The sequence below is a fragment of the Ranitomeya variabilis genome, chromosome 3 (assembly GCF_051348905.1).
Source record: "Ranitomeya variabilis isolate aRanVar5 chromosome 3, aRanVar5.hap1, whole genome shotgun sequence".
NCBI classification, from domain to species: Eukaryota; Metazoa; Chordata; class Amphibia; order Anura; family Dendrobatidae; genus Ranitomeya; species Ranitomeya variabilis.
The window spans coordinates 97,614,351-97,758,529 of record NC_135234.1 but is presented as its reverse complement, the minus strand read 5'-3'; the positions used below and the strand labels follow the sequence as shown (position 1 = coordinate 97,758,529).

At 42.4% G+C, this 144,179-nt stretch overlaps 1 protein-coding gene across 1 annotated transcript; it reads right to left on the bottom strand.

The window, feature by feature from the left end:
• Positions 1 to 25,415: 25,415 nt before the first annotated feature.
• Positions 25,416 to 127,040, bottom strand: CCDC92B (coiled-coil domain containing 92B). The gene is made up of 4 exons (XM_077294404.1): positions 126,691 to 127,040; positions 114,504 to 114,648; positions 67,413 to 67,460; positions 25,416 to 26,973 (listed from the first exon to the last, which is right to left on the bottom strand). Exons 2-4 carry the CDS (start codon positions 114,631 to 114,633, stop codon positions 26,231 to 26,233), a joined length of 921 nt encoding a protein of 306 aa, XP_077150519.1. The 5' UTR covers positions 114,634 to 114,648; positions 126,691 to 127,040; the 3' UTR covers positions 25,416 to 26,230.
• Positions 127,041 to 144,179: the final 17,139 nt, after the last annotated feature.

The following is a 144,179-nucleotide window of genomic DNA, read 5'->3' as shown; positions in this document are numbered from 1 at the left end:
TCTTCTACAACAGGTTCATTGACAACTTGTTTTTCATATTGAGTTTTTTGGACTTGATCATCTCAAAGGGACAACAGGGTAAGATCACCACTAGTGCACATTTTAAAAATGTGGATGTTAACAGTTATTTAGGGTTTTCAAGTGAACATCATCAAAAATTAATCCACAATGTCCCCTTTGGACAGTACAGATGAATAAGAAAAAATTGCACGTGTGATATTAATTTATAAAAATAAGCTAAAGTTTTACAGAAAAGATTCAAAGAGAAAAAATACCCTAAACAGACGTTGAAGGATGCATATAAACGCACGAAAAAGCGTACCCAAACTAATTGTTTCTGTGGAGTAAGTAATAGCAATGGGAATAAAAAAAATTGAACGTAAGGATATTGAATTGAACAGGAAAATCAAATACAGTTTCATAACCACCTTTAATGAATCCTACAAAAACATCAGGGCTAGTCTAACAAGACATTGGCTGAAAAAGCTATTGGTCTTGGATTTAATAACATTTTTTATGAGTTTATTAAAATTCTAAAAAGAACTTTATCAAAATGAATCAGTCTCAGCGGGCTGGGTTTCATGATGACAGATTTTTTTCCCTTGTTATAATATAGGGGACCTGGCCTTAGAAGAGTTTTTGTATTCTGAATAAGACCTCACTTCTTATCTTTCTGGTTAAACTGGATGAACAAGTGCCTTTGCTCACCAAACTGTGCTGTTCTTCATGATGTGCTAATTATTTGTTGTACATATGTCACTTTTTTAGAAGGCTGAAACAATAGCATTTTAAACTGTCTACAGTAAGTAAATACGGTACAACCAATAGCTATAGGGAGACATCCAAGAGTTATTCAGGCACATTACCAGTCCTACACACTCAGCATCGTAAAATCCTCATCAAAATGTTGCAGCTTTTATCTAATATATAAAGCTGAATGTGTGTGTGTGTATGTGTGTGTGTATGTCCGGGATTGGCATCTGAACCGTCGCAGTTACAGCCACAAAATTTTGCACAGTCACACGTCTGGACCCCGAGAGCGTCAAAGCTATGTTGTGAGGTGAAATTTTAACCCCGCGCTTTCCAATTCACCAAACAATTTTGCCCCTATCTACATAATGGGGAAAAAATGAAAGGAAAAGTGTTGGAGGCAAATTAACAGCTGCCAGATGTGAACAAGGGGGACTTAAAGAATGAGAGCGATGGCGCCAAAGAGTATATACTGTACAGTTGCTAAGGTGGGGCCCCGACATGGGATAATCACCACACCACCACGGGGATATGAACACACACACAAAATGCGCCACACACTACCACGTGCTCGAACACATATACCACCCTCAGCGCACATTTCACCACACATACACCAACCTCGCCACATAAAAGTCGAAACACAAAAGTCGCCGCTCAAAACTCGCCACGCGCAAAACTCGCCACACGCAAAACTCGCCACACGTGCAAAACTCACCTCATGGAAAACTCGCCACACGCAAAACTTGCACACGCGGAAAAATTGCCACATGCACAAAAGTTGCAACACATGCAAAAGTTGCCTCACACAAAACTTGCACATACTCAAAAGGCACCACACATAAAACTCGCCACGCACAAAACTCGCCATGCGCAAAACTTGCTGCACACAACTTGCTACACTAACTCCCTGATGAAGGTGTGATCGCCGAAACGCGCGTTGGGGTGGAAGCGCGCCTCCAGTACTACAGTCCTCCGTGCGGTGGGTACCCTGCTCTAATAGTATTTATTATGTCTGTTTGATAGGCCATGGGACTATAATTAGGATAGCAATACAGCGGCCCTTGTATTTACCTATCTCATATGCTGTGAACGGTTGCTATTTGCTCGGTATTCCTGCCTGCAGTAGGATCCAGTTATTATTATTTTGTGGTTTATTCAGTTTTTTACTATTTGGTTTTCCTACTTTTGCTTATTTTTTCTACTCTGATAATATATAAGCCTGGAGGACTGTTATTTCTGGTGGCGCCCTTCCTGTTAACTCTTTAACAGTGGTTTCTGTGCTGCTACTACCTTCCCTCCTTTCACCTGTTCTTAATGTTGTTATATATTACCAATAAAGTTTATAGTATCTCCATGTATTGTGTGTGACCATTTGTCATCGCTTTTTTTCTTTTTAAGTTTAATCCTTATCGTGATGATAGGTCTTGTTGGTCCTTGTTCACATATGGTACAGATTTCTGTTATATTATGAGTTACCATGGTGATGAGTCATATAAGTTGTTATTCACTAACCTGTCACATGCAACTCGACACACAAAAAGTTGCTACACGCATGTCGCCACACAAAACTCATCTCACAAAAGTCGCTACATGCATGTCGCCACACGCAACTCAACACACACAACGTGACACACGAAACTCACCCTAAAACACACACAAGTCTGGTATTATCCTTCAAAAATAAAAATCTGATTAATAAGCAGACAAACTACAAGAGCAACAAATGTACCATATAGGAATCCGGCAGCTGTCAGTCACATGACCAGTCTATTATGTGTATGTGTGAGCTAATATATACTGCCAGGGGGTGGGCTTACTGTTGGCTGGGGATTTATCAGGCTGCCATTTTAGCTTACAAATACTGAGGTAAAAATACTGACCAAATAACGTGTGAACGAGGTCTAATACAGGAGGAGATGACATACAGCTATATACTATATACAGGAGATGACACACAGGTATATACTATTTACAGGGGAGATGACACACAGGTATATACTATATACAGGAGGAGATGACACACAGATATACTATATACAGGAGAGATGACACACAGGTATATACTATATAGAGGAGGAGATGACATACAGGTACATACTACATACAGGAGGAGATGACATACAAGTATATACTATATACAGGAGGAGATGACACACAGGTATATACTATATACAGGAGCAGATTACCTACAGGTATATAGTATATACAGGAGGAGATGACATACAGGTATATGCTATGTATAGGAGGAGATGACATACAGGTATATGCTATATACAGGAGGAGATGACACACAGATATATACTATATATAGGTGAAATGACACACAGGTATATACTATATACAGGAGGAGATTACATACAGGTATATACTATATATAGGAGGAGATGACATACAGGTATATACTATATACAGGGGAGATGACACACAGCAGGTATATACTATATGCAGGGGAGATGACATACAGATATATACTATATACAGGAGATGACATACAGGTGTATACTATATATAAGGGAGATGATAAACATGTATATACTGAGGTGAAAATGAGAGGTGTGAGGTGAAAATGAAAAGGTGTGAGTGCAAAATGAGAGGAGTGAGGGAAAATAGTGGAGTGATCGTAAAATGACAGATGTGAGGTCGAAATGACAAGTGTTAGGGGGGAATGAGAGGAGTGAGGGGGAAAATGAGAGGTGTGAGGGAGAAAATGAGAGATGTGAGGGGGAAAATGAAAGATGTGATGGGGAAAATGAGAGGCGTGATGGGAAAATAAGAGAAGTGAAGTGCTATAACTAACCACAGATATTTACTATGCCCAGGCAACGCCGGGCTCTTCAGCTAGTTTATTAATATACTAGAGCGGCCATTAAGCAGGAAATATTGCCAAGATGTTCAATATAACTGAGAAGAAGAGAAGAGCTGAGAAGAAGAGAAGATATGATGATGCTAAATAGGGTTTTGGCAGAAATCACAGAAGAATTTTGAAATTATTTCTTATGGATCCATTTATATTTCACGATCCACACTGTAAGTTGTAGGTGACCATGCACTATTTTCAATAATTAAGGCCCCATACACATTAGGGTGAAACCAGTCCAAACTTCCAAATTTTAGTGGAACTGGTCAACCTTCTGATGTATCTGATGTCATCAGTGTTCCCATATTGTTCTGTATTGTATAAATACTTCATGAAGGTCTACATAAAGTACTGGATATGGATACACTGTAGATCTATAATGTACAGTGAGTACGGAGAGTATTTAGAACCCTTTACATTTTTCACTATTTAATTGTCATTTGGTAAAATCCAAAAAAGTTCATTTTTTTCTCAATGCACACTCTGCACCCCATCTTGACTGAAAAAAACAGAAATGTAGTAATTTTTGCAAATTTATTAAAAAAGAAAAACTGAAATATCACATGGTCATAAGTATTCAGACCCTTTGCTCAGTATTGAGTAGAAGCATCCTTTGAGCTAGTACAGCCATGAGTCTTCTTGGGAATGATACAACAAGTTTTTCACACCTGGATTTGGGGATCCTTTGCCATTTTTCCTTGCAGATCCTCTCCAGTTCCGTCAGGTTGGATGGTGAATGTTGGTGGACAGCCATTTTCGGGTCTCTCCAGAGATGCTCAATAGGGTTTAGGTAAGGGTTCTGGCTGGGCCAGTCAAGAATGGTCACAGAGTTTTTCTGAAGCCACTCCTTTGTTATTTTAGCTGTGTGCTTAGGGTCATTGTCTTGTTGGAAGGTGAACCTTCGGACAAGTCTGAGGTCCAGAGCACTCTGGAAGAGGTTTTCATCAAGGATATCTCTGTACTTGGCCGCATTCATGTTTCCCTCAATGACAACCAGTCTTCCTGTCCCTACAGCTGAAAAACATGATGCTACCACCACCATGTTTCACTGTTGGGGTTGTATTGGGCAGGTGATGAGCAGTGCCTGGTTTTCTCCACACATACTGCTTAGAATTGTCACTAAAAAATGGTCTTTCTTCGTCTCATCAGACCAGAGAATCTTATTTCTCATAGTCTGGGAGTCCTTCATGTGTTTGTTAGCAAACTCTATGTGGGCTTTCATATGTCTTGCACTGAGGAGAGACTTCCGTAAGGCCACTCTGCCCGACTGTTGAAGGGCTGCAGTGATAGTTGACTTTGTGGAACTTTCTCCCATCTCCCTACTGCATCTCTGGAGCTCAGCCACAGTGATCTCGAGGTTCTTCTTTACCTCTCTTACCAAGGCTCTTCTCCCACGATTGCTCAGTTTGGCTGGACAGCCAGGTTTAGGAAGACTTCTGGTGATCCCAAGCTTCTTCAATTTAAAGATTATGGAGGCCGCTGTGCTGTTAGGAACCTTGAGTACTGCAGAAATTCTGTTGTAACCTTGGCCAGATCTATGCCTTGCCACAATTCTGTCTCTGAGCTCCTTGGCCAGTTCCTTTTGACCTCATGTTTCTCATTTGGTCTGACATGCACTATGAGCTGTGAGGTCTTATATAGACAGATGTGTGCCTTTCCAAATCAAGTCGTATCAGTTTAATTAAACACAGCTGGACTCCAATGAAGGAGTAGAACCATCTCAAGGATGATCACAAGGAAATGGACAGCATGTGACTTAAAGGGAACCTGTCACCTGAATTTGACGGGACCTGTTTTGGGTCATATGGGCGGGGTTTTCGGGTGTTTGATTCACCCTTTCCTTACCCGCTGGCTGCATGCTGGCCGCAATATTGGATTGAAGTTCATTCTCTGTCCTCCGGAGTACACGCCAGCGCAAGGCAATATTGACAGGTGACAGGTGACAGGTTCCCTTTAAATATGAGTGTCTGAGCAAAGAGTCTGAATACTAATGACCATGTGATAATTTCAGTTTTTATTTTTTAATAAATTTGCAAAAATTCCTACATTTCTTTTTTTTTCAGTCAAGATGAGGTGCAGAGTGTACATTAATGTAAAAAATGAACTTTTTTGAATTTACCAAATGGCTGCAATGAAACAAAGAGTGAAAAATTTAAACGGGTCTGAATATTTTCCGTACCCACTGTACACAGCATTATAGAATGCTGTCACATGGGGCTGAAAGGTGGTGACTGTAGGTTATATGGGAAAAATCTGGTGACAGGTTCCCTTTAGGGTATGTGCACACGTTGCGGATTCTCTGCGGATCCGCAGCGTTTTTTGAGGTGCAGAAACGCTGCAGATCCGCAATTGATTTACAGTACAATGTAAATCAATGAGAAAAAAAAAATGCTGTGCACACTTTGCGGAAAATCCGCTGCGGAAACGCTGCGGTTTAAAAGAAGTAGCATGTCTCTTCTTTTTTGTGAATCTGCAGCGTTTTTGTACCCATTCCATTATAGAAAACCGCAGGGGTAAAAACTGCAGCAAATCCGCAAGAAAACCGCAGCAAAAACGCACAAAAAAACGCTGCCGAACCGCACTCCCAGGAGAGACAGAATCCGCACCAGAAATTCCTAAGCCTAATCCACAACGTGTGCACATAGCCTCAATGGAGAGAGTCACAGCTTCTCTTCTCCGGAGTAGTGATTGGGGGAGAAGAGCACCCACATTCTCTAGATATGTGGTTGTCCTATTAGTGGAACCTACACTTTTAAGACATTTATTGCAACTAATTTTGATATTCCATAAACTTCTCAAACGGTAATACCACTGTAAATTTTGTTGCGATCCTTGGAAGTGGTTGAATATGACAATGTGGCCCTCATACCAGGAAAGGTTGTGCATCCCTGCTCTAGAGATCAAAATCCCCTACAAATCCTGCTCATAGACCTCCGTTAAGGTAAGATTCTACTCATCTTTGCTTTCCACTCCTTGTTTTTGCTTCAAAAACTATGTAAGAAAAAAACTGCATCAAAATGTGTGAAACCATCCCCAGAAATGGTGTAAAAATACTAATGCGCCCAACATGAGGTGTACACACTACAAATTAGGATGAAGCTTTATGCGTGAAATGAAAGCTGCGAAGTGGCGGATGCCCGGATATTTTAGTTTTTGCTAATTTACTGTTGCTGTCTGATTTTTTTTTTTTTGTTGTGATGAGGTTTTACAGCTTAGCAGTTCCTACAACACTGACGTCTTTGTGATCAGTCATTATTATTATTTGCTAGCATTGGTCAGGAGCATTTTTATTTTGATATCTGTATTACTTTATTGTTTTTTCTCTTGTTCTGTGAATATTTTCCCATTTTTATAGTGCACATATTTTACTACATACTGTGATCCTTCTTATATAATTCAGTTATATTTTTTATCACATTTCATTTCCTCATATAGTTGTTTCTAGAGAAGGCTGATGCATCTAATATGAAGTAGCTTTCATTAGTAGCAATTATTCTTCTCAGTGATGAGATTGGTCATTATTCAGTGTGACATTTGTAGCGCTAACTTCACATTTCCCAGAACTGACTTTCACCTGGTTGAAATTGCAGATGTAATCGTCCATATAGATTGTATTCAGGTTGTCACCTGTCATGTGCTGAAGTCCTCAGACAGTTCTGCCGCAGGGGGTAATCTGGTGTGTTAATGGGCTGCAGACAAATATGAAAGTGTCAGCTGTATACATTCTGCAGACACATTCAATTGTTTATCTAGAAGATGCACAGAAATATGTTTTAAATTATTAGTTTATACATGGTTGCAGATATTAATGAACCTAAATGCCAAAATCAGATGTAAAATCTCCCTTGTACTTTATTTAAGAAAGTGACATACAGATATACAAAATGGTGTGATGGTCACCTCGTCATCTCTTTTTGATCCCAAAGAACATGCATTTTCATATTGTTCCATTAAATAATGGTAAGAGGGGGAACACAAGGTGCAATTAATACTAAAATCCTTTTGAATTTTTTTATGTATGTATATGTTTTTACTCCTGGTTGAAGACATCAGAAAATAATGGCTGAGCTCCTTAATCTTGTTACAAGTGGCCCATCATTTATTGTGTATGGGCAGCTATCCTGTCCCTGATGTCTGGCCCATCATTTATTATGTATGGGGCAGCTATCCTGTTCCTGATGTCTGGCCCATCATTTATTGTGTATGGGGCAGCTATCCTGTCCCTGATGTCTGGCCAATCATTTATTGTGTATGGGGCAGCTAACCTGTCCCTGATGTCTGGCCCATCATTTATTGTGTATGGGGCAGCTATCCTGTCCCTGATGTCTAGCAGCTCATTTATTGTGTATGGGGCAGCTATCCTGTCCTTGATGTCTGGCCGATCATTTATTGTGTATGGGCCAGCTATCATGTGCCTGATGTCTGGCCGATTATTATTGTGTATGGGGCAGCTATCCTGTCCCTGATGTCTAGCAGCTCATTTATTGTGTATGGGGCAGCTATCCTGTCCTTGATGTCTGGCCGATCATTTATTGTGTATGGGCCAGCTATCATGTGCCTGATGTCTGGCCGATCATTTATTGTGTATGGGGCAGCTATCCTGTCCCTGATGTCTGGCCGATTATTATTGTGTATGGGGCAGCTATCCTGTTCCTGATGTCTGGCCGATTATTATTGTGTATGGGGCAGCTATCCTGTCCCTGATGTCTGGCCGATTATTATTGTGTATAGGGCAGCTATCCTGTTCCTGATGTCTGGCCGATTATTATTGTGTATGGGGCAGCTATCCTGTCCCTGATGTCTGCCCGATTATTATTGTGTATGGGGCAGCTATCCTGTTCCTGATGTCTGGCCGATTATTATTGTGTATGGGGCAGCTATCCTGTTCCTGATGTCTAGCCGCTCATTTATTGTGTATGGGGCAGCTATCCTGTCCCTGATGTCTGGCTGCTCATTTATTGTGTATGGGGCAGCTATCCGGTCCCTGATGTCTAGCCGCTCATTTATTGTGCTTGGGGCAGCTATCCTGTCCCTGATGTCTTGCTGATCATTTATTGTGTATTCATTTACCAGCACCCAAGTAAAGGAATGAGTCAGAGACAAAGGTTAAAGGACCCCTAAAGTATCCTCCCTTTTTCACCAAAAAATACCAGCAAAAATATAAAAGGTGATGTACTTTAAGGGTGAGTCTCAACAGAGAGTGCGTTTTCAAAGTTAGATATGGAATCAGTTATTGTTTGTGGACCATTTACACAATACAAGAGATAAATAGTGATATTCCTCCCTGACGTCTTATATTTTAAATGTCAGACTCAGGGACCGTCATGGAAACTAATATGACTTTACTATAATGGGGGCTGTTTGGTTTCCAGCATTTGGCAAGTGTCCAGCATTTGGCAGACGCCCTAATGGAAACTAAATAGACCCGTTTATAGATAAAGGGATTGTTTTTAAAGAAGCACTTCCAATAAAACTTTTATCCTCTTAAGGCCATGTTCACACGTTCAGTATTTTACACCAATATTTTGGGTCGGTCTTAGGAATGGGCCAGTGTTTATCCAAGATGTGACGGACATTATCCCATTGACAGTTAATGGTCGAGATGAAGCGAGTCTTCTCATCATTTTTATTGTCATTATTATTTTGGTTGGATATTAGAAGTTTGTCACAAGGTGTCTTCCTTGCTTTTTGGTATGCCTGCTTGATATTTTTGTGGCTACATCTACTGGCTTCAAATCTAGTTTTCAAATCAGATGCCTGGTGTTCAAATCTACCATGGGGGAAGCAAATCTGCTTCATTCTATAGAATTGACCTGTTGGAATGGCCTGTATAGTGGATGGAGTGGGAACAGAACTGGAATGTAGAAGTGCATTGACTGCCGTACCTTTTTATAAAGACGTCTGTCTCAATAAGGCCATCAGCAATTATGATCTTGATGTCCAGAAATTCAATTTTTTTGTCTATCAAATTTATATGTCAGTTTGATATTGGATGGATTGTTGTTCAAATTGCTCAAAAATTCAATCAGATCCTTTTTGTGGCCCTGCCAAATGATAAGTAAATCGTCAATGTAACATAGCCAGGAGTGCACATGGTCAGTGGTACATCTACCTTCAACCTGAAAGATGGTTCTTTCCCAAAAACCTAAAAAATAAATTTGCATCCATACACATTATGAATACCACTTCTCTTTAATGCTGATGTCATTTATCAGATCTCCTTGCCATTCATTAAAATTGTTTCATCTCAGTGATCACATATTCTCCTTACCTCTTCCTTTCACCTTCTCAGGACATCAGAAAAATTTCAGCCTTTGTGCGCATGTGCACTTTGCCCCATCTTCTCACTCCTCCAATGGCCCATCCTGCATCTGTGCCTGTGACGTCACGGGGAATACCTTCGCTGGGCGCAGAGTCGGGACAGGAGTGCCGGAGGTGACTTATACACAGGGGGATGTGGAAATAAGGACTTTCTCCGCATTTTTAGCACACACCCCTCGTAAAAGCAATGGCGAAATGCGCATGGCGGCAGATGGCAGATGAGCACTTCTTTTTTATTTCTATGGGTAAGCAGTAATTATCTTCTTCCTTCACATACTGTTTACCCAATGTTAGGGGTCGAGTTCCCGCCTCTGCACAGGGGGAATCTCAGGCCATCTCCGCTGTGGCCTCCCATTCTTCTCCTGCCGCAGTGGAGCCTGCTCAGCAGAGACGTCAGTCCCAGCGTCTGGCTCAGTCTGACTCTGTACAAAGGGTTACTGCTACTTTTCCAGCTTCTGCCATTGAAGCCAGTGCTGGGCAGCGGCGAGCAGACGCTTCTGGGACTAAGTCCTGCTTTTCTCGTTCTGAGCATGCCCAGAGTAAGATCTCTCAGTGGAGATCGAGGGTCACATGTTCAGATACTGCAGATAAATCCATTGGTCCTCCAGGATGGTCCTGAAGGTGCTCAGGCTCTGTAGCAGCCTCTCATTGGTCCTTCTAGGAAGGTCCTGTACTTGCTGCAGCTATTTAAGGCTCTCATGACCGCACGGCCATGCGCTAGTATTGATTCAGTTATGTGCATGTGCCAGTGTGGTCACATTTATGTGTGTTCAGGGACTCGGCTGAAATAAGCCCCTAGAATGCCAGCACCTCCGGCGAGGAGATTGTGTGCGTGGATTTAGGGCCCCGGCTGAAATAAGCCCCTAGAATACCAGCTCCTCCGGTGAGGAGATTGTATGTTTGTGTTGCCACACACTGCCATCAGCTCGGCAGTTGCTGGATACTCCTGTGAAGTCAACAGGGTTCCATGTTTTTTAGTTGCCAAGGGCTCAGCTGCTGACTCGGGGCGTCCTCAGGCGCGGGCTCAAAAGCCACCGAGGGTCAGAGTGAGATCTGGCACAGCGTCTCTGTGAAGTAACAGAGTTCGCTTCTACCGCCATAAAGGGCCGCCATTTGCCAGCAGCAGGTCCTCTCCTGCACGGTGGACCCCGGGCTGTGAACGCACCAAATAATATCTCTAAATTAACTCGGTGCGTTCCGCCAGCTCGAACACCCAATTACACTAATGGCCTTACATCCTATTTAGTTAATTTTTCTATCCTGTCCGTGATGTCTGGCCAATCATTTATTGTTTATGGGGCAGCTATCCTATCTGTTATTTTACTTTTGCTCCTGAATTCAGATGTAAGTCCATCTTATCATATATATTTGTTTGGGGGGGCTGAAGGCGTAGCTTTCAACAGTTCTCTTATAGATATGATCAAGTTACAGTGAAGGAAATAATTATTTAATCCCTTGCTGATTTTTTTTAAGTTTGGCCACCAACAAAGACATGAACAGTCTATAATTTTAAGGGTAGGTTAGTTTTAACATTGAGAGATAGATTATCAAAAATAAAATCCAGAAAATCACATTGTGTTAATTATTTAAATATATTTGCATTTTGCAGTGAGAAGAAAGTATTTGATCCCTCTGGCAAACAAGACTTAATACTTGGTGGCAAAACCCTTGTTGGCAAGCACAGCAGTCAGATTTTTTTGTAGTTGATGATGAGGTTTGCGCACATGTGAGGAGGAATTTTGGTCCACTCCTCTTTGCAGATCATCTCTCATTGAGGCTGTCGTTTGGCAACTCGGAACTTCAACTCCCTCCATAAGTTTTCTATGGGATTAAGGTCTGGAGTGGCTAGGCCACTCCATGACCTTAATGTGCGTCTTTTTGAGCCACTCCTTTGCTGCCTTTGTCTTGCTTGAAGACCCAGCCACAACCCACTTTTAATGTCCTGGCGGAGGGAAGGTGGTTGTTTCTCAGGATTTTACTCTACATGGCTCCATCCATTCTCCCATTGACGCAGTGAAGTAGTTCAGTGCCCTTAGCAGAGAAACACCCCAAAAACATAATGTTTCCACCTCCATACTTGACAGTGGGGACGGTGTTTTTTAGGTAATAGGCAGCATTTCTCTTTCTCCAAACACGGCGGGTTGAGTTTATGCCAAATAGCTCAATTTTTGTCTCATCTGACCACAACACCTACTCCCAATCACTCACAGAATCATCCAGGTGTTCATTAGCAAACTTCAGACTGCCCTGCACATGTGCCTTCTTGAGCAGGGGGACCTTGCGGACACTGCAGGATTTTAAACCTTTTTGGCGTAATTTGTTACCAATGATTTTCTTAGTGGCAGTGGTCCCAGCTGCCTTGAGATCATTAACAAGCTCCCCCCGTGTAGTTTTAGGCTGATCTCTCACCTTCCTCATGATCAAGGATACTCCCCGAGGTGAGATTTTGCATGGTGCCCCAGATCGATGTTTGACAATCATTTTGTATTTCTTCCATTTTCTTACTATTGCCCCAACAGTTGTCTCCTTCTCACCCAGCATCATACTTATAGTTTTGTAGCCCATTGCTGCTTTGTGCAGGTCTATGATCTTGTTCCTGATATCCTTATAAAGCTCTTTGGTCTTGCCCAGGTTGTAGAGGTTATAGTCTAACTGATTAATTGAGTTTGTGGATAGGAGTCTTTTCGAAAGGTGACTATGTAAGACAGCTCTCTTTAATGCAGTTAACGAGTTGATTAGGAGCGTCAATCTGGTCTGTAGGAGCCAGAACTCTTAATGGTTGGTAGGGGATCAAATACTTATTTCTCACTTCAAAATGCAAATAAATTTATATAATTTATACAATGTGATTTTCTGGATTTTATTTTTGATATCTATCTCTCTGTGTTAAAATTAACCTACTTTTAAAGTTATTAGTAATTCACCTAACACAGCAAGACACAGAGGAAAAACAGTCATTTAATAATGTCAAGGCGGATGTTTATTTAGCTGAAAAATAGCAAAAGGCGCAAAGCACATCTTCTAAAAAAGTCCATCTACTAACAATATATATTTACTGAAATGTACATATCCATATACAATAATGAGTAGATCTTCTTTATAACAGTTCTGGATAGGTGAGACAGTGAGAATCCTCTGGATTACATATAGTGTGTGTGAGCAGCAGGTAGACATCACCGGTTGTTGGTTTCTATGCAGGTTTGCTAGCTTTGTACAGCACTGGCACTTCCAACAAGCACTAAGGCACTCAAGACATCTTCAATACAGCAATAATGTAGCAGTGAGAACATTCAGGAGCATATTTACCAGTTTGCTCCTTGTTATTTTAATAAGAAAAAAAAAAAACTTTTTTAGCATTACTATGACTTTAATGGCAACAGAAATCTTGGTAAACCTAACTCTGCCTATGTTATAATATAAAAAGTGTAAAGAGCAAATCTATTCACTGTTGTTGCCAAGATACATTAAACCAGTTAGAAGGTTATTCTCAGTAACGATGTTAAAGCGTACCTTGCACTTCACAAGAATATTTTTACATTGCAGGACTCTGCAGTATAATCATTTTTCTGAATCACTCCATTAGTGATACTCGCTGAAAACCTACATTACGCACCACTCGAAGTCTGTACTGTGGGCTACACTAAACTAAGCAGCGTCCTTATCCTGCTGCGAGTTATCAGCAAAAATGAAAAATATTTAGAATTGAGAGTCCTCAGTGGTTGATTGTTGTGAATTCCGTTCTGGAGCTCCCTCCTGTGGTTGCTAATGGTATTTTTGTGAGTTCTGCCCTTGGGCTCCCTCTGGTGGTTTCGAGTGGAACTGCTGCTCCTTTAGGTGGCTGTAGCAGCTGCATTCACTGATCGACTTGCCTGGGTTTGTTATTTAAACCTGCTCTGGGCTTTAGTTCATGCCTGCTGTCAATGTCTTAGGTTGGATTTGGTTCTCTCCTTGGAATTCTCCTATGACCTGTCCTTGTCAGCAAAAGATAAGTTTCTGCTAGTTCTTGTTTGTCCATTTGCTTTGGACTCTATTGCTTTGCAAATATGTCTCTTTTTGTCCAGCTTGTCACTATGTCATATTCAGGCTAGCTGGAAGCTCTGGGGTAGCAGATTTGCCCCTCCACCCCGTGAGTCGGTGTGGAGTTCATTTTTGTAAACTTGCGTGGATTTTTGTAGTTTTGAATACTGACCGCACAGTATCCTTTTCTCTCTGTCTATCAAGTTTAGTATTGGCCTCCTTTGCTGAAAACTGATTTCATTTCTGTGTATGTCATTTCCCTCTCCACTCACAGTCAATATTTGTGGGGGGCTATCTTTCCTTTTGGGGTTTTCTCTGAGGCAAGATAGCTTTCTATTTCCTTCTTTAGGGGTAGTTAATTCTTAGGCTGTGAAGAGGTGTCTAGGGAGAGTCAGAAACATCCCACGGCTATTACTAGTGTTGTTGTTAGGATTAGGGACTGCGGTCAGTAGAGATACCACCTCCTCAGAGCTCGTCCCATGTTGCGTTTTAGCCACCAGGTCATATCGGTGTGGCCTCTTAACCACCAGGTCATAACAGTTGATACCTTTTAATGGCTAACTGAAAAGATGGTAACAAATTGCAAGCTTTCGAGACTACTCAGGCCTCTTCATCAGGCATAGACTAATAGAAATTCTGAAGAATCACATATTTATGCACAACAGCTGCAGGAACCTTTCCTTGCAACCAGAAAAAAATTAAATCCTGTCCATTTATAATGACCAAGGACAAGATAAAGATCCCCAATTCACATCAGGACTGCAAGATACCAGGTAATTTCAGCTGCATCACTTCTAATGTGGTGTACTTAATTATTTGTACTAAATGTCCAACTGGGGTTTGTATGTAGGGGAGACAGGGCAGAAACTGAGATCAAGGATGAACTCTCATCGCCATACAATAAGAGAAAAAAGAATGGATATACCCGTGGCAATACATTTTTGTCTCCCTGATCATAGCATTATGGACATGAAATTACTTGTATTAAAAGGTAACTTCAAATCTCAGAGAGACAGAAGAGTCTGGGAATATAAGCTGATGATGACCTTTGACACTCTCACTGCAGGAATAAATGTGTTGCATGGATTTATGTCTTTTTACATCAACTAAGGAATCTGCTCCTCAGACAGTGTGGGGTCATCATAACATAGAACCAGACCCCAATCAGAGGACAATAAAACATTCACACTCCTTATCTATGAACTGTTCCAATATTTATGGACATAACTGTTTATCACTCACATAATGGTAATTCTGCTTCACGTCACCTGTCTTATCTATGGTATTTTTCAGTTAGCCATTAAAAGGTATCAACCACTGAGGACTCTCAATTCTAAATATTTTTCTATCCACTGGCTAACACAGTACCAAGATATATATTTTTCCTGCAGCAAAAATTACTAATACATAGTGATGAGTGAAGGTGCTAGGATATGGTGATATCTGAGCATTCTTGGGTGCTAACCGAGTGTCTTTAGTGTGCTCGAAAAACATGTTCAAGTCCACACGGTTGTTCGACAGCCACAACACATGCAGGGATTCCTTGTTCGTTAGGCAATCCATGCATGAGTTGCAGCTGTCGAACAGCCGTGAGACATGCAGCCGTGGGGGACTCGAAGCACGCCGAAGACACTGGGTTCGCACCCCGAACATGCTCTGATAACACCTTATCTGAGCACGTTCGCTGATCGCTAGTAATAGAGTGATTTAAGAAAATGATGAATAATTTTTTTGTGAAAGTAGAGGTATGCTTTAATGACACATTGCTAGGGCACATGACAAATGAGTAGGGATTGATGACGGTGACCTCCGATGATCCCTAGAGGATAGTAGAATTAGTACAATAAAAGTGTTACATTAATTTATCACCTTTTCCTGGAGGCTAAATGTTTGGCCATCGGATCCCTCCCATCGGAATTTGGTGGTGTATCCATGATATTTGTCATTTACATTTAGTTAAAAATGGTAAAATATGTACAAAAAAACTATTTTCTTGCCTTACAATGGACTGCATGTTTTTATTTTTTTTAAACCCTGGGAGGCACTATCACCTGTGCTGTATGCCACCCCCTTTGGGTAAAGCTTTACCAGTATGCTGGGAAGTAACGCTGCTCTGAGCATACTTATTGTGGGTCATCAAGTAGGAATGTGGACCCCCCCAAAAAAACATAGTTAATTTCCTTTTTTAACAGTTGCTCTTTGGTCAAAATAACTACTTAAAAAAATCCAACTTTTGACATAAACATAATAAACTCCTAAAAAACAAACACAAGAATCACTTTTACAACCCAAATATTCTGATATTTGTGAGGTGGACATGAATAAGCTTTAATCACATTTATCTGTATTTTGGCGACAACTTCATTTTATGATGATGTACAGCGAAAAAAATCCTGCTGGTTCAAGTTATCTATTGCAATAAACTCTTAGATACAATTTACTGATATGCCATATTTCAGTTTTTGCACTAGCAGCACATTGACTTAAATAGATATAATGGAATATCAATGTACCATAAATAAAATATAGAAATTACACTCAGATCAATGAACGGCACATCCTTTTATTGCTATCCATCCAGGACATCGAAAACGATTGACGATAACAAGAAAAGAACGTTGGATATATGTCTCATTAGTAAAAAGATGGGGATGTGCATTGTATCAGTGAAAATAGTTAAGGTCCAAGGTCAAGTCATATTGATACCGGTGGATACATAGAAGAGGTGGGCCATATGATGAAACTGTGCCCTTTCTCGAGCTTTGTCGTCGAGCACATTTCCTTGTTTCAGAATTTGAGTAACAGATGTTGTTCAACCATTATATGTTGGTGAGAATAATGGAAGAATGGCAGATCCAAAAGTACGAAGAGAGCTGAATGCTCAGTGAGGTGCCCCTGAGTACTGGGCAATACTAAGACAAGAGCAGATTACTGCCTTTAATAATGCACCAAAAATCAGTATATATTATATGCAGCGATATCTGCCTAAATGAATTTGCTTTCTTTGTAAAGCAAAGAAATTAGAGCATTGTGCTAATTTTCTTCTAAAGGGGATTATTTTCAACTAATCTGGAATACCTGTACCCCGGCAGGGAGCCCAGACCGATTGATATGTCATTATATCAGCCGAAATGTTGAACAAGAAAATGTCACAGCCAGAATGTCTTAAAAGACCTTAAAAATATCTGACAATCATATTGTTTGGTATCCGATCAACTAGAACAGAGAGCCCCAATCTTTCTAACCTTGAGAACCACATTCAGCTATGAAAGAAGGTCGCGAGCCACATCCAGCTCCTGCCCAACCCACAGTAGTAACATCCAGAGCCCCCTATTACCGGTATAATGACAGCGAAAGCTTTTCCACTGAAATCACACCATGGCAGTATGCCAAGCTCCAAAATTTCCTATCTTACCTCTATTCAGATCTGCTTTTCTGTGCAGGGCAACACACAAAAGTCACCATCTAGGGATCTACTCCTAATAGCTGTTTGCTACATCTGGTGCTAATGCACCAAGCTGGCAGATAGCCGTGAACCACACATTACGGGCCCGCAAACCACATGTGGCTCTCGAGCTAGAGGTTGGAGACCCCTGAACTAGAATGACAATTACTGAGTTGCCACAGATTGCATAAAAAATCTTTTAACTATCAGACAGAAACCCTACAATGACTATACTCTATATAGACATTATGGAAAGTTAGAAAATACAAGATTTATCATTATGCCTAACAGGTTAGGAAAAAGATTTGCTTTCTTGGGCAGATGTTCAAAAAAGCTTAATAATTTTCATCATTGACTATTTCATATTCGCTGGTAAATAAGATGTACAGTATTTGCAGATCCAGTTAAATTTGGTAAGTTGTGCAGAGAATCCGAAGTATGTAGTGATCCTACACATGTGATTAACAGCAAATGCTCTCAAAATAGGTTGGATCAACCGATGAGCTGGACGTAAATTGTGAGTGGCTACTGACAAGGAAATTTTTGTATGGTTGAATTGGTAAGATTGATTCATCTAGACCCGGTGGCCTTTCTCTAAAGCCAGGTTTCCATCTAGAATTCACACTCAACCTTACATTTTCATGAAATGGAAAGATTACAATGAGGGCTACAAATTTCTAATGACAACATCATGAAGATGATTGATTGGAGTTCCCAGCTTAGACTCCTACTCCTTTATCCAATGTTGACAACTGCTATCAAAGAGGACATATTTCACTCCAAGAAATCTGACCATGTTTTTCATGGTCCACCATACATCTGAAAAGCAGGCATTTCACACTACTATAAGCTGTTCTACAATCTCTTGGCAATCAGATGATTGGTGGGCCAGCTTCAATGGAAAAAAGATCTATCTTAATGAAACAAACTCTTTACACATACGTACCTCCAAGAAGCTATGCAACCCGAAGCATTACTAGAATGATTTATGAAAGTAAAATAATTATTGTTGTAATTATCATTTATAAAATATAATGGCTTTTCCATTTCTAACATGGCTTTACCCCATTTATTGCTTGTATATTTATAACAATGCTTTGCGTTTCTTTCTCTGCCCCTAAAGTGAACATAAGAAGATCAAAATATTCTACTCCCACCAGTCAATCTTCACCAGTCCTTGTAGAAGTCCTGAGATTCATCATTTTTTAGGAAGCAGCTATTGAGAAAAGAACTGTGTGATCTTTTTGAATTCCAAAATCATGAAAATGTCTACTTATTATATTCTTTGTCATCTCATATTTATATTGTATCAATGCATAACTATTTTACATAAATTTTACAAAATAAGTGTGTCGTAAAACATTTTTGCGCATTTTGGAATTTCTATTTTCTTTCTCATACCATCTGTGTTTTTTTATTTCACCCTTCAATTGTGCTTTTTACTTTAATGGCCCTCATTTTTTTTCTATAATTGTTAACAAAATTTGGGATATCACTTTTTTCTCTAAACCGAATATTTTTCATTTTTTCACACAAAATATGACATACATCACTAAGGCATATAAGTGGAATGCTTCCCATAACTAATAGCATAGGACATTTCCACTAATGCAACACCCCTCAGGGAAATATAAACTTTGTTACTGTCCTGTTGGATAGTTGACAGATATAAGAAATGATTGCTGAAATTTTATTGGTTTCAATGATCATTAGATAAATTTCTCGTGATAGTGTAATATCATACACTTTGTTAAACATTACATGAAACCACTCACAGCACCATCTTAAAGGGAACCGGTCATAAAAACAAACCCCTATCAACCTGCAGATATGGGGTCAATCTACATGTTAATAGCTTTCTGAAGCTTCCTGGTGCCCGCACTCAAAACCTTGGCTGCTTGGAGGAAATTAATTTTATTCCTCCCATCAGCCACAGGCTTTCAGTCATAAGGGTGGGTTAGTGTGGCTTCAGTTACAGCTCATTCGATAGTGAGCGGTGGCTGAAAACATACCCCGACACTGACTGACAACAGACTCCGCATTAGAGCCGGCTGTCAGTCAGTGTCGGGGGCGAAATTACAGCTGCCACTCACTATGCACTGAGAGGCGACTGAAGCTGACCCAACCCTATGAATGAAAGCCTGAGGCTGCTGGGAGGAATAAGGTTCATTTCTTCCTGGCAGCGCAGCTCTCAGTGCGGGCACCGGGCAGCACAGATTGACCCCATATCCGCAGGTTAATAACGTTCTTTTACATGACCGGTTCTCTTTAATGAACCAACTATGCTGTTTTTCTGACTCCTTATTTAAACAGCAAATTTCAGCTACATTTGCCCCAAGTATAAAAAAAACGTACCGTATTTGAAGTTTCCATAGTTGCAATGTGTATGACAGATCTAGATGCAAATGTTTTACCTGCCTGTTAAAAGCTTAATTTTTTTAATTTTCCATTTTGCATACCCCCATAAAAATATAAATGATTTCTTGCTTTACCTTTTTAAAGTGTAACTAAACTTTTTTAAAAAAATGTTATTATTGATCAGTCTTTCAAAAGTTCTGAGTCTTTGTAATATACTCTTTTACGTTATTTTGCTTTATTTTCTCCCAAATTCCATGAATTCCATGCTGAAAAGGCTGTTTTAACTGCCTTGTTCATACACTTAGAGCAGCTGATTTGAACTATAGGTGTAGCAAATATCTGTGTTGCTGTGTGAGTCTCTCTGCTCCCCTCCCCGATACACTTACAAACACTCTCTGCATTTACGAAAATTTTCTGCATTCGGAGAACCAGAGAGGAGAAGCTCACAATGGAGTAAAGATGTTTGCTAGGCCAGTAGTTTGAATGAGATACTCTAATTGCAAGGCAGTTAAAACAGCACTTTCTAAATGGAATTTGGGAGAACAAAAAGCAAAATAAGATAATAGAGAATATTCTAAAGACTATTAGATAATTAAAAAGAAAGTTCAGTTTCTCTTTAAAAGGAAACTGTCACATTTGACCTATCTAAACTATCAATATGGCATACAGGTTAAAGAATGCTGAAAACAGTCCTACTTGTGTGTCTCATATCAGATGCCTTGTTGCTGAGAAATCATCTTTTATCACTTTATATAAATGACCTCTTCCAGGCTCTGGAGAGGACGCTGCCTGGAAGATAACTCTGCCTCCAGAGATTATTCTACATGTAGGAGGGGAGTTACCAGTGTGAGACAAGTAACTAACACAGAACAGGAGAAATTAAATTAATTTTCTTGCAAACACATTTTTTGCTCAGCTTCAGGAGGCTTCATGTAAAATAATCTCTGGAGGCAGAGTTATCTTCCAGGCAGCGTCCTCCCCAGAGCTTGGAAGAGGTCATTTATATAAAGTGATAAAAGGTGATTATTCAGCAACGGCACATCTGATATGAGACACACAGGGAGGACTGTTTTCAGCATTCTATAGTCTGTATTCCAATATTAATAGTTTTGATAGGTTAAAGGGAACCTGTCACCCCAAAAATCGAAGATGAGCTGCGGCCACCAGTATCAGGGGCTTATCTACAGCATTCTGTAATGCTGTAGATAAGCCCCCGATGTATCCTGAAAGATGAGAAAAAGAGGTTAGATTATACTCACCTAGGGGCGGTCCCGCTGCGGTCCAGGTCCGATGGGCGTCGTGGTCCGGTCCAGGGGCTCCTATCCTCTTACGATGACGTCCTCTTCTTGTCTTCACGCTGCGGCTCTGGCACAGGCGTACTTTGTCTGCCCTGTTGAGGGCAGAGCAAAGTACTGCAGTACGCAGGTGCCGGAAAAGGTCAGAGAGGCCCAGCGCCTGTGCACGGCAGTACTTTGCTCTGCCCTCAACAGGGCAGACAAAATACGCCGTAGCCAGAGCCGCAGCATGAAGACAAGAAGAAGACGTCATTGTATGAATATAGGAGGCCCCGGACCGGACCGCGACGCCCATCGGACTCGGACCACAGCGGGACCGCCCCTGAGTGAGTATTATATTACCTCTTTTTCTCATCTTTCAGGATACATCGGGGGCTTATCTACAGCATTACAGAATGCTGTAGATAAGCCCCTGGTGCCAGTGGCAGCAGCTCATCTTTGATTTTTGGGGTGACAGGCTCCCTTTAAATGTGGTGACAGATGTAGCTTATGTGCATTTATTTGGGCATACACAATAAAGTACTTTCTAGTTTAATTTACTAGCTAGTTAAAGAATACAATTTATACATATAATATATATATATATATATATATATATATATATATATATATATATATATATATATATATATATATATAATGTAGCAACCTACAGCAGACTTCTAGTTTTAGAAAAAGAAAGTTGACAATGAATGGCTTTTTTTACTTTTATACTACACTTGCCATGTTTCAAAAAAGTTAGAGTATCTTAGAGAAGGGGCATGGCCTATCACTGTCTGACAATTTTATTTTAAGTTATGGCTGAAATCGGCGTACAGGTTGCACAGATTTACAAATGCCGGTAGCTGACATAAACACAGATAGGCAAGAGGCAAGGATACAACAAATGTATTAAGATGCCTATGTCTCTTAATACATTTGATGCATGTTATTCCAATGATTTGTAGACACACTAGTCTTAATCTAATGCCCCCATTGATGTTGGCTTGCTTGAGTACTAAATTTATTGCAACATCTCAAACATCCAAGATTGGATAATCATTATGGAGAAATACAGGTTTTCATGCTTATAAATAATATAGATATAGTTTATAACACAGCTCTTTGAGGATTATTTTTTAATTATACACCTACAATAAGAGATAAGGATTCCTGCGAACATACGAGGATGGCTAAAATAACAGAGGAATAGACAACCTCGATAAGTCGGTGAGGTCCAACATTCTGTGCTACTTCATTTTTAATATATCTTTATGACAGTTGGCCTCAGTTTTTATGATACACGGCTCATAATTTCCTGCGTAGACATAAGGTTAAATAACAAAGTTCAGACTGCCTGTAGCGACCAGTAGGGGGAGCTTGGAAGCTTTCTGAATACAGTTTATACATTCATTGGAATAGTGAAACGCTATACAGGAAGCCCTTCTGCTACCCCATGCGTAGCTTCAAGCAAACAGAAATCAAAGGGGTCGTCCATTAAAAAATAGCTAGAAATGTGTTTAAATAGCAAAATATCTAAGTTATTATATGCGTCAATGAACAACTGTGTCCTAATCTTCAAATATCAGTATCAGTCCAGGTCCCAGAAACTTCACTTATAGCTTGTGCTGAACCTAGCACAGCGTTTCCTGTGCCACCGGAGCTGCGCACAATGAGGTTGACCTACTAGCTCGTTTCAAATCCTAGGTTAGCCCCGTTTTTTGTCTCAGCATCAACAGTCACAGATAGTAGAGCTGACTAAGCTATTTAAATGAGCCAGCCCCTTTGACTACAATGACACAATGGTCCTTGTCGTTTCAACAAGCTTAGCACCCGCCAATTGTACAAGAGAATACAAAAAACGTTGCGCCATACCTTATCAGAGAAATATGCTTCTCCACTTATGAGCCACTTCATCCCCTTCTGGACTCCTCATTCACTCTAAAAATACAGCTTAAATCTGTCTGAGTCAAATTATGATGGTCTACCAGCACAGTGAGGTGTCAGCTAACTCCATCTACAATCCATGGAGGTGGAGAGGAGAAGGGAGGAGTAGTGAGAAACGGTGTGAGAAAACAAGCCCATATAGCAGACAAAACAGGCAGATCATGCTACAGTTATTGAGTGATTTAGTTTATCCCATAGCTGGATTCACAGTTACACCACTCAGTGATGTGGTATGATGTCCTCTATACATCTACTAATTCTCAACATGACATAAACAGAGAAAGAAGAGCAAGATTCAATGATGTCTCTGTGTACTGCGTATGGGAGATATCACAGCAGCTAGATCCCACCCACAAGCTCAGAGACAACTGAAAACAAAAGATATAGCTTGCATAGGGGAAATCTGGTAGAAAATACAGGACACAAGTCATATAATGGCCAGAAATAATGCTATTCTCCATGTACACATATTAATTATAAAAAAAAAGTTTCCTGAAAGGATAGATACGCTTTAAAGCCTATGTGTAAGTTGTATGTCTTGCTATTTTATACACAAATGTGCTATAGCTATGCAGTGGATTTGGAGCTTTGTTAGAGTAATAACTGAAATACTCATATTATAAGATTAAAATAAATGTTATAAAGTCTCTGTAACAATGTACATGAAACTAAACATGTATAATATACAGTATATATATAAATTATGAAATAATACGATTATCTAATAGGGGTGTAACTATAGCGTGTGCAGGGGTTGCAGTTGCAACTGGGTGCTGGAATTTATAGGGGCCAAAAAGGTCCTTTTGACATATATGACAAGAAAAATACTATGAAGGCCCCGTGATTGTTGGGGGCCCTGTTGGAGATTTTGCACTGGTGCCCATGAGCTTCAAGTTAAGCCATTACTATATTAGGTACTGTACATTGTATCATTAACATACAATATAAAATATGAAAGCTCATGTGACTGTACAAAGACAAACGCATCATAGATCTCATAGAGCAGAACTATATTGTGAAATGTTAAAAGGTTAATCCAAAACTTAAAAAAAATAAAAACAGGCAGATAGTTGCTATCTATCTGCCTGTTGTGCCCGATGCAGATCTCTGCCAGCACAGAGAAGTCCCAGGCTTCTCCTTGCGGGCATTTAGTTTTCCGCTGATGTCACGTCGACAGAGCAGCAACTTCTCTTCCGCACTGCTCTGTTGATGGGGCGTGACTGCTGATGTCATGCTGATTGACAGCCAGCTCCCTGTTGCCTAACTGCTGCCCTGTCTACAGAACAGCCCGGAAGAGGAAGAAATGCTCTGTTGTAATTGAGATGTTGAATTGGCAGCAGGAGCGGTCAATGACCACTCTGTGTCGGTGCTTGGTAGAACTGGCACGCAGTTAGCAACTACTTGCCTGTTAATTTTTAGGCCCATAGTAAAAAAAATTGTCCTTGATAATCCCTTTAAGTGTATTCTTGTAAGCATCTACCACACAAGGTTACAGATTTATGGCAGAACACAGTGCAATGTCTATAGTGGTTATATATGAAGGACAATGATGTGGGCTTAGTGGTATTCACCCCGACAGCCATATATAATGTATAGCCCACCTGTTATTGTACTAAACTAATCCCTATGTGTGAGTGATATCTCAAAATAAGATTGTTGGCTCAATCCCCGCTGACAGTCCCTCTTTTCTCCTGCCGTTCCTTTCCACTGTCCAATACCCGATGATGAGTTTTCAGTGTTGACTTGTAAAGAGCAGGAACCAACAGTGAGGAGCATGGTCATGCCTATCACAAGAGGAGGTTACCTTTTGAAATGAAAATATGTACTCTGGGGACAGGTACATTTTAGTTGTCCTTAACAGGTAAACAATGATTTCTGCACCTGATTATACAATTTTGAGGAAAGGGACGTTCTACCAATTCTTTGTTAAAAACTTGTCAAAAGGAATAAACAGAAGAAAATCCAAAGTGTCAAGTATTTCAAATGCACAGCCCGTCTTTGATTTATATATATATGCAAATTGCAGAGCTCTAAAAGAAAATCACATATTCCCAAAGCAGTTCTAAATCTAATCACTTAATGCTTCCACATTGCCTGAGGATAAATCAATGAATGAGAAAATCACTTTCAGAAAAAAAAAACTAGTTAAAGAAAGGCCTTGTCTTATCGTGTGCATGTTGGGCATTTCCTCTAAAAATTTTCATGAGTAAGGTAAAAAAGCAAGCACTGCGCGAAAATTTTATCAAGACTGAAATGCAAGGATGGAACCAGCAAAGTAACTATTTCATAAAGATTAGATGATGAATAATTAAAGTGTCTTCTTGTCTAGCCATCAATGACATCATCACGTAATTCTAAGCCTAATAATACTGTCTACATGGCGATCAGCTCTATAGGAAATACTTCTTCACCTAGTCGTGATGTAATTAATTATTACTTTGGTATCAACTAGAAAAATTTAATTGATTCAAATCAGATATTGAGAAACCAGCTCATTCATGTTCAGTTGTGCAAACTGGAGGGTTAATATACAGTTTCGGACAATGTAAAAATAAATAGAGCATCTTTCTCCTTGTAGAAAAATCATATTGTAGTCCATTCACCTGATTCCTGAATTCCTTGAGCGTGTAATATGATTTTGCATTGACGTCCGTTCTAATAAAAATTTGGAAATTTAAACTTCCTTAGATTGAAAAAACAAACAAACAAAACATATTTCGATTATCCTGTACCAGGGGTGAATAAAACAGTTGGTTCCTATGGTAGATAGAGAGGCCAAGCAGCAAAGAGACCTACTGTATGGGAGGCCTAGGAATAAGCAAATACTGTATTGGGAAAAACAACATCATCCTCCAGGAGTAGTGCATAGTCTTTCTTTTGCTTATATGAGATTAGAAATTTGTAGGATATATAAATTATGGTTATTGTTGCTTAGGTTATAATTAATGAATCCCTTCAGAACTGAGATGAATGATATAAAAATAGAATTATAACAAAAATAAGGTCACAAGACTTGTTAAAAGAAGGGCATTGGAGAAAATGTGCTGTCCAGTGTACACGGGGAATACTCTGTCATTAGGCATTGGGAGAGGACTGCAGCCAAACACAGGAAGACAATAACAAAAGAGACCGTTCCTTTAAGTCCAAAATGTTTGTGGACATGTATGTTAGTGAAGTACCCGCATTTCCTCTTCGTCAGCCATTTTATGGCCTATTAGGCTCGGCTACATATCCTTCAAATAAAATCTATCTACTGCTTTATTCTGAATCTTGTGAGCGTTGTCGGGCCAATGCCCTCCTCTTTCCTCTCTCACTTTTTGTAAGTTTTGTTTTGACAACAGGAATAGGAGGTGGCGTATCCTCGTTATCTGACGACAGTCTCTCCGACCATTGAGCGCCCGCTGCCAGACTGCTACCAGCAGGGCCTGAAGCACTTTTATCACAGTGGGGTTTTGTGTCTGATCTCTGTCGATGAGGCGGCTGCATATACCTCTTGGGGTATAAAAATAGAGCTGGATCTGGCATGGCTTCCAAATCATCATAGTTGGTCATTTGATCTCTCTGAAAACAGTCTCTTGACTTATCTACACCCAAGGAACAGTCAGGTCTCCAGACACTGTGGTTTTTATGAACTCTCCGTCTGGCTCTTCCTTCATGGTATGGTTGCTTGACTCCTACGATGTCCAGCGGCCGTGAGGTCATCTGACAGCTGTTTTGTGAGCTTTGCGGCTTTTGCTTAGAGGCATGCAATTGGAAGGACAAATAAGCTGCAGCTTCAGTTTGTTTATGCAGTTCTGTATTTAATATGGTCACTCTGTGACTTCTTTTCTTCAGCTCCTCCAGGAAACGTCTTTCTTTCTCCCTTAGTTTAGATCTCAATGCTGCAACTCGATTCTCTCGGAGATAGAGATCCTTCTTTAACTGGAGGTTCAGGTGTTCTTTTTCTATGTACCTGGCTTCCAGAATTCTGCATTTTTCCTCCATTTCAAATTCAAGTTGATCTGAAAAAGTATAAAGATGCGTTAGCAGTGCCTAATAATGCTTTGGAGTAATTATGACATTTTCTAAAAAGATACGGCGTTGTTTCTGTCTAGTACTACATGCTTACGTATGCTACAACTTTACTTGCTTTTGTGGCACCATTAATTTCCACAGCACTTTACAAACATCATCATCACTGTCCTTCTTGGGGCTGACAATCTAAATTTCCTATTTGTATGTTTTTGGAGTGTTGGTGGAATCTCATACAAACATGTAGAGAAGACAAATCCTTGCAGATGTTGTCTTTGGCGTGATTTGAATCCTTGGACTCTGGTGCTACAAAGTTGGATCCCAACTTTGCAGTCTTCTCACAAGTATGTAGGCATCTCTTTCTAGAACTGATTCCCCCTTAAATAAGACAGGGTATTATCTGAACTAAAGCATAAATGATAACCAAACTTTTATAGAATTTTATCCCTTTTTTAGTGCTGGTTAGGAACTGGACCCACGATAACCTAAATCACCAATAGCTTATGCTCGAGCGCAAGAAAATTGGTGCATCAGCCTATAGACTTTCTGTTGAACCTGTCCAGATACTTTTGGTTTGAGCCAATGATGAGGTTTTCAGGACCCAGAACCCCCACTGATTAACAGTACTGAATAACATAACACATATTTACAAATTAGTGACCATTTAAATCCAGTTTTCTGTATATATCATGTAGGTAAATGTTACCTTTACATGTATATATCATGGTATGTAATGGTTATGAAATTATTGAAATCAAGCCATATAACTTGTCATATATACACCATGATAATGTGGAGAAGCTTCGCCAGCCCATCAGATATCTCCACCCAACACAACACACATTAATATTCTCTTTCATTTGAGTCACAGCTGCAAAATTTACATTTTAAAAGCAGACACATTTTAGAAGCCGGCTAAAACAAGTCTTGATTAGCACTGCTTCTAATAATTATATTATAGCCAAAAGTCTGGCTGGGGGTGCTGAATACAACACTGAGCCTGTAGGAAGCTTCTGTTCTCATGCCATGAGGTGTTCCATGTCTGTGTCTGGGAAAGGAGGAGGAAAATTAGGAGGTAATGGATAAAATGTCTCAGAACCTGTAATTACAAAAGCTGTTGATTCCCATTTCTTGCATATTTCAGTAGCAGAAAGCAGGTTAATGCTGAACAGTATGAGTATAAAAGCTAACTTCTATATGTGTCGGGCACATGATATCATCTGTGTTTTTACCCCCAAACTGCCATCAGCACCATAATGTTCTGCTTTAGTAATTTCTAAAACTGTGATTGATTAAAAAAAAGGTTGAAGAGAATGTATCCTCAGAAAATTACATATTGTTTCAATCAAGGATTGGGCTAAATATATATATACAGTGGGGCAAAAAAGTATTTAGTCAGTCAGCAATAGTGCAAGTTCCACCACTTAAAAAGATGAGAGGCGTCTGTAATTTACATCATAGGTAGACCTCAACTATGGGAGACAAACTGAGAAAAAAAATCCAGAAAATCACATTGTCTGTTTTTTTTATCATTTTATTTGCATATTATGGTGGAAAATAAGTATTTGGTCAGAAACAAACAATCAAGATTTCTGGCTCTCACAGACCTGTAACTTCTTCTTTAAGAGTCTCCTCTTTCCTCCACTCATTACCTGTAGTAATGGCACCTGTTTAAACTTGTTATCAGTATAAAAAGACACCTGTGCACACCCTCAAACAGTCTGACTCCAAACTCCACTATGGTGAAGACCAAAGAGCTGTCAAAGGACACCAGAAACAAAATTGTAGCCCTGCACCAGGCTGGGAAGACTGAATCTGCAATAGCCAACCAGCTTGGAGTGAAGAAATCAACAGTGGGAGCAATAATTAGAAAATGGAAGACATTCAAGACCACTGATAATCTCCCTCGATCTGGGGCTCCACGCAAAATCCCACCCCGTGGGGTCAGAATGATCACAAGAACGGTGAGCAAAAATCCCAGAACCACGCGGGGGGACCTAGTGAATGAACTGCAGAGAGCTGGGACCAATGTAACAAGGCCTACCATAAGTAACACACTACGCCACCATGGACTTAAATCCTGCAGTGCCAGACGTGTCCCACTGCTTAAGCCAGTACATGTCCGGGCCCGTCTGAAGTTTGCTAGAGAGCATTTGGATGATCCAGAGGAGTTTTGGGAGAATGTCCTATGGTCTGATGAAACCAAACTGGAACTGTTTGGAAGAAACACCACTTGTCGTGTTTGGAGGAAAATGAATACTGAGTTGCATCCATCAAACACCATACCTACTGTAAAGCATGGTGGTGGAAACATCATGCTTTGGGGCTGTTTCTCTGCAAAGGGGCCAGGACGATTGATCCGGGTACATGAAAGAATGAATGGGGCCATGTATCGTGAGATTTTGAGTGCAAACCTCCTTCCATCAGCAAGAGCATTGAAGATGAAACGTGGCTGGGTCTTTCAACATGACAATGATCCAAAGCACACCGCCAGGGCAACGAAGGAGTGGCTTCGTAAGAAGCATTTCAAGGTCCTGGAGTGGCCTAGCCAGTCTCCAGATCTCAACCCTATAGAAAACCTTTGGAGGGAGTTGAAAGTCCGTGTTGCCAAGCAAAAAGCCAAAAACATCACTGCTCTAGAGGAGATCTGCATGGAGGAATGGGCCAACATACCAACAACAGTGTGTGGCAACCTTGTGAAGACTTACAGAAAACGTTTGACCTCTGTCATTGCCAACAAAGGATATATTACAAAGTATTGAGATGAAATTTTGTTTCTGACCAAATACTTATTTTCCACCATAATATGCAAATAAAATGATAAAAAAACAGACAATGTGATTTTCTGGATTTTTTTTTCTCAGTTTGTCTCCCATAGTTGAGGTCTACCTATGATGTAAATTACAGACGCCTCTCATCTTTTTAAGTGGTGGAACTTGCACTATTGCTGACTGACTAAATACTTTTTTGCCCCACTGTATATATATATATATATATATATATATATATATATATATATATATATATATATATATATATACTGTATTTAAAATAAAATTGTAGGCAATTTTTATTCATATCACAATCTGTATTAAAAAGAAAAGAAAAGCAGAAGTCTTGCAATTTTCATACTGATCACTGGGTCTATTTCAGGCTCATACTTTCTGTCCTTCAAGGAACTGTTTTCAGCAGACTCATTATTAACACAGGCAGCATCACAATGTCTGGTAACACCTCTATACACAGCTGAAACACAGGATCCACCATTCCCATTAGGTGATGTCACAACTCCCCCTATTCATCTTCCCTTCACAAGGACCTTGGCACAGGCTTGTTAGTGGGTCTTAATCAATATATTGCTGCTTATGTGAATGTGGATTTCTTGAAACAACAGGAAGTAGGAGTCTAAAATAGCCTTAATGGCCAGAGGGAAAAAAATCCCAAAGCAATAGGTCATATTCTGATGACACACACTTTTTAAAGACCACTGATGATGACATATAAAACAAGCGTTTTTGCAGTAAAATTAAGTTAGGTGGGATTAATTATGATTTGACTCCAGCTCCTTGACGGTCGATTCTAGGAGACATAAAATTTGGCATCTGCTTTAGAAAATAAAGGAGCAGAAGAGCATGGTAGTGGTGCCAGTGTGACGCCCCAGGGTCCTGGTTGTCACAGTGACATTGCTTTCCTCACGGGGAGAGTGATGTTACGTTTGGAAGCGATGAAGGAGATCTTTTATCAGGTAACGACAATGCATCCAACATGTTCACACTCCGGGCCAGAAGGGGGAGCTCTTAACCTGTTTAAGGTGGACTCCCCTATAACTACATCCTGATCTGGAGGAAAAGTGTGCAGAAAGTGAGAGACACAGAAGAGAGCAGACCGACATAGAGTGCCAGAAGGTCTGAAGGGGTTGTGTAGTCTGAAGCACTACAGCTCCTGGAAAGAGACATATAGAAAGCCGAACATTCAGTAAGTGTGCAGGAGAGCAAAGCACAGGAGAGTGACATTAGGGGAGATCAGCTGCAAATGAACTATCTCCTTCTGAAGTGCAGATAACCGGTAGCCGGAACACCAAGGACTGTAGAGAGAACATCTGTGAGGACCTTATCTGAAGCCATAGGCAGTAAGGGACTACAACACCACCGAGCTAGAGGAAGGCTTTTAACTCCACCTGGTAAAGGGGACTCTGGATTTGCTTCCAAACTGGCCGGACCCTGCCTGCCGTGTGATCTGGTGCTCTGGACTGTGGCTGCTGAAGTCTTCAGTAAACAAGGTAAAGAGACTGCAAACCTGTGTCCTCGTTCTTTACTGTGCCATTCACCATCTTCCATCTACACACCGGGAGCCCTGGGGAAATACTTCACCCGTGGGAAGGTATACCATCTAGCTGCCATAACATCACCCCAGAGGACCCCTTAAAGCAGCGTCGGTCCCCACTGACCGAATACCACAGGTGGCGTCACGAACATAAACTTTATTCCCTTTAAAGACCTTCCCCTTTTACATGGGCGCCCAGGGCAACGGACCGGGTCGCAGCCACCATGACATCCCATTGTGAACGCAGGACCTGGTACTGAGTACCCCACGGCCCTGGCGGGCTACTCACCAGTTTAGATGGGTAGAGTTAAAAAAAAATACCAGAACTGTTCTTTCAAATGTTAATATTTTTAGAAAAAGAAATACACAATTACTTTGTTTTAATAATATGGATTACTGTACCCCTGAGTATTATGATATGGAGTTCAACCACCATAGCAGTCATTACAACTCCCTATGGGCTGAAAAATGCAAACTAAGAGGGCATCACTATCAAGGATATCAACCTAACATATACCATTTAAGAAAAAAAAAAGAAAAAGTAGTAAGCAAGTACAAAAGGGATCTCCATAAGTACAAAAAATTGATTATACAACTGTACAAAAAGGACAAGGAAAAACTTCAACACACAATAGGTAGCAATAACTACAATGAACCCTCAATATAGTAATAACCTACCCCTTTTTGCCAAAAAATGTATCATTTAACAAAGTACCATTTAAAATGCAATAGAATATTGACCCAAAGGACCAGTAAGTGCCAGTTCCAAACAATGTCAAGCAATAAACAAGAATCTGGTCCTATAGAAACACCTCAAAATAGCAAATAATATACTCGGGATGATAAATAGAATATTGGAGATAACAACAAGTCGTTGTAATAATAAACCCTCTAATGGGGAAATATGCACAAAAGATCTATAGTTAAAAAACCCATAGTAAACCATGAGATAATGGGTATAGGAGGGATCTGTAAGTTGAGGCAGATGAGGAAGAAATCTGAAAGTGTATCACCACTAGTCTTGTGGCTTCATCAGGTGTGTAGTGAAGGCAAGTAAAAAAGTCCTTTATATATGCAGCAGATGAGTGATCATCAATTAATTATTTATTTATTTATTATACTCATTTATATAGCACCATTAATTCCACAGCGCTTTATATACCGTACATTATTGGCACTGTCCCCGATGGGGCTCACAATCTAAATAGTTATCATATACAGGTCCTTCTCAAAAAATTAGCATATAGTGTTAAATTTCATTATTTACCATAATGTAATGATTACAATTAAACTTTCATATATTATAGATTCATTATCCACCAACTGAAATTTGTCAGGTCTTTTATTGTTTTAATACTGATGATTTTGGCATACAACTCCTGATAACCCCAAAAACCTGTCTCAATAAATTAGCATATCAAGAAAAGGTTCTCTAAACGACCTATTACCCTAATCTTCTGAATCAACTAATTAACTCTAAACACATGCAAAAGATACCTGAGGCTTTTAAAAACTCCCTGCCTGGTTCATTACTCAAAACCCCCATCATGGGTAAGACTAGCGACCTGACAGATGTCAAGAAGGCCATCATTGACACTCTCAAGCAAGAGGGTAAGACCCAGAAAGAAATTTCTCAACAAATAGGCTGTTCCCAGAGTGCTGTATCAAGGCACCTCAATGGTAAGTCTGTTGGAAGGAAACAATGTGGCAGAAAACGCTGTACAACGAGAAGATGTGACCGGACCCTGAGGAAGCAGTGGACTGAGTCTGGTGTGGAAACATCCAGAGCCACCGTGCACAGGCGTGTGCAGGAAATGGGCTACAGGTGCCGCATTCCCCAGGTAAAGCCACTTTTGAACCATAAACAGCGGCAGAAGCGCCTGACCTGGGCTACAGAGAAGCAGCACTGGACTGTTGCTAAGTGGTCCCAAGTACTTTTTTCTGATGAAAGCAAATTTTGCATGTCATTCGGAAATCAAGGTGCCAGAGTCTGGAGGAAGACTGGGGAGAAGGAAATGCCAAAATGCCTGAAGTCCAGTGTCAAGTACCCACAGTCAGTGATGGTGTGGGGTGCCATGTCAGCTGCTGGTGTTGGTCCACTGTGTTTCATCAAGGGCAGGGTCAATGCAGCTAGCTATCAGGAGATTTTGGAGCACTTCATGCTTCCATCGGCTGAAATGCTTTATGGAGATGAAGATTTCATTTTTCAGCACGACCTGGCACCTGCTCACAGTGCCAAAACCACTGGTAAATGGTTTACTGACCATGGTATTACTGTGCTCAATTGGCCTGCCAACTCTCCTGACCTGAACCCCATAGAGAATCTGTGGGATATTGTGAAGAGAAAGTTGAGAGACGCAAGACCCAACACTCTGGATGAGCTTAAGGCCGCTATTGAAGCATCCTGGGCCTCCATAACATCTCAGCAGTGTCACAGGCTGATTGCCTCCATGCCACGCCGCATTGAAGCAGTCATTTCTGCCAAAGGATTCCCGACCAAGTATTGAGTGCATAACTGAACATTATTATTTGATGGTTTTTTTGTTTGTTATTAAAAAACACTTTTATTTGATTGGACGGGTGAAATATGCTAATTTATTGAGACAGGTTTTTTGGGTTATCAGGAGTTGTATGCCAAAATCATCAGTATTAAAACAATAAAAGACCTGACAAATTTCAGTTGGTGGATAATGAATCTATAATATATGAAAGTTTAATTGTAATCATTACATTATGGTAAATAATGAAATTTAACACTATATGCTAATTTTTTGAGAAGGACCTGTATAGCGTCCAGCTGTCTATGAGATGCATAAAGCAGCATGGTGTCATGGTCATAGCGTTTCTGCAATCAATGTAGGCATAAGGTCTGAGCGAGTTGACTATAAAGTTGTGTGAAAATAGACAGACATAAAGTTTGCTGAAAATGTGCAACACATACATAATGTGATACATTTTTGGCAGAAGGGGGTAGGTTGCTACCTTATTGAGGGTACAATGCTGCATATTGGCTTTTTAAGAGTTTTTTTATTTTTTTAAATTATTTCTACTTATGGAGATCCCTTTTGCGTTTGCATATTTCTTTTTCTTTTGTCTTAAATAACTCCTTCTGGGTTGTTACGTGTTCAGCAGCCAGTGTTAAGTTGTGATGTGATAAGATAGCACGTCTTCTCACTCCCGCTTCCCCATCTCGCCATCCAGTAATCCAGATGCTCCAGCAGAGCTCCTTGTTTTTACATTAATGTGACAAGCATATGACTGCAATAGCCACATGAATATAGTATTCTGTGATATCTACTGTTTTTTTAAATGTTTCCAAGCCTGGATAACCCTTTTAAGACTTTTAGCACGAGCATCCTGGAGTTAGTTTGTTAACATGCATCTTCTTCTCATCTTTCGATCTGACCCAACACTAAGTGGCAGCAAAGTACAATACATTAAAGGACTTCCTAGTCTGCAGACCTAGAAACCTGTGTCCATGGGAAAACGCAGCACAACTCAGGCAATCACAGATCCTACACTATGTATACTGGGTATTAAAAGGTACACCAATATTTCAAGTACATTAGATAAAATATTAGGCACTATATTATCAGGATTTCTCTTATACATTATAGTGTTGGTAAGGGAGTTGACTCATGAAGACAACCACAGTCCAATGCTTATCTAGGTCATATCAAATCATGGAAGATGGCCTTCTTATCAGGAACCCCAACCTCCCCCACACATTTGGCAAAAATTTTTGAAAATCTCAGTAATACATTGGTGGCAATTCATCTAATATTATATATTACATTATTTTTCCTGTGACGCTTCCACTCCCATCACTCCCCCTCTGCCTCAGCGTGTGCCAGGAGTGGAGCTGACTAGATGCTGAGATGCTCTGCAGAAGCCAGAGCAGCGGGGGAACGAGGAGGAGAGGTAAGTATTGCGTGTATGTGTGTATCTGCTGCATGATACTGTGTGTGGGGGACTGCACTATACTGTGTTATGTTTGTGCCTGCTGCACGATACTGTGTGTGGGGGACTGCACTATACTGTGTTATGTGTGTGTCTCCTGCACTATACTGTGTGTGTGGGGGGCTGCACTATACTGTGTTTTGTGTGTGTCTGCTGCACTATACTGTGTGTACAGGGACTGCACTACACTGTGTGTGTGGGCTGCACTATACTGTGTGTGGGGGGCTGCACTATACTGTGTGTGTCTGCTGCATGATACTGTATGTGGTGGGACTGTACTATACTATGTTATGTGTGTGTCTGCTGCACTATACTGTGTGTTGGGGCTGCACTATACTGTGTGTGTGGGGCTGCACTAAATTCTGGGGGACTGCACTATACTGTGTGTGTGGGGGCTGCATTATACTGTTTGTGGGGGTCTGCATTATACTGTGTGTGGGGGCTGCACTATACTGTGTGTGTGTTTGTGGAGGGCTGAATTATACTGTGTATGTGGGAGGGCTGCTTTATACTATGTGTGGGGCTGCGTTATACTCTGAGGGGGGATGCTTTATATTCTGGGGAGCTGCATTATACTCTGAGGGGGCAGCTTTATACTCTGAGGGGCTGCATTATACTGAGTGTGTGTGGCTGCACTATACTCTTAGAGAGCTGCATTATACTCTTAGGGGGCTGCATTATACTGTGTGGGTGGCTGCATTATACTGTATGTGTGAGGGGGCTGCACTATACTGTGTGTGTGTTTGTGGGAGGGCTGAATTATACTGTGTGGGGGCTGCATTATACAGTTGTGGCCAAAAGTATTGACACCCCTGCAATTCTGTCAGATAATACTCAGTTTCTTCCTGAAAGTGATTGCAAACACAAATTCTTTGGTATTATTATCTTCATTTAATTTGTCTTAAATGAAAAAAACACAAAAAATTGTCTGAAAGCCAAATTTGATATTCCACACCAAACATAAAAAGGGGTGGACAAAAGTATTGGCACTGTTCGAAAAATCATGTGATGCTTCTCTAATTTGTGTAATTAACAGCTCCTGTAACTTACCTGTGGCACCTAACAGGTGTTGGCAATAACTAAATCACACTTGCAGCCAGTTGACATGGATTAAAGTTGGCTCATCCTCTGTCCTGTGTCCTTGTGTGTACCACATTGAGCATGGAGAAAAGAAAGAAGACCAAAGAACTGTCTGAGGACTTGAGAAACCAAATTGTGAGGAAGCATGAGCAATCTCAAGGCTACAAGTCCATCTCCAAAGACCTGAATGTTCCTGTGTCTACCGTGCGCAGTGTCATCAAGAAGTTTAAAGCCCATGACACTGTGGCTAACCTCCCTAGATGTGGACGGAAAAGAAAAATTGACAAGAGATTTCAACGCAAGATTGTGCGGGATGTTGGATAAAGAACCTCGACTAACATCCAAACAAGTTCAAGCTGCCCTGCAGTCCGAGGGTACAACAGTGTCAACCCTTACTATCCGTCGGCGTCTGAATGAAAAGGGACTGTATGGTAGGAGACCCAGGAAGACCCCACTTCTTACCCCAAGACATAAAAAAGCCAGGTTGGAGTTTGCCAAAACTTACCTGAAAAAGCCTAAAACGTTTTGGAAGAATGTTCTCTGGTCAGATGAGACAAAAATAGAGCTTTTTGGGCAAAGGCATCAACATAGAGTTTACAGGAGAAAAAATGAGGCATTCAAAGAAAAGAACACGGTCCCTACATTCAAACATGGTGGAGGTTCCCTGATGTTTTGGGGTTGCTTTGCTGCCTCTGGCACTGGACTGCTTGACCGTGTGCATGGCATTATGAAGTCTGAAGACTACCAACAAATTTTGCAGCATAATGTAGGGCCCAGTGTGAGAAAGCTGGGTCTCCCTCAGAGGTCATGGGTCTTCCAGCAGGACAATGACCCAAAACACACTTCAAAAAGCACTAGAAAATTGTTTGAGAGAAAGCACTGGAGACTTCTAAGGTGGCCAGCAATGAGTCCAGACCTGAATCCCATAGAACACCTGTGGAGAGATCTAAAAATGGCAGTTTGGAGAAGGCACCCTTCAAATATCAGGGACCTGGTGCAGTTTGCCAAAGAAGAATGGTCTAAAATTCCAGCAGAGCATTGTAAGAAACTCATTGATGGTTACCGGAAGCGGTTGGTCGCAGTTATTTTGGCTAAAGGTTGTGCAACCAAGTATTAGGCTGAGGGTGCCAATACTTTTGTCTGGACCATTTTTGGAGTTTTGTGTGAAATGATCAATGTTTTGCTTTTTGCTTCATTCTCTTTTGTGTTTTTTCATTTAAGACAAATTAAATGAAGATAATACCAAAGAATTTGTGTTTGCAATCATTTTCAGGAAGAAACTGCGTATTATCGGACAGAATTGCAGGGGTGTCAATACTTTTGGCCACAACTGTACCTTGTGTGGAAGCTGCATTATACTTTTTAGGGGCTGCATTATACCCTGAGAGGGCTGCATTATAGTTTGATGGGGGCTGGATTATGCTCTATGAGGGGACTACATTACAGTATACTCTGAGAGGGGCTGCATTATACTCTATGAGGGGGGCTGCAATATACTCTATGAGTGGGATGCATTATACTATCTGAGGGGGCTGCAGTATACTCTGAAGGGGGCTGCATTATACTCTATCAGGGACCACGGGGAGTGCATTTTACTATATGTACTATATAGGACATGCATTATACTGTATCAAGGACTATCTGTACCAATCATTCTTCCTCATCCGGAGTTAGGGTAGTAGCACACGGTCAGTAAACGATGCAGGTTGGACGCTGCGAACTTGTGCAATGTTCAGATGTTACAGCAAACTGGATGAGATTTCAAGAAATCCCACTATTCGTTCACAGACGACTGCAGCTCATCCACGGAGACAGACATGTGGCACATCTTTCCAAACTGCAGCATTTCTATTTATCTTGCGGAGACGCAAGCCTCTGCAAGATAAATTTCACCCATTCAATGTATTGGGTGCAGTGATTCCGCATGGTTCAGTGAACACATGCAGATTCACCTGCGTTCAATAGCCGGCAATGCTTTTGACACATTGGACATGTGCTGCATACAAAGCACTGCCAATTACTGAATGTGTACACTTACCCTAAAGCGTCCGGGAAACAAGTGTCGAATAACATCAATATTGTTATTGTTGCTCGTGCTACTGTGAACAGCCTGTGTGTCCAAATGTGATACCATGGTCTGAAGAATTTCTGGACTTGTCTCACATCGAGCACATCTGGGACGTCATTGGTTGGTGATTGCAAAGGTAGCTGCCTGCAGCAGATGTTGATGATTTATGTGCTCAAGTGCATTCAGCATGGCTGAACATTCCTCAGGCAACCATTAATAACCTAACTGATACTGAAAAAATTGAGATGTTTTGAAAATTTTGTTTCCATTTTTTCATCATTTGCATATCACTAACATGTCTATCCCTTGATTTATATAATGCCATGACTTTTCGTTTTCGGTGAGGAGTGTAGAATAGCCATAACATCAAGTCACAGAGATGGATTTGGTCATGTAACTTATCAGAGAAATGTCTCACAACCCGGTTTCTCCTTGTAGCCCCAATCTCAGACTAGGGCTCCATGGTGACCTTTGGGTGTGCAACAGTCGCATCAACATCACATATTAATGAGACTGTTTTAGAATATCGATGTTTCCTCATGGTACAACATTGACATCTATCAATGGTTGCTGCAATCTGCGAGTTTACCACTACAAAAATTTGTCATGGCGACCTAGCTCTAGTTCTAACTTTTCAGATTGCAGAGCCAAGAGAGAATGCTACTTCATAATTATTATACAATTATAGTCTGGTTTTATTGCCGACGTAATAACTATGTACAAGGATGATTTTGTGAGCTGGCAGGGAACTGGTGAACACATGACTGGTATACCTGAACAATGCATAGTGCTAGGGTGCGGAGATGGGAAAGGGGGGAACTGGAAAATTTTCATTGTTTTATTGAGGGGTTCCATGAGGAAACCAGTTGCAAATATTTCAACGGGAAGAATTCTCTTTATGAAATGCTGCATTCTCAGGACTGATCTCTAACCGCACGCTCTTCGCCTCTTTGTCGACGTATCCAGCTACAATAATAATGAGTGGCTGGCACACTGACTTCTGTATAATAACATCACAAAAATGAAAGATAGAAAAACATTATTCATCATCACATATTTTTCCTACGTTTTGTTTCTACATGTAGGGTATTGTTGAACATAAAAATAGGTCACCATACCAAAGTCTAACATTAATAGTATATTTGCCTGTAAAAAGTATAGGAAGATTTAAACAGACACAAACTAAAAAAAAATGGTAAAAAACAAATACAATCTGGAGAAAGAATTTTTCATCCATTTTTCTCTTATGTGATCTACAGTATGTTTATCATGGATAGCTCATTATAGTCTGTGGGGATGTTAACATTTTCGTGTTTTTTGCAGATCAAATGTGTTCCTCCCCCCAAAAAAACAAAAAAAGAGATGAATGTCACTTATTGATTCAAGTCTTTGCTGGAAAAACTTCCCCATTTAAATCAATGGGTCGGTGAAAAAAAAAAAGAAACAGCAACACTAATACCATCCATGTGTTCATGTGTCATGGGATTCAAGCGCTTTGCTTTTTTATGATAATGAGTAAGGGAAGCTAGAAAAATATGAATGTCTTACTGACTGTGAAAATCGACACATGCATCAAAAATGGCTCAACATTAGATCTAGCACACTGATGAAATACAGTCATTTTGAGAGAAAAATGGAAAACTGAACGAGATCTTAGTGTCCTTTTAACCCCTTCATGACCGTGGGATTTTTCGTTTTTCCGTGTTTGTTTTTCACTCCCCTCCTTCCCAAAGCCATAACTTTTTTATTTTTCCGTCAATTTGGCCATATGAGAGCTTATTTTTTGCGGGACAAGTTGTACTTTTGAATGACATCATTGGTTTTACCATGTCGTGTACTAGAAAACAGGAAAAAAAATTCCAAGTGCGGTGAAATTGCAAAAAAAGTGCAATCCCATACTTGTTTTTTGCTTGGCTTTTTTGCTAGGTTCACTAAATGCTAAAACTGACCTGCCATTATGATTCTCCAGGTCATTACGAGTTCATAGACACCTAACATGACTAGGTTATTTTTTTACCTAAGTGGTGAAAAAAAATTCCAAACTTTGCTAAAAATAAAAAATAAAAATTGCGCCATTTTCCGATACTCGTAGCGTCTCCATTTTTCATGATCTGGGGTCGGTTGAGGGCTTATTTTTTGTGTGCTGAGCTGGCGTTTTTAATGATTCCAATTCGGTGCAGATACCTTCTTTTGATCGCCCGTTATTGCATTTTAATGCAATGTCGCAGCGACCAAAAAAACGTAATTCTGGCATTTCGATTTTTTTTCTCGTTACGCCGTTTAGCGATCAGGTTAATGCTTTTTTTTTATTGATAGATCGGGCGATTCTGAACGTGGCGATACCAAATATGTGTAGATTTGATTTTTTTTTTATTGATTTATTTTGATTGGGGTGAAAGGGGGGTGATTTAAACTTTTATATATTTTTTTTTCACATTTTTTTTTACTTTTTTTTAAACTTTTGTCATGCTTCAACAGCCTCCATCGGAGGCTAGAAGCAGGCACAGCAGGACCGTCTCTGCTACATAGCAGCGATCTGCTGTTCGCTGCTATGTAGTAGAATTGCAGGTGTGCTGTGAGCGCCGACCACAGGGGGGCGCTCACAGCTGCCGGAGATCAGTAACCATAGAGGTCTCAAGGACCTCTATGGTTACTGTCCTGACACATCGCCGACCCCCGATCATGTGACGAGGGTCGGCGATGACGTCATTTCCGGCCACCATGCGTTTGACAGCGGCATTTAACTAGTTAATAGCGGTGGGTGAATCGCGATTTCACCCGCCGCTATTGCAGGCACATGTCAGCTGTTCAAAACAGCTGACATGTCCCGGCTTTGATGCGGACTCACTGCGGAGCCCTGCATCAAAGCAGGGGAGCTGACATCGGACGTACTATCCCGTCCGAGGTCAGAAAGGGGTTAAAGTTGTCATCTTACAGGTATTGAAATAAAAAACATTGTAAGGAAAGGATTTGCCCTCTGGAACCCCAGCGTTGGCCATGCTTTCTAGAATGGGACCGTCACACACAATGAGCAGCGGTCACATTTATCTCTTCTCTAAGCTTCCATTTACACTTGTCAGATTTACTAAAACTATCCAATTTTTAGACAGTGTAACCTTATACTAGACAGTCTTAAAATGAATCAAATTTATGACTATGATTCAGCCAGTTTGATAAATTACGCACATCTTTGGATTACAGTGCTATTGTTATAACACCTATACAGTGGCTTGTGAAAGTATTCACCCCCTTGGCTTTTTACTTATTTTGTTACATTACAACCTGTGTTTAAATAGTTTTGTACTCTGAGTTGTGTGTGATGCATCAGCACTAGATAGTCTAAGGTGGTGAAGTGAAGTGAGAAAAATATAAACATTAAATTAAATTTATGGGATCAAATAACTAAACTTTGGCATGTGCATATGTATTCTCCCCTTTTGCTTTGAAGCCCTTAAAAATTTCTGGTGCTAGCAATTCCCTTCATTAGTCACGTGCTTAGTTACCGGAAGTCCACCTGTGTGCAATCTAAGCGTCACAGGATATGTCAGTATGTACCTCACTGATGTCACCGCGAGCGTGAGAAAGTTCTCAAGGTCACGGTGCCGTCAGAAAGGTCATTGGAGTTCAGCACCAATGAATTCTTTCACCTCAATGACATCAACGTGAGCATCATGAGAACTTTCCCACGGCGCTCGCACTGACATCATTGAGGTGAACTGAGTTAATTGAATAGGAACTTTTCTCATCTTTTTACCGTCACCACGAGGCACTGAGCTGCGCAAAGCACACACAGCTCATTGTCACTGCCGTCTGGCATGCTGAACGCTCATATCATGCCAGTGTTCAGCATGCCAAGTAGATGTAGCAGTGCTAGAGTCATTAGTAGATTATCTTCTCGTCTGAGAGGTGAGAAATTTGGTGAGCATAAGTTTTTTTTATATTTTTACATTTAATTCAATAAAGGAGTCTGTGTCATTACTTCAAGTAAGGACTTCATTTTTATTTTTTTAACAATATGACTTTAGAGTTAGTAATGGGTGTGTCTTATAGACACCTCTCCATTAGTAACACTTGGGCTTGCTGTCACCTGACAATACAAAGGTAACATCAACCACAACCCTATCACCCCACTTGCCATCGTCACAGGGCAAGTGGGAAGAGCGCGGCTAAGCGCCAGACTTGGCGCATCTTATGGATGTGACATTTCTGGGGCGACTGAGAACTGATGTTTTTAGTCGGGGGACAGGCAATATCCATGGCCCCTTCATAGCCTATTAATATCAGCCTACAGCAGTCTGCCTAGCCTTTGCTGGCTATTAATTGTAGGGGGGACCCCATGTCATTTTTTTTTGGGTTTCCCTCATTTTAATAACCAGTAAAGGCTAAGTATACAGCTGTGAGCTGAAATAATAGCTTGGGAAGCTACATGGGTATTACCCACTTCCCAGACTATAAACATTAGCCCCCAGCTGTCTGCTTTCCTTCTGCTGGTTGATAAAATATCGGGGGCGTCCCACGCTATTTCATTCTGAAAATGATTCATTCATTAATTAAAAACGTACAGTAAGCTGCACATGCACTGCAATAATTATATATGTCACTGACATCTTTATTAGAGTTGAGCGAATATGTTCGGGTTCCCTCTTATTCGGCAAGCTACAGCGCTTGCCGAATAAGCTGCAGAGGGAACCCGGCTTCCTGGATCGCGCCGGCCAATCAGCTGATCGGCGCCGCAACTGCATGTGTCGCAGCTTTGTCACTGTCACAGCACATGCATGGAGAGCCTGTTTGTTGGATCAGTCCTAGTATTCTACGCGTTTCGAAGTTACAAGTACTTCTTCATATCTGTAAGCGCCGTTCATACCAGAACAGGACACAGTGTTCGTACAGGCTTCGTAACTTGTAAACATACCCTAAAGGACAGGTTCCTGACCTGAAAAGATATTAGGTGCTCAAAATCTGCACTGTGGATGACAGCGGCCACATATAATGGAACGAAAAGACAGAATTTTCTGTTTCTGTTTGCACACAGATACGCTGCTGTGTTTATTCTTACGGAATAGTTTGCAGTGCGAACAAATATAGGCACATTAATATTTCACTGAATTTCAGCTGGTTACATAATACCATTTCTAAATGGTCTCATGAATATACTAGCAAGAATAAAACAATGAACTATTAATCACTTTATCTTCAAGTAGCAGAAATACAGCAGCAATCACTGGTCAGTAAAATATTGCTTCCTTACTATGCGTGTTTAAAAACAACTTGAAAAATATAATTTAACATCTGTCATGTGGGTAACTGTCGTTTCGCACCAGCAGGCGCTTCTTCATGGTCCACTGAATATTGCCTCCAAAACGCTCACTTCTTATCTGATTGGAGCTCCCCTTCTCCAGCAGTGACTCGCTATTCCCTAGCACATGGTTTACATTCTTTTCATCCTTGTCTAAAAGCAATCCATGCATCTGATAAAGTTCAGGGATCTGATCGAAACGTTATGCATTAAACTATGGATTGCAAGTGTAAATAAAACACAATAATTTGCACCTTTCGTCGAGTGCCAAGTACAATGCTATTATTTTATCTTAGACAGAAGATGCTTACTACTGATTTCACAGCTACCTTCATACTGAATGTTAGCATCTTATCTATATTACATTTAATATCAGAAGCTCCTTAGTGGCTGCTACATGTAGAAAAAATCAGCTGCTAAATTACTGTCTGCCCACCACATGTCTATTTGAAAAATGTTTGGAATACTATTAAAGTTTTATATTTAAATAGTTAATATTTAAATAGTTATTAGAGATATTCAAATCTGTGGAAATTATCCTTAAAAGTTTATTTCATTAAGCCAAATCATAAGATGACGTAATCTTCAGTGTATAAGGCTGTATTACAACATTTCAACCTCCCTTGTCTTATACACTGGAAAATGGTCCAGTCATAGGAAAATCATATACAGGTCCTTCTCAAAAAATTAGCATATAGTGTTAAATTTCATTATTTACCATAATGTAATGATTACAATTAAACTTTCATATATTATAGATTCATTATCCACCAACTGAAATTTGTCAGGTCTTTTATTGTTTTAATACTGATGATTTTGGCATACAACTCCTGATAACCCAAAAAACCTGTCTCAATAAATTAGCATATTTCACCAATCAAATAAAAGTGTTTTTTAATACCAAACAAAAAAACCATCAAATAATAATGTTCAGTTATGCACTCAATACTTGGTCGGGAATCCTTTGGCAGAAATGACTGCTTCAATGCGGCGTGGCATGGAGGCAATCAGCCTGTGACACTGCTGAGATGTTATGGAGGCCCAGGATGCTTCAATAGCGGCCTTAAGCTCATCCAGAGTGTTGGGTCTTGCGTCTCTCAACTTTCTCTTCACAATATCCCACAGATTCTCTATGGGGTTCAGGTCAGGAGAGTTGGCAGGCCAATTGAGCACAGTAATACCATGGTCAGTAAACCATTTACCAGTGGTTTTGGCACTGTGAGCAGGTGCCAGGTCGTGCTGAAAAATGAAATCTTCATCTCCATAAAGCATTTCAGCCGATGGAAGCATGAAGTGCTCCAAAATCTCCTGATAGCTAGCTGCATTGACCCTGCCCTTGATGAAACACAGTGGACCAACACCAGCAGCTGACATGGCACCCCACACCATCACTGACTGTGGGTACTTGACACTGGACTTCAGGCATTTTGGCATTTCCTTCTCCCCAGTCTTCCTCCAGACTCTGGCACCTTGATTTCCGAATGACATGCAAAATTTGCTTTCATCAGAAAAAAGTACTTGGGACCACTTAGCAACAGTCCAGTGCTGCTTCTCTGTAGCCCAGGTCAGGCGCTTCTGCCGCTGTTTATGGTTCAAAAGTGGCTTTACCTGGGGAATGCGGCACCTGTAGCCCATTTCCTGCACGCCAGACTCAGTCCACTGCTTCCTCAGGTTCCCCAAGGTCTGGAATCGGTCCTTCTCCACAATCTTCCTCAGGGTCCGGTCACCTCTTCTCATTGTACAGCGTTTTCTGCCACATTGTTTCCTTCCAACAGACTTACCATTGAGGTGCCTTGATACAGCACTCTGGGAACAGCCTATTTGTTGAGAAATTTCTTTCTGGGTCTTACCCTCTTGCTTGAGGGTGTCAATGATGGCCTTCTTGACATCTGTCAGGTCGCTAGTCTTACCCATGATGGGGGTTTTGAGTAATGAACCAGGCAGGGAGTTTTTAAAAGCCTCAGGTATCTTTTGCATGTGTTTAGAGTTAATTAGTTGATTCAGAAGATTAGGGTAATAGGTCATTTAGAGAACCTTTTCTTGATATGCTAATTTATTGAGACAGGTTTTTTGGGTTATCAGGAGTTGTATGCCAAAATCATCAGTATTAAAACAATAAAAGACCTGACAAATTTCAGTTGGTGGATAATGAATCTATAATATATGAAAGTTTAATTGTAATCATTACATTATGGTAAATAATGAAATTTAACACTATATGCTAATTTTTTGAGAAGGACCTGTATATACAGTATATATTCTACTAAAAAGAAAAATAAATCATACTAAAAAAAACTTCTCGATTTCTTTCCCCATGCTAAATGTTGAATTGTCCCACAGAATAGAAAATATCTTTCAATTTCCATCCTACCATAAAGGAAATCAGTCACCAGGTTTATGTTTTTGAATCTCAATGCAAAATAAAATACGTACAGAGACGTAAAGTCCAGCTTTGTGTCACTGGGCTTCTTGCTGTAGTTTTGATAATATTACCTTTTTATATGCTGCTCTTCTCAATGATGATGTATAACCCTGCCTCCACCATTGATTGAAATCTTCCTGCTTGCACTGTGCATAGGAAGAAAGCCAGGTAAAAGTAGGGCATGTTTCGCTATAGAAACTGGACTCCTTGTCACATCTCTGCAAAAGACCGAGTCATGGGTTTACCGGTATGTTTTACCAACGTAGGACATCCTAGTATTGCTCTTCTAAATCGCACATGCTCCTTTATCCTCTTACAAAGGATGGATTTGATTGTCTTGTCTATGTAGTAATGTCCAAAGAGACAGAAAACCATGTAAACAACAAGATCCATTTTATATGTTATAAAGTCATGAACCTGATGACATATCAAGGAGACGTGATAATATAATTTGCAGGAGCTGTCGTCATCACCAGCTCCCGCAAATCTCGCGCAAGCGCGCCACACATTTCGTGAGCATCACTACACCTCTTCAGCTGTGTGTACACTTCACGCCTTAAGAGGCGCAGTGCGCAGTGACGCCTCCAAAATGTGTGGCGCGCTTGCGCGAGATTTGCGGGAGCTGGTGATGACGACAGCTCCTGCAAATTATGTTATCAAGTCCACAGGGGCATGATAACATGGAAAGAGGGCTGACTAGTCTGAGACAACTAATGCCCCATCGACTAGTCAAAGCCCTAATTAGCATAGGAAGCGGGGAGAATATAAATGCTTTTATAAACCTCATTTTTACAGAAAAATGTTATACAGGGATGGTTATGCAGGGAATTTACTCATAAATAAGCGAATGCTGCTGAGTTGGAGGGCATGGGGGACCTGACAGGTTCCCTTTACAGTAATTATATTAAATGTTTTATTTAATTGTGCTCTCCATTTACTACTGGGATTCCCACAGCTGCGCACCTTCTAATCTCACCTCTTGTCTGCATTGTCGGAATTATTTTTATATTACTGCTTTTCATATATGTATTTAATAGCGTATACTCTTATGGTAATTTTCATTATTACATTTTGACCTGGCACAATTTTCTGCCTTCGTTGTACTCTTAGAAGTTGCAGCAATTTTTCCGGGTAAAGTGAGTGCATCAGAGCGTAGTTCTATTATAGAATCATCTGTACCCCTTGCCCTTACAGGATTCAAACGTGGAGACTTTCTACAAATATTCTGGTTAAGTCATAACCTTTCTATTATTTGAAGGACTCAATCATTAGAAAAAAATCATTAGCGCCTATAAGATACAAAGGAACACCTGCCAATTGTGGTGTCAGGAACCAATCTGGGCTCTGAAACCGAATTGAACCCCAAGAATCCCTGTCGATACTTCTATTAATTAATAGAAAGGTAGCACTGGTTAAAAGATTCCTGGATTGAACTGATAAGGATGATCAATGTAAGATTTTCTATGTGATGACCTTAGGTTCATTCTCACCCATAATGGGCTTCAATTTAATCAACAAAGATTTCAGCAGCTGTCAGGGACAGCGATGGGGACACTGGTCACTCCGATGATTTCCATCCCGTTCCTGGCAGCTTTTAAGGAGGATTGTATATATATTGCGAACAATCTTTGAAAAAGAATCCATACTGAAACTTTTCTACAGATACATTGGCTATCTAATGAACAGTGATTCTTTCTCATGTGCAAAATAGGTCAAATCCACAATTGATCATAAAACTGAGTTTCTCCATTTTATGGTAGAAGAAAGAAAAAGGATTGATAAGCAACGTCTTTAGGGAGTCTATATTGGGAAATGCATTGCTTCATTATGGTAGCTACCAATACATACATATAAAAAGAGCTTCGCCCTATAGTCAGTTTTTGAGTCTGTGCAGGATAAGTATTTCAGATAAGATAATTGTAATCCAAGCTGCAGAATTAAAGATTAGGCTAAGTGAAAAGGGGTATCCTGCAAAATTAATTGAGCTAATGTATTATGCTTGGTCAAGCTAAGAAAAGAAAATAGGAAGAGAACAATGATAGGAGATTTGTATTGTACTTTCAGTATAGATCTGCGGAAGAAGGAAGAGGTCACAGATAAGAATTGGTGCATGATTGAAGCTGATACCCTTTTAGTGAAAGCCCAATATATATTTTAGGAGAAACAAGAAGGTCATGGTTGGAGAACACTGTGCCAGTGGGTAACCATAACTGCGTTAGTTGCTTCTGTATTTCATGAATGAAAAGGCAAAAAATACTGGATAAGCGCTTAGTAGGTCCTCAGGTTCATGATTTTATAACATGTTAAATGGATCATATTCATGTGGTTTTCTGCCCTTTTGGACATAAGCAAGATGACCTGTCCTTTGTGTAAAAGGATAAAGGAACATGTGTGACCTTTAGGGCTCATACTCACTTGCTGGAAAAAAAACGGTCCATAATCTGGACCGAAAAAATAGGATGCAAACTATGCGATTGTCATGCGAGTTCAATGCGATTTTTAATCGCACCATCCGTTTTACATCCGTATGACATCCGTATACAATCCGTTTTTTTCTCTGCAATTATTTTTGTACAATCATTTACAGGACCATTTACAGTGTTCTGTGCCACAGAATAGTAAGGTATCTGTAAAAAACGGATGGAAAACGGATGGTCCGTATTCCGTGCGTTTTTTTTTTTATACCCCTCCTCACTTGTAAAGCGCCATGGAATAAATGGCGCTATAACAATAAATAATAATAATAATAATTATTGCACCCATTGACTTGCATTGGCGAGACTTGCAGCAAATCGCAGCATGCTGCGATTTTTTTTTTCTCAGTCCGATTTCGGCTGAGAAAAAAAATCGCAAATGAGATGTCACCTATTGAATAACATTGGTCCGAGTGCAATCTGATTTTTTATCGGATTGCACTCGTCCGTTTTGCTCGCAAGTGAGTATGAGCCCTTAGGAAGAGGATGCCCTACATTGGTAAAATATTCCCAGGAACACATGTGAGTAACCCTTTGTCTCATGCAGGGATTGCGTGCTCGCTCACACTGCCATATATTCTCTCATGCAAGAAAATTACGCTGATTATGGTAATGGCCGAGTGTCAGTTTACTATGATCCAATTCTCTTGCATGAGAGAACGCAGCACAGGTGTGGAGAAGAAGGAGAACTTAATTTCTCCATCTTCTCTATTGTCTCTGTCCTCCGAAGTCAGACTGCACTCGGATAACATCCGAGTGCAGTCCGATGTTTCACTTTCACCCATAGACTTGCATTTGTGGCCCACTCACAGCACGCTGCAATTGTTTTCTCATGCTGAATTGGAATGAGAAAAGAATCACAGACCTATACTGCCCCATAGTATAACATTGGGCCGAGTGCTATCCAATAAAACATCAGTTAGCACTCGGCTCTATTATACGCTAGTGTGAGCGTACCCTGAAGGAGTGACGAGGCGTATAGTCTCTATATATATAAACATAACCTCCTATTACACAGAGAAGCGCATTGGACTATTTATAAGGATGCATTTGGCCAATGAGGAATGAATGAGCAAGTTTTTGTAATTGGATATGAGCATTGTGGAATGTCGTTGTGTTTTTTTTTATTGCTTCTATATCTGATATACTTATTGCCTGTTTTTAATTATGTAATGAAGGTGTGTGCATAATCCTCCAATTACATAAAAAACTACTGTCTTGGGGGACGGTTCAAAGGAAGCAGGAAGAAGCGCCTGCTAGTGCGAAACATCAGTTGTCCACATATCAGCTGTGTATTAACTCTTTTTTTTTAGCTGTTTTTAATAACATGTATACTAAAGAAAGAATGTTATAGTGATTTAGGGTTGTTGCCATAATTCAGCTACTCACAGATAACTTATTGAACTAAGACTGTATGGTTTTTTTTGTTGCTGAGCACCACTGAATGTCTGGAGTCTAATAATGATGCACTGGTAATTACCAGGAAAACGCTCAATGAAAATGTATTGGGCAAAGTAATCATCAACATGTTATATATGTATGGTTAATCATTAAAGAAAATCTGTTGCCAGGCTATTCTGCCTTGTCTGAAAGCAGCACAATGTAGGGTAAGAGCCCCTGATGTGTCATATACTGGGTTTGTTGCTGTAGTTTAGATACAACACTGTTTTATCTGCTGTAAGTGCTCTGACTGGTAATCTCTGCTATGTAGTCCTCAATATTTAGGAGTTCTGGCTATCCAGACCCCTCCCCCCCCCCACACACACACTGATTGACAGCTTTCTTCCTATGCACAGTGTAGGTAGACTGTGGGTTTATATATCATTATTGAGAAAAGTCAGCATATAAAACTGTGACATTATCCAAACTACAGCAAGCAGCCCAATAAGTGACCAAAATCTGTAATTAGGATAGCTGTCCCTATTTTATAATGCCCTGAGATTAAGAAGAGTAAATTTGGTGACCAATTCCCTAAGGTAGTAAAGAAATAAAAATATTTTTCTGTTCTGAGTGATAATTCAACTTTTAGAATCATAAAAAAAATCACGATTTTTTCAGATAATTTATTTTGCTCTCTAGTAGAACAACTACTAGAAATGAGACAATACACCAAATCCAAAACATCAGGAGCGAGGACTGCCCAGGTAAGTACACCGGGGGGGTTTACAGGTATTAAATCTCTCCGCACATGTTCTTTCAGAGGATCAGGTGGATGTTCTTGGTAGGGGCCTGACTTTCTCTCCCACTAATTCCTTTGATTACTTTGCAGCACTAAAGGATCTCCATTTATTTTCCCGCAAATTAATTCATAAGAAGCTCCACACCAGCAGAGATAACGCCGAAGAGATGAGCGATATTGAAAGGGAGACACTCCGTGACTTGGAGGACTTGCTTGAGGAACAACATACATCTGACTTAAGTAAGTTCCCCCCTTCCACACCTCCCAGGTCTACCAGGTTCCCCCCCTTGTCCCTGTCCCCGGCAATAGAGATCTTTACCAAATTGGTGGGTGAAGATTTCAAAAAACTATCTTCTCGGCGGACATATGATAATTTGACATCTAGGCATCGCCAAGCTATTAAGCAACTGCAATCCTTGAAAGACGTTGTAATCAAACCGGCGGACAAGGGTGGGAACGTGGTGGTCTGGCCGTGTGTGAAATATGAGCGGGAAGTTTTCCATCAGCTTAAGGATTCCAACACATACCTCAGGCTGTCCTCCAATCCTATGGTCCCTTTTTTGCGGGAATTACAAAATATTCTGGTTGGGGCCTTTGAGGGAAATATCATCACCAAACAGGTATTTGACGGATTGATGGTCAAGTCACCCAGGGTCCCAACATTCTACTTTCTACCTAAGGTCCACAAGGATGCCCTCGACCCCCCGGGATGTCCTATTGTGTCTGGGATCGGAGGGATCTGTGATCCCGTTTGTCACTTTATTGACTATTATCTCAAACCATTGGTTGAGACTTTACCATCTTATGTGAAAGACACTACGGACGTCCTGTCAAGGGTCAACGGCATCCTTGTGGACCATGATACCATTCTTGTCATAGCCGACGTCGAGAGTCTATATACATGCATTGATCACTCCCACAGGTTGGATGCTGTTTGCCGTTTTCTGGGGACCTCCGACCTGGACGGCCCCCTGTGTGAGCTAATCCTCGAGTTGGTGGAGTACATCCTCACCCACAATTATTTTGTCTTTAAGGACAATTTTTATTTACAGAAGCGCGGTACAGCCATGGGTGCGGCGTGTGCACCCTCGTATGCCAACCTCTTCCTTGGCGCCTGGGAGAGGGACATTTTTGGCGATGAGGGCCCACCGTCTGCTGCCCATGTGCTGTGCTGGTATCGCTATATCGATGACATTCTGTTCTTGTGGGGGGGATCTGTCCACCAGCCCGAGGATTTTATGAGGACTCTCAATAATAATATGCACAATATACGGCTCACATACATCTGTAGTGAGGCACGGTTGACTTCCTAGATGTCCGTCTGGAGGTCGATGCTGACCGGCGCATCCAGACGGATGTATTCAGGAAGCCAACCGCTGTTAAGTCTTTACTGCATGCTACCTCCGCTCACTATCCAGCCACTGTTAGGGCCGTCCCGGTCGGACAGTTTCTCAGGATGCGGCGAATCTGCTCCTCCGAGGCCAAATTTGAGTCACAGGCAGGTGACCTGAAACAGAGATTCATGGCTCGCGGCTACAGCCGCAGATCCATCAAAGCTGGCTATGACCGCGCCTGGAAAACCCCACGGAGTGAACTACTGCATTCTACCACTCGACGCCGTGTTTTGGGTGGTGATGGACGGATCAGATTCATCTCCACTTATAATCACAAGTGGGAGAACATGCGCTCTATTCTTAAAAAGCATTGGCCTGTCCTCCGAACTGAACCTTCCCTGTGTGCTACTCTGGGCAGTTTCCCTCTCATGACTCCGAAAAGGGGTATGAATCTCAGTGACATGCTGGTCAGGAGCCATTGTATTCCTGCTCCAACCAGCATTTTTGGTATTTGTGGCCCCCGCCCGGGGTGCATCCCATGTGGGCACTGTCTTGCCTGCGCCAATGTCCTGCGCTGCTCTAACTTCACTTCTAGTGATAGCTCTAGTGTTTCAAATCAGACAACGTATAACCTGTGGCACCACTAATGTGATATACTATGCGACTTGTCCATGCCCGAGGATATACGTTGGTCTCACTACTCGTGAATAGTGTTGAGCATTCCGATACTGCAAGTATCGGGTATCTCGGCCGATACTTGCTGTATCGGAATTCCGATACCGAGATCCGATATTTTTGTGATATCGGGTATCGGTATCGAAACAACATTAATGTAAAAATGTGTAAAAGAGAGAATTAAAATAAAAAATATTGCTATACTCACCTCTCCGACGCAGCCTGCACCTTACCGAGGGAAGCGGCAGCGTTCTTTGTTTAAAATTCGCGCTTTTCTTTCCTTTACGTGAGTCCCGGCTTGTGATTGGTTGCGTGCCGCCCATGTGACCGGGACGCAACCAATCACAGCAAGCCGTGACGTAATTTCAGGTCCTTCAGGATTTTAAAATTACGTTCCGGCGTTGTGATTGGTTGCGTCGCAGTCACATGGGCGACGCAACCAATCACAGCAAGCCGTGACGTAATTTCAGGTCCTTAAGGATTTTAAAATTACGTCCCGGCTTTGTGATTGGTTGCGTTGCAGTCACATGGGAGACGCAACCAATCACAAGCCGTGACGTCACGGGAGGCTGGACACGCGCGCATTTTAAAATGGGCGCGTGTCCAGCCTCCCGTGACGTCCCGGCTTGTGATTGGTTGCGCCGCGATCAACCAATCACAAGCCGGGAGGCTGGACACGCGCGCATTTTAAAATTTTAAAATGCGCGCGTGTCCAGCCTCCCGGCTTGTGATTGGTTGACCGCGGCGCAACCAATCACAAGCCGGGACGTCACGGGAGGCTGGACACGCGCCCATTTTAAAATTTTAAAATGCGCGCGTGTCCAGCCTCCCGGCTTGTGATTGGTTGACCGCGGCGCACAAAATGAGTGAGGATGAACTAAACCAAACAAGGGGAAACTGCCAATGTTGTCAAAACATCAATTGTTGCATAATAAGTTTGGTCGAATTTGCAGGATGTGTCTCACATTCCCATGTATCACCTCTCAGCTGATGTATTATACAAGCCTCCCGGCTTGTGATTGGTTGACCGCGGCGCAACCAATCACAAGCCGGGACGTCACGGGAGGCTGGACACGCGCCCATTTTAAAAAGCGCGCGTGTCCAGCCTCCCGTGACGTCACGGCTTGTGATTGGTTAATGGCGGCCATGTTGCCGGGACGCGGACCAATCACAGCAAGCCGTGACGTAATTTCGTCACGGCTTGCTGTGATTGGTCCGCGTCCCGGCAACATGGCCGCCCTGACCAATCACAAGCCGGGACTTCACGTAACCAAGTAAAAGCGCGAATTTTAAACAAACAACGCTGCCGGTTCCCTCGCTGAGGTCCAGGCTGCGTCGGAGAGGTGAGTATAGCGATATTTTTTATTTTAATTCTTTCTTTTACACATTTATATGGATCCCAGGGCCTGAAGGAGAGTTTCCTCTCCTTCAGACCCTGGGAACCATCAGGAATACCGTCCGATACTTGAGTCCCATTGACTTGTATTGGTATCGGGTATCGGTATCGGATTGGATCCGATACTTTGCCGGTATCGGCCAATACTTTCCGATACCGATACTTTCAAGTATCGGACGGTATCGCTCAACACTACTCGTGAACTCAGAGTCCGTGTACGGGAGCATGTGCTGGACATTGGCGCGGCCAAGACAGTGTCCACAGTGACTGATTTAAAAACTATCCCCCGCCATTTTAGGTTACATCATAATTGTAATGAGAAATTGCTCTCAGTTAGGGGGATTGATGCACTTCACCTAGTTATTAGAGGTGGTGATAACAAAAAACGTTTGGCACAGATCGAAACAAAATGGATTGTTTTGCTTGACAGCTTGACCCCGAGAGGTCTTAATGAATCTCTGAGTTTTGCTCCTTATCTTTAGCTTGTTCTCTTTAACCTTCTGGTTTATCAATGTGGTGTCTCATCATTGCTTTTCCGGATTTTCTTTTGTTTTTATTCTTGTTTTTAACGCTTTTTCTTCTTTTTTTTTTATCAGTAACACTTTTCATCCATTGGTCCTTCTTTGATTTCTCCCCCTGCTCTGCATGGAATTTATCATCATCCCTGCTATCTGTAAAGATGGATACCCTCTTTTGGACTAGAGCCTGTTGCCTTTACCTGCATGATGTATATGGATTATACCCATTTGAAGCATTGGACCTTTATGTACTGTTACGCAGGACTAGATTACCTTTGCACCGCTTTTATTATGTCTGATATTGTGTGCAATATAATTGGCAGCGCGTTACCATGTTGTGGGCAGCTGTTACTACCATTATTATTTTGTATCTTTGTAGCACTTTATCTTCTGTGCCCGTGCACTGTGTGTGCGCTTTTGAAAATATGGACATCTTACACAAATTTGAACTTGTTGGTTCTGGTCCGTACAATGTTTATGGACCTTTAAATACAGAATTACTGTCTAATCATATTACTTTTACACAGCCCTTATTATGTATGGTGTCCTCTAATATGCACATGATAGCGCGCTGCCACTTTATTTGTTGCCTTGCGGTTGGTACTGCTTTTCCAGCATGCTCTCCCCTGTGGCCGTGCGCATCGCACTGTGTACGAGCGGCTCCGACTTGTGGGCGGGCGTCTTCACGCCTTGTGCGCTGTCTCCGGGACATTTTCCCGGTGCATGCGCACTTGGTTTGACGCCCGGACCTCATGCAGGACCTGCTCGTCGCAGTGCGCATGCGCCGCGTGTGCCACCCTGATAGGCTGGGACTATACATGTGACTGGGGTCAGGGGGGGTTATTAGTAGGTCCTGGACCGTTGTATTCCTTATCCCCTTGAGAAAGCGGCGTGGCAGTGCCGCGAAACGCGCGTCGGGGTTGTTCCATCCAGCGGGGCTCCCCTCCTCTGCTCCCCCTCTTATTGGTAAGCCTCTCCTTTACATTTATTGTGGTAATATAGACCACTTACTATCTTTGACTCCAGTCCAGCGTACATTACTGGACTGTGTTATACATGTTTTGGCTTGCCTACTTTACCTTGCACATGGGGTTCACTCCCTTTCCAGTGCGGTTATCTACTAATATAGGGGGGGTATAGGGGTGGTGTTTCCCCCTTTGTATTTGATTTGGAATGCTCATATTTTGATGTATTACTGATTTCTGTTTTTAAAGTTTATACCAATAAAGACCATGTTTATATATATATCAGTATCATATGCTACTTGTTCTCCTGTTTTCATAGAAATGTTCCCATTAGCGAGCCATTTCCTGCTGTATAAGATAAGGGAGGTTGAAATGTTGTAATACAGCATTATACATTGCAGATCATGTTGTTTTATGGAGGAAATTTGCTTTAATGAAAGATAATTTTAAGGAGAAACTTCACATATCTCTAATAATAACTATTGCATAAAAACATTTAATAGTATTCCCAACATTTTTCCTGTGGACGTATGTGCAGCGCCCCAGAGTCCTGGTCGTTGCAGTACTGTGGCTCCGCCACTATGGGGAGCCATGGTGCGTTCGATGGCACTGAAGGAGTTCATCTGATCAGGTATCACAGACACCAATACATTTCACCGCAGGGCCTCCGGGGGGAGCTAAGGGTGCTATTCATTAGGCCACTCCCCACCATAGTGGGTAAACCGGGGGTCAGGCAGGAAGTTAGATCAGAAAGCTGACTGGATTGAACGAAGCAACACTCAGTGGCAGAGGGTGTTGTGGAGGAAGAGACAGTAGGGTCTCTGCCAGGGGTGGGATCCTGGCAGAGGCTTGGCATTGGAAAGAACGTAACGGGACCGTGCCTGCTCAGAATAGCGGCGGTGCCCTAAGAAAGGACTAGAAGCGAGATAGATTGTGCTGAGTGAGAAACGAGATCAAGCAATAGGAGAATTCCAGTAGGGGTCGTGCTGTAAGACCGAAGCAACACCCTACTGAGGCGCACTACCGGTGGCCGGAACGCCGAGGGAGTAGAATAACATTCAGCTTCAAGCAATACTCCAAACAGCGGCAGGACAGTCAGTTTAAGGCGGGCTGTCTAACACATATCACCTATGAAGTCTTGGGAGGCAATTGCGGGAGAGGGGCGTCTCTAGGGTCCCGGAAGAACTCCAGGCCTACCCGACAAACGGGTGCCGTTCTAACCATAACATCAGGGAGGGACGGACGATTAGAAGAACGTCATTTAATCGAGTTGTGAGAGAACTTAAGAAACAGACACAACAGTTGTGGGGTACTTTCCGTAAGCACAGCAGGGGAGGACTACAACACATAGCGCTAAGAAGGAAGGCACCGATTTCCACCTGTGAAGAGAACTCTGGAAGTGCCATTGGACCGGCCGGACTTGCGCAGCCTGGTGAACCGTATTCTGGACTGAGGACTCAGAGATCTCCAGTAAAGAGGTAAAGAGACTGCAACCTGGTGTCCTCGTTATTTACCGCGACCTGCACCCCACAACTGCACCGTTACAACACCACTTATTGCACCGGACGTCCCCCACTGACAGACAGGGCCACGGACCGGGTCTAGCCACCGTGACAACCCCAGGACTGAGACCTAGAGGCCCGGCTCCGGGTACCCCTCGGCCCTGCGGCGGTGTGGGGGCGCTCCAAACTTGGCGTCACGAACAGGATCTACTTAAGCCTGAAGAATCAGGTCATGTGTGCCTAGAGACTGTGATTTGTTGTGCTTGGACTGTACTTTATTGAGAGGACTGTGTGTTGTGCCATTTGCCGCCAAACTCCGCCACCATTGTAGCGCTGAGGAGAGCGCAGGAAGAGAAGAGGGGCGTGAAGGGGGCGTAGGCAAGCTGGAGAGCGCGAACAGCAATGGCCGCCCAGTCTAAGTATTTCTGTGTCCTGAGGATGTGCCCGTCAACAGCCGAGGTCCGCCTCCTGATCCTGGTCGGAGGGTGGAGACCATGGGGACGGGGCCGCCCACGAAAGAGACCGCGGGAAGAAGACACCGCAGAAGGAGCAAAGATGGCGACACCAAGAATCCCGCGGGGGACTGATCCGATTCAGCCTGAGGCTGCACCGTCTGACACAGCCTCAGATGCACCAGCGTTGTGGGGACTGACCCTCACGGAGCTACCAATGGGCCGACCCCCCTTGCCACCATCGGAGGAGTGTGTAGCCGCAGCCGAGGCCCGCCAGATAGCGCGCCGCATGGAGGTCGATGCCCGCGTGCTTGCTCGGCTGGGTCGGCCCACGGAAGTCCACCTATCTCCGGTGTCCCCTGCTCTTTCCCACCCGGCCGCGGCTGAAGGTACGCTGCAGGCACCGGGCATGAAGATCCTGCCAGAGGCTGAGCACCTGCGGCGCTTGATGGCTGCATGGCGGAACCGACCACAACCGGCAGCCCAGATCGATTTAACCGCCGTTGCGGAGCCCCCCTTGTCTCATTGGGGTGTGGTGGTCTCTTTCAACCCTCAACATGGACGCGGGGTCATCCAGGAGATTGGGGAGCCGCTGCAAATCCACGTGGAACGGGAAGAAGTGGAGCCCTGCAGCGGAAGATTTCCCCGCGACCTGGAGCCAGGTGATGCGGTGACGTACACCCGATGGAGGAGGGCTACGGGAGAAGCTGGCTGGGTGGCGCGAGGTGTTCAGCGGTGCATCGCCCTTCAGGCTGCTGCTGAAGCACCGGAAGAAGGTGATCCCAAGGGAAAAGCAGCGGAGCCCGGCCCCGCGGAACCACAAGAAACCCGACCCCGCCGTGCCCCGGAGGAACGTGTGCGCCTGCCAGTAAGAAGGGCCTCCCGGCGAGGGATTTTATCACTGCTGGGACCGGAACGGCGTCCTGGCTCACCAGTGCGATCTGTTGGCCTGGTGAGGCCGGATAGGAGACCACCTTCCGCTTCACCACAGTAAGGTTTTACTGTTTCTTTTGAAAATGTAAATAGTTACTGTTCCTGATTGTTGCTGCTAAACCCGTCCAGGGTTAACTTTTTATGGATCCCTTAGTTGACCCGGGATCCTTATTGTTTGTTTTTCTACAAGTTTTACAAACTGAGAAATCATGAACAGTGCATGATCCAAACTTTCTTGTAAATAGTTTGCACCTTATTAAAGGCGCTTCCTACTGGTTTTATTTAAAGACTCTTTGCGAAGATACCGTTCTGGAACCTTTGCTGAACAAAGACTGGTAGGCTGAGAAGACGAGCTACCTCAGAAAGACTTGATCCTCTTTTAAAGGGGATGTCCAACAGCGGACTTACGAGAGATACTGTTTTAAGAACAGTAATGCCATGGTAATGTTGGAATGAGAAAAGTTGTATGTGTTTTAACTAGTTAAATGTGAAGAAATGCTGATGATGATGCTCTGGAAGAAATGTAACTGCTTTGCATATAGGAAAGTTATGTGTGTTCAATTTGTTTAAGATGTGAAACCTAGATAATGTTCTTTAAAAGGAAAGATGCAGAAAGCCCGTAGGGGTAGATTTAGAGTTCTGCTTAAAGTGAAAGTAAGAAAGTAATAATGAAGGTGAGGATAGAAGGTAAACCCTGAGTCCCCATAGAAAGTTAGAAATGTGTTACTAAGGACAGAAAGTGGACCCGTAGGGGTTAGTGAGTGAGTCCTAATAGGAGCCAAGTAGAGCCGGCTCCATGTTCTCTAATTGAAAGGAATGTTATGTCTATACCATGTATAGTAGAGAAAGGCAGTAGGCCCTGGCTGAACGGGGCGGTCCTGTAAAAGAAAGGAGAGGCAGTAGGTCTGGTGCCATAGGGACAGGCGGTCCTGCAGATTCAAAGTAGGAGAATGTAAAAGTTAAAATACCTTATAATGTGATTATAGGAAGGTCTTTAGCGGATTAAGAGTGTATATCCTTAAAGGCAAAGTTAAATTATTGGTCAATAATGTTTGCACTTAGTAGAATACCCGGTTGGGTAAGAAAAGCTAATTATAGCATGTTGCTATGATATTTAATTATGTTTGTAACGTTAAAGTGTCCTCACCTCCCATAAAGGGAAGCCTGTTCAAGTATACTTATTGTTTTGCACTCAACAAAATTGTATGTCTTTTTGCTAACTTGTATTGTTGTTTTCTTCCCAGTCCCGGAGTACTGTGTTTAACCAGGGGGGAGTGCAGCGCCCCAGAGTCCTGGTCGTTGCAGTACTGTGGCTCCGCCACTATGGGGAGCCATGTGTCATGTTCTCCATGGCCAGAGAACTAGCATAAGCCTCAATAGGAACAAGCTCTTGGAAGATGTAACTATACTGACCATGAACTAAACCTACCGCATCATCTAGAAGTAGCCAGGTAGCATGTCCTACTTTTTATCCCTATATGCCCAGCGCCGGCCGGAGAACTAAATAATGCTAGCAGAGGGAAATATAAGACCTGACTCACCTCTAGAGAAATGCCCAAATAGGAGACAGAGGCCCCCCACATATATTGGCGGTGATATGAGATGAAACAACAAACGCAGCAGGAAAATAGTTTTAGCAAATTTGAGGTCCGCTTTCTAGATAGCAGAAGACAGAAAGCATACTTTCATGGTCAGTAGAAAACCCTAACAAAACACATCCAGAAATTACTTTAGGACTCTGGCATTAACTCATAATACCAGAGTGGCAATTCCTGATCAACAAGAGCTTTCCAGACACAGTAACGAAACTGCAGCTGTGAACTGGAACCAAAATACAAAAACAAAACATGGACGAATGTCCAACTTATCTAGTAGATGTCTGGGAGCAGGAACAAGCACAGAGAGGCTTCTGATAACATTGTTGACCGGCAAGCATCTAACAGAGAAGCCAGGTTATATAGCGACACCCAGATCTAATCAGAACAGGTGAACAGGGAAGATGATGTCACAAGTTCAATTCCACCAGTAGCCACCGGGGGAGCCCAGAATCCAAATTCACAACAGTACCCCCCCCTCAAGGAGGGGGCACCGAACCCTCACCAGAACCACCAGGGCGATCAGGATGGGCCCTATGAAAGGCACGAACCAGATCAGAGGCATGAACATCAGATGCAGTGACCCAAGAATTGTCCTCCTGGCCGTATCCCTTCCACTTGACCAGATACTGGAGTCTCCGTCTGGAAACACGGGAGTCTAGGATTTTTTCCACAACGTACTCCAACTCACCCTCAACCAACACCGGAGCAGGAGGCTCAACGGAAGGCACAACCGGTGCCTCATACCTGCGCAATAACGACCGATGAAAAACGTTATGAATAGAAAAGGATGCAGGGAGGTCCAAACGGAAGGAAACAGGGTTAAGAATCTCCAATATTTTATACGGACCGATGAACCGAGGCTTAAACTTAGGAGATGAGACCCTCATAGGGACAAAACGAGAAGACAACCACACCAAATCTCCAACACAAAGCCGAGGACCAACACGACGGTGACGGTTGGCAAAAAGCTGAGTCTTCTCCTGGGACAACTTTAAATTGTCCATCACCTGCCCCCAGATATGATGCAATCTCTCCACCACCGCATCCACTCCAGGACAATCCGAGGATTCCATCTGACCGGAGGAAAATCGAGGGTGGAACCCCGAATTACAGAAAAACGGGGACACCAAAGTGGCAGAGCTGGCCCGATTATTGAGGGCGAACTCCGCCAATGGCAAAAAAGCAACCCAATCATCCTGGTCAGCAGACACAAAACACCTCAGATATGTCTCCAGGGTCTGATTAGTCCGCTCGGTCTGGCCATTAGTCTGAAGGTGAAAAGCAGACGAAAAAGACAAATCTATGCCCATCCTAGCACAGAATGCCCGCCAAAATCTAGACACAAATTGGGTTCCTCTGTCAGAAACGATATTCTCAGGAATACCATGCAAACGAACAACATTTTGAAAAAACAGGGGCACCAACTCGGAAGAAGAAGGCAATTTGGGCAGGGGAACCAAATGGACCATCTTAGAAAAACGGTCACACACCACCCAGATGACAGACATCTTCTGAGAAAAAGGCAGATCTGAAATAAAATCCATCGAGATGTGTGTCCAAGGCCTCTTAGGAATAGGCAAGGGCAACAATAATCCACTAGCCCGAGAACAACAAGGCTTGGCCCGAGCACAAACGTCACAAGACTGCACAAAGCCTCGCACATCTCGTGACAGGGAAGGCCACCAGAAGGATCTTGCCACCAAATCCCTGGTACCAAAAATTCCAGGATGACCTGCCAATGCAGAAGAATGTACCTCAGAGATGACTCTACTGGTCCAATCATCAGGAACAAACAACCTATCAGGCGGACAACGATCCGGTCTATCCGCCTGAAACTCCTGCAAGGCCCGCCGCAGGTCTGGAGAAACGGCTGACAAGATAACTCCCTCCTTAAGAATACCTGTGGGGTCAGAGTTGCCGGGTGAATCAGGCTCAAAACTCCTAGAAAGGGCATCCGCCTTAACATTCTTAGAACCCGGTAGGTACGATACCACAAAATTAAACCGAGAGAAAAATAATGACCAGCGCGCCTGTCTAGGATTCAGGCGCCTGGCGGTCTCAAGATAGATCAAATTTTTGTGGTCAGTCAATACCACCACCTGATGTCTGGCCCCCTCGAGCCAATGGCGCCACTCCTCAAACGCCCACTTCATGGCCAAAAGCTCCCGATTCCCAACATCATAATTCCGCTCAGCGGGCGAAAATTTACGGGAAAAGAAGGCACAAGGCCTCATCACGGCGCAGTCAGAACTTTTCTGCGACAACACTGCCCCAGCCCCGATCTCAGAAGCGTCGACCTCAACCTGAAAAGGAAGAGTCACATCAGGCTGACGCAACACAGGGGCAGAAGAAAAACGGCGCTTAAGCTCCTGAAAGGCCTCCACAGCATCAGGGGACCAATTAGCAACATCAGCACCCTGTCTAGTCAAATCGGTCAATGGCTTAACGACATCCGAAAAACCAGAAATAAATCGACGATAAAAGTTGGCAAAGCCCAAAAATTTCTGAAGACTTTTAAGAGAAGAGGGCTGCGTCCAATCACAAATAGCTTGAACCTTGACAGGATCCATCTCAATGGAAGAGGGAGAAAAAATATATCCCAAAAAGGAAATTCTCTGAACCCCAAAAACGCACTTAGAACCCTTGACACACAGAGAATTAGACCGCAAAACCTGAAAAACCCTCTTAACTTGCCGGACATGAGAGTCCCAATCATCCGAAAAAATCAGAATATCATCCAGATACACTATCATAAATTTATCCAAAAAATCGCGGAAAATATCATGCATAAAGGACTGGAAGACTGAAGGGGCATTAGAAAGACCAAAAGGCATCACCAAATACTCAAAGTGGCCCTCGGGCGTATTAAATGCGGTTTTCCACTCATCCCCCTGCCTGATCCGCACCAAATTATACGCCCCACGGAGATCAATCTTAGAGAACCACTTGGCCCCCTTTATGCGAGCAAACAAATCAGTAAGCAACGGCAATGGGTATTGATATTTAACCGTGATTTTATTCAAAAGCCGATAATCAATACATGGTCTCAAAGAGCCGTCTTTTTTTGACACAAAGAAAAAACCGGCTCCTAAGGGAGATGACGATGGACGAATATGTCCCTTTTCCAAGGACTCCTTTACATATTCTCGCATAGCAGTATGTTCAGGCACAGACAGATTAAATAAACGACCCTTTGGGTATTTACTACCCGGAATTAAATCTATAGCACAATCGCACTCACGGTGCGGAGGTAGTGAACCCAGCTTGGGTTCTTCAAAGACGTCACGATAATCAGACAGGAACTCAGGGATTTCAGAGGGAATAGATGATGAAATGGACACCAAAGGTACGTCCCCATGAGTCCCCTTACATCCCCAGCTCAACACAGACATAGCTCTCCAGTCAAGGACTGGGTTGTGAGACTGCAGCCATGGCAATCCCAGCACCAAATCATCATGTAGATTATACAGCACCAGAAAACGAATAGTCTCCTGGTGATCCGGATTAATACACATAGTCACTTGTGTCCAGTATTGTGGTTTATTATTAGCCAATGGGGTGGAGTCAATCCCCTTCAGAGGAATAAGAGTCTCCAAAGGCTCTAAATCATACCCACAACGATTGGCAAAGGACCAATCCATAAGACTCAAAGCGGCGCCAGAGTCGATATAGGCGTCCGTAGTAATAGATGACAAAGAGCAAATCAGGGTCACAGACAAAATAAATTTAGACTGTAAAGTGCCAATGGGAACGGATTTATCAAGCTTTTTAGTACGCTTAAAGCATGCTGATATAACATGAGTAGAATCCCCACAATAGAAACACAACCCATTTTTCCGTCTAAAATTCTGCCGCTCGCTTCTGGACAGAATTCTATCACACTGCATGTTTTCTGGCGTCTTCTCAGTGGACACCGCCAGATGGTGCACAGGTTTGCGCTCCCGCAGACGCCTATCGATCTGAATGGCCATTGTCATGGACTCATTCAGACTTGCAGGCACAGGGAACCCCACCATAACATCCTTAATGGCATCAGAAAGACCCTCTCTGAAAGTAGCCGCCAAGGCACACTCATTCCACTGAGTAAGCACAGACCATTTACGGAATTTTTGGCAGTAAATTTCAGCTTCATCTTGCCCCTGCGATAGGGACATCAAAGTTTTTTCTGCCTGAAGTTCCAAATGAGGTTCCTCATACAGCAAGCCCAAGGCCAGAAAAAACGCATCCACATTGCGCAACGCAGGATCCCCTGGTGCCAATGCAAAAGCCCAATCTTGAGGGTCGCCGCGGAGCAAGGAAATCACAATCCCAACCTGCTGTGCAGGGTCTCCAGCAGAACGAGATTTCAGGGACAAAAATAACTTACAATTATTTCTAAAATTCTGAAAGCTAGATCTATTCCCTGAGAAGAATTCCGGCAAAGGAATTCTCGGCTCTGATACCGGAGCATGAACAACAAAATCTTGCAAACTTTGTACTTTCGTGGCGAGATTATTCAAACCTGCAGTTACACTCTGTAGATCCATTATAGACAGGTGAACATAGAGCCATTCAAAGATTAGAAGGAGAGAGAAAAAAAAGAAAGACTGCAGCATAGACAGACTGGCAAGTGATCCAATTAAGAGCACACTAACTACTAGAGAAAAAAAAAAAAAAAAACAATTTTCAGCAGACTTCTTATTTCTCTCCTTTCTCAGCCAAGGATTTTAACCCTTTAGTGGGCCGGTCAAACTGTCATGTTCTCCATGGCCAGAGAACTAGCATAAGCCTCAATAGGAACAAGCTCTTGGAAGATGTAACTATACTGACCATGAACTAAACCTACCGCATCATCTAGAAGTAGCCAGGTAGCATGTCCTACTTTTTATCCCTATATGCCCAGCGCCGGCCGGAGAACTAAATAATGCTAGCAGAGGGAAATATAAGACCTGACTCACCTCTAGAGAAATGCCCAAATAGGAGACAGAGGCCCCCCACATATATTGGCGGTGATATGAGATGAAACAACAAACGCAGCAGGAAAATAGTTTTAGCAAATTTGAGGTCCGCTTTCTAGATAGCAGAAGACAGAAAGCATACTTTCATGGTCAGTAGAAAACCCTAACAAAACACATCCAGAAATTACTTTAGGACTCTGGCATTAACTCATAATACCAGAGTGGCAATTCCTGATCAACAAGAGCTTTCCAGACACAGTAACGAAACTGCAGCTGTGAACTGGAACCAAAATACAAAAACAAAACATGGACGAATGTCCAACTTATCTAGTAGATGTCTGGGAGCAGGAACAAGCACAGAGAGGCTTCTGATAACATTGTTGACCGGCAAGCATCTAACAGAGAAGCCAGGTTATATAGCGACACCCAGATCTAATCAGAACAGGTGAACAGGGAAGATGATGTCACAAGTTCAATTCCACCAGTAGCCACCGGGGGAGCCCAGAATCCAAATTCACAACAGCCATGGTGCGTTCGATGGCACTGAAGGAGTTCATCTGATCAGGTATCACAGACACCAATACATTTCACCGCAGGGCCTCCGGGGGGAGCTAAGGGTGCTATTCATTAGGCCACTCCCCACCATAGTGGGTAAACCGGGGGTCAGGCAGGAAGTTAGATCAGAAAGCTGACTGGATTGAACGAAGCAACACTCAGTGGCAGAGGGTGTTGTGGAGGAAGAGACAGTAGGGTCTTTGCCAGGGGTGGGATCCTGGCAGAGGCTTGGCATTGGAAAGAACGTAACGGGACCGTGCCTGCTCAGAATAGCGGCGGTGCCCTAAGAAAGGACTAGAAGCGAGATAGATTGTGCTGAGTGAGAAACGAGATCAAGCAATAGGAGAATTCCAGTAGGGGTCGTGCTGTAAGACCGAAGCAACACCCTACTGAGGCGCACTACCGGTGGCCGGAACGCCGAGGGAGTAGAATAACATTCAGCTTCAAGCAATACTCCAAACAGCGGCAGGACAGTCAGTTTAAGGCGGGCTGTCTAACACATATCACCTATGAAGTCTTGGGAGGCAATTGCGGGAGAGGGGCGTCTCTAGGGTCCCGGAAGAACTCCAGGCCTACCCGACAAACGGGTGCCGTTCTAACCGTAACATCAGGGAAGGATGGACGATTAGAAGAACATCATTTAATCGAGTTGTGAGGGAACTTAAGAAACAGACACAACAGTTGTGGGGTACTTTCCGTAAGCACAGCAGGGGAGGACTACAACACATAGCGCTAAGAAGGAAGGCACCGATTTCCACCTGTGAAGAGAACTCTGGAAGTGCCATTGGACCGGCCGGAATTGCGCAGCATGGTGAACCGTATTCTGGACTGAGGACTCAGAGATCTCCAGTAAAGAGGTAAAGAGACTGCAACCTGGTGTCCTTGTTATTTACCGCGACCTGCACCCCACAACTGCACCGTTACAACACCACTTATTGCACCGGACGTCCCCCACTGACAGACAGGGCCACGGACCGGGTCTAGCCACCGTGACAACCCCAGGACTGAGACCTAGAGGCCCGGCTCCGGGTACCCCTCGGCCCTGCGGTGGTGTGGGGGCGCTCCATATGTGGTGGGCAGACGGAATTTTTGCAGATGTTGGTTTTTACCTTGTGACTTCTAATATAAGATATAGCTTGTACAGACTGTGTAATATCTGAATGCAGTGAGCACCTCCAGTCTAATGTGAGATAATAGGTACACTTTATTCTTTTACTGCCCTACACCATCACACACTGTCACATTAACGCTCCTCTCATACCACCAGAATAAATATCTCTCTTGTGGAGAGTGACATTCCGTCTCTGGCATGCCAAGGTAAGGAGGCTTATTCGCCGTGCAAAGCTCCTCTGGGAAATTTAATATGTAAATTGCCTCTTCAGAAAGAAAGAGGAGTTGAACTCTATAGCGCCACCCGTTGGAAGCCACGATCCTAAAAGTCACAATGAACCCTTTAACGAGTCTTGCAATATGACAGGATAAAAGCCAAATCAGAATCTCAATTTGCAGACATGGTGTTTCGGGCTGTTGGCCCTCGTCAGTGCGAAGCATGAGAACTGATTTGGCTAGGTGAGAGGCTCTGGACTGGGGTCTCTCACCTAGCCAAATCAGATCTCATACTTTGCACTGATGAGTGATATGGTACGTGTATGATACTGACAAAGCGAGTATGATGGAGGCAGCATTTCCATCTTTTCTTTATGATACAGTGAGAGGGGCAGGAGAGAATGAGAGACAGACTTATAGAAAAAGTGTTACAAACCTTGCTGAAAGTTTTCCACTTCTTTTGTTTCAAGGTCCTGAGTTAATTCTAAAAAAAAAAAAACATACAAAAATTACTAAAGATAGCAAATCCATAAAAACTACATTTAGTAACCCCACAATTCTTTAAAGGGAACCTGTCATATGTTCATGTTGCCCAAACCATGCGGCAACATGAATTAGAGCCTTGCTGCATGATTGCGATTAGGTACGTTCCTCTCTGAGACGCCAGAAAGTTTCAGAGAAGGCTTAGTTTGGTCCTCAATCGGGTTCTAGAGCTTCAGAGAAAAACCTACTTAGGCCCCTTTCACACTAGCGTCGTGCACTGCACGTCGCTATGCGTCATTTTGTAGAAAAAACGCATCCTGCAAAAGTGCTTGCGGGATGCGTTTTTCTCCATTGACTTGCATTAGCGACGCAGTGCGACGCATTGCCACATGTCGCAACCGTCGTGCGACGGTTGCGTCGTGTTGCGTTGGACCGTCGCTACCAAAAAACATTGCATGTAACGTTTTTTGGTGCGCTGTGTCCAGCATTTCCGACCGCGCATGCGCGGCCAGAACTCCGCCCCCTCCTCCCCGCACCTCACAATGGGGCAGCGGATGCGTTGAAAAACAGCATCCGCTGCCCCCGTTGTGCGGCGCTTCCACAGTATGCGTCGGTGCGCCTGCACGTCGCATTGCGACGTGCAGTGCACGACGCTAATGTGAAAGTAGCCTTGGTTGCAGTCATGGAGCCAGGCTCTGAATTGTGCTGCCCGTAGTTTGGGTAGAATGAATCAAATGACAGGTTCCCTTTAAAAAGGACACTAAAAATTTAGTTCACTTTTGGGACATAATATTGTATACTTTCATTTGACTCGTACACTAGGTTCTCATTTAGCCCTTTCTGATGTGTACATTGTGGACATCATCACTTATGTTTTTATGTGTAATTATTAGTGATGAGAAAACGTGTTCTCTGAGCATGGACGGGTGTTATCCGAGTATCTCGGGCGTGCTTGAATAATATGTACGGGTCTCTGCGGCTGCATTATTCGCGGCTGTTAGACAGCACAACACATGCAGGGATTGCCTAACAAATTGCCAATCCCCGCATGTGTTGTGGCTGTCTAAGGCTACTTTCACACTAGCGTTAACTGCAATCCGTCACAATGCGTCATTTTGCAGAAAAAACGCATCCTGCAAAAGTGCTTGCAGGATGCGTTTTTTCTCCATTGATTAACATTAGCGACGCATTGCGACGGATTGCCACACGTCGCAACCGTCGTGAGACGGTTGCGCCGTGTTGTGGCGGTCCGCCGGGAGCAAAAAACGTTACATGTAACGTTTTTTGCTCCCGACGGTCCGCTTTTTCCGACCGCGCATGCGCGGCCGGAACTCCGCCCCCACCTCCCCGCACCTCACAATGGGGCAGCGGATGCGCTTGAAAAATGCATCCGCTGCCTCCGTTGTGCGGCGGAGACAACGCTAGCGTCGGTGACCTCGGCCCGACGCACTGCGACGGGCCGAGCCCGACGCTAGTGTGAAAGTAGCCTAACTGCTGTGAATCATGCAGCCGCAGGGACTTGGACATGTTACTTGAGCACGCTGAAGACACTCGGATAACACCCGAGCATGGCCTGATAACATGATATCCTAGCACACTCGCTCATCACTATTAATTATCATATTCATATTTATTTAGACTTGTATGAAAGAGAACCTGACAGCTGATACTTTCTTAACGTGGGCAGCATATTCCAAGCCATGTACGACTAGTCTACATTGTGGTGTCAGCGGCATTTAAAGTATGTTTTTCTTTGAAACGTTGCAGCATTTGAGAGTCAAACTTAGGCCTCTTTCACACTAGCGTTGTATGACGCACGTCGCAATGCGTCGTTTTGGAGAAAAAACGCATCCTGCAAAATTGCTTGCAGGATGCGTTTTTTCTCCATAGACTAACATTAGCGACGCATTGCGACGCATTGCCACACGTCGCAACCATCGTGCGACGGTTGCGTCGTGTTGCGTCGGACCGTCGGCACAAAAAAAGTTGCATATAACGTTTTTTGGTGCGTCGTGTCCAGCATTTCCGACCGTGCATGTGAGGCCGGAACTCCGCCTTCTCCTCCCCAGAGCTCACAATGGGGCAGCGGATGCGTTGAAAAACTGCATGCGCTGCCCCCGTTGTGCAGCACTTTCACAGTATGCGTCGGTACGTCGCCACGTCGCATTGCGATGTGCGTCGTACGACGCTAGTGTGAAAGTAGCCATACCTGGCTGAGTACATACAGCCTTTGCCTGTTTTATGTGTAGGGGACGGGGACCTAGTAAGCCGTACAGACGGGCGGAACCCTTGTTGCTGGGAGTCGGGGTTCCGGGGGACGGAATTGAAGGGTGTACGGGAAGCCAGGTGAATGTGACAGGAGACGGAGTGACGCAGAAAAAGGGGAGGATAAAAAGAAAAGCGCGCGAGAGCAGGGGCAGAGAAGCGCGGGAAAACTCTGAGGAGAGGGAACTGCAGCGCTGTTGTTGTGTATGTGCAGGCCGCAGAGAGACTTGCTGGAAGCAGGGGGAGAACGTGCAGCAGACGCTGCGGGCAATTACCAGAGCCCCCAGAAAGCGGCGCATCCGTCGTCAGCGACCCCCAAAGCAGAGGGGTAGCGCTGATCGTCTCAGGGACAGTATTACCGCGCTCCCCGGGAGTATCTCGCCAGAGAGTGCTCCGGTCCCTCCTGGGTTTGTCTCAGCGGTCACTGATACGGATTACTCCGCTAATTCTCCCCGTAAAGACTCCTCTGTGGACTTGGAAACTGTTATCCCGGATCAACGTCCGCCTGCAGGAGGTGACGCAGCACCGCAACAGACATTCTGGTCTCGAATTTACACCTGGGCCCGTCGACGGAGGACACCTCCTCCCCCCGCCATCAGGACTACGTCGCTGACGGAGCCTCACCATCAGGACTGCATCGCCGAAACAGTGCTGATAAGTGAACTTTGTTGACTTTTTCTTGTTAGGGGGTCACTAGTGAGGCGCTGTCGTGTTCCGCGGGTATAAGTCAGGGCGCCTATATAATAGATAGGATTTACTGTGAAATTGTGATCTTGTACTTAAGTTCCCTGCGTGGAAAACTGTTGTTATCTTTGTTGGGTTGGAAGTTAAAAGGAAAGTTAAAAACGTTATTTGCTTTCTGGCTCCTTTTTGTCCCTGCATCCTTCTTTACCTGCGGTCTCTTCATATGCTGCCCACATATTGGACAATATGTACCGTATCAGGTGTCAGGTTCTCTTTAATAATAAGAGCATGAAGAGGTATAATGCTTGTATATAAGTTTTATGTTGATTTGACTAATTACTTATTGTATTAAGCAAGTACAGGTGCTTCTCTCAAAATTAGAATATCAAAAAGTTAATTTACTTCAGTTCTTCAATACAAAAAGTGAAACTCATATATTATATAGTCATTACAAACAGAGTGATCTATTTCAAGTGTTTATTACAGCCAATGAAAACCCAAAAGACATTATCTCAGTAAATTAGAACAATTACGGTAATTAAAAAACACCTGCAAAGGCTTCCTAAGCATTTAAAAAGGTCCCTTAGTCTGTTTCAGTAGCTCCACAATCATGGAGAAGACTGCTGACTTGATAGATGTCCAGAAGGCAGTCACTGACACACTCCACAAGGAGGGTAAACCACAAAAGGTCATTGCTAAAGAATCTGGCTGTTCACAGAGTGCTGTAGCCAAGCATATTAATGGAAAGGTGAGTGGAAGGTAAAAGTGTGGTAGAAAAAGGTGCACAAGCAACCGGGATAACCGCAGTCTTAAAAGGATTGCTAAAAAGAGCCCATTCAAAAATTTGTGGGAGATTCACAAGGAGTGGACTGCTGCTGGAGTCATTGATTCAAGAGCCACAACACACAGACGTATCCAGGACATGGGCTACAAGTGTCGCATTCCTTGTGTCAAGTCACTGATGACCAATAGACAACGCCAGAAGTGTCTTATCTGTGCCAAGGAGGAAAGGAACTGAACTGTTGCTCAGTGATCCAAGGTGTTGTTTTCAGGTGAAAGTAAATGTTGCATTTCATTTGGAAATCAAGGTCCCAGAGTCTGGAGGAAGAGTGGAGAGGCCACAATCCAAGCTGCTTGAGGTCTAGTGTGAAGTTTCCACAATCAGTGATGGTTTGGGGAGCCATGTCATCTGCTGGCGTAGGTCCACTGGGTTTTATCAAGACCAAAGTCAGCGCAGCCAGGAAATTTTAGAGCACTTCATGCTTCCCTCTGCCAACAAGATTTTTGGAGATGGAAGTTTCATTCTCCAGCAGGACTTGGCACCTGTCCACACTGCCAAAAGTACCAATACCTGGTTTAAAAACAACAGTATCACTGTGCTTGATTGGCCAGCAAACTTGCCTGACCTTAACCCCATGGTATTGTCAAGAGGAAGACGAGAGACACCAGACGCAACAATGCAGACGAGCTGAAGGCTTCTATCAAAGCAACCTGGGCTTCCATAACACCTCAGCAGTGCCACAGGCTGATCGCCTCCATGCCACGCTGCACTGATGCAGTAATTGATGCAAAAGGAGCCCCGACCAAGTATTGAGTGCATTTACTGAACATACATTTAATTAGGCCAATATTTCGGATTTGAAAATAATTTTTCAAGCTGATGTTATAAAGTATTCTAATTTAATGAGATAATGACTTTTGGGTATTCATTGGCTGTAAGCCATAATCATCAACATTGACAGAAATAAACACTTGAAATAGATCACTCTATACTGAAAAATCTAAAGAAAAAATAAATGACATGTAACAAAAGGCTATAAAAACATTTTTCAATTCATGGTATTTTTTAAAAAGTGGAAAGGGAAACTTTTAGAAATTGGTGTAATGTATGTAAGATCTTACATGCAAATGAACTGAAGGTGGAAGACACTAATAAATATGGGGCAATCAATACGAGATTGTAACAGCCATTTTCCTCCTCTATCCGGCTTCCCGCTGAGAAAAACATTTCAAGGAACACAGATTTCATCTTGACGACATTCCCCCAGTTCAGCAGAATGCTGGCAATTTAACATATTGCGCGACTATGACATTAGTCACGTCCGGCTGGAATGGGAAGAGGATTTCATTTGGGTAGTTCAGCAATTGGTTTCATGATAAAGACTTGAGCCTGAAATCCATGATGACTGAGCCCGAGCTGAAGGCATGAACATATCATAATGTGATTAACTGTTAATCATATGCTTTGCTTCCTAATTCCTAGTGAAAAACTGTGAAAGCTTCTGACAGTTAAAGTGACAGCAGGGGATCTGCACAGAACTCCTCATGTAGCGTCTGACGATAAGATCTGGTGACCTCGTTCTCTGAGAACTGAAGACTATTCAAAATGGGAAATCAAAATGCAAAATCCCACTGAGTTTTAGAGCTGTCTGCTGGTGTAGGAGAATTGATTGTTCTCTTCCAGTATTATGCCCAAAGCCTGTGATATCCTGAGTTGCAAAACAGAATATTAAGCACATATATAAATTACATTTACAGCTGCATTGCCAAAGAATATTCAGTGGGTGAAACCAGAGCTTAAAGGGGTTGTTCAAGCATGGGGCAGAAGTTTGTAGTCACTCTATGTGACTGCAGACTTGTGAATCCTCACAGTGCGCATTGTGTGTGCTGTCATGATCCTCTGGTGCCAGGAGTGGCTAAGGTACATGACTGCAAGTATGTGATTTATTAACGTACAGACTAGACGTGCATGACTTTACTCAACACAAGTGAATTGAGCGAGGCAGGACATGTCTAGTCAGAATGTGACCAGAAGTATACAAATCACATACTTAAAGACACGTGACTGCCCACTCCCGACACCAGAGAATCCTGACAGAGCACACCGTCAGGATTCACAAGTATGAAGTCACATACAGTGACTGCAAACATGTGCCCCAAACCGAGACAATCCCTTTAAAGGTTAGCATCAAATGTTAACGTTATTATTAGTGATGAGCGAGCGTGCTCAGATAAGGTGTTATCAGGACATTCTCGGCTGCTAACCAAGTGCTCGAATAAATATGTTTGAGTCCCCACGGCTGCATGTCTCGCAGCTGTTTGACAGCCACAACACTTGCAGGGATTGCCTAACAAACAGGCAATGTTCCTTTTTGTCGGGGTCTCAGTCCCCTCAGAGTTTCGATGCTAGCCCATTCACGTATATTGCGCTGTGATAAAGCAGTGACACATATGAAACTTCGGTCACGCTACAAGTGTTGCAGCCAAAGTTGCCATGTAGCCCTAGCCTATATTGCACTAACAGGCAGGATTTTAGGGTGTTGTCAATCAGGGCAAATATACACTCACCGGCCACTTTATTAGGTACACCATGCTAGTAACGGGTTGGACCCCCTTTTGCCTTCAGAACTGCCTCAATTCTTCGTGGCATAGATTCAACAAGGTGCTGGAAGCATTCCTCAGAGATTTTGGTCCATATTGACATGATGGCATCACACAGTTGCCGCAGATTTGTCGGCTGCACATCCCAAAGATGCTCCATACAAGGCAGGATGGATCCATGCTTTCATGTTGTTTACGCCAAATTCTGACCCTACCATCCGAATATCGCAGCAGAAATCGAGACTCATCAGACCAAGCAACGTTTTTCCAATCTTCTACTGTCCAATTTCGATGAGCTTGTACAAATTGTAGCCTCAGTTTCCTGTTCTTAGCTGAAAGGAGTGGTACCCGGTGTGGTCTTCTGCTGCTGTAGCCCATCTGCCTCAAAGTTCAACGCACTGTGCGTTCAGAGATGCTCTTAGGCCTACCTTGGTTGTAACGGGTGGCGATTTGAGTCACTGTTGCCTTTCTATCAGCTCGAACCAGTCTGCCCATTCTCCTCTGACCTCTGGCATCAACAAGGCATTTCTGCCCACAGAACTGCCGCTCACTGGATTTTTTTTCTTTTTCGGACCATTCTCTGTAAACCCTAGAGATGGTTGTGCGTGAAAATCCCAGTAGATCGGCAGTTTCTGAAATACTCAGACCAGCCCTTCTGGCACCAACAACCATGCCACGTTCAAAGGCACTCAAATCACCTTTCTTCCCCATACTGATGCTCGGTTTGAACTGCAGGAGATTGTCTTGACCATGTCTACATGCCTAAATGCACTGAGTTGCCGCCATGTGATTGGCTGATTAGAAATTAAGTGTTAACAAGAAGTTGGACAGGTGTACCTAATAAAGTGGCCGGTGAGTGTATAATCCGTAGAGTTTAAAAATGGTGTTTTTATTACTAGAAAAATGCAAAAACTTGTACCGGTATGAATCTAGGTATCAATATTACAAAACTGACCTGAAGATATGTGGCAAAAACGATCTTGCTCCACTTTGAAAATAACATTTATTTCTATAAAGTTCTTGAATTCAATAGTAGTAGGTGGTGATCACTAGTTCATATTACATGTCCAGGAGCGTTCCATCCAGATGTGTCTGGATCCCAGAATTCCAAGCGGCAGAAGTTCACCGACCTCCATATTGGGACACCCAAGTGATGGGTGTCTCAATATGGAAACTGCTGGTGGTACCAGCCTCTTGCGCGGTACCACCAGCGGAACACCGTCGCACCACTCACACGCGCACACATACACACTGTATATGCCATACGCACCACACACACACACACACACACACACACACACACACACACACACACACACACAGACATGCTGTATATGCCGTACGCACCACACACACACAGTATACGCTGTACGCACCACACACAAACACACACTGTATATGCCGTACGCACCACACACACACACACACTGCATATGCCGTATGCACCACACACACACACACACACACACATACACTGTATATGCAATACGCAGCGTCTTGCGTGGTACCACCAGCGGAACATTGTCGAGAACACGCCGCCGCTGGGATCAGCGGAATGATTCACTGACCGCCGCCATCTTTGTACAAGAGGAGGGCATGCGCAGTTTTAATGTGACCACCGCTATCTGTCTGCACAAAGATGGCTGCGGTCTGATTTACTGCGCCTGTGCAAATTCCGCGCAGGCGCAGTGAATCAATCGGCTGATCCCGGCATCAGATGCATGACGTGTCTACAGGCAGAGGAAGCCAGTCACATTAAAGGGGTTTTCCCAAGAACGAAAGTTAATTTTAAAAATTGACTGTGTCTGACCGTGTAAGGAGCATACCACATCTCCTGGGCAGGGGAGGAAGCAAAAGACAATACTGACATTACAGCAGGGGATCACAGAGGAATTCTTTTGTCAGGTAAAATATTTCACTGACTGTTTTTAAACAATATTTTACCTCACAAAATGTATCCTCTGTGATCTCCTGCTGTAATGTCAGTATTGTCTTTTGCTTCCTCCCCTGCCGAGGAGCTGTGGTATGTTCTGTAGATGGGGGAAGAAGAAGACCGCACAGTGGTGGAGAGAGAGAGCAAACAAGGGGGAGAGCACATGGGGTACACAGGTCAAAGAATAGATGACATGAGAGGAGAAGACAGCAGATGGGGAGAGAGAAAGCACACGGGTGAGAGAAACAGAGCACAGGGGGAGACAGCTCAAACGGGACAGCACATGAGGGGAGAACACAGCACAGGAATGAGAGAGACAGCAGACAAGAGGGATAGCACATGTGGCAGACAGATCAAAGAAGAGAGCACAGACGGGAGAAGTTAGCACATGGGGAAAGAGAGAATGGTGGGTGAGCACATGGGGGGAGAGATTCTCAACGATGCAAAGCCTGCCCCCATCGTGACATTACCACCCTCCCAATGCGATAGCATCGAGCCTCCATCTAGTGTTCATATATTGGCCAATCTATGCGCTAAGTACCTTCCTTTTTACTGTAAGCTTTCATAGCAATATTGCAGTTTCATTTTTCCAATATTCCATACGTACATTGTGGAGAAACGGGGTCAGTGGGTTCTCTCGTCCGCTGGCCCGGCTGTCTTTAGCAAGACTGCATGGACCACGGCTCATACCACTGAACGCCCGCTCTATCTCCCCGTGGGCAATACACTACACAGACAACACAGGGTTAAGGTAAAACAGTGTAGCAATACTTTATTGAACCACAACACACAATAGCAAACATAACAATCCCACCATGACTGGAATTGTTTGGTTACATGGGCGCATATAAAATATCACTGCGTCTCCACGAATTTCCAGTATGACATGATGTCAGAGCTCCCAGGGTCACATGGGCGCATATAAAATATCACTGCATCTCCATGTATTTCCAGTATGACATGATGTCAGAGCTCCCAGGGTCAGTACTCCATCTGTGGATGAACGCACAGAGAAGGGGTAACGACAAGCATAGGGAGATGACCAACAACTGTCCATAGAGTCCATACAAGGTCCAAAGTCAGTTGACATGATGTCAGAGCTCCCAGGGTCGCTACTCCATCTGTGGATGAACGCACAGAGAAGGGGTAATGACAAGCATAGGGAGAAGACCAAGAACTGTCCATAGAGCCCATACAATTTCCAAAGTCAGTTGACATGATGTCAGAGCTCCCAGAGTCGCTACTCCATCTGTGGATGAACGCACAGAGAAGGGGTAATGACAAGCATAGGGAGATGACCAAGAACTGTCCATAGAGTCCATACAAGGTCCAAAGCCAGTTGACACGAGAGTCACCACCTGGCTTATCTGACCATCTCCATGGAAACAGGCGACCAGCGGGTCCCATCCCTGGCTTTCTCCAAACATATCCATGGTTCAGAGATGGTCACTGGATCAGATCTGTGTCCTTCCAACCAGAGCCGAAAACCCCTAGGTTGTATCCTATAGAATCCTAGATCAGTGTCCCTCGTGATGGTGCCATGATGAATTGGCTGCAGTCCTTTCTCTTGTCTGTTGGGTGGTTTTCAGAATGTCTGGCTGGTAGCTCTGTATTACTTCAGACTCTCAGGATGTGATCTCTGAGTCTCTTTATACCCAAGGCATGTAAGCTATTTTTAGAATTACCCAGGGTCTTTCAGTCCAACATCAAGATAAGGTAAACAATGTTGATGGGATTAACCCCTTCATGACATGCGCCGTACTAGTACTGCGCTGCGGGCACTGCATTTGTGCCAGCCGCAGTACTAGTACGGCGCACCGATCACCGCGGTCTCGCGCTGAGCGCCGCGGTGATCGGGTGCGGGTGTCAGCTGTATATGACAGCTGACACCCCGCAGCAATGCCCACGATCGGCGCTAGCGCTGATCGCGGGCATTTAACCCCTCTGATGCCGCTGTCAGTAGTGACAGCGGCATAGAGGGGGATCGCGCAGGGATGGGGGCTCCCTGCACTCTCCCAACGGAGCAACACGATGCGATCGCGTTGCTCCGGTGATCCGGAAGGAGTCCCCGGATCCAAGATGGCCACGGGACTCCTTCCGGGTCATGAAGTGACGTGGCTAGCCGGCGCCTGAGAGCAGGTGCCGGAAAGCCTCCTGCACTGCGTGTCAGATCACTGATCTGACACAGTGCTATGCACAGTGCCAGATCAGCGATCTGATCTAATATAGTGATGTCCCACCAATGGTAGAAAGTAAAAAAAAAAAAATTGTATATATAAAAAAAAAATAAAAAATCCCCAAATAAAGGAAAATATTTTTTTTACCAATAAATCCATTTATTTATGTAAATTAAAAAAAACAATAAAAGTACACATATTTGGTATTGCCGCGTCCGTAACGACCCGCTCTATAAAACTATCCAACTAGTTAACCCCTTCAGTGAACACCGCAAAAAATAAAAATAAAAAACAAGGCAAAAAACAACGCTTAATTATCATACAGGCGAACAAAAAGTGTAATAACACGCGATCAAAAAGACGGATATAAATAAACATGGTACCGCTGAAAACATCATCTTGTCCCGCAAAAAAAAAGCCGCAATATAGTGTCATCAGCAGGAAAATAAAAAAGTTATAGCTCTCAGAATAAAGCGATGCAAAAACAATTATTTTTTTTATATAAAATAGTTTTTATTGTGTAAAAGCGCCAAAACATAAAAAAATTATATAAATGAGGTATCGCTGTAATCGTACTGACCTGAAGAATAAAGCTGCTTTATCAATTTTACCACACGTGAAACGGTATAAACGCCCCCCCTAAAAGAATTTCAGGAATTGCTGGTTTATGTTCATTCCGCCTCCCAAAAATCGAAATAAAAACCGATTAAAAAACGTCATGTGCCCGAAAATGGTACCAATAAAAACATCAACTCGTCCCGCAAAAAACAAGATCTAATATGACTCTGTTGGCCAAAATATGGATAAATTATAGCTCTCAAAATGTGGTGATGCAAAAACTATTTTTTGCAATAAAAAGCGTCTTTTAGTGTGTGACGGCTGCCAATCATAAAAATCTGCCAAAAAACGCCATAAAAGTAAATCAAACCCCCCTTCATGACCCCCTTTGTTAAGGAAAAATAATAAAATTTTAAAAAATGTATTTATTTCCATTTTCCCATTAGGGTTAGGGTTAGGCCTAGGGTTAAGGCTAGGGTTAGGGCTAGGGTTAGGGCTAGGGCTAGGGCTAGGGTTAGGGCTGGGGTTAGGGTTGGGGTTAGGGTTTCAGTTAGAATTGGGGGGTTTCCACTGTTTAGGCACATCAGGGGCTCTCCAAACGCGACATGGCGTCCGATCTCAATTCCAGCCAATTCTGCGTTGTAAAACTAAAACAGTGCTCCTTCCCTTCCGAGTTCTCCCGTGCGCCCAAACAGTGGTTCCCCCCATATATGGGGTATTAGCGTACTCAGGACAAATTGGACAACAACTTTTGTGGTCCAATTTCTTCTGTTACTCTTGGGAAAAAAAATTGCGGGCTAAAACATCATTTTGTGGAAAGAAAAAATGATTTTTTAATTTTCACGGCGCTACATTATAAACTTTAGTGAAACAATTTGGGGTTAAAAGTGCTCACCACACATCTAGATAAGTTCCTTAGGGGGTATTCTTTCCAAAATGGGGTCACTTGTCGGGGGTTTCCACTGTTTAGGCACGTCAGGGGCTCTCCAAACGCGACATGGGTTCCGATCTCAATTCCAGCCAATTTTGCATTGAAATGTCAAACGGCGCTCCTTCCCTTCCGAGCTCTGCCATGCGCTCAAACAGTGGTTTATACTCATATATGAAGTATCAGCGTACTCAGGACAAATTGCACAACAACTTTTGGGGTCCAATTTATCCTGTTACCCTTGGAAAAATTAAAAATTGGGGCGAAAAAATCATTTTTGTGAAAAAAATATGATTTTTTTTTTTTACGGCTCTACATTATAAACTTCTGTGAAGCACTTGGAGGTTCAAAGTGCTCACCACACATCTAGATTAGTTCCTTAGAGGGTCTACTTTGCAAAATGGTGTCACTTGTGGGGAGTTTCCACTGTTTAGGCACATCAGGGGCTCTCCAAACGCAACATGGTGTCCAATCTCAATTCCAGCAAATTTTGCATTGAAAAGTCAAATGGCACTCCTTCCCTTCCGAGCTCTGCCATGTGCCCAAACAATGGTTTACCCCAACATATGGGGTATCGGCATACTCAGGACAAATTGTACAGCGACTTTTGTGGTCCAATTTCTCCTGTTACCCTTGGTAAAATAAAACAAATTGGATCTGAAGTAAAAATTTTGTGAAAAAAAAGTTAAAAGTTCAATTCTTTTTAAACATTCCAAAAATTCCTGTGAAGCACCTGAAGGGTTAATAAACTTTTTGAATGTGGTTTTGAGTACCTTGAGGGGTGCAGTTTTTAGAATAGTGTCACTTTTGGGCATTTTCTGTCCTGTCATATAGACCCCTCAAAGTCACTTCAAGTGTGAGGTGGTCCCTAAAAAAATGGTTTTGCAAATTTTGTTGCAAAAATGAGAATTCGCTGGTCAACTTTTAACCCTTAGAACTCCCTAACAAAAAAAATTATGTTTCCAAAATTGTGCTGATGTAAAGCAGACATGTGGGAAATGTTGTTTATTAACTATATTATGTGATATAACTCTCTAATTTAAGGGCATACAAACTAAAAGTTTGAAAATTGCTAAATTTTCACAATTTTCATCAAGTTTTCGTTTTTTTCACAAATAAATGCAAGTCATATCGAAGAAGTTTTACCACTATTATAAAGTACAATATGTCACGAGAAAACAGTCTCAGAATCACCAGGATCCGTTGAAGCGTTTCAGAGTTATGACCTTATAAAGTGACAGTGGTCAGAATTGTAAAAATTGGCCCTGTCACTTAGGTGAAAACCGGCTTCGGGGTGAAGGGGTTAAATAGCACTATTAGCATATAAGCACACATCAATAAACAAAGCTTAACCCACTCAATGTACAGTCACTATTACAGACTTACACAGTATATTAGATAGTATATCAGTGGGCAAGTCTGTCTTCTTGACCCACCAGACATAAACACTTAAATTCACAAGCCAATATACAGATAAAAAGCCAGTTCTTTTGTTTATGCAAAACATGGTTGTCTGGGAAATTAAGATACAATCTGGTTTCTTCACATACATCATGTAGCGTTTCCCTATTTTCTATGGCAGTAATGCAGTTCCAATATTCTAAATATATTCTTTTCTTAGGCCGGGGTCACACTTGTGAGTGTGATGCGAGAAAATCGTACGAGTCTCTCGCATCAATATCCGGCACTGCCGCCGGCACTCGGACCGGAGCGTTCAGCTGCATAGATATACATGTGTGACACCCGAGGTTCCTGGTTGTCACAGTGGCATTGCTTTCCTCATGTGGAGAGTGATGTCACGCTTGGAAGGATCTCTCTTATCAGGTGACCACAAAGATGCAACATGTTCACACTCCAGGCCAGAAGGGGGAGCACTGATCCAGCTTGTGGGTGGCTCCTTTATATATATATTCTGGTCTGGAGGGAAAGTGAGGTCAGTCAGTCAGTGGGAGTAGAGGGGCCATGCAGCCAGGAGGGTGCTGCAGCTCCTGGAAGGAAGGAAGATAGATATGCTGAACAAAGCTGTAGAGAGTGTGGAGGGGAAGAGAAGCGCAGGAGAGTGAAGAACTGGTGTCCTACCAATTTGGAGGACAGAGAGCACACGTGATGACCTTGTGAGAGGCTTAAGGCAGCAAGAGACTACACCACAGCGCTAGAAGGAAGGATTCTAACCCCCACTTGGTAAGGGGGACTACCAACTCGCTTCCAAGCCGGCCGGACCCTACCGGTACCTGTAATCCAGGACCCTGGACTGTGGCTGCCTGAATCCTTCAGTAAACCAGGTAAAGAGACTGCAAACCTGTGTCCTATGTTTCTTGGTACATCATTCATCATCTTCACCTATACACCGGGAGCCCTGGGGACCTAGCTTCACCTGTGGGAAGCCATACCATCTTAGCTGCCATAATATCACCCCAGTGGACCCCATAAGCAGCGTCGGTCACCTCTGACCGAGAACCACAGGTGGCGTCACGAAAACAAACTTTATTCATAACTCCTTTAAAGACTTTTTTCTTAATATGGGCACCCAGGGCCACGGACCGGGTCGCCGCCGTGACACATCACTTTAAGTACCGGACCCGGTACTGAGTATGCCACTGCCCTGGCCGGCGACTCACATGCAGCCGCACACTCCAATTCCGAGTGCCGGCGACAGTGCTGGATATTGATGCGAGTGACTCGTGTGAGTTTCTCGCATCACACTCGCAAGTGTGACCACGGCCTTATAGTTATATTTTTTCATTGGCACCTGTTCACTCTAGTTTGGATGTGTTGGTCATTTTTTTTTTCTTTCAGTAGCAAACTTTTTTGACATGTGCTCCTCCTCCCATCATCCTCAGATGGTTTTAAGTAGCTAGCTGTTTCCTTCCTGCCCCATAAATTGTAGGCTTCTTGTCCAGGATAGGTGTCTTATCAGGACCAGGATCCAGAAATGAAGGGCACCTTGATGTTGGCTGTTGGGTTCACATATATTGGCCAATCTATGCGCTAAGTACTTTCCTTTTCACTGTAATTTTTCATAGCAATATTGCAGTTTCATTTTTCCAAAATTCGATATGTACATAATGTAGTGTTTTTCTATTTTCTGTGGCAGTAATACAGTTCCAATATTCTAAAATTATCATTCTTAGCAATTCTGGGTGAAAATGTATCTTTTCTTATAGTTATATTTTTTAAGTTAGCACCTGTACACACTAGTTTGGATGTGCTGGTCATTTTTTTCTATCAGCTTTAGGCATCTACTCATAAGAGCGGTAGCGGTGCTCTGCTCTGTGACAGGCTGTGCACCGTCGTCACATATCAGTGACGGTAAACGGCCGCTGGCCTATCAGAGGTCACATCATGACGCCTCCAGCCTTTGATAGGCCGGTGGTCTTTCAATGTTACTGCTATATGACGTCAGGGCATGGCCTGTCACAGAGCACAGCGCCCTGTCACGGATGTAGTCGGCGTCCATTTTAACGACCATGTCAAATATGAAGTCGCAAGAGGACGCACGGGAGCCCAGGAAGGTGAGGACAATCTCCCCCCACCTCTATAATTGAGCAGGGTAGTGGACATAGAGGCTGACATAGGGGCTCAGGATGGGGACATTATTAAAGTGAACATAGGGGCCTAGGATGGGGGAAACATAGGGGCCCAGGACAGGGTGACATATGGGCCTAGCATGGGGGCATTATTAAATAAAGGGGCCCAGGATGGGAACCTTATTACTGAAAGGGGCCCAGGATAGAGACATTATTACTGGAAGGGGCCCAGGATGGGGATATTATTACTGGAAGGGGCCCAGGATAGAGACATTATTGCTGGAAGGAGCCCAGGATGGAAACATTATTACTGGAAGAGGCCCCAGGATGGGGACACTATTAAATAAAGGGGCCCAGGATGGTTACATTATTACTGGAAGGGGCCCAGGATGGGGACACTATTAACCCCTTATGCCCCGAGGGTGGTTTGCACGTTAATGACCGGGCCAATTTTTACAATTCTGACCACTGTACCTTTATGAGGTTATAACTCTGGAACGCTTCAACGGATCCCAGTGATTCTGACATTGTTTTCTCGAGACATTTTGTACTTCATGATAGTGGTAACATTTCTTTGATACTACCTGCGTTTATTTGTGAAAAAAATGGAAATTTGGCAAAAATTTTGAAAATTTTGCAATTTTCCAACTTTGAATTTTTATGCCCTTAAATCACAGAGATATGTCACACAAAATGCTTAATACAGTTAGGTCCATATATATTTGGACAGAGACAACCTTTTTCTAATTTTGGTTATAGACATTACCACAATGAATTTTAAACATAACAATTCAGATACAGTTGAAGTTCAGACTTTCAGCTTTCATTTGAGGGTATCCACATTAAAATTGGATGAAGGGTTTAGGAGCTTCCGCTCCTTAACATGTGCCACCCTGTTTTTAAAGGGACCAAAAGTAATTGGACAATTGACTCCAAGGCTATTTCATGGACAGGTGTGGGCAGTCCCTTCATTATGTCATTCTGAATTAAGCAGATAAAAGGCCTGGAGTTGATTTGAGGTGTGGTGCTTGCATTTGGAAGGTTTTGCTTTGAAGTAAACATGCGGTCAAAGGAGCTCTCCATGCAGGTGAAACAAGCCATCCTTAAGCTGCGAAAACAGAAAAAAACCCATCTGAAAAATTGCTACAATATTAGGAGTGGCAAAATCTACAGTTTGGTACATCCTGAGAAAGAAAGAAAGCACTGGTGAACTCATCAATGCAAAAAGACCTGGGCGCCCACGGAAGACAACAGCGGTGGATGATCGCAGAATAATCTCCATGGTGAAGAGAAACCCCTTCACAACAGCCAACCAAGTGACCAACACTCTCCAGGAGGTCAGCATATCAATATCCAAATCTACCATAAAGAGAAGACTGCATGAAAGTAAATACAGAGGGTTCACTGCACGGTGCAGCCACTCATAAGCATCAAGAATAAAAAGGCTAGACTGGACTTTGCTAAAAAACATCTAAAAAAGCCAGCACAGTTCTGGAAGAACATTCTTTGGACAGATGAAACCAAGATCAACCTCTACCAGAATGATGGAAAGAGAAAAGTATGGCGAAGGCGGGGTACAGCTCATGATCCTAAGCATACCACATCATCTGTAAAACACGGCGGAGGCAGTGTGATGGCTTGGGCATGCATGGCTGCCAGTGGCACTGGGTCACTAGTGTTTATTGATGATGTGACACAGGACAGAAGCAGCCGAATGAATTCTGAGGTATTCAGAGCCATACTGTGTGCTCAGATCCAGCCAAATGCAGCCAAACTGATTGGTCGTCGTTTCATACTACAGATGGACAATGACCCAAAACATAAAGCCAAAGCAACCCAGGAGTTTATTAAAGCAAAGAAGTGGAATATTCTTGAATGGCCAAGTCAGTCACCTGATCTGAACCCAATTGAGCATGCATTTCACTTGTTATAGACTAAACTTCAGACAGAAAGGCCCATAAACAAACAGCAACTGAAAACCACTGCAGTGAAGGCCTGGCAGAGCATCAAAAAGGAGGAAACACAGCGTCTGGTGATGTCCATGAGTTCAAGACTTCAGGCAGTCATTGCCAACAAAGGATTTTCAACCAAGTACTAGAAATGAACATTTTATTTACAATTATTTAATCTGTCCAATTACTTTTGGTCCCTTTAAAAACAGGGTGGCACATATTAAGGAGCTGAAACTCCTAAACCCTTCATCCAATTTTAATGTGGATACCCTCAAATGAAAGCTGAAAGTCTGAACTTCAACTGCATCTGAATTGTTTTGTTTAAAATTTATTGTGGTAATGTCTAGAACCAAAATTAGAATAATGTTGTCTCTGTCCAAATATATATGGACCTAACTGTAAGTAACATTTCCCACATGTCTAATTTACATCAGCAAAATTTTGGAAACAAACTTTATTTTTGTTAGGGAGTTATAAGGGTTAAAGTTTGACCAGCAATTTCTCATTTTTACAACACCATTTTTTTTTTGGGACTACATCACATTTGAAGTCATTTTGAGGGGTCTATATGATAGAAAATAACCAAGTGTGACACCATTCTAAAAACTGCACCCCTCAAGGTGCTCAAAACCACATTCAAGAAGTTTATTAACCCTTCTGGTGCTTCTCAAGAAATTTTGGAATGTTTAAAAAAAAAAAAAATTTTCACAACAAATTTACCTTAGCTCCAATTTGTTTTATATTACAAAGGCTAACAAGAGAAAATTAACCCCAAAAGTTGTTGTACAATTTGTCCTGAGTACCCCAATACCCCATATGTGGGGGTAAAACACTGTTTGGGCGCACGGCAGAGCTCGGAAGGGAAGAAGCGCCATTTGACTTTTCAATGCAAAATTGGCTGGAATTGAGATGGGACGCCATGTTGCTTTTGGAGAGCCACTAATGTGCCTAAACATTGAAACCCCCTTCAAGTGACACCATTTTGGAAAGTAGACCCCCTAAGGAACTTATCTAGATGTATGGTGAGCACTTTGACCCACCAAGTTCTTCGCAGAAGTTTATAATGTAGAGCCATAAAAATAAAAAATATTTTTTCACAAAAATGAACTTTTCGTCCCAATTTTGTATTTTCTCAAGGTTACCAGAAGAAATTGTACCCCAAACGTTGTTGTGCAATTTGTCCTGAGTACGCTGATACCCCATATGTGGGGGTAAACCACTGTTTGGGTGCATGGCAGAGCTCGGAAGGGAAGGAGCGCCGTTTGACTTTTCAATGCAAAATTGGCTGGAATTGAGATGGGACGCCATTTTGCGTTGGGGAGCCCCTGATGTGCCTAAACAGTGAAACCCCCCACAAGTGACACCATTTTGGAAAGTAGACCACCCTAAGGATCTTATCTAGATGTGTTGCGAGAGCTTTAAACCCCCAAGTGTTTCACTACAGTTTATGACGAAGAGCGGTGAAAATAAAATTTCTTATTTTCCACAAAAATTATATTTTAGCCCCCAGTTTTGTATTTTCCCAAGGGTAACAGGAGAAATTGGACCCCAAACGTTGTTGTGCAATTTGTCCTGAGTACGCTGATACCCCTTATGTGGGGGGTAACCACCGTTTGGGCGCATGGCAGAGCTTGGAAGGGAAGGAGCGCCATTTGGAATTCAGACTTAGATGGAATGGTCTGCAGGCGCCACATTGCGTTTGCAGAGCCCCTAAAGTACCTAAACAGTAGAAATCCCCACAAGTGACCCCATATTGGAAACTAGAACCCCCAAGGAACTTATCTAGATGTGTTGTGAGAACTTTGAACCCCCAAATGTTTCACTACAGTTAATAACGCAGAGCTGTGAAAATAAAAAATATTTTTTTTTTCACCAAAATTATTTTTAACACCCAGTTTTGTATTTTCCCAAAGGTAACAGGAGAGTTTGGTCCCCAAAAGTTGTTGTCCAATTTGTCCTGAGTACGCTGATACCCAATATGTGGGGGGAACCACCGTTTGGGCGCATGGCAGAGCTCGGAAGGGAAGTAGCGCCATTTGGAATGCAGACTTAGATGGATTGGTCTGCAGGTGTCACGTTGCATTTGCAGAGCCCCTGATGTACCTAAACAGTAGAAACCCCCCACAAGTGACCCCATATTGGAACCTAGACCCCCCAAGGAACTTATCTACATGTGTTGTGAGAACTTTGAACTCCCAAGTATTTCACTACAGTTTATAACGCAGAGCCGTGAAAATAAAAAATAATTTTTGTCCCACAAAAATGTTTTTTTAGCCCCCCAAATTTTTATTTTGCCAAGGGTAACAAGAGGAATTGGGCCCCAGAAGTTGTTGTCCAATTTGTCCCGAGTACGCTGATACCCCATATGTTGGGGTAAACCCCTGTTTGGGTGCACGGGAGAGCTCGGAAGGGAAGGAGCACTGATTTACTTTTTCAAAGCAGAATTGGCTGGAATAGAGATCGGACGCCATGTTGCATTTGGAGAGCCCCTGATGTGCCTAAACAATGGAAACCCCCAATTCTAACTGAAACCCTAACCCAAACACACCCCTAATCCCAACCACACCCCTAACCCCAACCCTAACCACACCCCTAACTCCAACACACCCCTAACCCTAATCCCAACCATAACCCTAACCACACCCCTAACCCTGACACACCCCTAACCCTAATCCCAACCGTAAATGTAATCCAAACCCTAACCGTAGCCCCAACCCTAACCCTAACCCTAACCCTAGCCTTAACCCTAACCCTAGCCCTAACCCTAACCCTAATGGGAAAATGGAAATACATTTTTTCAATTTTCCCTAACTAAGGGGGTGATGAAGGGGGTTTGATTTACTTTTATAGTTGGTTTTTTATCGGATTTTTATGATTGGCAGCTGTCACACACTAAAAGACGCTTTTTATTGCAAAAAATATTTTTTTGCGTTACCACATTTTGAGAGCTATAATTTTTCCATATTTTGGTCCACAGAGTCATGTGAGGTCTTGTTTTTTGCGGGACGAGTTGACATTTTTATTGGTAACATTTTTGGGCACGTGACTTTTTTTATCGCTTTTTATTCCGATTTTTGTGAGGCAGTATGAGCAAAAAACAGCTATTCATGAATTTCTTTTGGGGGGGGGGGGCGTTTATACCATTCCGCGTTTGGTAAAATGGATAAAGCAGTTTTATTCTTCGGGTCAGTACGATTACAGCGATACCTCATTTAGTTTTTTTTTATGTTTTGGCGATTTTATACGATAAAAACTATTTTATGGAAAAAAGAATTATTTTTGCATCGCTTTATTCTGAGGATTATAACTTTTTTATTTTTTCACTGATGACGCTGTATGGTGGCTCATTTTTTGCGGGACAAGATGACGTTTTCAGTGGTACCATGTTTATTTATATCTGTCTTTTTGATCGCGTGGTATTCCACTTTATGTTCGGCGGTATGATAATAAAGCCTTGTTTTCTGCCTCGTTTTTTTACTTTTTTTACGGTGTTCACTGAAGGGGTTAACTAGTGGGACAGTTTTATAGGTCGGGTCATTATGGACGCGGCGATACTAAATATGTGTACTTTTATTGTTTTTTTTATTTAGATAATGGAATGTGTTTATTGGAACAATATATATTTTTTAAATTTACGATTATTTTTTTTTTTACACATGTAAAAAATTTTTTTTTACCTTTTTACTTTGGGGGGGGGGCATCACATTATATTGACAGATCGCTGATCTGACACTTTGCTGTGCACTGTGTCAGATCAGGGATCACACAGGCACAGCAGGCGCCGGTAAGCCAACTCACTGCAGGACCCCGATGCAGCCCCGCAGCCATTTTGGATCCGGGCCTGCAGGGTGGAGGAGCTAAAAGACCCTCAGAGCAACGCGATTACATCCCGTTGCTCCGAGGGTCTCAGGGAAGCCCGCAAGGAGCCCCCTCCCTGCGCGATGCTTCCCTATACCGCCGAAACACTGCGATCATGTGCTGGGGGTTAATGTGCCGGGGGCGGTCCGTGACCACCCCTGGCACATATTGCCGGATGTCAGCTGCGATAGTCAGCTGACACACGGCCGCGATTGGCCGCGCTCCCCCCGTGAGCGCGGCTGATCACCCTGGATGTACTATCCCATCACTGGGAATTAAGTCCCAGGTCACCTTGACGGGATAGTACGTCCAATGGGATTAAGGGGTTAAATAAAGGGGCCCAGGATGGAGACATTATTAAATTGGACATAGGGGTTGAGGATGGGGGCAACAAAAAGGGGTAGCATAGTTACTGTATGGGAGTCATGATGAGGGACATACGTTATTGATTTATGGGGGCAAGTGGAGACATAATTACTGTAGGGGCCAATCAGGGGACATTATTGCGCTGTAATTTAATTTTCTTTTGAGGATATTCTCTTTCATGGGGGGAAGAAAAAGGGGGGGTCCTTTTACTGTGCAGGGCGGCACTATCACATTTTTTTTTCTTCATCTGACATAGTGTAGAAGAAAAAAGTGGGTATTATGCTCTGGAAGCGATCAGCTATACATAACTGTCTTATTTTCTGCAGAGCTGAATGACTTCAACTACAGACGTCACTGGTGTAGTTGTTACCTTTACACTGACACTATACCCTTTGTACTATATACAGAGCTCCTGAGTATACTGGAATCAGTGGTCACTATATTACCTGCACACTATATACAGAGCTCCTGTATATAATGGCACTGGTGTTCACTGTATTACCTGTATACTATATACACAGGAGCTCTGTATATACTGTAATGTCATTGGTGATCACTGTATTACCTATACACTGACACTTTATACAGAGCTCCTGTGCATGATGTCACTGGTGATCACTGTATTACCTTACACTGACAATATACACTGTATAATATATACAGAGCTCCTGTGTATAATGTCACTGGTGAGTCACTGTATTACCTGTACACTGACACTATATACTGTATACTATGTGCAGAGTTTCTGTGTATAATGTCACTGGTGATCACTGCATTACCTGCACACTCAAACTATATACAGAGCTACTATGTATAATGTCACTAATGGTATTATTAATGTTATTAGTATTGTGGTTTTTATTAATGATTAGTGTTGAGCGATACCTTCCGATACTTGAAAGTATCGGTATCGGATAGTATCGGCCGATATCCGAAAAATATCGGATATCGCCGATACCCGATACCAATACAAGTCAATGGGACACAAGTATCGGAAGCTATCCTGGATGGTTCCCAGGGTCTGAAGGAGAGGAAACTCTCCTTCAGGCCCTGGGATCCATATTCATGTAAAAAATAAAGAATAAAAATAAAAAATATGGATATACTCACCCCTCCGGCGGACCCTGGACCTAGCGGTGTTAACCGGCAGCCTCCTTTCCTAAGAATGAGCGAGTGAAGGACCTTCGATGACGTGGCGGCTTGTGATTGGTCGCGTGACCGCTCATGTGACCGCTCACGCGACCAATCACAAGACCGCGACGTCATCACAGGTCCTTCACTCGCTCATTCTTAGGAACGGAGGCTGCCGGTTGCAGCGGTTACAACCAGGGCGCGTCAGAGGGTGAGTATATCCCTATTTTTTATTTTTATTCTTTATTTTACACATGAATATGCATTCCGATCCCGATTCCCGATATCGCAAAAATATCGGAACTCGGTATCGGAATTCCGATACCGCAAATATCGGCCGATACCCGATACTTGCGGTATCGGAATGCTCAACACTATTAATGATCATTATTGTAGTATTCAGTCACTATGTGGTGGTAATATGTGATCTGCTCATGGTGTGGTGGTACTTTTCTCTTGTATATGGTATTATTTGGTCACTATGAGGTGGAAATATGTGGTCTGGTCATGGCGTGACTGTATTTATGCCCTGTATGTGGTATTATTCAGTCATGATATAGTGGTAATATGTGATCTGGCCTTGCTGATCTGGCCTTGTATTATCATTTACTCCCTCTATATATACTGGCTCTGGGTGTTTAGTCCTTGCCAGTGAAAGATTGGTCTTCCTGTGCTAAGTGCTAAAAATGAGTAGTTGGAGTGGAGTTGTAGTAATAGTGATCTATTGCTTGCTGTAGTAGGATAAAGTTTTTCTTCTAGCCCCTATTTCTATATAGTTTACTCCTCTCTGTCCCTATCCTCCTCCTTTTTGTTGGTGAGTTCTTTTGTATGATAGTGGTTTCCAGTTATCCCTGTTTTGTCTTTTTGTCTTGTTTACCTTACATTTCTGTCCCATGCCTCATGGGAGTGGGGGAGGGTACAGTTCAGGGTTTAACAGAACCATAGTAAGGTCAGAGACATAGGCATCTCTACCTTCAAGAGTGTCCCCGGGACAGGGATAGTTAGGTTCCCAGTTTCAGGGACAGTTTGAGGCACCTCTCCCTTACTAAAAACTAGTGATGAGCGAGTATGCTCGTTGCTCGGGTGTCCTCCGAGTATTTTGGCGTGCTCGGAGATTTAGTTTTCGTCGCCTCAGCTGCATGATTTGTGACTGCTACACAGCCTGAATACATGTGGGAGTTGCCAAAATACTCACAGACCACCTGAGCAAGGAGTATACTCGCTCATCACTACTAAAAACCATCACAGTGTGACAGTATGTGGTATTATTCAGTCACTATGTGGTGGTAATATGTAATCTGGTCATGGTCTGACGGTATTTATCTTCTGTATGTAGTATTATTTGGTTACTGTGTAGTGATAATACATAGACTGCTCACGGTGTGGTGGTATTTGTTCTTTACATATGGTATTATTGGTGTTGGTATTTTGGATTGCTTTGTATATGGAGGTAACTTGTTCTCTCTGATATCAGTAAAGTGAATATTCTTGATTTCCAAAAGAGACTAAATACTGGTGTTTAACCCCTTCTTGTCCTGTGACTATTGTATAGTAGTAAATGTGCACTTTCATTGGTACTAGGGTGAAAACAACTAATCATCTATCCTAAGACCATGTTCACACTCAGTATATGTAAACCAAAACCAGGAATGGGTGATAAGTGCAGAAGGTTTTTCCTCCGATTGTTCCACTCCTGTTTTTGGCTAATATTGATGTAAAATACTAACCAAATACTGAACACGTGCACGTGGCCAAAAACGGTTGGAAAACTAATCTAAAACATTATTTGACAGATCCCTATAGGCTTGAAAGGCTGAGCCTGACCCAGAAATATGGATAAAAATTGGATATGCACTGAGTTTAACGGATTTGTATCTGTTAACAAAATGGATGTGTGAGTGGTCTCATAAAATTCTCCATCTAAATCTGTAATCCCTTTTGTGTTCTTGCAAGTATGAATGATCCTCGTGAGATGTGTTTCCTAGAAGTACTTGCTGCGGGCTGATTGTTTTCCTTCTCCCTAAGGTTATTCACCCAATATCTTCCTTTGTTTTAGCTAATGGAAACATTGATTAAATTTATATAGTCTACAGTTCATTGCTTTTCATGTGAAATATCGAGTTTTAATATCCTTAAAGAATTAACCATTGCATGCCAAGTGTCTATGATAATTGACTAGGTACATGCAGTGCATACCTATTCCCTCTTCTGCCAGTAGTCTCTTCAGAGAGGAAGAAGTCAGGAACTCTAGTGCCACCTAATGGAGGTAGCAATCCTGAAAGTCAATATTGATCCTACACTCTGGCTACCACAGCTGTGAACTGAGCAGACCCCCTAGGCTGTCCTGTTCATAGCCGTGGGGGGTCCAGGTGCAACCTTATTGTTGTCTGATGCTGTCCGGCGCCTGAACGCAGTGGGGAGAAAATGATCTTTATTCTCTCCGCCAGCATTCGGTTTCAGTCATAGGGGCGGGAGCGAATATAGGGCGGCTGCTGTAACCACGCCCCCAGCCCTGACTAACCGCCAATGTAGGGCCAGTGTCAGTCAGGGCTGGGAGCGCGGTTACAGCAGCCGCTCTGTATACTCTGTTCGACTGAACCGGTGCTGCCCCTATGACTGAATACCAAATTCTGCTAGGGGAAATAAAGTTATTTTCTCCCTGCTGCATTCGGCTGTGTATGGGCACCAGGCAGCATCATAACGCTGTTGACCTGCAGATTAGCTCTATATCTGCAGGTTAACAGCGTTATTCCTGGGCAACCTATAATTTGTCTTCCAGATTATATTTAACTTCCCAAAAAGAAGAAGTGAGTAATTAACCTACAATGCTAAAGTCCAGTATTATGGACAAATAATAGTCACATATTTATATATCTGGGACTGTATAGCAAGACAGAAGCAACAAAGATTTGAAAAAGTAACAAACTTTATTTACATATGATATTAAATAACAGTGTCATATATCTAATAGATAGGTGAGATTCACAAAGGTAGCCAGAGAAAAATAAAGCCTAAGCAGCAAGGCTGCACAGTGATAGCCTCATTATATTAGGTCATAACAAGTGACATGTCTCAATAACAGATAGAGGACCATATATTTAACCAGACATAGCCTTGGCTACAAGTCATTTAAGACTTGGTATAGAGTTTTTTAGGCCAGATTTAGATAGACTAGGGGTGTATAACATATGTTTTTCTATAGAACAAGTAAATATCCTAGCTCTTTCACTAGCCTAAAGAGAATAACATGATTAGATCTCATATAAAATCACACTATACCTGTAGTCATGGTTGGTAAAAAGTGGCTATCTCCTGCTACCTTGCTGCCAGGCACCTCGACATGCGTTTCGCCTGATGGGCTTCATCAGGAGGTCAGAATTTTATATCAGTTTTTTGGGCCAAAACAAAAGCTGATGGCTATTTATTATGCCAGAGCACGGAAAATACGGTGACTTGCAGAGTCAATATACAAACATAAATGGAGCATCAGTACTGTGAGACTGGATCAATCAAGAGTCATCACAAGGGCGAAAATGAACAAAGCCAAATGATAAAGGAGTCTGCAAATTGCCAACAGCAGAAAATTAACTATTATGTTACTGCATAAAATCCGGAGTCAGATGTCATAAAGAGTGAGCCGTTAAGTGTCAAATATATGTTCTCCTTGATTTCCAACACCAAACGGGGAGACGTCCAATGTCGGACATATCCGTCATTGGATGTTAAGGGGTTAAAAGCTGTAAGATCGGTCTATGAAGTCTCCTTGTCATGGTTAGACTGATTGGCTGAGCAAGTTAGAGATAAAGGGTGGAGCAATGTGTGCAATCCTCCATGTCAGACATGGGAGAGTCTTATCCAGGAGAGCAGGAGACAGATACACAATGTTAGTGCTAATTGCCCAACTGCTGAGTGTGTGAGGGGAGGAGATAATCCTGAAGCAGAACCACGTCTGCAGATCAGCCAGGTTACCAGGAGATGTCCATGGCCACCTGGCTTAGCTAAGGGAATGAGTCTACAATCCATCCCTTGTGTCTGAGTTATTCGGACCCTGCAGCCCCAAGCTGGATCGCTGTTTAACTCAGAAATGTAGCTTTTGCAATAAAAAGCATCTTTTAGTGTGTGACAGCAGCCAAACAGAAAAGAAACAATATAAATCTGGCATTGCTGTAATAGCGCCGACCCAAAGAATAAAGTCGTCTAATCACTTATACCGCACAAGGAATGGTGTAAAAGATAAATAAAACCAATTCTTCACCTGCTGTTGATTTTTTCATTCTGCCTCCCAAAGATAGCAGTAAGGCATTGCACACATTTATCCTGTGCTGAGCGCTTACACCGGGGTTTCCGTGTAAAACTCTGAAATGTGTGATTCAGACGGAAAGCCGGGAAGAAGATTCTGTATAATGAGGCAGATGGAGGCACTGCAGATGCAATCTGACAGCATGTGTCTGTCTTTTTAGGCGTGCACAAATGAGCGGATGGCCACAGTTTTGTGCACTTCTGAAAAGAAGGACAATGCTAAACAGAGGCCAGATGAAGTCCAGAGTAAATCTGCTGCCTCATAGTAAATCATCGGTGGTTTCCTCTGAATCACGTCACTTGGAGATTTTAGATGGAAACCCCAAAGTAAGTGCTCAGTGTAGAGCGCAGAATAAATGTGATCCCAAATGTTATGTAAAATGTTCCCAAAAAAAGCTTCAAATCAATAAAAAAAAAAAAAAGTCCCCACTCAGGTTCGTCATTTGTCATCAGAAATGTAAGGGGCTTCCAGATTACTGCTAGTACAAAGGCTCTAGAAAAGCCAAATTCAGCAAATTCTGTGCTCCCAAATTCAAATGCCCCCTCCCTTCCGAGCTCCAGTATCCTAAATCATGTTTAACGTCCCCAAGTTTGGCATTTCAGTAGTGATGACAGCAACATCCACTACTGCTTGTTTTCTGGAATATACCCATGGAGTCAAAATAGCCACTACACCTGTGGATAAATTCCAAAAGGAGTATAATTTCCAAAATGGGGTCACTTGAGGGGAGATCCTGCTTTTCTAGCACTTAGGGGCTCTGGATTCTGGATTCTATGAAAATCTGCGCTCCGAGTCTCGCCGTATGGCTAAACAGCACTGTACAGCCACATTTGAGGTATGTCTACATTCAGCAGAAATTGTGGGAACAATTTTGATGCCATTTTCGCCCATTTAGCCCTTTAGAAAATGTAAAATCTGGTGCTAAAGCTAAATTTTGGTGGTGATTATTTTTTCTTCATTGCCCAATGGTATGCAATTCTGTGACACACCTGTGATGTCAATATGATCACTGTACCCCTAGATGAATTAATTGAGAAGTGTATTTTGTAAAATGCGGTCACTTATGGGGGGTTCTGCTGTTCTGGCACCTCAGGGGATCTGCCAATATGACATGGCACCCTCAAACAATGCCAGCAAAATGTGAACTCCAATATGGCGCTTCTTCCCTTCTGACCTTTGCACTATACCACAAAAGTAGTTTTTGACTACAATTGGGGTAACGGTATACTCTGGAGAAATTGCAAAAAAATTTTGGGGTCCATTTTGTCCTGTTGTCCTTATAAAAATTAAAAATTTTTTTTACTTTTCACAGCTCTTCTTTATAAACTTCTGTGAAGCACCTGGAGATTCAAGGTGCTCACCACACATCTAGATGCAATCCTTGAGGGGTTTAGTTTCCAAAATGGTGTCACTTGTGGGGGGGTGTCTACTGTTTAGGCACATCAGGGGCTCTCCAAATGCGACATGACACCCACAGACCATTCCATTAAAGTCTGTGTTCCAAAACATCACTCTTTCCTTTCTGAGGCCTGCCGTGCGCCCAAACAGTAGTTTTCCCACACATATGTGGTATCGGTGTACTCAGAAATTGCACAACAAATTGTATGGTACAATTTCTCCTGTTACCCTTGTGAAAATGCAAAATTTGGGGCTAAAAGCACATTTTTGTGGAATAAATTATTTTTTTATTTTCACGGTTCAACGTTTTAAACTTCTGTGAAGCACCTAAGGGTTCAAGGTGCTCACCACACATCTAGATAAGTTCCCTGAGGGGTCTAGTTTTCAAAATGGTGTCACTTGTGGGGGGTTTCTACTCTTTAGGCATCATACATCATGAAGATGTTAAAAAGGTCTAATTTCAGAAACCTTTAGTGAATTTACACTTATAGTACCTACTTACGGTAACTGTAATTATTTTATAGCTCCAGATTAATAGCAGTCTAGCTCCTGTCTAGCACAAAATATTGTCTTTCTGTTATGTCCCCACTAAAAAAATTGCAAGTACAGAAAAATAATGTCTCTTTTTGCTGCTGTTTATTCTTTTATACAAAGCAAGTAATTCATAAGGGCTACTTAATGGGAAAATCAATGGTCTACACGAAGTGCACAATACAGGGGAACATGACCTTCATTACTACGATTTAATTGTTTGATTTTGTTCCAGCAGTAGTCAGTGAAAAATAAATGGATATACAGCAATATTTACGGCATCTCATAGCAGATATTGTACAAAACCTTACAGATTATGCTGTCATATGATAGGGCATTTTAAAGGTAAGCTAAAGCTTTGCTCCAATGCACACCAATGAGTCTCAATGGTTACAGACTACTAACAAACTTGATGTAGTCTGATCCTTCAGTCAGTTTCCTATGTTCCCTATTTGTCAACCTGCTAAATGTGTGCTAGCTAGACTATAGTGAAAAGAAGTATGGAAGGGAGTATGCTTTTGCAGACAGTGAAATGACCAGTAAATATCAGACACCATAACTAGAGATGGGCGGACCCCTGAATATTCAGGTCCGGCGGGTTCGGCCAAACAGTTGAAAAAAAGTTTGGGTTCGGGTGCCAGAATCCGGACTCCATTCACTTGAAGGGGTGTCCGAACATCCAGTGTTTGTCACGCTGTCATGTGCATGACAGCGTGGCAAACACTGCTTCTGATCGGCGGTAAAATCATTATCGCCGGGTAGACAGATGCGGTTCCCATGTTGTCATATGACAGCGTGAGCCCACAGCTGTGATTGGAGGTAAAAAGTATACCTCCAGTCACTGGCGTTGACTGATGGGATTACTGCTCCCATCAGCCTACACCTGCTGCCACTAATAACAGTGAGAGCAGGCAGAAAAAAGAGGCTGGTGTGAATAATGTCAGTCTTGGTGCCTTTTTTATATAAGTCTTCAGTCTTTGCCTTGTGTCTTTTCCTAAGGGAAGGTTCACACAAGCAAATAAAACATCATTCAGTGTTTCATCCAGAAAAGTTGAACAATTTTTTTCCTCAATTGTGTCTGTATGCATTCTGGTTTTTTTTACAGCAGCAGCCAATGATAGTGCTGGACATTTTTTTTTTTTATTAACGAACCCTAATATGCAGAGATCAGGCACACAGTAATGTCATAGAGTAAAATATAAGGATCTTTGTGGCTATAGCTGGCCTTAGACGGCCGTCTAAAATTGAAGCAAGGTCAAAACGCAGTGCTCGGAATGGCCGGTGACTCTCCTGACCCGAGTGTGACAACTTCATGTATTTCTATGCAGCTGTCACGCTCAGGTTGGGAGAGCCGCTGGCCAGTTCATGCACAGTATTCCAATTTCGCTCCGATATGCCAGAATTGTGTTATTTTGGTCAATACACAACCTTTAAAAAATGCAATTAAAAGCTATCAAAATGTGTCAGGTACCCCCAAGCCTTCACATAACTATTGATGGAAAAATTTTAAGAAAAACACAAGTCTCAAAAAAATGGCCAATAATTTATAATTGTCACACTCCAGAAATGTGATGCAAAGGGGAATATTTAATGTACATACAGTAGTCACAAACGTTTCGGTCCCCGTGGACCTTCATCAGTGTGCTAGATATATAGCTGAGGTGATGTGAACCATATAGTGGGCCCCAATAAAGTTAGTTTGCATCAACTGGAGAGTGTTTCAGGAAAAACATTAAATGATGTGGCAGTCCTGCCGTTGAGGGAAAGGCGCGCAAAAGGACTAGTGCAGCTACGCGGTATCCACACATCAAAAAATGTCCACACACGTCAAATTTAGATATATTGTTTTGCAAATTTCAGAATTTTTTTTTAGCACCCAAAGATAATAACTATACAAGTTTAATATCACTGTAACCATACTGATCTGAAAATCATGCTGTCAGGTCATTATTACTGTACAATGAATGCTGAAAAAAACAAACAACAATGGCGGAATTGCACTTTTTCATCATTTAACTGCATTTGGATTTTTTTCTGTTTTCCTGTATATTTTACGGCGTCATTCAAAACTATAACTCATAAACGTAAAAGAAGCTTATATGACTATATAATTGAATATTGTGTCTATGGTTTCTTTTGTAATAATCAATTGTGACATGCCTAATTTTACAAATTCACAGTGTAAACTCTTACTAACGCTATACAAATTCTACCTGTATTTTCACTTTATCTCCACATGCATGGAATGTTTTCAGCGCTGATGCCAATGAGGACAAGGCCAGAGAAGTGGGTATATCGTGTGATCACCATCATCTTGTGAGCTATGAATGTGGAAGATTAGAATCCTGGACCTGCAGTAATAAATGTGTATGTGCGTGCGTATGTGTGTGGGGAACGGTTTTCTATACTGGTACATACCAGTTTCTTGGGTTTTAGAAATTTTAGCAAAAAGTAGAAAATTCCCATTAAAAGTAAACTTTGTATACAGTGAATTGCCTCAAGGCATTATAAAACTAATGCATAGTCTTTAGTTGGGAGATGTATTTAATTGACAACACAAAAATTAAAAATTTAAATCTGATTGGTTTCTATGGTTACAATCAAATGTGACAAATCCTTTTCAATAAGTCTTATCTATCATACAGTAAATCAAACTTGTTAGCAGCAAAAACAACTGGTAATATGACCTTCCCTTCAGAGAGAGCTGCTCAGATATACAGACACCATGCTATATCTTTTAAAAGGAGTTATTCTCAAGTTGTCTCTTGAGCAGTGCTCAGCTTTCCAGTCTCTTTCACTTCCTGGTTTCTGGGAGGGTGGGTTCTCCTCCTTGAGTGACAGTTCTGGGGGGTAGCAGAACTGTAGAATTAGTAAAACTATAAAGCTCTGCACAAATTCTGCTATAGCACATTCGCTATCAGTGGTTTGTCCTAAACTGTTAACCCTGTATTTACCTATAGAGATAAAAGTGCATTTGAACAAGCACAGGGCTCCTGACAGTGAGGCCATGTGCACACGTTCAGGATTTTTAGCGTTTTTTTCGCGTTTTTTCGCTATAAAAACGTGATAAAAACGCGAAAAAAATGCTAACATATGCCTCCTATTATTTACAGTGTATTCCGCATTTTTTGTGCAAATGTTGCGATTTTTTCCGCGAAAAAATCGCATCGCGGAAAAAAAAGCAACATGTTCATTAAAAATGCGGAATTGCGAGGATTCCGCACACCTAGGAGTCCATTGATCTGCTTACTTCCCGCACGGGGCTGTGCACACCATGCGGGAAGTAAGCAGATTATGTGCGGTTGGTACCCAGGGTGGAGGAGAGGAGACTCTCCTCCACGCACTGGGCACCATATAATTGGTAAAAAAAAAAAGAATTAAAATAAAAAATAGTCCTATACTCACCCTCGATGTCTTCCCGCCTCACCGCTGCATGCTGCCGCTTCGGTTCCTATAGCTGCTTTGCGGTGAAGGACCTGCCGATGACGTCACTGTCTTGTGATTGGTCGTGAGCGGTCATGTGACCGCTCACGTGACCGCTCACATGACCGCGACGTCATGGAAGGTCCTGCGCACACACACCAGCTGTAGGAAGAGGAACGGACGCCGCTGATGAGATGTCTGGGTGAGTATAACCATTTTTTTTATTTTTTTTATTATTTTTAAACATTCTATCTTTTACTATAGATGCTGCATAAGCTGCATCTATAGTAAAAAGTTGGTCACACTTGTCAAACAGTATGTTTGACAAGTGTGACCAACCTGTCAGTCAGTTTTCCAAGTGATGCTACAGATCGCTTGGAAAACTTTAGCATTCTGCAAGCTAATTACGCTTGCAGAATGCTAAAAAAAACGCGAAAAAAACGGAAAAAAACCGCAAAAAAAAAATGCGGATTTCTTGCAGAAAATTTCCGGTTTTCTTCAGGAAATTTCTGCAAGAAATCCGGACGTGTGCACATACCCTCAGAGCCATGATGCTGGGTTCTGGGGATTCTGATTCTACAGGATTGATAAGAACAGCTCGCCAGCTGAGAAGGAGGCAGCATGTATCAAATACTGGCTGTATGATGTCAGTCATATATGTTAAACTCTGAAATACTGTAGCAAACATCATTTAAAAACTGGTGGCCGAGCCACAGAGGAAACTAATTGGACAGGCATGTTCCCTGTTGCTTCTTCCTAACGGCTTCCCTGGAGTTACAGATCTCTCCCTAAACAGAGAGGGCTGCCTTGTATGTTATGAGTTAACTCCTTTCCTGGAATGTTACTACTGAGCACACTCTAGTGGCCAAGCTCCATTGAAAGCAGCTGTACACTATTTACTGTGCAAGATAAAAGCTCTCATTGCCGGAGAATGAATAACTAGAAAAAGCAAGTCCAATAGAAAACTTGTTTATCTTCAAACTAACTAAAGCAATTTAATAACTTGAGAATATCCCTTAACCCCTTAGTGACAGAGCCAATTTGGTACTTAATGACTGAGCCAATTTTTACAATTCTGACCACTGTCACTTTATGAGGTTATAACTCTGGAACGCTTTAACAGATCCCGCTGATTCTGAGGTTTTTTCATAACATATTGTACTTCATGTTAGTCATAACATTCCTTCGATATTACTTGCGATTATTTATGAAAAAAAAGGAAATATGGCGAAAATTTAAAAAATTTTGCAATTTTCAAACTTATATTTTTTATGCCCTTAAATCAGAGAGATATGTCACACAAAATAGTTAATAAATAACATTTCCCACATGTCTACTTTACATCAGCACAATTTTGGAAATAAAATTTTTGGGTAGGAAGTTATAAGGGTTAAAAGTTGACCAGCGATTTCTCATTTTTACAACAAAATTTACAAAACCATTTTTTTAGGGACCATCTCACATTTAAAGTCACTTTGAGGGGTGTACATGACAGAAAATACCCAAACGTGACACCATTCTTAAAACTACACCCCTTAAGGTGCTCAAAACCACATTCAAGAAGTTTATTAACACCAACCCTAACCTTAACCCTAATCCCAAACCTAACCCTAATCCCAAACGTAACCCTAATGCCAACCCTAACCCTAATACCAACCCTAACCCTAATCCAAACACTAATCCCAACCATAACCCTATTCCCCACTCTAACCCTAACTTTAGCCCCAACCCTAACCCTATTTTAGCACTAACCCTAACCTTAACTTTAGCCCCAACCCTAGCCCTAACCCTAATTTAGCACCAACCCTAACCCTAACTTTAGCCCCAACCCTAACCCTAACCCTAACTTTAGCACCAACCCTAACCCTAGTCCTAACCCTAACTTTAGCCCCAACCCTAATCCTAACTTTAGCACCAACCCTAACCCTAGCCCTAACCCTAACTTTAGCCCCATCCCTAACCCTAACTTTAGCCCCAACCCTAACCCTAGCCCTAACCCTAACTTTAGCCCCAACCCTAACCCTAGCCGTAATCCTAACTTTAGCCCCAACCCTAACCCTAACTTTAGACCCAACCCTAACCCTAGCTCTAACCCTAATTGGAAAATAGCAATACATACTTTTTTTTATTTTATTATTTTTTCCTAACTAAGGGGGGGGGTTATTTTGATCACTGTGATAGGATCTCACAGTGACCAAAATAAAACAAGAGGAAGAATCTTCCTCTGCCAGCCGGCACATCACGGCGGGAGCACTGTGCATGAGCCTGCCATTTTCTTCCCGGAGGAAGAAGCCAGCGGCGAGGAGGGGACGCAGGAGGACCCAGGGACACCGGTAAGTATAACAGGGTCCCCGAATCACCATATTTCTCTGTCCTCTGATGTGCGATCACATCAGAGGACAGAGAATGACACGCCGCTTTTTTTTTTCTTTTTGCGGTCGCCGGTAAATGGTTAATTACCGTGATCGCAAAACAGGGGTTTCCCCCGGCAGCTGAGACCCCAAAGATCTGCCAGGTGCCGGCCGGTGGGCACACTGCGCATGCGCCCGCCATTTTTTCCCCAGAAAAAGATGGCGGCGCCAATCGGGAGCCATGAGGAGCATCGGGGGAGACGGGTGAGTATCGGGGGGCTATCGGGGACCCCATATCTCTGTCCTCTGATATGCGATCACATCGCAGGACAGAGACATTAAATGGGAAATCGCGTTTTTTTTTTTGCAGCCACCGGTAAATGGTTATTTACCGGCGATCGCAACCCAGGGGTCGGTAAAAACCAACCCTAATCATGTTCTCTGGGGTCTCTGCCACCCCCGACAACCGAGACCCCAGAGAAAATCTGACTCTGGGGGGCGCTATATACTTTTCCCACTGCGCTGTTAATTAACGGCGTGGTTGAAGTACCCTTAACTGCTGCCGTTAAAAGGCGTATCGGCGGTCATTAAGGGGTTAACGTATATATATTACCCCATACACATTAAAGCAAGGAAGCTGTACGTATAGTTGGCATTCGCGGACCATGAAGTCATTGAACTTTCAACTTTCAACATTCGCCCGCTCTATCTTTTTTTTAAACTAATAATTGTAACTAGAATATTAACAATAATGGTTTTTAGTTACCACCAAAACTGACGCTTTTTAAGATTGGTTAAAATTTTTTATATTTTTACCACAATAAAAACACACAGGTTTATAAAAATACATGAAATAGTATTAATGGGGAAAGAAAAAACAAGTACAGGAAAAGAAAGGTGGGTATGGCTTCAAAATGGCATAATATATATCAAGTACGTAAAGGGCTATGGTAATCAATATCCAAAGGGAATTATCATAAATACATATATATCCAGTCTAAATAGGGATAAACACACATGTTGTATACATACAGTCAGTCAGATCAAACTGCAAGCAATAGGGATCAGGCCCCACATAAATATAAAGTGCATAGTCTTAATAATATAAATATATATTGTGCATACAAAGATAATAACTAAGGTGCCAGAGCACTACCGCGAGCAGGGCCGACATATACAGCAATGATGAAATGAGACCCTAAAGTACAAACCATGAAATCTAATTACCTCGTACAAGCCAGCAGCCAGGGAGCCACCACACCCGACGCGCGTTTCACTATAGAAAGCTTCACCATACAAGATATATAGAGTCAGCATGCTATCTATTTGACACATCTTTATTACACATCTCCTATCCCACCTACCTATAATCTTTCTCACCTCCCTGATATTAACAGGACCATACAGGGCTAGTAGGGTGAGCCGCAGTGGAGTGGGGGCGCCATTGCAAAGGTCCCTAGGGTGCCAACCTCCGCTGGTAGGTAGGGAGACTCAGGCCAGCACAGGTATAGGCACCTCCCTGTGGTGTTTATTTCTCATTTTTCCTCTGGTGTCGGTTTAGCGGTTGTATTAATTTTTTATTGTGTTATTTTAATAGTTACAATAAAGGTTAATGGTTTTATCTTATGTGTAAGGAATTACGGTGAGCTCACTACAATGAAGAAACAGAAGCAATCAGCCAAACGCTACACTACTAGATGACTTATGGAGATTGTCTTCAGTCTCGGAGGAAAGCTTGGCAGATCACTTCTGCTCCTTCATTTCAGTAGCTAGTGGCGTCTCAGCACCCAGACTTCCACTGTTCAAAACTTTCCACATGTTTCAATGACAAACATATATGTCAATCAATTTGTGAAAGTGCAGTCATGCTTATGTCTACTTGCTAGGAATATAGAGTAACAGTTATAGTGGTCAATGGAACCATCAGGCAGCATCTCATTGGCTTCTTATCAACATTAGCCTTCAAGCACAGATTGGCAAAAAAGCATGTCAAAGCATGAACCAGAACTTTTTTCTAATTCTATGTTGTATTAAAGGGGTTGTTTAGAATTAGAAAACATAGCTGCTGTCTTTGAGAAACAGCACCACACCAAGGTTATGTTTGGTATTACAGCTCATTTTTTGCCTTATGTGAACAGGGCTAATTTTCAATGCCCAATGTGGTACTGTGAACAGGTTTGGTGATTTTTTTTTAATTTAGCCATTTTTATTTCCAATCCTGCCAGGAATGTATAATTTCTAAATATAATATACAGTTAGATGGAAATTAAAATATAAAACTGATAGTACTAATAAAAGGCTAATGCTAAATTCTTAGGTTACTATTTTTATTCCCGTCTCCAGGAACATATAAGTCCTATTCTTTCTATTCTGCTTTTACAGTACGTCTCAAGAAAATGAATTATTTATGCCTTGTCCTTGTAAGTAGAGTTGTTACATTAGTCAAGTGAAATCTTTCATCATCTGCAATGAACCCTAAACCCTGCAGAAAGTGTATTTCTAATAGAAGTCTGCACTGCAGTATTTGTAAAGTGAACCCACATTCGTATGATTGAATGGTAAGCAATAACCATACGTAACCTCTATAAAGTAAGCAGCAAATATACCTTTGTAATTGGAATGAGGAAAAATTAGATATAGGGAATAAATCAGTTATGGAGATTATAAGGTGGAGTTGAGGAGAAGAAAACTATAATGCTTATGGGTGAAGATGTAAAAATAGAATTGTTGAGAACTATTGTGTAACTGTCATACCAAGAATGACTGAACTGCTACAAATGTTCTGATTTTGGTAGGTGAAGCGCCTACATTCTCTAACCTCCACTGGGTTCATACAATAATATCCCCAAACGTTAATCATTTTGAAATTTTGTTCATTGTAACTTTTATCACAGAGATCCAAATCCTCTTTTCTTCAAGCAACCATAAAATTGTAAAATTCTGGATACCTGAAGCCCCATTACGTGGAGGTACTGAAGAGCATTTAGACCCCTATCCACATCGTGTTTTAATTGTCATTCAGCGTGGCTTACACACTAATTGTATGTGCACATATTAAAGGGAGTCTGTCAGTAGGATCAAACCTCCTGAGCCATCTATATGGGCATGTAAGTTATAGGAAGCTGAACAAAATGATATCTTGATATCTGCGATCCGATGTTTTTTTCCAGAAAAATTCACGTTTTTCTTATATACAGTATATAAATGAGCTTTTAAGAACTGTGGGCTGGACATAGATCTCCCTGCGAATCTGCCTCCAGAGATTATTCTACATGAAGGGGAGTTACCAGTGTGATGTGTAATGGCTGCTCTCCTGATCTGACTGCAGAGCTGTGTGTGATTATACCTGACACATCTGCAGGTTCCTCTCAGTCGCAGCTTCCCTTAGGCAGCAGTGTTGCAATACAGCAGAGCTGTGACAGCTGCATCAAATGTGTTAGTAAGGAGACAAAGTTCAGTTCTACTGTGTTAGTTACATGTCTCAGACTGGTAACTCCTCCTTTTATTAAAATACGCTCCAGAGGCAGATTCACAGCAAGATCTGTACCCAGCCATATATTTTAATACCTTATTTATAGATAACAAAAACATGTATTTCTCTGGAATAAGACATTGGATCGCAGATTATCAAGGTATCACTTTACTCGTTGTATTGGTAATATCATTCACCAGAACAATGATCCCAAGTATAGGAGCAAATCTATATCAGAATAGCTGAAAAAAGAATTAGTGATGACTCAAATGCTCATTACTCGAGTTTGCCTAGGTCATTTTATGTAAGACTTTATCAGTCTCACATTGTTCTAGTGGAATTTTGCCCCAATTTACAACATTGCTTAAATAGCATCTACCACAAAAACAAAATCTAGTTTTATTTAACAAAAGATGTACCGTATTTTTAGGACTATAAGACACACTTTTTTTCCCCAAAATTTTGTGGGGAAATGGGTGTGTGCCTTCTAATCTTAAAAATACGATACATCTTTTATTAAATAAAACTAGATTTTTTTTTTTTGTGGTAGATGCTCTTTAACCTCTTTCCGATATCGGGTGTAAAAGTACATCGATGTCGGACTCCCCCTGTTTGGTGCGGGCTTAGGCGCTGAGCCCGCACCTTCCAGGGCACATGACAGCTGATATATACAGCTGACATGTGCCCGCAACAGAACCTGGGGGAATCGCGATCCACCCGCGGCTGTTAACTAGTTAAATGCTGCTGTCAACATTTAACACTCGCCGGCCGAAAGCACGTCACATCCTGGAAATCCCGCCCATCGGCGACCCCGTCAATGGGTTGGCATGACAACCAGAGGTCTCCAGCAGACCTCTATGGTTGTCATAGCTAGATTGCTATGAGCACTGCCTAGTGGTTGGCGCTCATAGCAAGTGAGCATTTCTGCTACATTCAGGCGATCTGATCATCGCCTGTATGTAGCAGAGCCGATCAAAGTACTGCAGCTTCTAGTCTCCCATGGAGACTATTGAAGCATGCAAAAAGTAAAAAAAAGTTTTAAAAAATATTTAAAAAATTGAAAAAATATGAAAGTTCAAATCACCCCCCTTTCACCCCATTAAAAAAAAAACAATGGGCAAACATATCATCCTCTAGATCTGCAAGACTCAGAGACATACCTCAAGTATTTGCAGCAGTAATTGCAGTGAAAGTATTGACTTGGGAAGGGCTGAGTACAAATGCACGTCACAATTCTCAGATTTATATTTTTAAAATGGATAACCCTGTATCATTTCCTTTACACTTACATACTTGCTACTTATTGTGGGTGTATAACATAAACTCCAAATAAAATACATTGAAATTTGTGGGAGTAAGGTGAAAAATTGTGGAAAATTGCATGGGGTATGAATATTTTTCAAGGCACTGTATGCATGTATTTCTAGTATATATATATGAGTCGCCCGCCAGGGCAGTGGGATACTCAGTACCAGGTACGGTACTTAAAGGGGATGTCACGGTGGCTGCGACCCAGTCCGTGGCTCTGGGCGCCCAAGTAAAAGGGAAGGTCTTTGAAAGGGGTTTTGAATAAAGTTTGTGTTCGTGACGCCACCTGTGGTATTTGGTCAGTGGGGACCGACGCTGCTTAAAGGGTTCCTCTGTGGTGATGTTATGGCAGATTAGATGGTATAACTTCCCACAGGTGAAGTTGGGTCCCCAGGGCTCCCGGTGTGTAGATGAAGATGGTGGGTGGTACGGTAAGAAGCAGGGGACACAGGTTTGCAGTCTCTTTACCTGGTTTACTGAAGACTTCAGGCAGCCACAGTCCAGGGCACCAGATCACAGGTACAGGCACGGTCCGGCCGGCTTGGAAGCGAGTTCAGAGTGCCCTTTACCAGGTGGAGTTAGAAGCCTTCCTACTTGCGCGGTGGTGTAGTCCCTTGCTGCCTGTGGCTTCTGTCAAGGTCCTCACTGTTCTCTCTGTCCTCCTTAAAGGTGGGACACTAACTCGTATGACAGGTGGCTCGAGCCTTTTTACAGGGTCTCTATCACGACCCGAGCTCTATGCGCCACTGTGTCTCCTGGGTATTGGGGCGGACAGGTTATGTGTAGTCCAGCTGTCCTGCCGGATTCTGCTGTAAGTCCTGGAGTCCCTCACAACCTCGGTCTTCCGGCTACTGGAATCTGCGCTCTGCAGGGAGGTAGCCCAATCGCAGCTATTCTCCCCAGTTGTCACTCTCCTATGCTTTGCTCTCCTGCACGTTCACTAAAAGCTGTTCTTCCTTCTGTGTTATCTCTGTCCAGGAGCTGCAGCACCCTTGTGGCTGCACGGCCCCTCCAGTACTTCTGACTGCTCTCTTTTCTTTCTGCCAGGAGCTGCAGACTCCCACGTCTGCTCAGCTACTCTCCTTTTTTACCAACTGCGCCTAAGCTGAAGTTCCTTGACCAGCTCCTCTCTGGCAATCTCTGACTCACTGACTGACTTTCCCTCCAGACCAGAATATATATAGGGAAGTTCCATTGAAAACTGGGTTCAAAGCTCCCCCTTCTGGCCTGGAGTGTGAACATGTTGCATGTTTGTATATACCTGATAGAGAAGATCCTCCTTCGCTTCCAAGCGTGACCTCACTCTCCCCGTGAGGAAAGCAATGCCACTGTGACAACCAGAACCCTGGGGTGTTACATATATATAATATCTTTTACTGATGTACATGCAGCTACTTAGTCTAAAAAGCTACCTGAACCAAGGGGTGTTGCTTAAAGCTGACATATTTATTGAGAGGGCACCCATCCAGTATAAAGTTGCAGAGCTCCAGACATCTCCACCCTCCAGCACGCTGCAACTAGCCCCCCACTGTAACTACAATGAGAGACGTTATTATTACTGGAGACATTTTCCTTCCAAGCTCTTCAAGGTCAGGTCTCACATGCTAATACTGTACACAGGGGCAAGATCAGACTTTATCTTACGTGGCACACCATCTAAATAGCTTGCAATTAACCACGAGAGTGTGACAATGGGATGACTGTGCCGGCAGCAATCGGGAAGAGAATTGCTCTGCTTTCTCTCAGTGACACTATATAGGAAATAACAGCTTGCCTCCATGTTCTTCACCAGAACTTATGTCACTCATTAAGCAATATGGTACATAAAATAAGTAAAGATGTGCAAGTAAATAAATAATACTAATCACAATATTTCTGTCTTCGGGGATAATTAGCTGAAATCGAGTACTGTATTTTACCATATTATAGCTGTTTGCATACTTAATGTTGGCTACTAGCTCCTATCAGTCGCAAAGATCCCCCCATTGTGCCAGAAGAATGATTTACAGTATGTAGGAGTCTATGGTAGGAGCTCTTGGGAATTTCCACATGGCAGCTGTTTCTTGGCTGAACAGCAGTGTGCTCAGGTGGCAAATGGGAGGAAAATACATCTTGTGTGATTTCTAATTTACAGAACATGAATCTCATTGATCTCTTATTACACTGTCTGACAGCTAAGCTATCAATCCAGTATATAAAGCTGTTCTTTTGTCTTTAACAAACTCTATGAATGGGCAGTACTGCATCAAAGATAATAGAACCTGACTGCAGCAAACTAGTGGATTAGCAATATAGGGGTCAATTATGGTCCATGGTCCTCACTCTATGGCTCGTAGCGTTATACATGTACTGTACTCATGTGCTGGCATCATCAATGTTATTAAAAGTGTTTTCTCACTATTATGGTATATTCAAAAATTCACAGAAATTCCACCTCATAACATCATTTATTAAATATGCCTTGAAAGTGACCACTTAAAGCAAACCTGTCAGCAGGATTTTGCTAAGTAATCTACAGGCATTGTCAGGTTGGCGCTGTTATAGTGATTAAAATGATACCTGGGGTGAAGAAATTGTCTTGTGATTCTTGTGTAAATCAGTGCTAGAAGATTTCAGATAATGAGATGCCCATGCTCCTGGGCCGGACTGTAGGCAGAGTCTTATCTTCCAGTTCTGAACCAGAGAAACCAAGGAGAGACCTGCACACAGGACACTCCGAAGCACAAATATGTTCCTCATCATAGAGAAAGACTGTTTGTGCTTCGGGGCGTCCTGTGGGCAGGTCTCTCCTTGGTTTATCTGGCCTAGAGCAGGAAGAAAAGACTCTGCCTACAGTCCCGCTCTGAAGCACAGGCATATCATTAACTTAAAGCTTCTAACACTGATTACACAAGGACCACAAGACTGATTTCTTCAGCCCAGGTGTCATTTTAATCAGTTTAACACTGCCAACCTGACAGTGTTTATGGTTTACTTTGCAAAAGCCTGCTGACAGGTTCACGTTAAAGGGAATCTGTCAGCATGGTTTTGCTATCCCATCTAACTGTAGCATAATGTAGGGACAGAAGCCCTAATTGCAGCAGAGTTACTTACAGGGCTGCTTGCTGTCATTTTAATAAAATCCCTGATTTCTCTGTTGCAGATCTATCAGTTGTCTGAATGCTGAGCTCTGTGTAACCCCTCTCACATCACTGGCAGCTTTCTGCACATGCACGGTGAACACACAAAGCTGCCAATCAATGGTAGAGGCAAAGTTATACAGATCTCATGAATTTGGAGGACTATATGGCAGCAGATTTACTAGTCCTCTAGTGATAATCGCCTGCTGATAAAACTGTGATTTTATGAAAACTACTGCAAGCAGCTCAATAACATATTGTTGCAATAGACAGATGACAATGGCACTAACTGCATAGAATATTTATAAATATCACTGAGGCGTACCTGGGGGGGCGGGGCATGGGGCCGCCTAATGCGGCAGTCCGAAGTGCCTCCCCCAGCAGCTGCATTCTGCCTCCCCCTGGATTGGGAGTCTGCAATTCTCTGAGTCAGCTGTCAAGCTGATAGCCAACACTGAGAAGCTGCAGCACATCGGCTCCCAGTGATTAATTGTGCTAATGTCTTAGAGACATGAGTACAATTGAGGCTCTCACCACCGGGTCAGAGCGACGTCAGGAGTGTGATCCGGTCATGTGATCATGCTGCTAACATAACTTGCCAGCGTCCAGAAGAAAGAAGAACATCGGCGGTAAGTGCTCCACACTGGAGCTGAAGACACCAAAGATTAAATGTAAATGGGGAGGGGGAGATTTGTTTTTTGTTGGGAGGGATTTATTCTGTGGGGGTAGATTTATTCTGTGGGTGAGAGATTTTTTCTGTTGGGAAGATATATTCTGTGGGGGAAGATTTATTCTGTCGGGGGAGATTTATGATGTGGGGAAAGATTTATGATATGGGAGGAAGAATTTCTGTGTGGGAGATTTATTCTGTTGTGGGAAGGAGATTTATTCTGTGGTGGGATAGAGATTGTCATGCACAGTGTGGGAAGACTATGGGTACCGTCACACAGTGAAATTTCCATCGCTGCGATGGCACGATTCGTGACGTCGCAGCGTCGTATGAATATCGCTCCAGCGTCGTAGACTGCTGTCACACTTTGCAATCACGGCGCTGGAGCGATGCCGAAGTCCCCGGGTAACCAGGGTAAACATCGGGTTACTAAGCGCAGGGCCGCGCTTAGTAACCCGAAGTTTACCCTGGTTACCAGCGTTAACGTAAAAAAAACAAACAGTACATACTCACATTCCGGTGTCTGTCCTCCGGCGTTCTGCTTCTCTGCACTGTGTAAGCACCATAGCCGGAAAGCAGAGCGGTGACGTCACCGCGTCACCGCTGTGCTCGCTTTCCGGCCGGCAGGCGCTCACACAGTGCAGAGAAGCTGAGACGCCGGAGGACAGACACCGGAATGTAAGTATGTACTGTTTGTTTTTTTACGTTTACGCTTGTAACCAGGGTAAACATCGGGTTACTAAGCGCGGCCCTGCGCTTAGTTACCCGATGTTTACCCTGGTTACAAGCGAACACATCGCTGGATCGCTGTCACACACAACGATCCAGCGATGTCAGTGGGTGATCAAGCGACGAAAGAAAGTTCCAAACGATCTGCTACGACGTACGATTCTCAGCGTGATGTATGATCGCAGTAGCGTGTCAGACACAGCGATATCGTAACGATATCGCTAGAACGTCACGAATCGTACCGTCGTAGCGATGGAAATTTCACTGTGTGACGGTACCCTAAGTGCAACACGAAGAGATGAGAAGAAGGAAGCCCAGACTCCAGGGAAAGGGGGAGTGGAGACCCCTAGGCAGATCTGATTACACCCTACCTTCTCTATCGTCCTTAAATTGATTGTTCACCAATTTCTGAGCAGGAACCTAAGCCCTGTATCTCCCTAGAGCTAGGCCCTGGATAGCGAGGGAGAGGGGATGATCACTGGTCAGTCCCCACTGTAAACTAAAGACAAAAAGGTAGACAGACAAGAAAATGAACTTAGTTTGAGCAGACTCAAGAGAGGTAACACCAAACGTCCTCAAACAGCTCCAGAGAGGATGTTAACCAACTGCTTTAGCTCCAAGCCTTCACAAGGGAAAAATGTAAATATCACTGGCAACTCTCTGCAGCAGACTGGGAATTTATAAACCCCCAGGTCCAGGTGTGTCAACTAGAGCCAGAGGGACGTTGCCGCTGGGTCCAAGAGTCAGTAGGATTACGTTGGCATCTGTAATGCCAAACGCAGAGATCTTCTGCAGCAAGATGCAGAGCGACAGTCTGTTGTATCTGACACACCTGTGACAGAGAGTTAGTGTAACAAGGCAGAAGATTTGAGGACACCAGTTTGGGAAGCAAGGGAGGAGACAGGTGCAGACACAGTATGTGAAGTAATGGGTGCAGACGCAATATGGGGAGCGAAGGGGGGGTGGGTGCAGACACAATATAGAGAGTCGGGAGATTTGTGAGGAGACAGTATGGTTAGCAGGGGGATGTGAGAGAATACAGAATGAGGGAGGGGTAAATGTGTGAGGAGACTATTGAGGGTAGTAATGTGAGGAGACAGTATAAGGGGAGAAAAGTGTGAGTGGGCAAAGAATAAAGACTGAGTAGTGTGGGGGAACAGTGTAAGGTCACAGCCAGGGAGGGGGAGTGTGGTGAAGGGGCCCAGTATAGAGACTGGGCCCTATAGGGAGACACTGAGTGAAAAGGAGCCCCAATATGGATAGGAGAAGGCAGTGTGGAGAACATGTATCAAAAGAGGAACAGTGTGGGGGTAATATTTTGTGCAGGGAATATAGTGAAGGGCAATTATTTATTAAGGGGCTCAGCATAGGAGCATTATAATGACACTGCTATCTTTAAGGGCATTGTGTGGGGATGTGCTGCAGAAGACCGTAGAAGATAGAAGTGTGCAGTGAGGAGCAGTGGATGAGAAAAGCCATCATGGCGTCTGGACAAAATGAAGATGAAAAGAAAGGGACGTTGTCTCTGGAGTCGTTCATCTGAAAAGGTACCTGGATGTAAATGTTTTTTGTGATACTGACTAATTGTCATATTTTTATTCATGTTAGGAGCACTAAATGGGTTGTCCAAGTTTGGGATGAGTCTGCAGTCATTCTATGTGACTGCAGACTTCTGAATTCTCACAGCTTGCACTGCTGGCGATTAGCATACATGCGGTCACGTGATGACGAGACATGTGTGGTTTCACTCAGTGAAAATGAAGTGAGCGAGGCCGGACATATCAAGTTGGAATGTGGCCAGAAGTATCCAAATCGCAAGGGAGAATCCTAAAAGTGTGCAGTGCATGTGCTCTAAGAAATAAGAGGCCTGCAGTCACATAAAGTGACTGCAGACTTTCAGCTCAAACCTGGACAAGCCCTTTAATTATAAAATAAAGCTGCGTAGTATGCCAATCCTAACAGCGTGTCATATACTCACTGTCAGGATTCAGCTTTGCTCGCAGGTTCCAGCCACTTCACTCATATGTGAATTTCATGCTTAGGGTCATGTGACAACTAGCTTTTGTTCCTGCTTCTCTCTCAGTTTTTCACTGAACATTGAGAAAATTAGAGAGAGCAGCTAGTCGGTACGTGACTAAGTGTGCAAATGGCATATGTGCTTTGAGACGGGGGGTCACTAAACTAAATTCTTGTCCCGGGTACCAGAAAACCTAGATAAAAGTCTGAAATATCAGTAAATATGTATTATAGTTATAGTCTCCTTGTCTGCTCTGTCCTGCTGGTTACATGTGTGAGTACAAGTATTCTTCACTAAATATGACATTTTCATTATTAAGCTTATGTGGAAAAGCCATAGTCCTTCCTCCATAAGAGGGCATCTAAAACTGTGCAACGGGCATGGACACTTGTGAGGACATATAAAGAAATGTTATTAAAATTGTAAGAAGTTGTTTCCCATATAGATATCTTTTTATGGATCTTTCTTTCCCTTTAGAGAAGCCTATGCAAAGAGGTATAAAAAAAATACTAAACTTAGAATATGCTGTGTTTGGAAAAGAAAAAAAATAAGTCTTCAAAATTCTTCACAAACTATTTGCAATGCTATTAATCTTGTAATATTTTCACACATACTTACAGCAAATAGCATTTTTGTGCTTAAAAAAAATAAAAATAAAGCATAAAAAAGTTCCTAAAAATCTGGAGAAAAAAGCAGATAGAAATCTCTGTGTTATCCGTTTTTTTTCATGGACCCTTTGACTTGGCGAGTTTGATCTGCAGCAATAACCAAAAACGGACAAGTCTTGCTGTTTTTTTTGTGTGCAGATAATCCGGACTTTAATGGGTGTGTGCCCTCTCCGTGGAATTCACAAATAGCACATGTGCATGAAATACGGACGCTCTAATGAGGCCTTATTGTTTTGTATCAACTGGAGAGCCTGATGTTGGTGATAACTGATGGAAGGAATGAGTAAAAACAGCTCACCTGTACAACGTTTCTGCAGGCGCTGAATCTCCAGTTGAAGATCATGCAACATTTCTAGTTGTTCCTTTTTTAGGAAAGTAATGTTGCGCTCCACGCTTTGAATTTGCTGCTCCAAAGACTGAGTCTCCATTACGAGAGTCAACTCCTGCGAAGGAATATAACACAGAGGATGATACATGCATTAGTTAGGCAAATAATCAATATAGAAACAAGAAGATTACAGAAGATTAGAACTACGGTACTTCTCAGCTCAACATCACCCTCACCTGCAAAGGAAGCAGCTACTGGGGTGGAATCCTGGCATCTACAGCAAAGTGTTACATAGTGATGAAAGCTATTGAACTCTATGAACGAATTTCTAAATTGTGGTATCGGTCATATAATGAGCACCTAATGGGTAAAGTATGGATTTCCTTTCATTGAAGTGCTTATTCTTGTACATTTAGAGTTTCCAAAGAAATGCCATTATGCTAGACCCCAGTCACAATGTCAAAAGCCCCTAATTCATCTTAATTCAAAGTCACTGTAACCAGTTTTAGGGATGAGAAATGTTCTTTCTGTTTGTTTGTTTGTTTGGGGTATTCCCTTTGAAAATTTTCCAAAGCAAGTAAACTAAATAGCCAAAAGTATCAGGACACCAACAGGAGCTTTTATGACCTCCCATTCTAAATACTTAGGCATTACAATGGAGATTCCCCCCTTTTGCAGTTATAAACAGCTTTGCCCCTTCTGGAAAGACTTTCTAGAAGATTTTTTGGTGTGTCAGTGGGAATATTTTCCCATTCACCTTCAAGAACACTTGTAAGGTCAGACCCCATTTTTACAATAGGGGTCTGACTCACAATCGCCATTCTAGTTAATCCCAAAATTGATAGATGGGGTTGAGGTCAGGGCTCTGTGTCAAGTGCTTCCACAACAAACTCACCCAACCAACTATGCCTTTATGAACTTTGCTTTGTGCACTGGGGCACAATCAGGCTGGAATAGAAAACGGCTTTCTCCAAACTGTTCCCTCAAAGCTGGAAGCTACAATTGTCCAAAATGTCTTGTAATGCTGAAGCCTTAAGATTTTCCTTCACTGGAACTAAGGGGCCTAGGCCTACCCATGAAAAGCAACCCCATAGAATTATCCAAACTTTACAGTTAGCATACGGCTGGGTTCACATTACGTTATAGGCAGTCTGTTAGATGGACTACGTTACACCGCGGCATAACTCGGTGTAACGCAGTCCGTTAACGCCGCCATTAAGCCCTATATCGGACGCATCGCTAGCGCACGCCCACAATGGGCGTGCGCTAGCGATGTGCCGTCATTGAGTGACGGTCCCTGGGACGCGGGCTGCAGCGTTTCCGGGTCTGTCACCACTAGCGCAGATAGAGCATCTGCTAGCTCTATCTGCGCTAGCGCGATCACATTTCGGCACTTGTGTTAACGCAAACAGTTTAACGCATGTGTTGAACGGGCTGCTTTAACGCAATGTAAACCTAGCCTAATTCAGTCTGGCAGTCTTGCCCAGCATGGTCTGTTCTATAGATCTTGACTGGTGCAGGGCTGGGCCTCAGGTCTAGTACATCCCTATGTCTGTGCCATGGTGTCCATCCGAGCACACGTCCTGCTATTCTCTCTCATTGGTGCCAAATCTCTACCCGCATTGTCACTCCAGCCTTTTATATTAGGGAACTGTGTCATGAATGTCACCTGACCTGGTGCTCCATCTAGTCTCGCCCTTCTTGAAACACTCCCCCCTCTTATTGGTTCCACAAGGTTCCGTTTGAGCAGTAGGTGTCAGTCTCCGGTTGCAAATGCCACACAGCTCTGGGGAATCTCATCTTCCACAGCACACCCTCTTACATAGGTATCACTTATAGTTGTGTTAATCAAATAAATATTTGTTGGTTAAGGCTACGTTCACACGTTCCTTTTTTTCATCCTTTTTTTTTCAGGTCCTGTTTTGAAAAACCGCAGCTAAATTCAGCGCTGATTTTAGCTGCGGTTTTTGATCCTTTTTCTTCTGCGGATTCCACTGCGGGTTTCCAGTTTCCTATTGGTGCTGCTGGAAACCCGCAGTGGAATCCGCAGAAAGAATTGACATGGTACTTCTTTTTTCTGCAGGCAAAACCGCTGCGGATTTGCCTGTGGAAAAAAGGATCGTCGGCACAGCGGGTCCTGTTTTCCATTGGGTTACATTGTACTGTAACCTACATGGAAAACTGCTGCGGATCCGCAGCAAAAACCGCACCGTGTGAACATAGCCTAACACTGTGTCCTCATCCTCTGCGTTGTTGCATTGGCGTACTTGTTTACACACTTTAGTACTCGGTGATCCCGATTGTCTTTGTGGTTGAGTTGCTGTGGATGCTAAACACTTCCACTTTTCAATAATACCATTCACAGGTAAATATTTAGGAGGGATGACATTTCATGAATTGACTTGTTGGAACAGTGGCATCCAATTACAGTAGCATGCTCAATTCAGTAAACTATTTAAAGCAGACCTTTCTTTCAGAAAACTTTGTAAAGGCAGGTTGCATTGCGAGAGGGCCAGATATTTTACAGTTGTAACAATGAAAATCCTGAATTCAAAATTAATGTGTCCACTTGCTTGCTAAAATAGTCCTTCTGGCCCATACAAATAGTGAATAGTGACTTTTTTCAAAAATATTGGAACACGTAGTTGACTTTTCTTGAAATTATCTACACCCTGCGGCAGGTATTTTTTTTAGCGTCAGTTGTGGATTTGATCAATAAAGTTGGACCAAATAGCTCAGTATGCTGTACTATTATGTATGGTAAAATCGCAGACACCATGGGCATGGCGATAACCCAAACGGAGCACATTATAGCCAATGGGGTCTGCTGGGTGCACGTGGTGTCCACCATGTCACATATCAGGAACTGCTATTTATTTTGTTGTTCACATGACCTAGATGACCTAAAATAAGTAGATGACTGTACCGATGTTGCCCAAATTAATTGTGGGTCTGCAGAGCTAATCACTCAGCTACACCTACATGACATAGCGAAAAGTATCGCCATTAGTCTTTAAGCCTGCTGTTTGGACAACAATAGGCAGTCATTTTCTGCTCTCCGGCTGCAAAACGATGATGACCTCTGTGTTAATAGCTATAGTCAGAGCTGCTATTCCACCATTCATACGTAGTTAAGCTTCATAAGTAATTATTTATAAAGTCATACTGTACTTCCACATAAAAGCCCACAGCAGGCTGCAGTTTAATGAACAGTGACATTTAGAGTACAATTTAGTACCATGCATGCATTTTTAGGCCTGAGCCAGCATTAGATGGAGGCTTTTACTCAAAATTGTCTACAGCACAAATATAACAGACCCAAGGTCCAAAACCAACACAATCCGACATTAATCAGATCCTAGGAGCAACCGCTGCCTCTAAAGAACATGCTATGATCTGCCTTATTCTGCACACTGTGCATGTGTCCTTATCATTATAGAATAAACCCATTTCTATCTATTAAGGCACCGCTGCAGGGTTTCTTTTATTTTTCCACTGCAGCGGTGTCAGTAATGTGAGGACCCTATACGTAGTATTATCCTTAGCAGCCAGTTGGTCTTCTGCAGATTGTGACCTGCCGGATCGCACCATTGTTTGCTGGGAAAGCCGGAGGTCACTTTTCAATGTAAGTCTATGAAACGAAGAACGAGGATTTCATAGACTTAGAGCTTGTGACCATTACCCCTGACTTCCACAGAGTCAGAAGTTGTGGTCACAAAATGGCGGATTGGGACCGAAGCAGCACTGGAAACAGCTGACTGAACACAGCGAGTCGGTGAGTATAAGAAACCGCTGCCCTTGTTCCGAGCACCATGTGCTCACTCAGCAAGGCTTTCTTTTCAGATAACTCTCATTGTGGCCAAGTGAGACCTGCAATACATTTTCTCCTGTTACCCTTGTGAAAATAATAAAATTTGGAGGTAAAGTAAAATTTTTGTGAAAAAATGTTAAACGTTCATTTTTTTCTTCTATATAGCTTTTGCTCCTGTGAAGCACCGGGAGGGTAAATAAACTTCTTGAATGTGGTTTTGAGTACTTTAAGTTTTTAGAAAGGTGTCACTTTTGGGTATTTTCTGTCATACACGCCCATCAAAGTGACTTCAAATATGAGATGGTTTTGTAAATTTTGTTAAAAAATGAGAAATTGCTGGTCAACTTTTAATCCTTCTAACTTCCTAAGAAAGAAAAAATATGCTTAAACAGTGGTGCAGATGTAAAGTAGACATGTGGGAAATGTTATTTGTTACCCATTTTGTGTAATATAACTTTCTGATTTAAAGGCATAAGAATTAAAATTTAGAAAATTGCTAAATTTTGGCAAAATGTCCGATATTTTCACAAATAAATGTAAGTCATATTGAACAAATTTTACCACCACTATGAAGTACAATATGTCACGAAAAAACAGAATCAGTGGGATCCGTTGAAGTGTTCCAGAGTTATTACCACATAAAGTGACACTGTTCAGATTTCAAAAATTTTGCCTGGTCGTTAAGGTGGTCAAAATTGGTTTTGTCACTAAGGGGTTAATGGGAACCTATAATCAGGTTTTTGCTACACAGTATGAGAGCAGCATGATCTAGCGATGTTTCAGTTATTGGCTGCTTGCTGTCTTTTTTTAAAATCCCTTTTTATCTGCTGCAGATCCACCAGTTCTCTGTATTTTGAGCTTTGTATAACCCTATACAGAGCTCATGAAAATACTTGACTTCATGGCAATAGGTTCACTAGTCCTATCAAAACTGCACTAAATAGCCCAGAAAGTGACATAGCACTGGAATCAGGGACTCTGCCCCTATATTATGCTGCTCTCAGATTAGATGGCAAAAACCTGGTGACAAATTCCCTTTAATACACAAGTGTGATTTATATAATAATATATAATAATTATAAACCTCACATTATTTATGTAATACTACATATTTGGTTTTGTATGTTCCTTTATCAAAATTCTTAATGAAAGTTGCGGAATGTCAGTGCAGTAAAAGTACAGATTTTACACTTTTTAACCCCTAATATGTTCATCAGGTATTCATGTTCGATTACAACCCAATTTTTTTTTAAAAACTTGGGACATGTAAAATGTGAAGAAAGCAAGAACGTATTAATTTGGAAATATCTTACGGCCATATTTTATTCACAGCAGAACAAAGGACACAGATCAGAAGCTGAACAGTAGATATTTTTCCACAATTTGCTCATTTAGAAATTGATGACAGCAATACATCTCAAAAAGTTGGAACCAGGGTTAACAAGGCTGGAAAAGCAAGTGACACTAATGAACAATAGCAGGAGGTTCAATTTTCAACTAAGCCACATGACGGTGTATAAAAAAATTATGTTAGAGAGGCAGAGTCTCTCAGAAGCAAAGATGGTCAGAGGTCACCAATCTGAAAATAAACTGTTTCTAAAAATTGTGGAAAAATTTCAGAAAAATGTTCCTCAATGTAAAATTGTAAAGACTTTGAATATCCCGCCATCTACATAATGTCACAAAAAGATTCATGATTCTGGTGAAATCCATGTGCTCAAGGGACATCCATCGATGACTGTCGTTACTAGATGCTCGTCATCTATGGGTCCCCTGGCGGCACTGCATTAAAAACAGGCATGATTCACTTATGCACATCACTGCATGGGCAATGTAATGCTTCTAGAAATTGTCTGTGAACATAGGTCACTGTGCAATCTACAAATTCAAGTTTCAGCTCTATCATGCAAATAATAAGTCATATATCAACACAATCAAGGAACACTGATTTATGATTGTTGCTATGGAAGACCACATAGATCTGCACCGGTGCTGTAAAAAACAATAAGTAATTTTGAATAAAGATTTATTGGACCATTTAAGATAAATTAAAAGTAAAGTTTAACAAATCTCCCAAAATTCAATTCAGCAGATTTGTGGAAGAGGAAAAGAGAAAGGTCCAAATCACATCAAATTATTTTGGTGCAATTTTAAATTGCCTGAAACTAGTTAAAAACTAATAAACTCTTATACGCTCATCTCCTCATTGACATTGAAATACATTATTCCCTTATGACCTCATGGGGTCTAGCCAGTGCTGGGGACCTACTGGAAGAACTTAAGGGTGGATTACACAAAAGAGCAGTCAATCTGTGGGCTAGGCAGGTAGTGGTAGCAGCGAAAAAGGTTTGGAGAGGTCCAAAGAAAATGGAGTACAGTACATATTTTTTAACCTCTTATCAGCCTTTAGAACTCAGCAAAATGATGGCCAAATGGCCACCATTTTGCTGGTTTTGAGTAAATTGATTAAGATAGAATTTTTTTTTAGAAATTTGTAGTGAAATCAATTTGTTTAGAATTCATTCGCTCATTGGGAATGGGAGAATAAAAACAAAAGGTTGTGAAGATGGAAAAAGATTTTTAACCATGAGCATTTCTGCTCTCATGTATGTAGTTTAAAGGCCCACATACACAGTATATTAAAGTAGTACAAACCCTCCCGAGGCTCCTAACTCTCAGGGAATATACCAATTGGGTGGTTTGAACTTTTTTGCCCAATCTTTTTTGATCTGGAGACAGATAAGCCGGCGCCAAATCACCCAAACTATGCAATCATCTGTATGGATGGATAGCTCTTGACTAAACGAGAGAGTTATCTTAGGTCTATAGACACATTTTAGAACTCAAGTTCTTAATAGATACTATTAACAGTGACCCTTGAAAAGTTGGAAGAGAAAACCTATGTGTAACCTATTACGATGTGATATTATCCTAATTTATATTGTGATACAGTAACTTCTGTTACAGGCAGGGGCGCTGCATGGTCTTTTCAGAATATGCACAGAGGTGTATTGAGGCAATAAGAATGCATGGCACTTGTGGGTATAACTGGTGATGAGACAAAGTCCAGCAGGATTGTAAATGGCCGGTATGTGTCGCAGAGGAAGTCTGCGCGGTAAGGCTGCAGTATTGTTGTTCTGGGACCCGTAGTCCCACAAGTATTTGTATAGTTTATAGAGGGAGGCTTACTGGGCTAGTTTGAAGAGCTGGGTGAGGCGAACTAGCCACACACCCTCCCACCTGTGGGGGTGGTTACAGCTTCATAATGTGACCAGGGTGTGGGTCACATGGTTGAGAGTGTTTGGACCTGAATGGTCTGTACTGTAGGTTCTGGAAGAGGTCAGGTCTGTGTTGGAAGCTCCTGTGAGTGGAAACTTCCTGGAAGCACCTGGAGAGACCATGGACCTGGTCAGTCTGTGTTGGAATCTCCAGTGAGTGGAGACCTACTGGAAGCACCTGGAGAGACCGTGGACCTGGATGGTCGGTGTTGGAAGCTCCTGTGAGTGGAGACTCCCTGAAAGCACCAGGTGAGACCATGTACCTGCAGAGCCTGGGACGGCTTCTGTGTTGTCAAAGACAGGACTGACAAGGAGACGGCGTGAGGAGGTGAGGAGTGTAGATCCTGGAAGGTAGCCCTGGACAAGGGGATTGTAATATATGGCAGAGAGGTTTATCTGCTGCATGAACAGACTGGTGGTCGTGATATGTTCATGGATGTAATGAAATGGACTTTATGTTATGTGGTTTATGTTGTATAAATAAACCAAATAGACTGTTTTTGTGAGAAAACCGTGCCTGACTACGTTAATCCGCTGCCAAGCGAGTGTTCCCCAACACAAACAGTAGGCGCAACGCCACATTATTAAAATTACTGGTAATGTGGAAGCTAGATGAGATCTGATAAAGTAATCCATGCTCAGGTCCAATCTATCCTCTATGTTTTCTGCACCACTGAAAATTGTTTCTTAACCTTTTCTTATACAAAGCTCTAGCTACTTCATATTTTCTGTAGGAAAATGTTTTAAAATCCATCTTTTTTTCAGATAGACATCGAGGGTGGCCAAATAAAATCCACAAAAACAAAACCGACTCCTCAAAAGATCCTTTTTATCCATTATTGCATTAACAAGATCAGTAGTGAAACCATTAATTGCCACAAAATGGCACGCACATTGGTGGACTCACACAGAAATTAAGAATTTCATAAAAGGTGAAAATTCGTTACAAGACATCTCTGCTCCTCACATGAACGGGACAGATTTCACACTATAGAAGTAAACAATGAAGTTACTTATGAAATGACAGCAAGCCAAGATCTTAACAAGTATGAGAAATCGATAGAGAAAGTGAACTACAAAACTTTGCTTTTCAAAAATATACTATTTAGATTGTTTTTTTCCTAATCAGAAACCATTAAAATGGGCTAAATGGTTTGGCCACATAGTATGGGATATCAATATTAGATCGGTAGGGATGCGACACTCTACACCCTGACAATTAGTTTCTGAGGGTGGTGAGTGAACTTCTGAGATGCTGTTCAAACATAGCAGCTCCGTCAAAACTATAGTGAATGTGAAGTTCCCAGAGGTATCCGGCCTTGGCCACTATAGGATCTACGGAGCTGCTGTGTTCCGGCAGCATCTGAGAGCTTCTGGCCAGCGCCGGCAACAGCTGATCAGCTGAGGTGCTGGGTGTCTTACGCCCACCAATCATATATTGATGGCCAATCCCGTTGATAATAGTTTATCGAAAGCCTACTACTTATACAACCTTCTTTACCTTCATGTACAGTGAGACCTTTCTAAAAGACTAATACTTTGAGGAGACCACCCCATGTAGGCAGTTATATTGCATTTTCCTATCTTCTGTCTATATTAGTGTTCTAATATGAGAAGACCACCTTTCTAGAAGACCATTTTGACCGCATTTATAAGTAGCTTCTCAAAGAGATTCCAAAGTATGATTTTGTCATGCCTTTTCCTACAGATGTTGTAAAGTTAAAAATAAAGAATGTGGTAAGCTACGCTGATGTCATTGTGAGCCTATGCTGGTTGAGTAGGTGGTTGCTCATTTAGCCTCCGTGACAAACAGCTGCGCCATACAATTATCAAAGCTGCCACAGTACGACTTCAACATGTGGATGAGATGTGTGTATATATATATATATATATATATATATATATATATATATGTATACATATATACTGTACATATACCGTATATATATGCAATTAAAGTGAATGATGACAAACACAAAGCCAATTATGGACGTTTAAGAAAATACAAGTCCTATTTTGTATCACACAATATGTCTCTGTATTATTATTCTCCCTTATTTTTGGTTACAGTGTCGGGATGTCTAGAGTAACTTAGTATCATCTGATGTCACCATAAGTGACTCCCAAAAGCAAGGTAGCAGTGATTTTTAGAATCTTCTGGTATTCGGCCATATATAGACTACTTTGATTGAAGTACCTGAATTCTCTAGCATTTGTTGTAGCTGCTGTGATCCCATAAAGTGAAGCTGCTGCAGTGTTAGGCAGATCACAGTGGTTTTCAGACGCTCATGTAAGCACGCCGATTTATTCCTGTGCATTATTCTAATTCAACAATATGGAACAAAGATCTATTTCTGGAAATGCAGCAGACATGGCTTCTTTCAGGAAGTCACTTAATGATACTACTCTAGCTCACATTCAATTTCGTTCCAGCTCAAGAGAAAAATCAATACAAAGCTGTCCATTCAAGCAGAAAAAAGGGCAATGTTGACTGCTTGCTGGTTATGTCACGTGCATACAGCATAATTTACAATTAACACCAGAAAAAGTGAGAACCTTAAATTATAGAGCATTTTGGAATATTCTATGTATTTACTTTTTACGTGACAATATTCCCACTAGTCATCCTTCCTTACATAATATGTGGCCATCATTGTGTCTTGATCATATAACCTCTAAGTTTGGACTGAACGTGCAAATAACTCCATAAAAATGATTACTCAGATAAATGTCCAGATGTTACATCCTTAATAAGGATGATATCAAAAGACTGAAAGTCACCTACAAACAGAAATCAGGTGTGAATAGGTGCTTACTAAGAGTTGCCATCTCCATAATTAACCAACAAATAAAGTAGCACTCTGTAGCGCTATAGCATGAAAGCATGAAATATATGAAACTTGAATTGCATTTCTACACTAGAAAATATGAAAAATTGAGAATACTTAGCGCATAAATTGGCCAATTCATGTGTACCTGGCTGCCACAATAAGGTGATGCTCGTTGCTGGGAACCTGCCTAATGTGAATCTGCTCTTAGGCTAAAGCCTACATCTATATGGGAAGGTAGGATCTTGCTGTAATTAAAAACACCTGAGGCTAATGGGTGGAGTGCTCAGAGAGCTTATTTATACAAATATCAAAAGACTGACTCAGTTCCAAACAGAAATCAGGTGTGAACAAGTGCTTACTAAGAGTAGCCATCTCCATATGTAACCAACAAATAAAGTAACACTCTGTAGCGCTATAGCATGTAAACATGAAATATATATACAGAGTGCTACTTTATTTGTTGGTTATATATGGGGATGTCAACTTTTAGTAATCTGTTCACACCGGATTTCTGTTTGGAAGTTTCAGGCTTTTGATATTTGTATACATGGGCTCTCTGACTGAGCACGCCACGCATCAGCCTCAGGCGTTTTTAGTTATAGCAGGATCCTACCTTCCCATATAAATGTAGGTTTTAGGCTAAGAGTGGATTCAAATTAGGCAGGTTCCTAAGCAATGAGAATCAGCTTATCGCAGCTGCTGGGCACACATGAATTGGCCAATTATGCGCTAAGTATTCTCAATTTTTCATATTTTCTAGTGCAGTAATGCAATTCATATGTCATATAGTTCATGTTTTCATGCTATAGAAGAATCCTACTTTATTTGTTGCTTAATAAGGGTGATGACTTTTTACTTTAAGTGAAAGATAAGGTGTAAAAGGGCAGTCCTCATTGACATAAGAGAAAAGTAGTGTGAAACCACCATTTTTGGCAGCCTGGCTGGCAATCTAATATGTTTTAGGTTAGGGTTTCCATTATCCCCCAATTACAGGTAATTTCGAGGAAAGGTTTTTTTTTTTACTGTCGGACAGTCCACGTAAGACCTTCTTTCAGTAATCTTGCTGCCAGTGATTATATGGAGGGTATACCAAAATCAACTATTGACATTAGTTTATATATGTTGGCTTATTGACCCAACCCACAGCCGATATTATCAAAAACAGTAGACCCCTATCTTGTTCCAGTCTATAACTGAATGGGTTATGGGATATATGTAATACTTCATAATGGAAGAGACTGCATTCTAAGTTGCTTTCTTTACAGAGAAAATATAAATGTACTAAATATTACCAATTAGCTACTAGAGAGAGGTGAATGTAGAACGTGCCAAGATTTTGGTAGGTGGTTTCCACTGCATGCTGTTCCTGTTTTTTTGGCTTCTTTACAATTTTACGCAGAGCTTGATTACAAAGTGCGTCACAGAACTGACAACCCTGAAAATATGTGCCGAGATTGCAGGATCTGGTGAGGAAATGGACTCTTAGCTAAAGCAATGTAAGAAAGGGATCAGTTTCTTCTTATATTTAAAGGACGCATCACTCTCATAAGACAGAACCAGGGACGAATTAAATTTCAACCCTCAAAGAATTCAAGTTTTATATTTTATACATGATATTCAGTCAATAATCAGAAGTCCTTATACAACATACAACTATGTGTGATAATAACATAACAAAATAAGAATTATTCTTCCATTGTTCATTATAGACATTGATTAGTAAATTTGACTTTAAGACATTCAGAAAGTCTCCTAAAAATGTGTTTATAGTTTCTGAGGCTGCAAAAACCTTGTCGCAACTAATGACCTCAATGTGAAGGTTATCATAATCATCATTTTAGAAAATAAAGGAAAAACTGCCTATAACAGTCAATGCTAATGTATTAATTACTAAATATGGAAGGAGAGAGACGAGAATGGATATGACACAAGACGATGTGCTCAATAACCGATGGGATATGTTTTCGTATACTTGGTTTCAGCACCATGGACACATCACATGATCTATAACTGGGAACTTTAAAAAGTTATTTTACTGTGAAAATTAATCCGTTACATCTGCGACAGATTCTCCAAACCCAACCGATGTTGTCTCAGTCAGAGAAGATATGATGCCCACCCCACTAATTATCTAGATAGACTGTGGGATCACGCCAAGCACGTTTCCCTCTCACTTTCCCTATGAGTCAGGCAGCCTGGAATGAATTGTTTACATGCAAAGAGCACAGCCATCTTACCTGCAGAGAAGGAGGATGTTAGGAGGGGTTTGCTGCAGATTCACCTCATTAGGGCTACATAAGGGCTGAAAATGATGTATAGGCAAGGACAGGGATGATGCACTGGAAGTTCACTGCAGAGGGGAGTAAGGGTAAATCCAATGTAAACATTCCATGGCAGAACATATGCCGCCCATTCTCAGTCCTTGGTGTCTGTGCTATGGGACTGGGTATCCTCCTTTGCGATATGCTGCAGGCCTCCCTCTATGTAACAAGGCATCAGGCCAGGAGGCTGGGCACAGGATAAGGCGTAAACAGAACAACGTGACAGAAGCTGGTGAGCTCAGGCTGGGTCTCTCATCTCAGAAACTGGAGGGGGAGGGAGGCTCAGCCTCATCAGCATGATGAAATCATCACCGCCACCTCCCAAAGGATTTGCTCTTAGTGCACAGGATGCTACGAATCATGTCCTTACCCTGCAGAAGAATTGCAAGGCTGTCCCCTCTCTTTAATCTTTTAAATATACCTCTCTTCTATCAATGGGTGCAGGCTTGACAGTTACTCATGCCTCACGGGATTGGTATGATAATGTATGACCTCTATAGTTTTATATTAAGCCCAATGGTAAAAGGAAACGTCAAGTCAAGGCAATTGGTGGTGTTTATTGGTGCATGTATAAGGTATATCGAGAAGCATTGAGCGGCCCTTTACTCTAAGGATCGATTGGGATCCTAAAAGTCGGGTAGAGATTTGCCATCACTTACTAATTATTTGAATTGTTGCATACAACGTTTTAATATAGCGGCGCGTCAACTTACAATATGATCGACTTTTAGAATACCAAGTTGAAAATATTGTGACTTTAGACGATGTTATGAAAAACTAGTAATTGGTTCCAAAGCGTAAACCCAAAAAGAAATAAAATAATGATTGAAGAAAAATAAGTATAAAACAAATTATTAAATCAAGTCATAGAGAGATATTGAAAACTGTATATCATGTTCTATGTTTAGGAAATGAGCTTCTGTAGGATCTTCTATAGGACACATAGTGTTCCCGAAAGATGAAGGTGCTACACCCTCCTTGTATGGGTAAAGAATAGTACAGGACAGATCATACCACACTGTACTCTAAATAGATGCCAATAGACAACCAGTGCATGCGCCTCAGTAATACAGTGGGTTATCGGTAAAATGTCCATGCTGATCGAGATCTTCAGCAAATCACAGGTGCCATGATCCAGGAGCAAAGGGTCAGGCATGTTGAAGTCCAACAACTGTGTTTTCCACTCCATGTCTGCAGAGCTGCCCTCATTGGGTTATTGGTTAATACTAACAAATTGGTTATCAGCCCTGATATTTATCTAATTTGCATTGTTAGCTTAATATCTTAAGGTTCCCATACACATTCTCAAACAACCAATTTTGGTTGTACGGGTGCCACACTATTCCTAGATATGAGAGATATTTGGGTAAAGAGGGGTTGAACATGTTGAATTTCAATATGCCTCATTGATGGTTTGCACAGGAGGTAAGTATGAGACAAGTATGTGTATGGGGAAGACCCACACACTCATTGAAAGTGTATTGGGGAGAGTCACATGGCCGTATAACTTGGATGAGGATCGCAAAGTAATGCTTGGACTGGTCGTTGGCTATCCCGACCGAATTGTGACAGCTGCATAGAAACACATGCGGTCATGCTCCGGACGGGAGAGTCAGTCAGGGCATTGCATTGTGATCCTCAGCTGAGTTATACGGCCGTGTGACTCTCACCAAAAGGTGACCATACACTTTCAATAAGGGTTTGCATCTTTCCCATTCACATACTTGGCTCCTTTCTGAGAGGACAGTTTTTTGTTCCCTGTTGGGAGAGGCTGACTGCAGTGTTCAGTGAGATTACTGCCCAGATAGGGTCACGTCTTTCATGATCACTGTTTCTCCAATTCCAGGAATCTCCAATAATATTTACCTTCTAATTGATTTGAGCAGCTCCGTATTTATTGATCCTGTAATAAAAGGCTTTTTACAATGACCGGTACAGCAGCGATCAGTGCAACAGTTTCCTTCATGTTTTAATCAGTAGTCTGGACCAGAGAGCAGATCATGGGCAGCTGCAGCCTGCCTCTGCATTGGCCTATGTATAATACATGAGTGTTGTGGATACTTGTGTGAACAGCTGTGGAAACTCCATCAACCACAGTAGCAAATACATAATATATTGCATGGTTGTGCTGTAGTGATATTATGTGTCTATATCAGAGTCCCAAATATATTTTTATGATGACCAGGGAGTGTACTGGAACTAAGCAGCATCCTTCTCTTTTGTCTTTCTCCTTTTCTTCGGTAAGGCACCCATCTGATTGTAAGTACCTGCAGTATCAGCTGTGTACCTGGCGCTGCCCCAGCTGCTTAGTTGCCTGGTGATGTTTTATATATAGTCAAACGCTTTTCTGAAAACTGCTTCAGCAAACCAAAATGACTTTCAATTCATGCGCAGCCATTTCACAATGCAAAAATGTTCCTCCATGTATCGTGACTCAACGTGAACAAACATGACTGAAGGAAATCAAAGGAGATCCCTTTCTGGCCACTGCATGGTGTTCAGGTATTATATTAGTATTCTGTATTATTTGGTATAAATATATAATGGGCGCTATGCAGCACTATATATTGCTATATAATATATACAGTGCCTTGCGAAAGTATTTGGCCCCCTTGAACTTTTCAACCTTTTCCCACATATCATGCTTCAAACATAAAGATACCAAATGTAAATTTTTGGTGAAGAATCAATAACAAGTGGAACACAATTGTGAAGTTGAACAAAATGTATTGGTTATTTTAATTTTTTGTGGAAATTCAAAAACTGAAAAGTGGGGTGTGCAATATTATTCGGCCCCTTTACTTTCAGTGCAGCAAACTCACTCCAGAAGTTCATTGTGGATCTCTGAATGATCCAATGTTGTCCTAAATGCCTAATGATGATAAATATAATCCACCTGTGTGTAATCAAGTCTCCGTATAAATGCACCTGCTCTGTGATAGTCTCAGGGTTCTGTTTGAAGCACAGAGAGCATCATGAAGACCAAGGAACACAACAGGCAGGTCCGTAATACTGTTGTCGAGAAGTTTAAAACTGGATTTGGATACAAAATGATTTCCAAAACTTTAAACATCCCAAGGAGCACTGTGCAAGGGATCATACTGAAATGGAAGGAGTATCATACCACTGCAAATCTACCAAGACCCGGCCGTCCCTCTAAACTTTCACCTCAAACAAGGAGAAGACTGATCAGAGATGCAGCCAAGAGGCCCATGATCACTTTGGACAAACTGCAGAGATCTACAGCTGAAGTGGGACAGTCTGTCCATAGGACAACAATCAGTCGTACACTGCACAAATCTGGCCTTTATGGAAGAGTGGCAAGATGGCAAGACGAAAGCCATTTCTCAAAGATATCCATAAAAAGTATATTTTAAAGTTTGCAACAAGCCACCTGGGAAACACATCAAACATGTGGAAGAAGGTGCTCTGGTCAGATGAAGCCAAAATCAAGCTTTTTGGCAACAATGTCAAACGATATGTTTGGCGTAAAGGCAACACAGCTCATCACCCTGAACACACCATCCCCACTGTCAAACATGGTGGTGGCAGCATCATGGTTTGGGCATGCTTTTCTTCAGCAGGGACAAGGAAGATGCTTAAAATTTATAGGAAGATGGATGGAGCCAAATACAGGACCATTCTTGAAGAAAACCTGTTGGAGTCTGCAAAAGACCTGAGACTGGGACGGAGATTTGTCTTCCAACAAGACAATGATCCCAAACATAAAGCAAAATCTACAATGGAATGGTTCACAAATAAACATATCCAGGTGCTAGAATGGCCAAGTCAAAGTCCGGACATCAATCCAATCGAGAATCTGCAGAATGAGATGAAAACTGCTGTTCACAAACGATCTCCATCAATCCTCACTGAGCTCGAGCTGTTTGCCAAGGAAGAATGGGCAAGAATTTCAGTCTCTCGATGTACAAAACTGATAGAGACATACCCCAAGCGACTTGCAGCTGTAATCACAGAAAAAGGTGGCGCAACAAAGTATTAAGTTAAAGGGGCCGAATAATATTGCACACCCCACTTTTCAGTTTTTGATTTTCCACAAAAATTTAAAATAACCAATAAATTTCGTTCAACTGCACAATTGCGTTCCACTTGTTGTTGATTCTTCACCAAGAATTTACATTTGGTATCTTTATGTTTGAAGCATGATATGTGGGAAAAGGTTGAAATGTTCCATGAGGGCTGAATACTTTCGCAAGGCACTGTGAGTCCTTTAAAATGCATTTAGAAATGCATCGCTAGTTCTTTAGATCAGAAGTACATTATCCACAGCAGCAGTTCTAGAAGTTGTCCTAGGGCTATCCCAGAATAGCAATAATGCACAATTAAATGGGTTGTTTCATTTTGTTTAATTGGTAAAATTGCAAAGAGTTTGAAATATAATCAAACTTACAAATAACTTTTAATTAAAAATCCTCTCCATTCTCAAGAACAGAAGGATTTTTCATTCTATAGTTTACAGTTAGTTGCTGTAGTTACTTAGGCGAGGAGTTCGCGCTCGTAAGCTGTTTGTCAAGCAGCTTGCAAGCGCTACTTTGAAGCTTGCCAGGTTGCTGGACATGACCAGATTCAATTCCCTTGGACACCTTCCATACTCTATAGCAGTGCAAGTGTTACTGGAGGCAGTGTGGGCAGTTGCTTAACCCCTTAACCCCCGGAGCTTTTTTCTGTTTTGCGTTTTCTTTTTTTCCTCCCCTTCTTCCCAGAGCAATAACTTTTTTATTTTTCCGTCAATATGGCCATGTGAGGGCTTGTTTTTTGTGGGACGAGTTGTACTATTGAACGACACCATTGGTTTTACCATGTCAAAATGTAGAAAATGGGAAAAAAATTCCAAGTGCAGTGAAATTGCAAAAAAAGTGCAATCCCACACTTGTTTTTTGTTTGGCTTTTTTGCTAGGTTCACTAAATGGTAAAACTGACCTGCCATTATGATTCACCGGGTCATTACGAGTTCATAGACACCAAACATGTCTAGTTTCTTTTTTATCTAAGCGGTGAAAAATTTCAAACTTTGTTAAAAAAGAAAAATTGCGCCATTTTCCGATATCCGTAGAGTCTCCATTTTTCATGATCTCGGGTTGGGTGAGGGCTTATTTTTTGTGTGCCTAACTGCTGTTTTAATTATACCTTTTTGGTGCAGATACAATGTTTTGATCACCCACTATTGCATTTTAATGCAATGTCGCAGCGACCAAAAAAACTTAAGTCTGGCGTTTTGATTTTTATTCTCGCTGTGCCATTTAGCGATCAGGTTAATCTTTTTTTTATTGATAGGTCAGGTGATTCTGAACGCAACAATACCAAATATGTGTATGTTTGGTTTTATTTTTATTGTTTTATTTTGAATGGGGCGAAAGGGGGGTGATTTAAACTTTAATTTTTTAAACTTTTGCTTCAATAGCCGTGCTTCAATAGCCTCCATAGGAGACTAGAAGCTGCCACAACCTGATCGACTCTATTATCAGATCGCCTCTATATAGCAGATTTACTCACTTGCTATGAGCACCGACCACTGGGTGGCACTCACAGAAGACCTCTGGTTGTCATGCCATCACACCGGTGACCCGCGATTACCGCGACGGGGGTCACCAGTGTGCGTATTTCCAGCACTATTGCTGAAAGCGCTTGTTAAATGCCGCGGTCAGCGTTTAAAGCAGCATTTAAGGGGTTAACAGCTGTGGGTGGATTGCAATTCCACCCACGGCTATTGTGAGCACATGTCAGCTGTTCAAAACAGTTGATATGTGCCCAGAAAGATGTGGGTTCACCGCCGGAGCCCACATCAAAGATAGGGAGTCCGATTTTGTTACATAACAATCTGGTTTAAGTATTTTTGTATTCAAAATTGTGTGTGATGCATCAGCACTAAATAGTCTAAGTTGGTGAAAAGAAAAAAATATAGGCATAAATTAAATTTATGTGATCAATTAACTAAAAATTTTCACTGATAATGGATTGCCATCAAATCTATTATTTTCAAATGGAAAGAACATGGTACCACAACAAACGTGCCAAGAGAGGGCCTCACACGAAAACTCTCAGCTCGGGCAAGGAGGGCATTACCCAGAAAGGCAGCACAGAGACCAAAGGTAACCTTGAAGGAGCTACAGAATTCCCAAGCAGAGACTGGAGTATCTGTCCATATGACCACAATAAGCTGTATGCTCCATGGATGTGGAATTGGTGGAAGAGTGGACAGAAAAATGCATTTACTTACACACAAAAATTGTAAGGATTGTAAGGCTTGTTTTGGGTTTGCCAAAAGACGTGGGAGACTCCCCAGATGTATTGAACTTTTTGGCCACCAAGGTAAATCCGATGTCTTGCGCAAAACACAGCTCATCGCCCCAAGAACACCATCCCCACAGTGAAACATGGTGGTGGCAGCATCATGCTGTGGGTATGTTTTTCAGAACCAGAGATAGGGAAAATGGTTCAAAGGGAAGATGGATGGTGCAAAATACAGGAATATTTTCAGTCTGTCAGTGATTTGAGACTGGGACGAAGGTTCACGTTCTAACCAGACAATGGTCCAAAGCATAGTGCTAAAGCAACACTCGAGTGGTTTCAGGGGAGATGTGTAAATGTTTTGGAGTGGCCTAGTCAAAGTACAGACTCACTTGAGAGTCTGTAGTCAGACTTGAAGATTGCTGTTCACCAGAGGAAACCAGCTAACTTAAAGGAGCTGGAGAAGTTTTGCCTAGAGGAATGGGCAAAAATCCCAGTAGCAAGATGTGGAAAGCTAGTAGAGACTTGCTACTGTAATTTCTGCAATAGGAGGCTCCACAAAGTACTGACTTTGGGGTTGGGTGTGTGTGAATAATTACGCACACTGAATGTTCACATGTGTAGGCATTTTCTTTACATGAACCGGCACAAACTCTAAAAAAATAGTAACATTTCAGATTGTGACGTAGCAAAACACAAAAACTAGGGAGTGGTGAATACTTTGCAAGACACTGTGTGTGAGTACACTAGATGACATCTAAAATACTGGTAGTGCAGATGAGCCATTTGTAGGTGTAAATATATTGGCAATAACTCAATGAAAAAGCAAAACACTTATTCATTGGGCGATTGGATCATTTATGCAGAAACAAAAATGATAATTCAAAGGATCACAATTCCCATTGTAAACAGCCTGCATATATTAATAAACAGATATCTTAGACCTAATGAGGCTGGTGTACCTATTTCAATACCCCATGTCAGAATAAATGAACAATCCTCTTTAAAAGGTTTTAGAGAGAACTTGTCATCAGAAGGTATTAAATTGAATCTGTCACCAAGTTTTTACTATGCAATCTCTGAGCACCATCATGTAGTAGAAGAGACCCTGATTACAGTGTAGCATCACTTACTAGGCTGTGTTTTGCTGTTTCAATACCATCAGCATTTTATCAGCAGATTATTGTCACAGCATGACATCTGTCCTAGTGCATCCTAGTCCAGCCATGCCTTCAGCAGCACTCTGACGCTATACATTGTATACAGAGATCAGCTAATCAGTGGTGTGGGCAGAGTTACATTTGAACTCTGCTAAATCTTCAACTCAGACAATTGTAATTGTATCATAACTATTACACCCAGTAAACTAAGTTATACATTTCTGGACTCAGTGTATCTGTCCCTACCTCATGCAGCTGTCAGATTACATTGCAATAACCTGCTGACAAATTCCATGTAGGGTGCTTTTCTTTAACCTCCTAATACCCATCTTTAGTGATGGCTGTGGTAGCCTTTAAAGCTAAATCAAATTGTGTAAAACTAAGTTTAATTGTTCATGCTTTCACTGTCTGCTGTCACAGTGCTAGTCTAGGACCACTGTCAATCAATGCCACTGTGCAGTGGAAGCATGTCGGTAACTGTTGTGTGTGGGAAGAGACGCGAGAAAAAGAAGAGGGACAGCTTCTTCCCTGCATCTACATAACAGAAATCATTAGATTATTATGAGGCTCAATAGTGCAAAAAGTCAAATTTCCGAATATTCCAATTCTTCATCTGGACTTAAACTTTCATCCCACGTCCTTGTAAATGTGCATTGTGGGATTAGTGCTCCTGCTCCTGCAATGTAATAGGAGCAGGTCCTGTGCTCGGATGTCAGAGACAGCTGGTGGCCATGAACTGAAGACAGAAACAGTTTTCAACACTTCTCAATGAGCCACCGCTGATCTTATTTTAGAGAAAAAAGGCATGTGTGCAAGGGTCTGTTTGGGATTGTCAGCTCCAAAAGGCTACCTTGACATACTTTGAGTAAACCACTCAATTAAGCAGGTCCCAGAGGTACCCTGGCCTCTATCAATTAACCTTTGTACTGAGATCTGGACTTACATCAGGGTCACCGGGGTTGCCAGTGCCACACTTTCAGTACATTGGCCAGGCACCTTCATAATCTTAAAAACCTGCAGATTAACCCTAAATCTGAAAGTTAATAGTGTTATCGGACATGACAAATCCCCTTTAGGATTTTGTCACATCAGCATATATAAAAGTGCACCAATGTTCATCCAGAAAAGATAAATAATAGATAGATGTCCTGTAGATATATAATTTCACAAGTCTCCTACATATAATAGACTTGCATCCTTTAGTTCCTTTCATGTGGACTATATTGTACATCATTTTAGGCTTGTTTAACCTAATAAATGAATAACTAAACATCATAGGGTCCCCCTTATTTTTGATAGCCAGCAAAGGTACAGCAGACAGCTGTGAGCTGATATTATCAAAAATACAAGCTCGTAGACGCCCTAGAAGTGACATATCACATTAGATGGAACGCTTTGCCTGGCTCTTCCCGATTGCCCTAGTGTGGTGGCAATTGAGAAATTGGTAGTTGGCGTTGATGTTAGCTGTTATTGTCAAAAAACACAGCTGACATCAAGCTCTGGTGTTATTACTGGAGAGGTGTCTATCAGACATCCCCATTACTAGCCCAGTAATCAAAAAATAAAAACACACACAAAAAATACTTTATTTGAAAATGCACTCCCCGATACTTTCCCCGGATCCCCAATTTATTAAAAGAAAAAAAGCCATGCAGGTCCGCCATAGTCCTGGGAATCCGTCATAGCCTTGGGAATCCACCAAAGTCCACAAATGGAAACTTGAAAATCCTAAAAAAAGAGAACTAAAGACAAGACAATGTCCCTCATTCACCAATTTTTTAGAAAACCAAAAAGTTCCCATACAGGTCTGACGTAGTCCTTGGTGTTCCCCCTGATGATCCTTGAATCTGATGTCCAAAGGCTATGAAGGCATTCCAGGTCCCACTGCTCTCTCCGAGAGCCGGCGGCTCTGAACAGTGGTGACGTCAATAACTATACCGCTCACCAGAGTCGCAGAGTTACCCTGGCCTCTGTGAGACCCAGTGACTTTGATGAGCGGTATAGTTACTGATATCACTGCTTTTCAGAGCTGCAGGGTCTCATGGACTTCAGTGTGACCCAAAGTGGCTGCTGCTAAAGCCTATGGAGCTTTGTTCTCTGATGCCTTCAGATGCCTTTGGACTTCTGGGGTGGCTGCAGGCTGCTATTTTTAGGCTGGAAAAGGCCCAATAACCAGGGGCAATCCCAGCCTGATAATTTGAGCTCACAGCTGTCTGCTTTACCCTTGCTGGTTATCAAAAAATAGGGGGTACCCCACGTAATTTTTTAAATTTATTTATTAGGTTAAACAAAGCTAAACACAGAAGGAGGAGGAGCACAATGTCTCTAAAGGTCTCTAACATCCACCTGTGTGATGTTGTCATAGACCTGTGAAGCTCTAGTGAATTCCATGCTGAAGAAAGTTAAAGCAGTGCTTGAAAATAATGATGGCCACATAAAATATTGATACTTTGGGCACAATCTGCCCATTTTCAGTTTTGTTGCCAGCAGCTAAGACATTAATGGCTGTGTGTTGAGATATTTAGAGGACACACCAAATGTACACTGCTATAGGAGCGTTACACTGACTACTTTACATTGCATCAAAGTGTCGTATCTTCAGTGTCGTCCCATGAAAAGGTATAATAAACTGTTTACAAAAATATGAGGGGAGTACTCACTTTTGTGATACACTGTATCTATCCTATCTAGCTCTTCTGAAGGTTCTAGCTGTGAATCTACTGTACTTGGTTGTTGAAATGTTGTGGTTCCTTTGGGATGTATGAGTAAAAATTGGATGGCATATGCATGGCACGTGTGCTGTCCAATTTTTTTTATAGCAACCAATAACTTTTATTGGTGAGTCTTGTCTAATATTGGCAGCCATGGGCAGCATGCTGCAAATTTTTACTCAGCCCAATTCCAGCTGAGGAAAAACTCACAGATGAGCACTGAATCATTGTATAACATTGGTCAGAGTGCAATGCAATTTTTTTCTCGCATTGTACTTGTCCGATTTATAGGCTGATGTGAGCAAATCCTTGAGGGAATATAGTAAGGGGAACAGATTATAAACTTGCTACTATGTAGCTCCTCAACATAATAGTTTGATTGGTTCCATAGTTTTAGCTTTAAAGGGGTACTCCGGGTAGATAAAAAAATTATCCTAATGCACATACCTTCATAAACTATTAGGCTAACATGAATAGTGATGTTTTCCATCCTCACAGTAGCTGTAATTCTGTGACGCTGGAGCTGCTCTTTGGTTCTCCACATCGGAGGGGCATGGTGTGCTCCCGGCTGCTAGCAGTAGCCAGCCCCATGTTACCATCTGCTTGTATTCAGTTCGATATCAAGGGGTGTGGTGGGGCATGGACTGCTCCCCTTTGCTTGCAGCAGCCAGCCCCCTGATAATTTGTCCTTTGCTGCAATCCTAGATCATGAAGCAGACCAAGCCCCCTGATCTAGAAATTAAACAAGCACATATTATGAGGTAACTGGCAGCTGCTAGCAGTCTAGAACATGCCATGCCCCACCATGTCCCCTGATATCGGACTCAATACAAGCAGATGGTAACAGGGGGCTGGCAGTAACTATCAGTTAGCAGTACTCATGAGCTGTGTTGTCGTGTAATTGCAAGGGACAATGGGCACCTACTCATCCCTGTACCCCCAGTTACCCCAGATGGAATAGATGTTGGGGTCTTTTACCTTTCTATGCTCCTATATAAGCTCTTCTCTGTTCCCTCCCCCACTCAGGGAGGTATGGGACAGAAGTGTATAGGATAACACAAACCAGAAAGACAGGGGTAAACAGACAGGGATAAAAGAAAACTACAGTCATACAAATACACTCACAAAGCAACTGAGTGTGAATCAGGAGAGTAATAGGAGGGACAAACCAAATGGGTAGAGGATAAGGAGATAAATGCACAAATCAACTCCATGCAGAAATCTCTTGAAAAACATTCCAATCTCCTACTCCAAACACTGAACTTCTACTTCAATTCCAAACCAGGAAGTGGTAAACTATCACTGGCAACTCCCAAGTGCAAACGGTGAGCATATATACCAGAGGGGAGTGGCCAACACAGAACAGCTGAGACAATTCAGGATAAAGAGTTCCAGGAGATAAACCTAACTGATTAACCATTGCAATAACAAAGAAAGGAAAACCTGCATTGCTAATAGGAGGGTGAAGCAGTTCTAATCAGTGCAGGGGTTCATGTAACCAGATGCTGCGATCTTCTGGCCTCTCTCTATCACGGTATCCCCATGACAGGTGTGCTTCTAAACCATTGATAAGATGTTTACTTCAAATCTTATGATTCTGTAAAAAGATAATAGTAAAGGTAAAAAATGGTAAAGTACCGTATATACTCGAGTATAAGCCGAGATTTTCAGCCCAAATTTTTGGGCTGAAAGTGCCCCTCTCGGCTTATACTCGAGTCACGGTCTGTGGCAGGGTCGGCGGGTGAGGGGGAGAGGGCGCTGAGGCATACTTACCTAGTCCCGGCGATCCTGACGCTCCCCCTGCCCGTCACACTGTCTTCGGGTGCCGCAGCTCTTCCCTTGTACAGCGGTCACGTGGGACCGCTCATTAAACTTATGAATATGGACTCCACTCCCATAGGGGTGGAGCCGCATATTCATTTCTCTAATCAGCGGTGCCGGTGACCGCTGATAGAGGAAGAGGCTGCGGCACCCAGAGACCAGCTGTCCGGGGGAAGGAGCGGGACGCCGGGAGCAGGTAAGTATCGCATATTTACCTGTCCACGATCCACACGCCGGGCGCCGCTCCATCTTCCCGGCGTCTCTCCGCTCTGACTGTTCAGGTCAGAGGGCGCGATGACGCATATAGTGTGTGCGGCGCCCTCTGCCTGATCAGTCAGTGCGGAGAGACGCCGGGACCGGACGCTGGGGAGCTGCAAGCAAGAAAGGTGAGTATGTGTTTTGATTTTTTTTATTGCAGCAGCAGCGTTATATATGGCACAGATTTATGTGTAGCATCTATGGGGCCAAACTGAACGCAGCAGAGCATTCCATATGGGGCAGCTTTATAATGAGCATCTATGGGGCCAAACTGAACGGTGCAGAGCATATAGGGCACAGCTTTATAAGGAGCATCTATGGGGCCAAACTGAACGGTGCAGAGCATATAGGGAACAGATTTATAATGAGCATCTATGGGGCCAAACTGAACGGTGCAGAGCATATAGGGCACAGCTATATAAGGAGCATCTATGGGGCCAAACTGAATGGTGCAGAGCATATAGGGCACAGCTATATAAGGAGCATCTATGGGGCCAAACTGAACGGTGCAGAGCATATATGGCACAGCTTTATATGGAGCATCTATAGGGCCATAATGAACGGTGCAGAGCATTGTATATGGGGCACAGCTTTATATGGAGCACCTATGGGGCCATAATGAACGGTGCAGAGCATTCTATATGGCACAGCTATATATGGATAATATATGGGGCAATAATCAATGGTATGGAGCATTATATATGGCACAGCTTTATATGGAGCATCTATGGGGCAATAATGAATGGTATGGAGACTCTATTTTTATTTTTGAAATTCACCGGTAGCTGCTGCATTTTCCACCCTAGGCTTATACTCGAGTCAATAAGTTTTCCCAGTTTTTTGTGGCAAAATTAGGGGGGTTGGCTTATACTCGGGTCGGCTTATACTCGAGTATATACGGTAATAGTAAAGTGTCATCAATAAAAACTTTTTTTTCAACAATTGAAATAATGTAAAGTATTATTGTTTTATTTTTTAAAAATACTTTTTTATACTAGTATTAAGATTGAAAAATAATTAAAAAGTTTTGAAGATTTCAACTTTTAAACACTAAGGAGAGCTACTGCCGACATTTGCCATGTAAACGGTGTTCTGTAAGCTCTCATTATGACTGCAGTAAATGTAGTCAGGGTATGCTCACTTGTGTGTTGTCTTCTTCTGGGTGTTCACAAAAGGATAAGGGAGGATAAAGTTTAGTAGAACAATGCAGTTATTTTGTTGGTGACTAAAATTTGATACTGAGATATGGACAGTGTCACCAAGGATGGCTGGCAGCGCCGATTCTGTTAGGCTGCTTTCACACTAGCGTCGGCCCGACGTGCCGACGCGCGTTGTGAAAATAATGCCCGACGTGGGCAGTGGAAGCAGTCTTACGACGCTTCCACTGCCCCATTGTACAGTCCGGGGAGGAGGGGGCGGAGTTTCGGCCACACATGCGCGGTCGAAAATGGCGGACATGACGCGCAAAAAAACGTTACATGTAACGTTTTTTTGTGCCGACGGTCCGCCAAAACACGAAGCAACCGTCGCACGACGGTTGCGACGTGTGTCCATACGTCGCAATGCGTCGCTAATGTTAGTCTATGGGGAAAAAACGCATCCTGCGGACAACTTTGCAGGATGCGTTTTTTCTCCTAAACGACGCATTGTGACGTACAGCCAACAACGCTAGTGTGAAAGTAGCCTTAGTTGGCGCTGCACTGCTCGCTGTTTTTTACAGCTATCTGAGTGGAACAGTCATATCCTTGTGGTTGCAATGCTCACAGTAATTACGCTGATCTGCAGTCAGTATCACACATGATAGGATTAGAGACACAGCTCAGCATATTGTAATACACATGATAGGATTAGATACATGGCTATGTGGACCACATCACACATGATAATATTAGATACCTGGCTATGAGGACTGTTTTATACATGATAGGATTAGACACATGTCTATGTGGACTGTATCACACATGATTGCATTAGATATACAGCTCAGCAAATAATTACTGAGATCAAAACTGAGCCTTCATGCTCTTGTGGCTGCAGCACTCATATCAGTAATTACCAGTGAGCACTCCACAAGTCTGGACATCAGAGCTGCCGCGATGATTTTATACAGTGACGTGTCCTTTCCTGTGGATTAAGTCACCATTGCAGTCCTAGTGTTTGGATCTGATAAAAACTCACTCACTGGTTATTACTGTGATCTGAGTGCTACAATGACATGACTGCTCCAATTAGATTACAGTAATTACCAGTAAGCACTCAGTAGGTCTGAGCACCAGAGCTGCGGTGGTGACTTCATCCTGCGGTAAGTACACATCACTGGATAAATTCACTGCTGCTGCTCTGGTGCCCGGACCTGATTAACACCCACTGGTAATTACTCTGATCTGAGCACTGCAATGACATGATGGCCATGGATGTGTCCGGTTTACAGCTAATGGTGTGATTTTTATCCAGATGATTTTTTTCTCACTTGTCATCCATGTGCAGTCCGTGTGCAATATGTTTTTTTTACTCAGCAGCTATTAATCATTTACAGGACCATTTACAATTTGCTATGCTACAGAATTGTAATGTATCCAGAAAAATCACATGCCATACTGTAGCTCTGTATGGCATCTGATTTTTTTTCTCGCACCCATCCGATTTCGGAATAAAATTGCAACTTGCTGCAATTTTTCAGATAGTAAAACAATAACACTGGCGCTCACCCAGAAACTAGCGATCCTCAGCTGCTGGAATCAACCAGGGTAGTGCCCCCCTGTATGACAATGTATACCTGTGAAACCAATAGATTCCGCGCTTGAGGATACGAAAACAGATAACACCTAAGTGGAATACTTGGGGACAAGTAGTCCACAGAGCCTCCACGTGGATTCCTAGTGACAAGACCTCCCGAAAACAGTAACAAGTAATCTATCTGCCAACAAAATCTTAAACTAGCCACACAGTATGTCTGACTTACACTCTTGGGCGGATATCCCTCAGCTTACCTCTTGTCAGATGGGTACAGCTGAATGTGGGCCCGTGCTGAGTACCTTTTCACCCGCCCGGTGGGTGCACCCAGGGCTGCGGCGTTGTACGTATCAGATGGCAGAGTGCAGTATAAATCCAGGGAAGCCCCGGCCGGTAGCGTTCCCCGGATACCGCATGTAACAAAAAAGATGGCCGATAGGCTCCTCCTACTTTGTGACGTCACTTGTAGTATGGAGCGCTAGAACGCTCAAAAAGGGGCAGTTCTAGCTCTCCATACTACAAGTGACGTCACGAAGGAGGAGGAGCCTATCGGCCATCTTTTTTGTTACATGCGGTATCCAGGGAATGCTACCGGCCGGGGCTTCCCTGGATTTATACTGCACTCTGCCATCTGATACGTACGACGCCACAGCCCCGGGTGCACCCACCGGGTGGGTGAAAAGGTACTCAGCACGGGCCCACATTCAGCTGTACCCATCTGACAAGAGGTAAGCTGAGGGATATCCGCACAAGAGTGTAAGTCAGACATTCTGTGTGGCTAGTTTAAGATTTTGTTGGCAGATAGATTACTTGTTACTGTTTTCAGGAGGTCTTGTCACTAGGAATCCACATGGAGGCTCTGTGGACTACTTGTCCCCAAGTATTCCACTTAGGTGTTGTCAATTTTTCAGATAGATTCTGTCAGTGAAAAAAAAAAGGTCATCAGTGCTGCCCCATTGAATAACATTAGTTTGAGTACAATTTGATAAAAAAAATTGGAGAATACTCGTCCGAGTTATACAGTGGTGTAAGCAAGCCCCAAGGGTCAGACGCTGACTGCCGTCTCCTAAGAGCATAGAGCTGCTGTATTTGTGATGTATAAGTGCTATGTTCTGACACCAGTAAATAAAAGCAGCAAAAATTATTTAAAAACAAGTGCACCATTTAATTTTATACATTTATAAATAAACTTTTTAACATAAAGTCTAACCATTTGAGAGAAAAAAAATTGTGACACATTCCTCTTAACATAGTGCATGGGGAGAACCTAAATGAAAGATTTAACTAATCTGTTCTGACTAGAAGGAATTTAAACAATGCCCTGTTCCCTGTGTGAAGCCGCTCATTGTGAAGAGACATGTAAAAGCATTTTACAATCTATCGGAGCACAACCAATTTGCCTCATTCCAAAAGAATTCTATGCCGCTTGTTTACTTAAGACTTTGTGCCGGCATTTATCACAGCATTGCTCTAGGTATTACCATTACAGCTTTGTACCCAATCGTGAATTTATAATTAAACTTTAGATTTGCAATGATTTTAGGTGCATACAGAAAACATCGTACTGTATCCCAGGCTTTCTTTTTCTTTTTAAGGACATCATGGTACCAACTTAAGACTATGTTCACATGTGGAGTTTTTGCAGTTTTGTTTTTTTTGCTGTATATATTTCTGCAGAAAATAATCTGCATTTTAAAGTTCCCACAAAAGCTATGCGATTTCAGAAATCTCATACACACATCATTAATGTTTCCTGACTGAATTTGAGAACTGCAGAGTTTTTGAAAGCCTGCAGGCAGCATTTCAATTCTTTCCGCATTTTTTTACCCTTAGAAAGCATTGAGAAAGTGCAAAAACACGGCAAATAAATACAGTATAGTAATTGTGGCTGTCCATGGTGCTGAAACTGTTATGAGACCTGTTCTGGGTCCATGCATTGTTTAATCTGGCCACCAGTCATCAATATCATGTTCTGGACAACCCCTATAATGAATGAATTAATTAAGTAGAGCAATTGTGGAGTCCACAATATATTTGCACAGATTGTTTTATCCAGGTTAAAGTATTCTTTGGGTAGATTAGTAGTCATTTACTTTTACTCTGAAAAGCTTCAGTTATAGAGATTGTCTACATATACGGTAGGTAGAATTCAGTACAAAGAGGTCTGATTTACCATATGAATATGAGGAGAGATCACTCTCCATGGATTTCAATAATACAGCTGGATGAGTGCATATATTTCTTTTGCACTGCTCTTAGATTTCTGTTACTGGAAATCTGATACAACATTCTGAGCAAATTGTCTTTCAGATCAATTGCTCTTCGGATAAAATGGTGTATCAGATTTTCAGAAACTCAAATCTTTGAAAACTGTGCACATTGGGACCCTGCTCTCACATTAGATGACTGTAATTGCAATTTTTTTGGGATCTCATCAATATTAAAGTGATGGGGGTCTTACATCCTGCACCCC

Bases quoted from the DNA above. Each gene is read 5' to 3' on its own strand.
- CCDC92B (XM_077294404.1), bottom strand. From the start codon at position 114,633: ATGGAGACTCAGTCTTTGGAGCAGCAAATTCAAAGCGTGGAGCGCAAC. The intron at 67,461-114,503 runs GTGAGCTGTTTT...TTTTTTTTTTAG, and splicing joins CCTGCAGAAACGTTGTACAG to AATTAACTCAGGACCTTGAA. The intron at 26,974-67,412 runs GTTTGTAACACT...ATACTTTTTCAG, and splicing joins AGTGGAAAACTTTCAGCAAG to ATCAACTTGAATTTGAAATG.